At 29.4% G+C, this 139872-nt stretch overlaps 1 protein-coding gene and 1 long non-coding RNA gene across 2 annotated transcripts; one reads left to right on the forward strand and one right to left on the reverse strand.

The window, feature by feature from the left end:
• Positions 1–22565: 22565 nt before the first annotated feature.
• LOC114121264 (protein glass) lies at positions 22566–84908 on the reverse strand. Its single transcript, XM_027983519.2, has 5 exons — positions 83990–84908; positions 56969–57850; positions 55204–55570; positions 53774–53973; positions 22566–23309 (listed from the first exon to the last, which is right to left on the reverse strand). The coding sequence occupies exons 1-5, from the start codon at positions 84378–84380 to the stop codon at positions 23113–23115; spliced, it is 2037 nt and encodes a 678-aa protein (XP_027839320.2). The 5' UTR covers positions 84381–84908; the 3' UTR covers positions 22566–23112.
• Positions 33801–35144, forward strand: LOC126551746 (uncharacterized). Its single transcript, XR_007605648.1, has 3 exons — positions 33801–33854; positions 33973–34109; positions 34931–35144. It is a non-coding gene; the product is annotated as an uncharacterized LOC126551746 (long non-coding RNA).
• Positions 84909–139872: the final 54964 nt, after the last annotated feature.

Raw genomic sequence — 139872 nt, forward strand, 5'->3', positions numbered from 1 at the left:
TGTTGAATTTACTTAATTCTGTATTCAAACGATAAATAAATAAATTTTTTATGATTCAAAAACATTATTTATGCCGACTTAAAACTTTTACGTATATTATATATTATTATAAATTTTACTCATTTACTATACGCAATGACATTTTTGGTTTATTTTATGATATTATCTATTTATACTATGAATCTACTTTTATTATTTTTATGGTATTTACGAGAAAAAATGTCATCACATTTTGAGTTATATAATTTAATATAAATGTAATATTTTTGGGAAAAACTATTTGAATTTACTGTAATACTAAAAGCAAAATCAATGACTTTAATAGTTATATTAAATAATTTGTTATACCTATCATAAAATATAAAAATTTAAAATAACAGATTTTCTCCACTCAAAATTATTTTTCATGTACAACCGTATATTATTATTGGATCAAAGTTTAACATACTTATCATAAAATTGTCTTACTCAGCATCTAATGTATAACAGAGTGGTACCCACTCTTTTATCTTTTTTGAGTTCAAACAATAAACAAAAGTACAATTAAATAAAAGTGAATACGATGATATTAAAATCAATCTCTAAAAATACATAAAAATAAATTAACGAGCCTTTTTGGCTTAAATCATATTTAATTTAAAGTAGCTATCTTAGCTGTTGTATGATTTTAAAAAATAGTATTAAGCTACTTGAATATAAACGATAATTGACTAAAACATATAATATACGTATAAGAATTAATAATATATTATATAGAAATTCACAAACACGTATTTGAGGAGACTGACCTGACGTCGACGACGAATGCTATTAGTATAAATTAGTGGTGAATTTAACGCACATGTTTATTCAAATTCAATAATTGATTAGTTTATTATCGATTTTCAGTTTTTAATACCTACGCAAATAAAATTAATTTAAATAAAATTAATAAGGTTAAACGTTTAATAAATTACATAGAGCTCACCTGACTCACAGTAGTATATAATGTATATGCAGTGATATAGTAATAGGTGACCCAAATAAAGAACTTTCTGAACATGTGAATCCAAATAAATATCTTAGTCCATTTAAAAGGAGGCCAAGTTGTTGTTCACAGGAGCTGGCGTCGAAGGATGTTTTTAATGTGACTGGTGCGTGTGCATTGGTGAAAAAGACGACATGGCCAAGCCGACCAGAGTGGCTGGTGGCCTTAACGTTTGGAGGAAGATTCTTTGTGACAGAAACTCTTAATCAGCCACCCATTTTCTCTGGTAGTACACGAGTAAGTCACACGTATCGTGTCCACAAATCGCAAATGTGTGAGTCTTTAATTGTCTTTCGTCAGTGACAAAAGATTTATATTCATAAAAGGAATCGTCATCTGCTCCGAAAACTTGATCGTTATTTATTTATTGTGTTTAAAATTTAAACTACTATGCAATTATGATATGTTAGCATACCATTAGATAAATAATAATTAGAAATTACACATACCTATAATATATTAAACTAAACTAAGGTCATGAATCATGATCGTATTGGCATAACCTGTATATTATCCAACGAACTTTAGAACTCCTTCCGGAAGTCTATTACTTATTAGATAAATGTGAATGGGTTTACTTACTTATTGGTTATCCTATTACTTTCAAAGTTTCTAACCATCGTGATATGGTTACTGACGGTAATATATCGTACTCTATATATTATGTACCTACGATTTATTTGTTATTATTACTTGCTACTAAGCTGATTCTGCATACCGTTGACTGTGATAAATTAAATGCACATGAATTCACCCCATCCTAAAATCCGTTAAATGTAAACTATACAGATTTTTAACACAGTCATTTGCTCTGTTTTCGATAAATATAAAATTATATCATGAAAATTATTTTATTTTTTATAACCAATGAAAACCGTAAAAGCAAACAAAAAAATATTTGTACGTCGTGAGCCGCCAATAATTTTTTTTTAGAGACCGGTATTACATTAATAGTTAATAACAATAATATATTATGATATAAATATATAAGAATTATGATTATTATAATTATATAATAAGTGAAAAGTTTTTTTACCAAAAATAAGTTCTATTTATCACATTGCTAATTGTAAAATAAATTACTATAATTATAACATTATAAATAATATATCGCATAAAATATAATATATAGTAATAAGTGTAGGTAGGCTGACAAACCATTTTCATTTAGAATTATTTATCATATTATGTTATGATTTATCATTTAATTAAAATTCAACACATTGATATTATTATTTATATATTAATAACAATATTATTTATAACAATTTATTGATATTATCAATTTCATAACAATCCAGATATTCTGCAACATCAAATTTTCTACAATTTTATGTACTTGTATATTTCTTTAAAGCTTTACACATTAAGCATAGCGTGGAATTAATTCGGTTTGGAAAAAAATCCATTTTTAATTTAAAAATCAAAAATATTGGTGGGTAAAGTTGAAACTATCGCGATTTTGTCACATTATAGTGTGTTACAATTTCTAATGTTCAATATAATATGGTCCCATTGGGTGTCCGAAAACCGTCTACACGAAATTCAAAATACGGTAATTTTGTTATTTTTCCATCTCGACAGCATAATACTGACAGTAGTAGTTCAATAATTATAGCATTACAAACATTCCTTACAAGACACGTTTACCAGCAATGAAGATAAACTTGACTATCTTTTTACAGTATTGTTTATCTGCAGTTTACGGTTTACGGTTTACGGCTGAGTCATATCAATTTTCCGTAACTGATGGAGACATTGAAATCACTCTTTGTGTATAAAAATTAATACAATCGGATGTGTATAGGAACATCGTACTACATGTCTACATATCTAATTTATTAATGCCATAATATAAGCTATACGAAATCAGTTAAATCAATATTACTTTACTAATTACTGTTGTGTGAAAACTACATAATGATTATGACGTTATAGCTGTGTCATGTTTTGACTTGGTACTTATATCATCAAATCAACAAAAGTTTGAGAATAAATTTTTAATCCATTCAGGAGTGGGCGGAGTTTGGATTTGTTTGACTGTTAAAAATTAATTCGGCGTGGACTGATCGCAATGAATTATAATTAACGCGTGGGCTGAAAACGTTAATTTGATTTGACTCATTAATTAAGTTTAAGTATATAATAATATATATTTAAAAGTTCTACACAGGCTTACGCCGTTTATATTCCACGTGACGACTTTCGGCGGCGGGGCTCTTATAATTATTACGTGTCAAATTATATATTATTATTATTATTATTGTTACAGAAGGTAAACGGCGTGTGTTCGAAAACAGTGACAGACCGGATCGCGTAGAAATCGCGGTCGACGGGTGGCACGACAGACTATCGAATAATAATATAATAACATTATGTGGTGTACGCTCGTCCCTGTTATTATTATTATTATTATTATTGTTATTATTTCTGCGACGAGTGTTGGTTTTCGACGAAGACGCACGTATAGTGTCCCAGCGGATTTTTTTTTTTTTTGGATGTCAATAAAACAACACGGCGAACGATGCTAATGTCATCCACTCGCCCCCGGAAAGGGTGCAGTGCTCCCCGACAAATTGGACGGGCAGTATAGCAGGAGGAGGAAGAGGACTGTGTGTGTGTGTATACGGTTTGTGCGGAAAAAATTATTATCGAATAAACTTCGGGTAAGATAAGGAGCGGGCCATGCGGTTGAAATGTGTTTTGGTAAAGTGTATGTACACACACACACACACACACGAGCGCACACATGCTATGTTGCAGGGCAAAAGTGAGCGAGAGAGATTGAAGAAGAGAAAAAAAAATTGATAATGCACTGACACGTGCCGCATATGGTGTTCGTTACGCCGGGAACAATGACGTTAGTGGTCCCTCGATGTGTTACAGTGCAAAGTTTTCGTACGCGTTCTCCATTACACATGATGCTGCGCTTATTTTTTTATTTCCGGCCTTTTCTTCCGCGTTCATATTCCGCGTTTTAATAAGCTAATGCACGCTGGTCTTCGAGGTTATTCGATTCGAATAGTATACAATATGCATTTCAATAATAATTATATCGCACTATACAATAACACAATACTATATAATATTAACACGTACCTTTATGACGTAATTCGCTTATAATACCTAATATTATTAGGTACACAGTGTACTAGACCAGTAACTATATACCTACCTAGGTACTTGAAAGTTTTTCTCCACCAGTGATGGACGACTCGATGAAATTGTAACAGCACGATGCGATGATTGCAAGACTATAATCACTTATATAAATACTGCATGTTATTATTGTTGTGTATAATTTATTACCTATATAGTCTGTCATCGCACACCTATATTATAGGTGTCCGCATGTGTGCAAAGATAAAGTCGCTCGCTGTGTGTGTTGGGTCTTAAATAATAGACAATCGAAATTATATTACAATTGTCGCGAAACGTCGTTAATTTTTCACGGGAAGGGTCACAAACTCGCAACAAACGATGATCATTATCATCACCACGACATTTATTGAGTTGACGCTGCAACCCCACGAAATAAAACTCGACGATACACTTTAAGTGGCTGTAAATTAATATAAGTTAATTGATATTGTTTTATTATATTATTAAAGGTATATTTTGTATTGTTTGACCATTGAAATTTTTGTATAAATGAAGTGTGATTTATTCCAAAATGATGTCATAATATAAGATAAAATATACATCTGATATCGATTGATTCAATTACCTATTTAGATTATTTTAAAATTTAATACATAATATCTAATATTTACGTTATAGATTTTGGAAATTTAATTTGTGACTGTTTTATATTAGTTGACGTTTTTACTATGAATTAACGTTATGTTAGCTCAGCACTCGAGTAACCTATAATTAACAATATATTCTAATTTTAATACGAGTAAATAATAACATTGTATTATATATTTATATTATAATATTATGTCTTAAGATTTCTACATAAATACATGATTCTATCTCACCTCTTATATTATGGCTAAATTATAAAAAATATATATAAACATTGGTTGTAAAATATAATTTATGAATAATATACTATATAATATACCTAGTATCCCTACAAAGGCATATACTAGCAAATACAAAGCGCATAGGTATGTAACTGAATTTTATAAAACTTTTGAAAACTAAACTTTTTGCATTTTTGATAAGAATACGAGTATAACTCATATTATTTATAGAAGAAACTGCTATGTAAATATTTGTATATATAATATATGAGTGTATTTCATGTTTTGTTATTGTTGTCATTTTCGTACATAATATTATTGTATTTTGATCTCGATTTTGATAGACATCTACAATATCACGTAATTCATTTTTTCAATTTGGTAGACTCGCAGAAAATGTGTAGGTTTACGAGTTTATCCTTACTCCAATTCATTTTGCGAAATCACTTGTCATATTAAATTGAAAGGAAATATAAGGAATGAATATAATATTGAATTGGATTTTACTGTTGAATCTACCGAAATCCGCGCTGTTTGTCTTGATATAAAATATCAGAAATATCCAATAAAACACAATAATAATATTAATATGTCAATATAAGCCTATAAATCATAACAGTAAATTAACTTTATAAATATAATACAACATTCTCTGAAGGAAAAATGTACCGTATAAAATATTTATATTAATTACCTAATACTTACATCCAGATTAAAATTCACAATTATTCGTACACTCACAATTTTTAGATCAAAACACGACAAACCTTTTTAATCACGATATAGAAATTATATTTTATGAAACAATAACTATTTAATGATTTCTCTAATTATTATTATAATATAAGAATGAGATAATAAATAACTTATATATAGTTTTCTTTGTTTTTAATTTACACATTTATTATTATAATAATTTATAGTATTTATTTAGGCAATTTGCGTCAATAGTCGGAGAATCCTTCACATTGCAATCACAAATTAAAAATATATGGTGTATATTTAGTACGTGCAACAATTATTTTTTTTAACTCTTTTAACTCATAAATTAAAAACAAAACTACTAGATTGTATACAATTGTTTAAGTGAAAAATTACCACTAAGATTGATGAAGTGTAATTTTAAAAATTTAATTAAAAAGGGATCTGTTAAAAAAAACCCCATTGTGATTACGAAACTTCTTTGTTGAATAAAAAAAAAAATTCTAATGATGTTTACAAATTCCCAAGGCGTGAATGGGTCAAACGGGTGTTGATTCTAATTATATACAAAATAACAATTTATCATGTAGTTAGGTTAATCAGCATCAAGAAATGACTCAAGATAAAAAAGGGGTGACTGTAAATGGTACTCACTAATAATCGTAATAAGTTCCATTGCAGGGGTATTTAAATTTTTCTATCGAACGGTTCCTATTTGTATCTTTAGGATATTTTGAAAGCTCCCAAACTATTAATAAAAAAAATAAAAAAATGATAGACTATTATATAATTAATTTAGGCTGTATTTTATCAACATTAAAATCTATACTCAAGAAGACATCACTTCCTAGTAACCTTATTATTTTTAAATTTCCATTATAATATGTTTATAGATGTACGTTTAACATGATATACTTAATACTTATATAACCTATGTGAATTATATATATGTATTTATTTTAAACTTGGAATTAGGTATGTTTTATTACTATTTACTTATTTTTCGTATTGACTGATAATCCACGACTTCTATGTACTTGTTAATTGATATACTATTTTCATAATAATTTCAAATTGTTAGGTTAATTGTTATTTTTGATAATTTTATTCATTTTTAGTTTTTTTATTTTGAAATCAAAATAGGTGTTTTTATATATTTTTTAATTTGTTATAAATAATATATTTAGATGAGTCGTATTAAAATTCGAATTAAAGTTTGTACGGAAAAACTAATACACATTAGCCGTTAAATATTATTTACCTATCAGTTGGATAGTTGGTACATTATTGGTTTTGCTTTGTCAAACAACTCGATAATTATAAAATATCTCATATAAATAATCTTATATCTGTATAAAAATGTTTAAAATATATAGGTATCAAAATTACGAAAAATTGTAAGCTATTTTCTAGTGAAAAAATTATAAAATTCTTAATTTTTATAGCTATGATGTAATACAAAGTTTTAATATCATTAAAAAAATATAACCAATTTCTTTTTTAATGTTGTATAAATTTGTGTAATTAATAAAAAGTACCTATTATTAAGCAGCATTTAAAAAAAAAATTCTACGATGCTTCCTTATCAAAATGAAATCACCGTCAAATTTTCCTCCGAAACACCACAAGAGAAAAGCATGATCGTAGGACGTGATAATTAGTAATTAAGTGGACGTGTAGTCTACTCGTATTTAATATTCGTACGTGTGAATACCTATATTTATAAAAATTATTGTTTTAGATACAAAATTATGTGTGCTATTATTTTAATTATTTTTGTACTCACTATGATTGTTTGTTTCAGCTGTAATACATAAGCATAAGATAAAAAAGATAGAATATACCATGTTAAAATACTCATCTCTTATAATACTGTTTTACAGTGATCGCATCTGAGTATCGCACTACATCTACAAAAAAAAAAAAAAAACTTCAATATAGTAATGCATTTTTAAATTGTTATGTTGATGTATTTAAAGTTTTTTGGTAACCTATAAATTATAACATGTTGTTGGCAAAAGTGTTACATATTTTTATTAAAAATGTCACCTAATTTCTTCGTATAATGTATAATCATTAATCAAAATGTGTCGACGTGTGCTCCTACTAACAAATACAAATTTCTCGTATAAGCAATTTTTTTTAAATGTACACAGTTTTTACATTTATCGACTTAGATCAAATTTAATCGATTTAAAACCATAGGTACATACAAGCCACAAGGTGTACGGTACACTTTCACAATATTATCCCGATATATCAATCAATTGTTGTTGAGTGGGTTAACCACGTGGTAACGTGCATTTTAATTTGGTTAGTAATTTCTCCGGCAGAAAAATAGCGTAATATAATAATAACAAAATCGACTTGTAAATTATATTTCTTAACACAGGCACGTTACGTGCAATCCAAGATAATTTTTGCTATCATTCAAATAATTTTTATTTTGCATATATTAAAGATGGGAGCTGTAAGGTACTATCATGTTTCCTTCTCCCTGTTCTTTGTTGTTTACAATGATGCAACGGTACGGTCGACGTTTTACGCGTTTTGTCGTTTTAAGATAATTTAATTTTCGATTGTATTTTGATCTTTCAATCTTAATTTCACGAAATATCACCGCAATTCAAAGTCCTGGCGGTGGAGTGTGTAGACCCGTCTACACATGAATCCTGCAGGATGAAAAATACGTACTAATAACAATATTTGAAGAATTTGTATTGTATACATACCTATAGGGAAAAGAGGACAGTGCGAAGTCGGTCCTCACAAAATAACATAAATTTTATATATATAAATACAAGCTGGCCATCAATCAAGTCCTGTACAAGTCTATGTAGGTACATATTATACTATACACATGTAACAATATGATATAGTCCTGTCTACGAGCGGATAAATCGCGTCCATATACTACGAAGCTGCAATCCTCTCGTCCCTAGTTTGTACGTATACAGAGTGATTATTTTATTGTAAACCAGAGGTGATTTCGAATTCATAATGTATTTAGTGATGCATTTTATGATGTGTAATGAATAATGATACATCATAAAATAGACAACTTTTCACCCAACAGCTTCACCTACAATGATAGGTGTCATAAACGTTATCAGATAAATACACTATTGTCAATGTATATTTCAAAGTCGTAAACTTTCATTAAAGCTTATTTATTAAAAATCAACTTACATTAGTATATTTGGCCAGATAATTTGTCACAACCTTAAGGGCACTGTATTAAAAATGTTATATGTAGGTATTCCAACTTTATTTTATCATAGGAAATACGTTGCACAGAACTTTGATACAATTTTTCTTCACAATAAATAATAATATATAATAATAAATTATTATTTTTGTTATGATTATTATTAATATAATATATTAGGTATTTAAAGTTTTCACGATCATTAGTATCTGTTCATGAATTAAAAAAAAATAAATAAAACACACTTCATATTCTAATAGATATAATATTTTACAGTATTATTATGCACCCTGGATTATGATAAATTGATCACTTTCAATTTTGTACGTGTTTATTATAATATACAGTAATTCACTAAGCTGCAATTCACCATTTTTGCTTTTAATTATGAATTTATTAAAACCCTGATTATTTTTCAATTTTTAGATATACTCTATAACCCATATTTTCAAATCCTTATTTTGTTTTTGTACTATTTAAGGAATGACATTTGATTAAAAATACAAATTTCTGTTTTTAAACAAAACTCACTTTTTTACTGGAAATTTTTTAGTGGATAATTTTTTTGAAAATGTTCTCCATAGGACTCTTTTTAAATGGTACAAAAAACCTCAATGATTTGAAAATATGGTCTTCGCGTTTATTTGAAAATTTCAAAAATTAAAATTTGAACAACTACTGCATTGTTGAAGAAAAAAGAGAATGTGCATGTCTGGTGAATCACTCTGTATGTATACACGCAGAGCGCATTATGTGGGCAGGCATATCGCACATAGTATTTTATACACGGTACATAGTACGACTGCGTCCCCGCGAAAGAGTGATTAACCGCTCGAAATCAGTCCCGAAATTAAATCCGACCCTCCCCGCAGAAGTTGCAAGCGTACGCGCATACTTTAGCGTTAATAAATATCGCGGGCACGCGTGACATTCGCAACGGACGTCTGCATGTATACACCGACCTTGATGTTGTATTGCCGGTCGGAATCCTCCGCGGCATTAATCAGCCTCCACCTACATACTTATATAATAATAATTTATAAATTGTGCCTATAGAGGACGGAGATACGAGGTTCGATAGATAACGTTTACGTAGCGTAAATTTTCTCGAAAATCGTAACAAATCAACAATTTCTATAATTTCGCAGTACGTGAGTAATAAGTATATATACACTATATTATACACCATAAAAGATAGATTGATTAGTTTCTTTTATTATACATAGTTCTTATTAATTATGCAGAGATATCAACCTGCGGCTGTCGACAATACATTAATTATTGTAAAATTGATTTAAGTAGTATTGAAAATTATTATATTTTACCTGAAAGTCATGTCTGATAATCATCAATCGAAAATAGTTGCAACTGAACACCATTATATGATATAGGTATTCCATATTGATTAAAATTAGGTGTCTTTAAATTAATGTAACCTATTTTCATTATACATATTACCTATATTAGGTAGGCATTAGTATTATGACATTAGGTATGTATTCTACTATATATATATATATATTATATTATATTGAAAGATTGGTGATAAAATTTCCGTATTTATTTCGCTAAAATATATTACATAAGTGCCTATTAGTACATTTTATAATATGAACTGTTTATATTATTTTTTTCATGATTTCCGCGTTTTGTGATAAAAATAAAAATAATTATAATCTAACAATATTTTGTAAATTATTTTGGCTTTCAATTATAATAATAATAAAAAAAAATACGTAAAATGTTAGATACAAAATAACAATTTAAGTATTATGATATACTAAAAAAAAAAAATAATCAATAAGGTTGAACAAAAATAAAAACGTCAAGTAGTGTACACACATGTAGTGTTTTTGTATTTAAGTCAACAAATATTTTTTGATTCCGAGTGGTCAGCAATCAAATTAAATGGTTAGAATAAAAGATATAACCTAACGTATTTTAACGGATTTCAGTTTCTGTCTTCTTCAATGAAAGTTTATGAGTATACTTTAAAACAAAGCTTACTACAATTTCTTTGAATTAACGGTTCTCTTCTATTTCATTGCTTGAAAATATAAAATTCCTCGTAATCGGTTAACAACTATTGGTATATTAAAGTTATAACTATTTAATTTTGATTTGTAATAAAATACGAGTACCTACCTCTATTCATGTGTATGTGTTTGTATACAATTATTAGTACCTTGAGATCATAAATAAAAATTGCTTTTTTTATTCGATTTATTAGATTTTAAATAATTAGTAGTTCTGGAGACATTAAATTAAAAATGATGATTTTAGAATTATAAATAAAATCATGTTACCGTACATAATTTCCATCCTTAGTTAAAATCAAGTATAATATTATATCGATTGACTGAAATTACAATATTATCATTACAACTATATCGGTTTATAATTTTATATTGTTATCGATCATTTCACAAATGATTACCAATATGTGGTTATAAAATACTAGACTATGAATGAAATTATGAAGATTACCATTCACAAAAAAAACCTGAGTTCACGTCTGGATTTATTAAATTGTTTTGAATCTAAAATTTAAATTACTATAAGTATGATAAAATAACATAATGATAGAATAATAATTTTTTTTCTGATATAGATAATCAAAGTATGATACATAATATTAATTAGAATTTTTTATACTATAATCAAACATATTGAGTAATAATAATACACTTGGATTAAATACGGTTTTCAATTCTATTATCTTAATAGTTATTTTAGAGTTACTAGTAACTATAGTTGTTATTGAGGAAAATAAAAAAATATTTAAATAACAATATTTTGATTTTTTTAAACGGTTTTAGTTAAGTTTAAAATATTTTTAACAGATAACTTACAGAAAATTAATAATACAGTTATGTTTGAAAATTGAATTATTTAACTTTGTATACTGAGAATAACTATCTAGGATAGTGAGTTTTAAAGTATGGTAATTATGTCTAATGTCATTTTGAAAATTCTGGTTATTTATTTAAGCTATAAATATTATTTTATAATTTATAAAAATGGTTTTATTTTAGAAACAAAAGTTCGGATTTTCACAGATAACTATTTCTTCTAAAACAAAATCAAGAATTTTAAAATATTGTTTAAGTATTATAAAAACTAGCATATAAATAAATTCATAATTAAATGAAAAAAAAACGAGAGTTACCATACTTGACGAATCATCCTGTATATTATTAAGATATAAAATATGTAATTAATTATTTTCATTAGATTGATGTACTTAAATAATGTATTAATACACTATTTAATATTTATTATACTTCAATTTAGTTTAAAATTGTGTATTAAGAACCTGAGTGGAATATCAATAATGTCTTATATAATAATTCAATTTATTATGTTAAAATGTACTGATGTAATTTGTTGGGTTTCTTTCTCATTTAAATTTATACATAAAAAGTTTATTTTTATTATTTATTATAATATGTATTCAAGTGTTGTAGCATAAATTTATATTTAATATTTTAATGATGTTATTATTATTTTTTTTTTTTTGTCGGATATAAAATGTTTAATACCTACGAAGGGAGAATTCACTATATAGTTAAAAAGGACTGAATATTTGTCTCGTCTTATTGATGAATAAATTTACATAAATTATTTACTTGCTGAAATAGTTGACAAAGACGACTTAAAACCCTTATAAGTTTCACCCTAAATCATTACTTGGTAAATAATACATTCTTCTTTTAATTTTTGAAAAATTAATTGTCCAAAGGTTAGGTTAGGTTGAAATACCAATATTTAATTATTTCAATATTTTTAATGACCAATATTTGAAATTCATAACTTTTTATGTTAATTTTAATTCCATTCAATTAATATTATATTATTCATATTAGTATAATAACTATATTATCTTGTTAAAAGATTACATTTTATATATAGTTCTTAATCTCATTGAACATATTAATTTACAAAATTATTTATTTTTTATGTAATTGTATCATTGTTTTAATAAATTATTAATGAATTCAAAATATGGTCGTGTCAAATGTTCATAGTTTAGAATAAAAAAGTTCATAGTGATATTAGTAATAATTTATTATTGAAATTAGGTATAAATACTAAACGTTAAAAAATAAGGCTTTTTTATATTGAATAAAAATAGAAAACTTTTTATAATCTGTATTTCTATAGGAGAAGCATATTGTTTAAAAAAAAAATAATCAGACATGGTTGCATGATTACGTTGATAAATTCGTGTTTGATAAAGCTAATTTTAAATAAATGTATGGCACATTTTTTTCATTCAAATACCAAACATATTTAACTATAAAGATATAAATTATAAGTATTATGTATCCTAAACTTTCTGTTTCAAAAACAATAAGTAGTAGAAATCTTGAACTTGTTACATATTATTATATTCAAATTTTGATGTATTATATTATATTATCATATTGTTAACACTTTGTAATTAAAATAATTATATTTACATTATAATTATTTTCAACGTGAAATTTACCTTTTTTTTTATCAGTCTTTTGCCACTTTTTTTTATGCTTTTTAATTTTTAATCAAATTACGAATAATTATGATCATTGTTCACACGGCGTTCTGGATAGGCCATTTCGGTACATAACACTGTCATTGTTCTATTTTTTTTTTTTTTTTTTGGTTGCTCTTGTTTTGATAACTATTATGATAATTATTACTTTAGTATTTTATTTTGATTTAATCAGAGTTAGTACACTGTCTACATCCGACTAAAAACGTACAGTATAAATATCGTACGATATGTCGGTAGAAAATATTTCGGAAATCTGATTCGATTGCAGCGCACTGTACTATTGAGAGATTAGCTTTGCTCAGCATCATTGCCGCACTTATAAAGTAAAATTTAAAAGCTATAACAACAAACTTTTGGATAACTTGTATGGAACATTTTATTTTTTTTTTTTTTAAATAACACTCTATTAACTTGTCGACTCAGGTTAGTTATTTTAAGTAGGTATATGCGTTCAACGTTATTTTGACTCATAAATCATTTATGTCGGCCGCATGATTGACGTTTTGCTGTATATAAGATACAGTTATACGCACAAACATAGACATAAATTTATATATATACAAATACACACCGGTGTTGTATAAATTATAATGATATAACGGTAAATAGCTGTCAGCTTTCCTGTGGCCGTGGGGGGAGGAAAAATAATCAAACTGTTTGGACGGTAAATGATAATAATAATAATAATAATAATAATAATATTAATATTTTTATTCAAATTGCCCCTTGCTGCGGGGCTTGCGAGTCGAGCGGGGCCGGGTGGCGTTCGGTCTTGGTATAATATCGTGATGGTGTCGGATGATCAGATCAAAATGTAATCTCGCTGAACGGCGAACGATTCCCAAGGCAACAATTTATCGTCCCGCCCGCTGCCAAACAACATCTAGACGTTTGCCAATAAAAGCACGCGCGTACGCGGACGAATACGAATTTATGTTGCACGCAAATATTAGGTGCATTATAATATTATTGTGAGTAACGACTAAACGCTGTTCACGAAATCTAAAAATATATATGTACACAATATATTTGCAGAACGTTTTATTGGTTTACACCGTCGTAACTACAGATATACCTTTCGGGGTCGTTACGGTTTTGGTTATCTAAATTATCTTTTAAAAAGTGTGTATAAACCGGTAGCGTTGTTTTTCCACGACGAAAAATACGTTTTGTTTCAAATACAATTTAATTTGATTTTAACTCTAGGAACACATACAACTTTGACTCGTTATATCTCACTTATATAATATCAGATACTTATAGATTTTAAAGCAATAACCTAACAGTTTAAATGAAAGAAATCGTAAATATTTATTTTGATTTCAAAAGTATAAATAACGATCATTTTTTATTTTAAAATACCTATTTTATATTACCTATATCTGAAATTTCAAAGCAACTTTTTTCCAGCGTGCTGTCGGAAAACCGTATTGAACGCGAGTAAATAATTATTTATTTCACAAAATACGCTATGTTACATGAGCACGGTTCGAGAAATGGATTTACTCAATTTTGTTCCAGTATGATGTAGGTACGGGTGTGAATAAAATAATATATTTATAATATACGTGTACAATCGCAGCACTGATACACACGTAGTAAGCCGCGACGTGCACGTAATATGTTCTACCACGTTGGTTGATTGATTATGAGAGAATACAAAAATCTGTATGCATTTGGGTTTCAATGAAGATTTCGTGTTTATTCTACATACGTAGACTATCCCCGACGGAGAAAGTTCATACATATATATATTATGTAAATAATATGCGCACGAGGGCTGATTGATGATGCGAATAGTTTTCGTAGAATAATAGTAAATAATAAATAATAATAATACACTCGTGAAGGTTATATACAGTGGTAAGCAATGATCCTCGAACCGCTGTTATATTATAGTATACCATAGCATTGGTATTTATTATGTACCGTTACCCACAAATTTGTATTTAAAACGTGTAAAATAAAATTAATGTCATGGTTTGTATTTTAAGATAATATGAACAATTAAATAAAAACATTAACGTTTAATATATTATTATGTTCGTATTTATTGTGTAAATCTATGTTCTTTGAAACTAATTGATGGTTAAACTATTACTTAGAGATGAAAATCCAAGTGTAGGTATATATAATAAAAAAAACCTATCATTTTATATTCAATAAAAATTGTAATAATTTCGTGAATTTCTACTTAAAACGTGTGTCTTTGGACGCTATCATATAAGTTGTAGACACTTTTAGTAAACGTCACGCAACTTCTACAATATTTTATAAGCAATATATCTAGACATATTAAATATAAATCTTTTATGTTTTAGAAACATTACGCAAATAATGTATTGTTACGATAGTTAAAATATTAATAAATACACTAAAAAAAAATATATACATGTACGTTTCCAATAATAATAATATTATTCGATACTCTTATGCCCGTCGGGACAGCGCAGTACGATGACTGACGGTTCAAATCGATTAAATTATATTATTACATTATCCTCGACGATGACCTCGATCGCCCTCGACAGCGGCAGTATCTACTGCAGCCGCGGCGGCTGCGCGTTCAGCAGTGAAAATCGCGTTGTCGCGGGAAAATCAACTCTCAGTTCATTTAAATTACTTCAAAAGAATGACCGCCGAGATCCTTTAAATCCAGGACACGCGCTTTCGGCGACGGGTTTTTCAAACACAATATTTCACGCACACACAAATACTATAGCGACGACGAGAGCGAAATTGAATTCACCACATTTTCAGGTCTGGCAAAAGATTCGAATGTCTACTGTGTATATATATATGTTTATATGTGTATTTGTACGTATAGTATATACGGCCAGTTTGTGTGAGACCTCATTATTGCAAGGATTTTGTTTCGGCCCAGGATTTCTCTGGGGACCGGACTCGCCGTGCCAATTGTTTCGCACAACACCGCATCATCCCTTTATATTCTCTCGTCCGCACATGGTCTATGGATGTATCTATATATATATTTCCGTGTGTGCTTTCGTGAAACGTTTCGGCCGTCCGGTTGAGCCGCCGTAAATCTCCTTTATGATTGGAAAAACCTGTCGATACGTATATATGTGTGTATACCTATTAGGTCCGGATCCGCAGTTTGATTGACCATTCACTTGTCCCGTTTCATCTCGAGCCCTTTTATCCGGTATATACGATATATAAAAACGTCGGCGGCAGGCAACGTAAAAATCGAAATTGTGCAGAGTGAATAATTTCACACTTGCAAATATCTATACGCAATAATAATAATAATAATAATAATAATAATAATAATACGTCTTTATTGCTTTATAATATTTTTCGAGCGATGCGCGTACGATACTGTTGTATGTAAGTATATTACGATTTATGTACAGTTTTAGATTTTGCATAATGACGTTATTTAGATTACCTACTTCATTCATTCATATATCATTCGCTTGTGCGCTTCTCGAAAGATTTTATAATATTATGCATACAGTATTATTTTGTTCTCATAGCACACGCTCAACCTCGTATGTATTCCGAAAGAGTTTGATGGAGTAAAATACGCACAGGAGTCGACCGAACTTTGGCGAAATAAAATGTAAATTTGTTGTATAAAAGGAGTTTTCGACGAGCTTTCTTAAAGCGTTAGAATAGTAGTACGCGAATAACGCAGAAATGTTAAATTACCATAATGAAATTGTATATATAATATATATATATAAATTCATAAAAAAGTATCTAAAGTTTTAGATGTTCGACTTAAAAGTAAACTGTATGTGCAAGGGGGGATGACTATATACCTATATAAGAATCGTGTGAAGCGTGAAGCAATCGAATAAATAAACGACTTAACCTACACAGAAGCGCTCGTTAAAAATCTGAATGTGAGCCCGAACGTAATAATATGCGTGTATTACACGATAAGAATAAAACAGTTTAAAAAGTTATTATTAACTCTACTCGACTCAGCGGAGTCGTCCCTAGGGCAAGGCGAGTGCCTTGAAAATTTGTTCAATTGCTCTTCGTTGCTTAATATAAACGTTATTATGAGGACGTATAATAAAATAATATTATATATTCTCTACCTGTTTCAGGCGCATAGTTAAAAGTACGTATAAAAGCTCGTCGTTTTTGTAGCGGTTATAATCTAATATTATGGTTTTTGGTTGAAAACGTTTACCCCAACCTCTCGCTAATAACTTTGAAACCTCAAGCTCTATATCTGACATCGAAAATCCTTTTTGAACTGTTCCACGGTCTTATACATTACTCGAAAAACTATACGTATGTACGTAGGATGAGAAACCTTGAGTTATAATAATTATGTGGTTCTTTTGTATTAAGTAACGATTATACTATACCTAATTGTATACGTATCTACGTTTAGACAGTGAACATAATAATTGTGGTATTTATGTGGGGAGGGTTATAGGTGTTTTCTATCCTTCGGCGAATTTATTATATGCCTTTATTTATATTTTCTTGAATTCATTTATACTTAAATATTCAAAATATTGACGATAAGAATATTATTATTAATTTTTTTTTTTTAATTTTCCAAAATCAAATTATTGAAAGTTATACAAATAAAAATAAATCTTATATAGGCACATTAAATAGTTTTAGAATCTGATATTTTCAATTTATCAAGTTCGAAAGTACCTACGGATTATTTTACTTGAGCGTTGTGTACTTATAAAGGTAGTACCTATAAATCGTTAACATCATGGTGTTGTAATTCGTTTTCAGCTAGATGAAGAAATTAGCGAATTATCAAAAAATTAAGTTTATTTTATTATTTATCTTATTGATATTAATATTATTACCCACCCTTTTCAGATAACACGACGTAACTTCGGTAATTAAAACACAGATAACAATGATTTTTTTTTTAGCATTTTATAGGGCTTAGAAAATCATATTTTATAATTAAAACGTCTATCCCTTTCTCAAAAAAACCTTAACACGTGTTAATGTGAATGTAAAATTGTACATCACTGAACATATAATAACGATCCGTGGCAGAGGTCGGTTAAGGTGAAAATTTAGGTTTAATGTTGTATATATATATATGCACCTACAATCGGCGAGTGTGCAGCGTATATATTATACTCTATATCGAGGCAGATATACCTACGTACGATGGATATATAGTATAGTCGTTGAATCGCAGGACATAAAGCGAAGGACATTTGATAAAATTTATCGAGAGTTATCACTTTTCAAACACAATGCGCACATAACGTGCCATATATCGTATATAGTATAATATTATGCTGTGTTTTGAACGCACAATCCGCCTCGTCGCCTATACCTACAACGGCGAACAAGAACTATAATACAATATTACGTATACCGTACGCGTTATTGATTTCGAATTCATACCGCACACGGTATATATACATGCCGTACGTACGCCGTATATATTATATATCATATTGTCTCTGTATATAGCGCGTGTACGCGTATGTATGTGTATGCGAGACAGAGTGTGATTGAGCGGTGCAGATCGGGAGTTGAGGGAAGGGGAGAAACGGGATTCTCTGAGGGATCGTCCGCCCTCGCGCGGGGGGAGTGTGAGCGGAAGCAAAATCAAGCGTAAAAAAAAAAAGGAGAAAAATGTCAGCAAAGATCGTTCAACATTCAAAAGCGCGAGGAGGAATAAAAACGGCATTTATATATTTATGTTCGTGAAAACCTCTCGATGAGAAACCCGAGCGTATATATAATACGCGTTGGCGCTCGTGCCGGGGTGCGCCCTCATATACGCAGTACGTACCTATATATATATATATATATATATATATATAGTATATATGTATACAATATAATATACGGACAAATATAAAATGATTGAAAAGCCGGAGGTGGCGGAGGTCACGCGGATAAAATCCTTGGGCGTACGCCTAATAAAAAAGAGATAAAAAAATATATTCGACGCGTTTAAGTTTATTAAAAAAAAAAATCGTTTATTCAGCATATATGCGATGTTGTACATATTGTACATACATAGTTTTTGAATCGATAGATATATGATATGGATTATGGATATATCGCATACCTATTTATATATATATATAATAATATGTTGGATACACCAAGGACGTGAGTTATGTATAGCTCGTATTATACGTGTTTTTGAGATAACCAACCATTTTGAAAATACATTTTTAGGCAAACTTACTAAATATATGTATTGACCAATCTCATGTAAATAATATGATATATTATATGAAGAGGTGCAATATACGAATTATATATAATGTATCGATTCAGAATTCTTGTCACAGGATTAAATTCCTATAAGACCAAACGAAGTACGTTTTAGATTCCGAAACGAAACAGATTATATTTCTTTTCTTTTTTTTTTTTGTTACATTACGGATTGTTTGTGTATGATGTGTGAAACTTAATAAGTTTCATTTTAATATATATAAATATTGAACATCGGACTATCATCACCATCACTAGGACTGTTAGTCTTATACCTACTATTTATAATGTGAAACATAACATTTTCCCTTCCCTAATGTGTTTGAAAAACAGATTTGGACTGTCATGAAGTCTACTTGACATCAAATTTCCAATATTTTTGATTTTAACTCCGCAAATCCAAAAAAAGTTATAGTAAAAAAGTAGAAATTATAGAATTTCATTTCAATTTCTGAGTTACAATCAAAAAAAAAAAAAAAAAATGTGGAAGAATCAATCAAAAATTGAACGAAAATTCAAATCTGTTTTCAGATATTTTATCACTTCACCATATCAATCGGTAGGTACGTTAACAAAAAATATTTTGAATAATTATACTTCGTATGTTTGACAAAAACAGGAATAGTTGTTATAGAATCCCTTTAACTCAAGTTAAAAATAGGTAACTTAAAAAAGGGTCTTTTTATATAAGTTATTTAAAAATAACTTAATATTTTAACTTGTAGTCGAATCTTGTGTAATATATACGTTATGTCCTTATAGCTATAGCTATAGGTAGTCTAACGTTTAAAGTATTTTGCACAGTGTTATAAAAATCGAAACTATAGGTATATTTTATTGACAATGATGGATTCAGTCTCCTGTCATATTTTATTTTAAACGTTTTAACGTCACAAGAGCAGTAAAGTCAAATAAATGTAGTATTTTAAATCAATAAAAATATATTGTTCCACGATTTAACAAATTGAAATATTAAATCAAAATATTACAAATCTAACACAATTTAATATATTTTGTAGCAGTTTGAATGTACCCTATATTTGATGTACGGTTTTTATTTATTTTTTTATTCATTCATGACCTATTTCATGTATAACACGATGTAGCTTAAATTAATTGTTGAAAAAAAAAATCGATCGAGCATGTTGGTACAAATTGTACCAGTTATAGCTGTCTACTGTATATTATATTATATAATTATATTATTATACATTGTTTTACAAGTTACATTGTGAAACGTTTGATTTGTTTTATAAAAAATTATAATTTAACAAATAAACCTAATTCATAATACCACATAATTATGATAGGTACTTATTACTTTGTATCATATTTTAAATGAAATAACTATATCGGTTGATTGAGTTATTTTCTTTAAGTTATTAGAAGTTTTTCATGATATAAGTTTAGATTATTAATTAGACCATTTAAAACATTTAGTCACTTACCTCATTTTGATTCTAAGTAGCATATTGTGAGTTCAAATATTCTGTTTAAACTTATATAATATAATAGGTAGTATTATATTTTTTCGATCCAGAAACATTTGAAACTTTAAATTTTCTTTTTTTTTAAACTAATTTCCCAAACTTTTTTTAATCTGTACGAAATTCTATAAAAAATAATAATAATGTAAGATATTATATTAAAAATTAGATTATTTAGATTCTGTGTAATATGATATTTAATTTTTTTTTCTTAAATAAAAAATATTGTTTTTGATAATATTTGTATTACTTACGTAGTTATCTATACCACATAGTATTATTCAACTTTTAACTTCCCTATGATTGGGTTCAACTGTGGTAATAATTGAAAAAATGTCATTATTATACACCATACAATTTTAACTAATATATGAATTTATATTAAATATAAACTCGTTTTGATATAATTTTATTAAATTTATGATTTTCAAATATCTGTATACATTTTATAATATTTATCTAAATATATTTATTTATTTTAAGTGATATATAATGATAATAAAACAATTTTATTTTTATAGATTATTATTATTGGAAGTGTGCTAGTTTTATTTCTATTAAAAAATATTGCAGATAATCAATTGAAAGAGTGCGTTTCCTGAAATATAAATAATTTTTAAATAAAACTTCAATACTTCAAAATTGTTATTAACATTTTGGTTTTAAGAATAATTCAATTGTGTATAAAACTGTGAAACTAGATTCTGTTATGTACGCCATAGCTCGATGCATTATTTTTTATTATATTTCGCAGCAGTATATACATATTCCACAATGAAATTAGTTTATTCTGATTAAGAAAATAACAATAATATCTAGAAAAAGAACAGTAAAACATACTTCTATGAAAATTTAATAAAGATTTACGAGCTGTAAAAGATTATAATATAATCTGTATTGCTGTTGCAGTAGTTATTATACAGGTAAATGTTACCATCGGTATAACCCATAGGTAATTTTTTTTATTACATTTTTCTTGGTAAACATTATTAAAATAAATTCTAGGCTTGGATAAAAAAAAAAAAGAAAATTTGAATACGGTTTTAATTTCAATGCAAATAACGATGCATTTATTTTATTCAATTTTTCAAATGACAGTTGAAACAAAATGTGATAAAATGATAAGTTCGTTTATTCAACAAAACAAAATTGCCGTAAATTACGTAAACATCAAACGAAATACATATTATAAATACATTAAAAATTATTATTATTTAAGAAAAGCTAGACAATACAGGTAACTATTTAGGGTAAAAAAAATAATATAATAATAATAATAATAATAATAATAATAATAATAATAGTAATGATAATAATAATAATGATAATAAATACGTAATTAAATAATATGGAAACATTTGTATGAAAACAAGAACACAGCTATTATAATATATTATATGGTATTATATACATATATATATATATAATAATTATTAAAAGCACGTTCATAATGATTTATGATTTAACTATATTTTATACTCATTGATTTTATACTTAGTATAATATCTATGTGTATGTTATATATTATAAATACACAATATTAAGTATTATAATATGAATTACATAATTTAATTTAAGAAATACATGTCGAAGTGTGTACAATATAATAAAATATTATAATACACGATGAACACACAGCGACTGCGATTTACATTTAATCCAATATAACGACAATAATAATAATAATACTAATAATTATAACCATGATGATTTACCATTGATCATTGAAATCGGAAAAACTTTGTAAACAACGAAGTTCAAAAATAAAGAAACAGAAGAAACGATAAGACACTTATATACATATTTAATATAATATATAAGTATATAGTCATATATTATATATATAACAATGTAATGTAAAAGTGGATACAGGTGCGAGTTATAATATAGTGTTATATACGAGACAATTTATTATTACAGATATTTTTTTTTTTGTTTTTATTTTTTTTTTATGTGTGTGATAGAGTTGGTGGTTTGGCTTACGTGAGATTTCCAGACCGGAAATCAGTGTGTTGCGTTTCCTTGTGCCTGCGGAGGTCGACTTTACGCTGAAAAGCACGGCCGCAGAGGTCGCACGCAAACGGTTTATACCCAGTATGCTTCCGGCTATGCGTAATTAGATTTGACGACTGGCTGAACGCTTTGCCGCACACCTGACATTTGTGCGGTTTTTCACCTGTAAACCGAATAACGTGTAAAACATTTGCATAATAAAACAACAATTTCAATAATAGCGAATAATATATAATATATAAATCAATTATCACAATACTAGATACTTTATACTATAGTATTTATTAGTTATAATAATTGTAAATAGACGAAGCAACAACTGCAGCGAAGTCGTTAATCTATTTGATAAACTATTTTTGACGATCATTTATTTAAATTACACGATGAGGAATATACCTACATGACAAATGTAATATCGATCTAAACAATTAACAATCAGAGTGACAGTCGAAAACTTAGATTTTTCTCAGAAATTCGGATCTTGACTCACGAACGCGTACTACTATCAAAAAGCGAATGAATATACACATATAAGACTATAAGAGTACAATACTCAGAATCCCACAAAAATAGATCTAAATCACATTATTAAAATAATTATATATACTTATACATAAAGCCTTCAAATCTATGAATTATCGAAATGTAGTATTGCATGTAGTTAGTTGAGCCATTTTACATCGTTTTTACTATAGTTTTAAATACAGTGAAACATTATTTAGATCGTAAAAATGAGAATTGAATATGCATAGTACTATCAAAATATCACCACATAGTAAATACTATAGACAAATAAGCTATAAATAATGATGTACCCTAAAAGGAAACACTGCAGTATTTATGGCATATCACTATGGCTTACTGCTTATCTATCTGTTTAGTAAAATTATTTGGAGGTATAAATATTGTATATACTATCTATGTATGTTTATGTATTTATCTGCTAATCTGCTAACCCTAAATTAATCAAACAACGATAAGCAGCATTATATATAAATAATATGAAAACTAAAAATGTATCAACCGCATGGTATCTATTTATTTATATCATAAATACAAGGTATCTATAAATTATATCTATTATCTATACCTACATTTTATCAAAAAAGTATAATTAATTAATTTAGCAAAACGAAAATTATCCTTAATAATTTTTGAGATAAATTATTAATTATTATAACCAACGATAAAAATATCATTGAATAGTTTTGTAAATAAGCAAAAACATTGAAAATTTAAAAAAAAAACTCATCGTTGAACATGTCAAACTGTACAAAATATTATGATTACTGTTTACCGATAACGCTGAGTCGCCCTTATTACGGTGTTTTATTTTTCGTTTGGGTTCGGTTTATTCGTATTAAATATAAATTACTTATCAACTGCCAATAGACAATGATTATGTGCGTTTTAAGTGTTACTACAATATTATGAAACTATAGCATTGTGTGTACAAGTAAATAATTAATTCAATTTAAAATAAGTAAAATATTATATATATTTTAAATAAAAATTTATTCGCTGTACTTTAATAGAAATCAGAAAAAATTTATATAGAATAACCAGATATTCTATAAAATAACAAGTTAAAAAGTATGATTTTTATGTATTATTTCTTACTTTAACTACCATTTGTAGCAAGGTAGTTCATGAACTATCAATTCATAAAATAATGGAATTCAACACTAACTATAACATATATATTATTCTACATTTATAATATTAGTTTAAACTATATAAATTATTATAATTTATAAATATAACGATAAGATACATTTTATGAAATCTTTTAGGTATTATAACAATATATAGATAGGTGTGCACTGTACAGTGTGCACTGTATCTACAACTACGATGAGAGAAGCGAAATGATGATAAATAAAATTAATAAAAAGAAATTATGCAGAGTGCACAACATCTCACTTATTTTTGCTTAACTTTAAAAGATTATTTGTGTTAGACATTAAATATTCATACGTATTATTTCCTTAGAAAACTATTCTTTATCACAATTTTAAACCATTAAAGAAGAGTAATACCTACATGTTTCACTTCTAGGGGGCTTAAACCTCTAACTCTACCCCTGTCGGTACGCCACTGGAGTGTATGCAAAACAATATTATATAAAGTTATTTAGGTAATTGCGTGTAATAATAAATGAAATGCAGTATATATATATGTACACAAACTTTATGTATAAAATTTACTAGGTGTTAACTTAAAGTACACGAAATAGACAGGTATGGCTGATAGAGTATTGGCATGGTTTAGTTATTTGTATTCATAATGTCACATGAAAACTGAACTTTGAAAATTTTCAGGAAGTAAAACAGTAAGAAGGTACCTGTATCGTAATTATATTATAGGGTCTCTTAAAGAAGACATTTATCAGTGTTCCTTAAATTTATTATAGGTACTTGTCAACTCAGCTACCAAAAAGTAAATTATCACAAATAATAAGCTTCTCTAATGTGGATGATATAATTTTTTTTTTTTTTAATGTATGGTCCATATATAATTGTAGGTAATATACTCTTTAATCTGATCTCGAAATTTTAACGTACTGAGTAAATGTAAAAATAGCTATATATAATGATCTTAACCTTAATTGTAGACCAATGTCTTGTTATAGCTTTTATTCTTATTCAATATATTAAAACTTAATATATTCTCCAGATAGATAATAATGAATTCTAGACATTGATTACTTTTTCAGAAAAAACTGTATAAGAAATATTTTTATGCTATCAGTGTATCCGCAACACGAGGCTATTATGTACACTTTATTATACTTTTTTGGTGCCTAAATGACACTTTATAACTGCATCTCATCTCCTCTTCTACATGAACTTTTATTTACTTTTTGTCTAGCAAGTAGCGATCATTCTTTTTTTCATGTATCAACCTATAAACTTTATATATCTTTTGAACATTTAAATGATTATGCTTATGATTAATATACAATTAATATATTCGTATTAGTTAAATCATAGTATATATTATTATTATATGTTAGTAGTGTAATATTATTAACTTATTTATATTAAATTATTATTTATTTGTTTTGTTTTGTTTTTTTTTTTTTGTATTGGTATATATTATATTAATCATGTAGAAAGTTTTAGTACCTATAGATCATATTTATGTGTTTTTAAAATTCTCATTAGGCATTTGTTTATTTTAAATAAATAAATACTGAATATAGTTTAGTTAAATGCGGTAAGGTCGAAATAAAATAATTTATTATTTAATTTAATATTTTAATATGTATTCAATATTAATATGTATCCTATATAATTTTATGTCTACTTTGACACCATAACGCCGTCAACGGGCACTATTATAAAGGTAGGTACCTTATTTTTGTATACATAAAGGTATATTACAAACAATACGATAAGCGATCTATGTTTAAAAATCATTTGTGGTTTTCTCAACAATCTATTTATATAATATATATAAAAATTGATTTCTGTCTGTCTTTTATGCATTCCTAAACAGTTGGATCGATTGTGATGAAATTATATATTAGACCTATGGGTAGAAGAAGAAAAGACGAAGTTAAAAAGTGATAGGCCCAACCCCGGGAGGTGCTCAAACATAAATGTTGAGATTTACGATGGAAATTTTTGTTTAGAGATGATGGTGGCTATTAGTTAATAATAATAATAATTATTATTTGTTTCTATGGCACTAAAAATTTTTATTGATGTTTTGTGTTTTGTGTGTTTTTTTTTGTTATAATAACGCCATTTCTATGCAGTTACGCCTCCCAGAAAAAGATCGATTGGTAGATCGAAACGTTTGCAGTTTTCTGGCGCGACTCGTTTTTGCAATGACCATCAACAAAGTACAAGGGCATTTATTGTTACAAGTTTGTGGAATGAATTCGGAAAATCAATGCTTCTCACACGGACAGCTGTATGTGGCATGACTACGCGGTGGAAAATCTTCTAATTTATTTGTGTACGCTGCACTAGAAGGAAGAACAAAAGATATTGTGTATCCAAATGCAATGCAATAATTATGCTAGGCGTAATCACAGGTAACGAATTTAACTCATATATAATTTGAGACTTATCAGAGGTAGGTTTTTTTTAATGGGGTACAAAGTGCACGGGTTCAGTTATTATACCTAACATTTTTACGATGAAAACATCCGTCAAATCGTTATATAAAACCGTAAGAAATTACTCACATTTTTTAAGATTACTTTTATTTTATGAAGGTATATATATATATCTATCTGTACAAATATATAATCATATGTTATACGAATAATCGCGGTAAGTGAATAAAAACCAAATCCATAATAATATAGGTAGGTATAATATGTTCACGTGATTCGTTATACAGTTATCCCGTCAATGTTAACGTCTATTATATACACGATGTTGACTGAAAACACACATATATAGGTACTATTTTGTATGGATATAACCGTGGCGTATTTATACTGATTGATGATTGCAAAGAAGTGCATCACGCACAGGGCCCAATAAAATAGAATCGTTCAACCCCTCGTGCCGAGCTTATAACATTCCTACATCGTATTCGCATATATACCTACGCTCTACCGTGTATAGGTATACAGATATATTATGTAGGTAGGGTTATAATCGAATACAAATTAACAATGTATAACAATTAAAATAAAACTCAAAGGTGATCTTTATAATATAATTAATATATACATAAATAGTTATAAAATAAAAATAAAAATTTCCTTAAATATTTCAATGTATAGGTAATACATATACTATACATGCCTCCTGTTAATTTTATTTTACTGCTATTATGTTTTCATAATAATTATAAATCATTTAAAAATGAGAGTAGTTTCTTTAAGCCAAGCCCAAAATAATGTATTCAACCATACTTAGAGATGAAAATTCATCATGTAATTCACGAAACTATTACGAGTGTTTGCGAAGTCAGTGCGACAATATTTTTAATAGTTACCTACTGCTTTATATGAGTGTAAAAAGTGTGATTATCTACATCTAAGTATAATATCTATACTATAACTATAACTATAACTATATCTATACTATATCTATACTATAACTATCAGTAATTGAAGACTGCACTTATTACTGATAAGTTACATTAGTAATCAAATTTGAAATGATTCTAGTAAAACATATTATCATCGTTAAGTTTTGTTTGTTAATAGTAATCTGCAGCTAGATCACACTACATAATACGAATACCGTTAATCGTAATATAAGAACTACATCGCCAAAACTGTACGCATAGGTACTTAATATATAATATTATAACAAAAATGGGTTTCTATAAAACAGTATACTATATAGGTACCTATGACGTACTTAAGTGTTATAAAATATTATACAACTCGGAATACTTAATAACTATAGGTAAAAACCAACAGAATTATAATTACGTTTAAACGTAAAACGTTTCATAAAAATTTAAACAACGTGAGGGTAACTCAATCCCATCATACTCGGCGTGTACCTTGTCAATTTTTTAATTATTATTAATAATAAAACACACATTATCGATTATTCATTATATTATAATATAATAAGTTATGGATTGCGGACGATCCGCGTGGGTTAAGATAACATAATATACGTGTAAGTACCATATGCAGTATATAGTCACACGTACGCTTATATATTTTGAGTTTATAGACCGCGGGGGGATGAGGTGACGACGTGAGCGGTCCTGCGGAGGTATAGGTATTCGACGGCCCGGGGATTTTCTCGTTCGCCGCACATATATATATACACATTACTTTACATATATATATACGATAGTATATACATATAGGCGGTGGTGGCGGCGGCGGCGTGATTGAACGGTATATAGCAGCTCCTAATGAAGTTCTCTTCGGCCGAAACCGTTACCATGGTTACGATTGCGGACGCCTTTCTGCAGCGGCAGCCGCCGTCGCCGCAGCATCCCGCCGTCCGCACCGCCGCGGCCGACACCCTAACCGTCGCCGCCGCCGCCGCAACTACTACGCCGCGCTCGTCCCCTTCGTCCTTTTTGCGACGCATGCCGAACACGAACTGCTTGCGCGCACACACACACACACGTCCGAGCGAATTACACGCGGTTTACAAGTCGACGCGGTCGTGTGCGCGCCATCGAGTGTGCGTGTGTGTGCGTACTCGCGGTACGTGTGTGAGCTCTTGCCCGAATGGGTGGAGCCGGTGCGCGGCCAATCACTGCACCCAACCGAGGTTTCTATTATTGCCACCGCGCTGCACGGCCCACGCCGTTCGCCCGCCTCGCCGCCGCCGCCGCCGCATAGCGGAGAGCGGCCGACGGTCACCCACCGCCTGCACCCTCCGTAGCGTTTCGATCCGATATTTCGTAATATTATATATATTGTATTATTATTATATACCTATATAGAGGTACTGTTGTATCGGATGTTGAACGCGGATATCCGCCCCGGGGGAATATTCGTCGCACATATTGTGTACATAGGTATAGGTATAGGTATATATATAAGTAGCGCGATGTATCTATGAAATAATAACGTAGTCGGTCGGTATTGTGCTATATCGTGTGCGCGGGTGCAGGTTGTGTGTAGGATACCTCGGGCGATATATGATTTCGTATACCTTGTGTATACCTAATTAGGTACAAAGCGATGACAGAAGCGTGATGTACTTATATAAAGGCGTGTTGGTTACCATCGTATTTTATACTATATATAGTTGTGTACCTATACTATAGTATAATAATGTTTATAAAAGTTGAAACGATAGGTGTCGTGGAGTGGACTGTCTTACACGAATAAAAAAACATCCTCATACGAGAGCGGTTTTACACGGATAATATAATATAATAATGATAATAATAATAATAGAAAACTATACGGTCGTATAAATATCGCGCGAGTTATAGTGATGAAAACTGCGAGAATATTCTAGGTTCGAATAAGATTATAAAATTATACATAAGTATAGGATACTTAAAGGTACCTATATATTCTCTTAGGTATACAAACTGTTTTATAGAGACGAGTAAACTCATCGTTTAAATAGGTATGAATATTTTTAATATAAGCTTATAAATATTATAGTAAAACGGTGCAAAGTTATATCGTTTGTCGTAATTTAAACATTTTAATATATATTTTATTATTCTATAAATTGTAATTTGTTTGAATGTAATAATAATAAAAACTTTGAATCTTATTTTATCATCTATAACGATACTAATTTAACCGAAATTTAATATAAATCGGTCGGTAATGTGTAAAAGAGAAAATGATTAAATTATCTAATTTGAAAAATGTTCTATATAATAATGTTTGCAGTCCAAAATACCTCTGATTATAACGTCATATTTTGTCTATTTCACTACGTATGCGCTTATTCTGTACATAATAGGTATACCTAGCTCATATCCGATTACCGTTAAATAATATAAATTCCTGTTATTATTATTATAAACCGTACTTTTCCTAAAACGGTATCGATTTATAAAGTATATTAATATTAATACAACTGATACATATCAACTAGTAATTAGTATATCATTATAGTAATTTTTGCTTAATATTATCAGCTATTACCTATGCATATAATATTATATAGTGTTATAGTGCAATATATATACATGAACTATTAGAGGTTTAAATAAATTATATAATCAAAGGTTTAATAGAAATATGTTTTTATGCATATGTAGACATATTATATTTTAATATTACTATACAATATTATATACATTACAGCTACCTATATCTTCTCTAAATTTATATCTATGCGTCATTTTCAGCAAAAACTATTTAACGTGTCAATAAATAAATATAAATTGAAAGTTATAATAGGTGCACATATTATACAAAATACACTGATAGTATGATACAGATATACGAGCGTCGAGCGCTTTATTGGTGTATACTTATATATATATATATATATACCTATATAAGAATATTCGCGAGAGTGCAATTTTACGACCCCTACATTTATTAAACTAAACTTATAAACTTTGAAAGTTTTTCAGGGTAAATGAGAAAAGTGTTAAATTTTACTATAAGCAGTGCAGGTAGATAACAGTAAAATAGTATGTAGGTAATAGCCGTCATCAGAAATTGACTTCAAACAGCCAACTGCAAAGTGCTGCAAGTTCATATATTATATAAGTTACATAAATGTGTTCACTATAAATATATAGGTAATTATTAATTTATATCGACATAAAATAAGTATAGTATACCCAATACCTACGTAGGTATACCTATACGTAAATTGGGGTTTGAGTTTTCGTCAAAACATATCGTATACGACGGTAATAGCGTTTATTACTGTTTATAGTGATTCGATTTTACACTTTGTATATTATGTATAATAGCATTTACGAGTATATATACCAGCATTTTTATAATATACAAAAATAATATTATACACGCATTGTCACCGTATATTAAATTTAATATGCTGAAAAACGAATCAATCAACCAGTATAAGTGTTGTACACTAATAATTTAATAAACAATACGTATATAATACACGCGTATAATGTATTTAATATTATGTAATGTGTGTAATATGTATATACATGTTTAAGAATATAATATATATTATATATATATAGAGACGGGAGTAGCTTTAATATTATATGTTCCTATATTGTGTAGGTAAATGCAGAATCCCAAACCAAGAGCCACTTTGGAATACGAAATATAGGTTTCCCTCGGGGCTTACTGCAACGCTTACGGTGTACCTATATAAATGTGTAGTATGTAATGTGTGTGTGTGTGTGTGTGTGTGTGTACGACAGGCCATACTTCATACCTATAGGTATTATTATTAAGGAGACGACCATGTATATATTCGTAAAAACCGATCATTCTACAAAGGCCTCCGGAGTGAGATTATTATAAATCGAGTCGTTTTTGCGAAAAACGTATTATCCATTTTTTACTATGCTACACGCTATATTATATCTATATTGTACAGTGTAACATTATATATATGTACACATTATATACATATATAATCTAATAAATTACTCTAAAGTACTGTGTAGGTATTATTATTGTTACTTAATATTTATTACTCGGTATTTGTTACAAAAAGGTCGGTAAAAACAGCTTGTGGTGTGGAAAACATATCTAAGCTAAACGTGATTTATATTTGTTTTTATAATAACTATATGTAATACTATATTATAGGCATGTGTAATAATAGATATACTTACGTTATTGTATATTACATATTATACATATAACATATCGATTATCAAAAAATTTAAATTTAAACCCCATAGGTATATACGAGACGTCTATATTTACTTGAGCCATAAAACCGTTGTACCTATTATATTACAAAAATATTAACAGTATAGGATAGTAAAAAAATAATAACATTGTATTATATTATATATTGTTTCTTGATATAGATATTTATGATTATTCAGTCACACTACAATAAATAGGGTTTTATGTATTTGTGCATTTATAATATTATGTTCACTGTGTCTATGCGTGCACAGTGTGCTATATTGTGGATTATACAGCGTGCACGATATGATATACAATGTACATAATATAATTAAATAAAACATACGATATGCATTTTAAATTTTTATACAGTATCGCTATACATGTTTTGTAGTTGTGCACGTATATATATTTACCTATTACATATAGCAAAAACCAACTGATAAATTCGAAAGTAATTTCAATGAAATGTTTGACTATTCCCAAAACAAACTACAAGTGTTAATATTATGTTACAGATGACAGATTATTACTGTGTTTTTAATCAAGGAAATCAATAGCCAATACCGTCTAGGCTGTGCTCAATAACATTAAATCCAAAAAAAAAAAAAAAATGAACTAACTGTAGAAATTATATTATTATTATAGATATTAGGAAATAATCAAAAAAATGTGTAGGTATAGCAGTCCGTATAGCAGAATGCAGAAGCATAAGTACTATTTTCAGTAGGTAATATATTTAAATTACAGAGAGGCTACCACTGCAATGTAAACAATAAAATCTATAAAATCTTACAAAATATTATTAAACAAAATCTGTTTAACCTAACTAAAATTATGAAAATGTATAAACTATAAGCATTTTGTTGTAAAAAATGAACAAAATCTTCAATTTAAATAACAAAAATTTAAAAATTAAGTGTAATATTCATCATATAAGTACTCGAAGTTCATATACTGAAGCTAAAAAACTAATAATAATATAATATCTAATATCTATATACATATAAATTATATTTATAAATGTAATTTTTTCATCAGAAATAACAAAAATAATAGTAAAATAAATTACTGTAAGATTAAAAAAAAACCAAGAACTATACTTAGCTATAGTGTTTTGTACACTGACAGAATGTCTCTTCTCAGAACCGTTGTTTTGTTATTGAATTCAAATTTAACTCGTTTATTACAGTAACCAACTATGTAGCAGACGCACTTTTAAATTTTTTTCAAATTTTTTTTATTTTCAGAAAAGTAGGCAACTACATCAATTTTATTAAAAAACAAATAGGATAGACAATTCAATATAAATAAAACAAATAATATACTTAGACTTTGAAATCAAAATCAAGATTAATCAAATATCGAAATATGAGTATAAATAATGGTTAATATCCATAAAAGTTAGAGTGGACGGATGCACGAAAAACATATACAATATACATACATTAGTACCTATTTAGGGAACAAAGAAGAGACGTACAAGTTAATGTGAGGAAATCAGATGCTTCTAATATCATCATTCAAGAGATATGACTGCATTTTGTTCATAATACAATAGTATTGATCAACCTAATTTTCGTACAAAAAGCTAATTATATCTTTACAGCGTATAATGTATTCAAAATAAAAAAAGGTACCAGACGGTCGACTTGTGTGCATGGGTGTGTCTTCGTTCCTCGCTCGTCATCGTTGACAAAACTTAGTGGAGAAGTCGTAATATCTAACCGCTGCCGACGAAAAACGGTAATCTACAAGTACCTTTCTTATTTCAAACAAAGTATTATATGATATCTAGATAATTTAGGTTATAGGTAAAAAATAAAAATTTATTCTGGTCACAATTGATAACCTTACACCATTCTTCTAGCTAAATAAAAATGTCATAAAGATATCACTACACATTCTAGTACCTATGTTTCGCCTTAGTTCGTACTAACGTAAATATGGTACCTAATAAAATAACTATATAAATGAATTATTTGATATTGCTCCACATAAATCTCAAAACTTTTAAAGCTTTATTTTAGAAAATATTATTTATATGATGCTTATACAAACGAAAACATGGTCAAAAACGTTTCTATTAGAAGATTACAAAATAATAACGAATAAGAGAAAGTTATGATATGGCATCAGTGTACATCAATATACTTTCTATCTAGGTGGTTAAAATGTCGAAATCAGATTTAAGAATATTATAGTTATGACTTAAGAAAAAATTATAAATCTTCAACATTTTAGGTAATTTTTATCTTTTCTGATCTACTTAGAGAATGGAATAACAAATATAACAAATAGGAGAGGACTGTATGATTTTCTACTTAAAGATCTCCACATACAGTACCTCCGATAAACTCGTAAAGTAATTTCATGATATTATTTTCTATATAATATTATAACTATTATTACGTACTATTTAAGATCTCTTGTTTTATTTTTTTTTATAAATAAAAATATTTATTAATAAATTCATGCCTATTAGTAAATAAGATTATATTTTGATTGAACATACTGGATAAATACATAGGTATATTATATCATATTTATGTGAAGTATTTTTACAGCAGTAAATACGCCAAAATGTTCTTACGCCTTGCATTTCAATTAATGTATACAATATTATGAACAGATAAAAAACCGACTATGTAATAGACATATTTTATTATATTGTATGCAGTCACTCGCCTGGGCGCCACAGAGTCTACATATTTGTATCTGGATTATTATTCAAAAAAAGCAAAACTGTTATTTAACATCCATAACTGCAATTTCCAAATTTTATATTAAAACTGAAATCAGTAATAACACTAATAATAGGTAGTGTATAAGAACTAGTAATGTGTAAAACTAATGAACTAGTAAATAAATAAATTATCCAATAAAAATATGGCTGGAATTAGTCTCTATAAGCGGATCATACATGGATTGTCTCAATATTATTACATACAAATAGCAAGAAAACACAATATTGTCGTCGTTCATTATCCAAGAGTATTGAGGCCAGAAACAAATATTCCACTATGCTGAAGTTTCCGAAAAATCCGAGTGAAAAAATAGTGCAAATTTTCAGATTTTAATTAGGTGATATTAAACTTCTGTTTATACAATTTAAAATATATAATAAAATACAATTTCAACTTGATGCATCATAATAAATTTGTAACTGATACTTATACAATAATAGAAGATAATACGTTTCATGTCAGTAATTGTTATTATTATTGTGTATCATAGAAATAATTAATATTCTGTATTGTATGTTTGTTTAATAATTATCTATAATAAACATTCTCCTTAACCAGAAAATTAATGAATATCTTATAAATTTTTTAGTAAATAAAAGTATGTAATGTACTAAAAGTTATAATACTTATTACTTTATTAGTATATTCATTCAATTTTAACATTAATATTTTGTACTAGTAATAGATACTATATTCCCGTAAAAAATTGGTATATCTAAAATATTAAGCTATTAGGTATGCATTTATTAGGTCTAAAAATATATGATTCTGTGTTGTACATGGATAAGTTATAAGTAATAATACTAATTTTATAATGGAATAAAACTAACGTTAAAATTCATTCAAATACACGCGTAGTCAGTGTGAATACATAGTTAAAATGCTAAGTATAATAAAGCCGCTTGAATAATAACATTTCTTGTACAGTATACCACTACTATATATAATATTGCTATGTACAATATATAATATGGTATTACTATACGTCATAATGATAAATTGATAGAAGCGTTGAATCGAGGTACGTGATAGGCGGTAAAAAAATACCGCTTTAGAAATTCCCGAGTAGGATTTATATAAAAGAAAAAAAAACCCCAAAGGCCGGAAAGATAGAAAGCGGTGTGTGTATAAAAACGATTGCACAGCAGTTCAAATAAAACGCTGCGAACAGAGTAAATAGCATAAATATACCTATATAAAATAGACACACGTGCTATGGATCTTTCATATATATATATATTATGTATACACGCACAAAATATACAGGTATTTATATATAATATCATAAATAGAGACGGTGGGCTGCTGCTGGTTAGGGTGGGTATTACTTGAACGAGTGCCACGTGAATCGTGTGCAACACACGTATACACGATCGGACACAAAGTAAAAAAGCACATCGTTTAAATCGGCAAGGGGGTGGCGATCAGGCCTGTATAGAGACGGGAGTGGTAGTGTACATAAATAATATAAATGTGAGTGTACACGTGTAGTGCGTTATACGCGTGGACGTTGATTGATTCCGAGCCAAGATTTCCATTATACAGATCAACGAGCAAGCGTTTTTCTCACCTCGTCCCTCTCCCGCTGCTACACCTACCCTTACTGAGCCCCGCGCCACCACATATCAATACATGGCTATATATAAGGATATACGCACACCCCGTCGCGACCGCCGTTCCGATTGCTTTATACGCGCGCGTGTATACACCGTCACTCGGTCCAGTAATAAAGTCCTGGGATTTTTAAATGTGTTCATCGTCTTATCAAATTCCGTACGTGCCCGACATTCCCTCCGTCTTATATCTTATTTATCAAACGGTCGTCAATATATCAGCTCCCGGATTCGTCTCGCACAGCACTAAATCTATATATGTATATAATATAAAATGTAGGTCCGCGCGTGCGACTTTATATTAACCTTTCTGCTTTTTCACTTTTACTGCTTTCCCCGAGTGTCTTACACCGCACCGTCGTTCGCATTAATATTATTACTATACAAGTACCTATACACAGTACGCATACAGTATATTATAGGTACTACGGCGGTGGTGTATGGTATATGAGTTGTAATATTTTATTATTATTAAACATATATATACGCGTGTGTATGTACTATATATTGTACTGATAAACCTATAACTAGTTATATTGTACTTTGACCCGTTAATTTTGAACTGTCACTGCTTGAAATTTTGATTTTTCAAAAACTCCTCTCAAAAACGCGTTAAACAGTTATTATCCCGTTTAGTTATTTTCATTGGCATTTCAAATTATTTATTGAATATTTTTAAATTACAAAATGTATTATAAAATGAATTAAAAGTGCTTAGTGTAAAACATATAAACCTACCTAGGTACGTATATAAGACTTTTTTGCGGTTCCATCAAAATCAAACAGATTTATTGAATATTTTAGAATTTGGTACATATAGGCAATAAGGGGTATACTCAAAAATATGCACTTCAAAAGAAAATTTTTAAATTTTGCATCTTTAAGTAAAGGTTCGTAATTTATTGGCTAAAAACGAATATTTTTTTTTTGTTTTTATAGAGTTGCCGTTTGTTACAAAAAATGTGCGATATTATGTATACTACCTAAAGTGCTTTACTATATAGGTCGACGATACGAAATCTATTTTACTCGAGAGGTCTCATCGATATAATATCACCTATATCCTTGTTATTAACTTATCAGAGATGTATACACACGTGCTTATTATAATACAATTATTATATAGTATATCATATTATAATGACGTGACGGGTGCAATTTGGCAGACGTTCACTTTTGTTCTGTAACGGCAAAATACATTATACGCGCAGACTTTGGAGATTTGATCGAACCCCTCAAACGCTGCAAAGGATATACGTATGTATGTATATATATATTATTACATATTATAAAGGAAGACATATAGTCAAATTAAACTATTAAACCACCACCGACGCGGGAGCGGTGTTTATTATGATTTATGTGTTTCAATAAAAGTCGTCGTCGCACGCGTACACACGCACGGCCACCACTGCGCCTGCAAACACGAAGTCATTTCAGACCGGCACTTAACGCTCTCTCGTATTATATATATTACGTCTTGGGTGCGATATTATTATTATTATTATATATCTATACGATTATTATTATCTACGCACGTATATATGTATATTGTGGATACGTATATAATATATATATATATATGACAGAGTGCTGCACGCGAGAAGAGGGCAATAAAGCTAATATCACGGATAGCGTGAACATCGTAAGGGTCGCCGGGTGGTCGACAATAGAACAAATTTTTTTCTCCGCTGCCAATTCCCCCGGCGAGACTCCGCAAATTGCTCAGTTCGGCACTACTATATTTAGGGTGCACCGGCCGTTGTCCTCGCAGCAGCATAAACATCGTAAAATATTCTCTTCACAGTTTATATACATACATATATACTTATACATATTATATCGCTGCGCACAGAATTTTTATCGTCATTACGTACCAAAGTTGCTATTTGTATATGTTTACCGTATTATTATAGTTCACGATGTGAGCTTGATATGCGCGTTTCACGATTGCAACAGTATAATATAAGGATTGTGTATACCTAATAAATTAATATACTAACGCGATTTTACTCGGTAGCCAAAGTAAAACGGACTGCCGCGTTAATGAGCTCGCCGCTGTATTATTAACAGGGTGTCGTATATATGTGTACATTATATTAGTATTATTATTGTTATTATACGTACATTATAATATTATACTACGCGTATATGTACGTAACTCGAAACCGTTTCACGCGGTCGGCGGAAATATAAACGGATTCCGTCGACTGTGGATGCGGTGTGTCCCGAGCGTCACGTTTGACATGTGCACAAAACAAAATGTGTATTCGAACTATTGGCTTATACGGTTTCCGTCGATGTTTGTCAAAGGGTATATTATACGACAATAATAATGTTATTTGGTGTGACGTTTCGGTATATATGTGTGATGGGTGTGGCGGTATAAATGGCTTAACTAAAACCGCAACACCCCGCGACGTGTAATATAAATACGTATATGGCATTGAAGAAACAACGAAAAATTATCAATTCGCTTCAAACCAAGTTTCCGTCCCCCCGTACCGCGTTTCCCAATAAAGTAAAAGAGCGTAGAACTGCCACTACTCATCAATCGCGTGCGGCAGTTACAGATTATACTATAACATTTTTAATATGCATTATACACATATGGGATACAATGATATTGTATCGCGTTTCACATTACAATATGAATAACAATAGTCTACATATATTATATAATATTATGTAAGACTGATAAAAATATTTCAATAACGAATTTAATTTTGAAAGTGTAGGACGACTATCCAACTGTCAAGTAGTTTTTTTTTTTTAATAAATAGAACATACTACTAACTACTAAGTACATTTTTAGCAAAGTATTATACATTTATAAGCTTAATTCCTATTTCAGGATAATTGTAAAATGAAATTCACGCCATCTGCCTGGTTTTTACAGTGGATTGTTAAGTTTTTCAACGAAACCACACTCAATTAACAGTATTAAATTAGCATTAATCATCCATTATGATGAAAATAAAATAAAATATAATAACAATAATTTAAATAATAATATTTTATAAAAATATTATATTTCAAGGTAAGCAAAAATGTCAAATAAAAAAAACTCTATATGTATGAGTACGCCATAGCACCGTCAAAACAACTTTTAAGCACTTAAAAATTGGAATAATGTATTAAAAAAATGATTTCGGGTAAAGGCTGCTCATCACCAGACTTCAATGTATTAACTACGAGACAATAATAATTACAACGAAGACTTCATCGTTTTAATATCATATATTTAAAGGTAGGAATTTTATAAAGATACATTTCCGGATTATTTGTTTACTGCTCTATCCATAACGCCGAATCGCAAGTCCGTTTTTATAATTAGTTTAGCACGCACATAATGTACGTGAACGTGTCTAATTAAATTGATCATAATTTTTACCCTTAAGGCTTAAATCGATAATACTACGTAAATAAAAAATGTATAGAGCGCGTAAAACTTCGAAGCACCTGCTGCAGCAGCAGCGCACGACGTCACAACCGAACGTCGTTAAAATAATATCACAATTATTATCTCATCGTCGTCGGTCGCACCGTAACGGTCGAATGTATAATAACACGAAACGAGACCATAATGTATAATAAAAGTATTAAATAATAATAATAATAATAATAATAATTAATAATTATATACGAACGGCGATATTTTGTAATATAGTCGGAGTGCGCCCATCGTATCGTTTGACACGTGCAAGCGGGTGGCCCGGCTCTCGTCGCGTGATGTACATCATAATAATAATAATTCTGCTCCGGTGTGTATGACCCATGAATCATTGTATATATACGCGTATATTATGTACAGGGTGAACGCATTCTATAACGAGATTAGACGATAGTCCCCGATCTGTTGGCCGTGCACACACTGCCTGGCACCGGTGACTTGCTTTTTCCGGGCAGCGGCACAGTTTATAATATTACACTACCCGTTTCGCCTCGAGGGCGGCGGCATCACTTACGCACCCATATTATTAGATTTAATTTTGCGTACCGCGAACAATGCGCGCGTCATTATCATACACGGCACCCGAATTTAAGACCCCACGGAGGGGTAGGTCGAGGGGGATGAAATCTGGTTATCGTCTGGTTCGTACGACCATGATATTATAATATACAGTCTGACGGGTGTCCTGTTCAAAAAATCTTGCGGTAAAAAATGATTACGATCGATATGTACGCGTATGTCGTGTAAATATCACGGAAAATATGTCCGCGGTAATACCGGAAAGTATATAGGTTTTAATATAGGTGCACCCCGAACGGCGAATTCTTAGAGATTTAGATATTTATATATTTAGAATATCCTAGGCCTTAAGTTATTTTATATTTTAATCATTTAATTTTTTTTTTTTTTTGTTAGCAAGTCAAAAATCGAATATGTTACCTATGAGATGTACTCGTTCCTTAACTGAATGACAAAACGATCATACGTTTTATTTTCAGATTCATTGTATAGTTTATGATGGTTAATAAGAAGCTCATATAATAGCTACTGGTATACATTTCTATGATAGTGACATTGATGCCTGATAAAAAATTTTAATGTTTTAAAAACAAAACCATATCAAAATTAGTAGCCTTATAATAAAACCAAAAGATCTAGCTTCATAAATATTTAAAATCAAAAAACTAACTTTTTAATACTTTTTTATGTTAATAAATTAAATAATTATTGAATTACAAAAGAAAACTGAATACTTTATACTAATGTATCAAGTGTTGAGTGATTGTAAAAGCTGTTACAAACTTTTTGTATCCAATTAATGCGAATGATTCATTTAATTAAAGTGATAATAGAGAAAGTATCAAAGCTTAACCAGGACGTCAAAACTCTAAATGTTTGCTTTTCCAGCGCAATATACACAATTGTGCATGCTATACATTTTAAAATATTATGAAATTATTGAAATAACAATTCGTGCTTAAATTCATATTTTAGTTAATTACTTGTAAATAATAGTGACATGATGAAATAGTGATGATTGCCTCTTAGTGATTTATCATCATCAACTGACAACTAAGTCTTAATAATTTGGACATTTCTAAATTTTAAAATTTCCAAAATATAAATTATTAATTTGTTATTTTCATTGTGTTTATCATCAACCTACTTTAGGTAGGTACAATGTACATATATATTACTATTATTGTTTATATTATTATACATTTATGTATGAAATTTCCTATAAAATAAAATGTCATAGAAGTAAATTTAGTAATCCATGTTTTAATGTATAATAATTAAATATAAAATCAAAATTTTTTAAGACTTAAAATTTTTTATTTGTTTACCATAGTCACCTGTATTTAAATTTTAAATACAACTTTACATTTTACATTACGATCATAGTTATTGTATAAATTTCCAAGATTATAATATATTGTGATGATTTATATCCACTCCACTTAAATTGGGAATCCTTATAAATTGCCTGAGTATTATGTAAATTTCATATTTTATTACTTATTAGTTATTACCATGTCTTTACCATTGATATGAAATTTAGACGAAATTAGTTATAAAATAAAATGCACACGATTAATACGTTAAAATTGCGTGTTATTCGAGCGTACCTACTATGTATTAAAATATGGCTATAATTATTATAATACATAATATACCTATCACATACGAGTTTAATTATAATGTGTACTAGTATATCACCAGTGCTATAGTCTAACAATTCATTTTTATTTTTTAAGGTAAATAATATGTATAAAATAAGATTATGTCGATCCGAAAGTGTAATCGGAAGCGAATGCTAATTTAAAACTAAGCAACCCATTACGATAAATCTTTGGATCTCACCGTGTTCATTCGTGTATATACACGAAATATACACGAATATAATATAAATATGTTGTATTAAGAGCTATGATATATTTATATTCAGCGTGCGTGCGTTTAAGTAATACCATCATGCGTCGAATCATATTATTATAACTGATGAGCGTAAGTGAGATATACATTATGCTAAATTGCAGTTGTATCATTTTGTTTTTGAAAATGGAAAATGTACCTATTGTTGAGGGTGATGTATAATATTAAAGTGCATATATATTATAGGTAGGAAGTGGTAGTATTTGTAACGAACGGGATTACATATACATGAATACATTTGAATAATATTTTTGCTCTTAGGAAAATTATGCAAAAACAAATCGAAGGGAGGGGGTCGTGCTCGTTGTATTCTTTATAAGGGCACGATCTTCTGCTAGTAATCATTTCTAAAATGTCCAATTGTCTCGTTAGCAAATTTAGGACTAGTCCGAATAGATATCAAAAAACACGTCTTTACAATGACGGTAACAACTGAGATAAAATGCATATGCATAAAGATGATATAAATATTTAATACATTTTAACTTCGATAAAAATCAGACACATTTCATTTTTATTTGAAAAATCGGAATATTAAAACTAAAACATCCTTCATAAATCGTCAAGTCACTAACACAATATTATGCAATCGATAAACGAAAATACATAATTAAACGCATGTTTTTAGCATCAGGTACGTATATTATGGCCGTCAGACTATTTGAAGTACAATGAGTGAGTTACATTTTTAGATTTTATGACACCCCTCGGCTCGAGTCCGGCAGAAAATAAACGAACACACACAAACATATACTCGCACGCACAGATATATAAATATAATACATAGGTATATATAGACATATAGTGAATAGTAAAATATTCACACGCTAGATATATAATTGTAGTTATGATGATTATGAATATTATGATATAAAATACACGTCCCTCCGGCTGCGCACGTATGGCCCTTGACGTAGTCAAATCCCCTGTGCGATAAAGACCCGCGCGCTAATAATTAACGCGATTGGGTCAGAGCTCCCGAGGGATGTTTAGCACAATGTATATATAGTTTCACGCCATTCACCGGGACTACAATATGTATAATATAATATTATGTATACCGAGCAAAACGTCACGCGGTGGTCGCCGTTCGTGTCCGTGTTTTTTTAGTTTTTTTTTTTTTTATATTTATTATCAATTTCCACATCTCTCTCACTCTCACAGTCTCACACTCTCACTCTATCTTTTTCTACCTCTTTTCACTTCCCACCACCCCGCCGTTTATTATCCATCTCTCGGGCGCTCTATTTTTATTTTCACCCTGACTTGCTTCTAACCCTTGTAATAATACGGTATTAAAAAATTACGCGGTGAATCAATTATACGTTTTTTTTTTTTTACTAAAAAAATCCCTCGAACAAAATAATGTAAAAATGTATATATACAATATACATACATATTGCGTAGGCAGATACGTATGTTTTTTTTATGTTGTTATTTCATCGGAATTTGGACCAAACTGTTTAAGAAAACATTACATAAAAAAAACCACAGCAGCAATTTACACACCACCATTGCGGTACAAAAGTTAGGAGATTTTTCGCGTAACGTATATAATACTATATAATATGCGTAAACACTGTAAATTACCTAGGTATATATAAAATATATTATACCATGTTGTTTGTATTATGTTTACACAATATACAAAGTCGATTGTTTACCAACCGACGGTGCGTAAAGTTTAATATTATTATATGCCTGTTGGTATGGGCATGCGAAATATACTGTGTTTTTTTTTTGTCACTGCCTACCGTTATTGCGTTTTGTAATCTAAAACTCTACGTGCGGGAAACTGACAAAACGTATAGAATCAACACATTTTCGACGTAGGGTCGATATAATCCACTTGAAGCGATTCTGTTATTTCGCGTACCTATAACACGATGACTGTATTGTTATTAATATATATACAGGCGGTAGGTACTTGACGTTATTATTATAATATATAATATTATAATCAACCCAACGGTTTTGTTTACCGCGTCTTTCGCGGGCTTTGAATCGATCGATAATACTCGTGTACGATAATAATATTACAGAAGCTATACACGATTTTCTCGTTATTCTTATAATATACCTATGTTGTACCTATTATAAATTAACGCGAAAATTTTAAGACGACAGGACCGCACAGGCGGGTAGAGGTGAAGTAGAATCCAGAGTGGTGCAGAGACAGTAAGCAAACGAGAAAATGGAGACGTGAAGTGGATAAGCTGCAGCGCAGGAAATGAAAAATAACCGATAAGTATTGCGCACGAAAACCGATATATTGTTTTGTTACCACAGCAGTGGCGGTAGAACAGGAATACGGGGCGAGCGACCGAGGAAGTTATAGTATGGAGAGGGGTCGTAAGGTGAAGGGGAGGGAGAGCGGAGAGAGGTCGAAAACGAAGTGAGACATCGAGATTGCCGTTCGACAGATGGGACAAGTGTACTTACTGCAGTGTATATGTATGTATATATATATATATATATAATAGGAGCATATAGCCAATTCCAGTCGAGTGTTATTATTGTTAACGTTGGCACGACGGCGAAAAAGAGAGAGAGAGAGAGATCGACGACCGTACACGCACGCGCACACGGTCCACGGTATGGTACGTATAAAACAACTGCGCGGGCGTGCGTGGAAGAGTGAGTAGGAGGGAAGGAATCGTCCTTGCAATCGTGCCATGCGGGGTGGCGAAAAGGCGCGGCTGCTTTACGAGGACGGCAATAATATATAAGACGACAATCGGAAGGAGAGCAGAGGCGAAGCGAATTTCGTCACAGTGGCGACGGTAGCGTGTCCTTATAATAATAAATAAAAACAATATATAATAACAGTAATATACTTAGTCCGCTCGCGCGGTTGTCGGTGGTCCTGCTCACACGCACAATATATATGTAATATATACGCGGCAGTGAGTAATAAAAATAATAATATATGTTATATTGTGTTGTTGTTGTTTTAAAAGTACATGTAGGTTGTCATACAATAATCGCTTTTTATTTATTTTTTATCGAATCGACATTTTATCCACACTGTTAGCGCTTACCATATGCGTTAGTATAAGTCCGGGCTCACAGGCACGTCGGTTGTGGTGTCATATGGCTTTCACTCATATTTTGATAGGCCGTGTAACGGCGTCATCCGCTAACCATGAACTATACTCGGGAATTTATAGAATTGGGACAAGCTCAACTTTTGGACACTACACTATACAGGCGACATAGCAGTAAATGTGAACCCATCTTTATACACAATATGTGTAGTATTAGTATTGGTAATTTCCGTTATTGCGGGTATATTGGGTTTTTATATTTCAAAGCGTTATGTTTTCACATCGGACGATCGGCAATAAATATTATACTAAACGTATATTTCATCACCGAGCCGTCTGTTACAGTGATATTTACAAAATTTTCGGGCTGATTATGATCGTATAATATTATTGTGCAAACGTGCACATTTCAAACATTTCAAACGCATACTTATTGAATTATTAAACAATGATATATTATCATCATTCATCACGATAGGTAATTTTATGATAAAAGTTTGATTGTGAAAGATAGTATAAAATATTCAAATGCGTTACCCGTGGACATATGTAAATTTATCAACTGGTAACGGTATAGGTATAGATCAAACCATTTGGTAGATTATAAATATATAGTTAGAGTGGTACATTATGTCGGAGAATTAGAATATTATAAATATTTATAGAAAATAAGTTAACTCTATCTGGGTAATAATAGTACGTTATAAAACTGATGAGTAAGACCCGGATTTATAAGCTCTAAAAACCTCAGAAACATGCACTAAAAAATATGCTTTATTTATGCTCTTATTTTGTAGGAATATGCCCTATAAAATAAAAATATGCAGAAAAAATCGATTAAAAAAAGTCTTATATTTATGATGATTCACGAAAACCTACTCAATAACACATTATTATACAACTATACTACTTGTCCCGGTAGGTCTTTGATAAGATAACGACTTTGTCAAATTATACATGGATTAAAAATATAACTATAAATACCTAGGTTATTTTATTAAAATAAGTAAAATATTATATATTATTATATATTAAAAACCGTATATTATATACAATAAAAAATGATAAAATATAAAAATATGTAATACATGTCAAAATGTGTAAAAATATGCAAATTAAAACTTTATATTTCGGATCTACTGACTTTAATTCAAACTTGTAAATTTCCTAGAAATTTTTTGGGCTGTTCAAAAAAAACATGAAAATGCATAAAAAACTAGGCCCTACTGATGACAAAATATTTATTGTATTTATCATCAGGTCTCTAAATATTATCAATTATCATACACTTTATATTACATCAAACTTTTTAAAATAATCATTAAAAATATATTGTATACCTTCAAATCAAACAAACCGAGAAAATAAAAATGTATGACGTCCATACACTTAATATACCTATTTCGTTTTTTTTTTTATGTCAGATTCGGCTATTGCGATTCGCGTGACCCGTACACGTTTGGTAGGACGCGTGGAAAAAACGAAACGATAATAAAAAATAAGCGTTGGAATATAAAATCTGCAGCTGCACAACAAAGTCGGGACGTCACCCCAAAATAGACACAGTCGAAAGTCGAGTACGCACATATACATATGTGTGTGTGTGTGCGTGTGTGCGTTGAATCGCATCGCGTAATGGCGTATATATAACGTGTACGTTGAACGGCGTCGGTTAAAGTGAGATTGTTATCGGTAACGAGATTTTGCCGGCCGGTCGAAAAAAGAAGGTAAAAGGAACGATAAAAAAAAAAAAAAAAAATGTGAGAAATACGACGGGGCAGAGGTGTAGAACGATAAAGGGGCGAGGAGTGGCCGAGCGGAGTCCGCGGACTCGGCGGAGTCGACGGCACGCGCAATACCTATATACACACGCGAGTATGGGACGGGGGGGGGAGGAAAACCGCGCGCGGCGTCAGGTGGGCCGAGTCCTCCTCGCCGGTACGACGGTGGACGGTTCTCGGGGCCGGAGGACGTGGGGAGGATACGCCCCGAAAATATACGCTCGCACGAGCCTTCGTAATTTGATTAGCAGGTACCTACTGTGACTGGCGGCGGGAGCGCGCGCGTGATGTGAGTGCGCGCGCTCGGGAGGTTAAAGTTTGGCAGAAGGTTTACTAAAATCAATCTACTCGCCTCCGCCGCCGCCGTTTTCACAAAGTGTTTTCCCGCCGCCGCGGTTATTGTATATATACACCGACAGCAGTGCAGCAGCATCGCAGGCTCTCCAAAGACTCGGCGAGCGCACACTCACGAGTGTGTTTATGTACGGCGGTGGTTTACGGGTGCGGCGGCGGCGGCGGCGGCGGCGGCGGTGACGAGAGGTTTTCAAGGGACGCGATGAGGTTCGACTGCGCGAGGGATTATATTATATTAAAGTGGCCGCCTCCTCCACCTCCGCCGCCACTCGAGCAAAGCTGCTTACGAAAATATTATTTCAGTTCGCTCTAAATGGATTCGGACGGACTCTCTGTATACAACTGCAGCAACCGTTTTACAACAGCCGTCGCGTATAGGTGTACCTATAACTACTGCTGGTGGCGATGTACGCGCATACAAACGCGCAGGTTATTTCTCTACACCCACCCGCACCCACAACGCACTTCTTTACCCAATCTCTTGACAAGAACCTTTCGTATCCGTTTATTACACGCATTATATTTACTCGGCAAAACCACGACCGACCGCCGCGGCAAATCTACTTCCTTCGCAGTTTCCCGCAGACCGATATATATATATATACGTGTCCTATCCTCAACCACTCGAAACGTTTTGTCGCATCTTCGATGTATACATTATTATTATTACTATTATATAAGTGCAGACCGGCGTGGTGAAGTTTCAACGACTTTCCTCGAGATCTTATATACAGGGTCGTGTCGCATATATATTGCCGACGACGAACGAAAACATTTTCATTAGAACTCAAAATACGAACGCAAGACAAACACGTGCGAGTGCACGCCGAGTTGTTTTTCGATTAAGCTATACGATTGTTTTTTTTTATTTACTTCATTATATATATATATATATATACTTCTTATATGCCACGATCGGTTTTTGTTTTCATCGCACAAAAGTTTATGTGACACCGCAGTAATATCAATAATAGATACACCTACTATTATTTTACCAATCCCTCCCACACGCACGAAAAATCGTTTTTTAATAAGCACTGTTGGTATTTAATTGATCACATTATAAAGCGTAACAAAATAATATGCTCATTCAACTTTGTTAAATGTTTTCTTTTAAAACGATAAAAAAAAAATACAATTTATACTAATCGATTTAATTATAGAATTCATTTTCTCCAATAGGTACTTAGGAAGCGTAAAAATATCGACAATAATAATTACATATATTATTTTAAAAGTCAAATATTAGGTATAGTGTATTAGTCTCTATTATTACTGCTTAGAAAAAACATATTCATCCGCTTGTAAAGTAATGTCTTGAATGTCGTCAAATGGTATCAGATCTTTATAAAAGTCAACAATATTAAACGATTTAATAGGGAAATCATGATTGGATATAAATACGCGATCGTGGTGCGGCTTTCCACAGATCCACGCACCACACAACGTAATATAATATAATCGCCGTGAATGAATTTCACAGATAATCCCGGCGAACAAACTTCCCCGCGGCAGTGGTTTAACACGAACACGCGAGCACAGTGTGTACGTGTACGCCGCCTGACTGCTGTGTTATGGTACAACGCCGATTACAGTGATAATACTTAGCTTTACTTCTAAGCTGCTTGATGCCATATACTTAAACGACCGTTAAACGAACGCCTATGCCGTTTAGTATCGTTGCCGTAATATATGTTCATCACGAGGAAATCACTCGGTGTCACTACCGGAAAGTGTATATTTATTTTCACCTACGCTCATAGTAGTGCACGTGTGTGTAATACACAATGTCACAAGAAAAAAAATGTTATAGGACACCTCGAATTTGAATTATTTGGTCAAAATTGAACATAAAAAAATGGTATAAAAATCTGCTGATTAGGTTAGAAAATCTGATTTAAATTCAAGGTATTCGGTATGACTCACTGTACCTATATCTAACCTAATCCAATGTTTGACAAATGTTAAGATTAACCATAAACTTAAGCCATCAATACTTACAATAATTATTCAAATACACATTATTGATGATATTATTCACACACAAACAATATAATTTAATTTATAAAATTGTTTTACCTAGTAATTATTGACATAAAAATATAAGAAGAAAAAAAACAAAACAACGCCAACGCGTACCTAAGTATATTTTTATTCAAAGTATTACGTATAGAACTATTGTAGTATCTTAAATTGAACAGAATCTGTTTTAAATGTTATTAAAATAATAATGAAAAAAAAATGAATTTTCTTTCATCTAGTGGAATTTGTTAATGGCCTTAAATTACGAAAAATAACATGAGTATTACTAAAATAATTTATTGTTTATACACTTATTTAAATATAGAGCTATAATAGTTTTATAATGAAGCTAATAAAATAATAAAAACATATAAAATGCGTATAAAAAATATATATAATAATTAAATAATAATATATAATTTTTTTCAAATTCATATACAATTGAAATTCATTTTTAGCTAGAAAAATATTTTCTAAGACGTAAAAAAAACAATTAATCAACTTCTGAATCTAATTAAAATGCATTTTAAATATTTTAAATTTCATTATTGCTATTTGTTTTTATAAGTTATTTTAATTTTATTGATACATTTTATATTTATTTGATCCTTAGTGCTTTAGTCAATGGTAGTGGATAATATAAATATTATCGGCTAAAGTGTAAATATTATACATTTTTATTGGTAGATGAAGTCTAAAAAGTTGTCATTAGTCTAAAGCACGATTAAACTTAACGATTAATATTAGCCAAGCATTGGACTTTACCCATAACATACACACGTCGTAATATTTACAGTACACTTACAGACCTAGTGTACTAAAAACGATTTACTTAAATGAGATTTAGGAACTCGCAACGTCTAAAATCGATGAAGCGACAGACGTTTCCAGTAAGTCTCTATTAACTCGATAATAAAAGACAAATAGTGCATTAAAATACAATTGTCTACTGGAAAGTAATCGCAGGTTCGATTTAGGACAATCTCACGATAAATTACCGGTACCTACCAGATGAAATCTCATGTGGATATACGTAAACACACAGTTTTAATACAGCACGTGATTGAGAAAGAACTCGGCAACCAATTAATTTCATTGTACTATTTACACCTAGTAATAGACCTAGGATAGACAGTTTGGCCTTTTCAACCAGTTTTTATTTTTCTCGACTCAAAATAAATTTGTATTTTTCTTAATTCATTTTTTAATCAACTACATTTGTATAAGGACCCACTTTCGGGAAATTAAAAAAGAAAAAAATTCCGACCCGAACACGCGTCGGTCAAGTGCGGAGGGAGAGTTTTTTTCGGAATTACCGGAGATTTGCCCTCTTGTTTAATTTCCTTTATTTTTTTCTCGTTCCCCTTAGAGAGTATATATAATATATATATATATATATATCTATAGTCTATACATATATATATTAATTCTAGCAGTTTTTTTCCCTCTCGTTTTAATTGGATGTGTAAAGAGAACCCTCGTGACAGTAAAATGCGAACATTCTAATAAATAAAAAAAAAAATAAACAAAAATGTATACATATTATTTTAAACATTAAATTAATAAATTACTTTTTAAGCGAGAAAATCTATGGTCTTCAATATATTCAGTGTCCAACCTATTCATACCAAATCCTATAAATTATTAATACTTTAATAATATATCTTAGGTATTTTTTTTTTTTGTCGAACAATTCTTTATTATAATATTTTTTTGGTTCTACTTTTTATAATATATCCACTACTGTTACCAAAAATCAAGAAAATAAAACAGTCACAGTCTCAAAGATTTATAAAAATATTAGTTTATGTATGTTTTATAGTAGGAAAATTTCACATATAATATGCATTTGTGATAAATAATCCAATTATAATATTAAATGTATGATATAATATACAACTGAAAATTTACCTATGATTAATCTATGTATATAATTGTTAAAGGATTCAATCCTCAAAATTGGGAAAACAGAATTTATTTTTGTATGATTATACTGTCATTCGGTGTACATATACAAATTGTTGTTATTAATCATAAGAAAAAAAGCTATATAAACAAAAAGTGAAAAATGTATACATATATTTTTATTTAAAAGTAATTTGAGGACAAAAGTTATTAATGCTAGAATTTTACGATACCCACATTATATTAAAATATCATATAAAAAATTATATCATTCGACATTATTATAGTTGGTAAAATATTCAAAGAGGTCAAGATTGAGTTTTATACACTTTAATAGTTTATTTATGTTGATCGCAAATAACAAATGCTAATAACTTTAATATCCTCAAAAGTTATTATATATCTTATATATAGACTATTAAAATGTTTATTTACATTTGTGTAATGAAACATGCATACATCGTCGTATATTATAATAATAAATAATACAATATTTTACCTATACGTCCTGGCTACCTACGTATTACCAGTTTACAAATATAAGATATCATAATATTATATTATTGCGTGTGGAGATAATATATATGTGAAAACACGCTTGGATGTTTTACAATAATATCAGTCCAATAGAATATAAATAAGTAGGTATATAATTTAGGGTATTTGTTTACTTACGTACGGTATAAACATACACTATGACTGTTACTACAACAAAGGATATCAATTATTTATCTATTTCGTCAGAATTAAATAATGTTTTAAAAAAGAAACGAAAGGTACGAAAGACAAAATCAAAACTATTTTTATTTTTATAGCTGGCTTTACTACTTTACTATGGTCTATAAAGTTTATAAAGTTTAAATTATTTTTTTACTTACAATTATAATTGTATAAATATATCACGTCAATATATTTTCATCATTACTATTGTTGTTTAGAGTTGTACAGAACAAAAATAACAAAAAATAATATACTCAAACGTTTCATTTGTTGTAAAAAAAATTTAAAAAAAAAATAACAATTCGTCCTCGAAAAATATGTCTACTACAATATTCCATCGAAATTCTAAGTGATTATTATTGTTACTATTTACTGTTAAACGTCGGGTTACCCTTTAACGAGTAATTAGCAGAATAATTCACCTGGACAAGGGACGTCGGTGATGCGGAACAATTTACGCGACGGGTACTGCACGATGCAGTGTGGTGCGGGTGGTTTAGCGGTACTCAGGGGCAACAATTAATAGCGTCCGGACGATCTTTTCCGCAAGACTTATGCTCCGACAGCAGCCGTCTTGTTTAGCAATTAATCAGTATAAGTATCAACCCTCCGGTATGCCATTTTATATATAATATAAAGCAGAGACGTCATTCTCTCTCAGCCGCGCGTTTATCTCCATCACTCTTTCTCCGCCGTCATATAAATATATAGCCTGACTATAATAGCTAGCTGCAGTGAGTCGCGCCCACCGTCATTACGTAATTGTTTTCAATTTACAACTCCGCCCGGTCGTCGTTTGACCGGTGATACCGCCAAGGACGCGGAGAGTGGTCACAACTTTGTCGTCGGTGTATACACATATATGTGCGAATAGGGAGTGGTTGGAAAGAAAAAGAGAGAGAGAGAGAGGAGAAAAAGATAGCGAGATACAGTGAAGAGAGCACGAGCTGAATAAAGATAGGATGAGTAAGAGGTTTTCAAATATTAAAGTGTGAGGGGGCGACAACATGTTAAAACACGAAACGGGCGACGGTGGAGAGGAAAATTGGAACGCAGCCGTCGTCTTGGCTTGTTGATCTAATTGACTCGTTTTAATGGCTGTCAAAGGAAAAGGATTACAGTGACGGGCCTTTAAGGAACCCTCCGTTTTCTCGACAAATTAGTTGGCCAAAGTTATCCCATCAAAAACGAACCCTCGTGGTGATGCGTTCAATAATACTTTATACATTTTATAGTTTGTGTTACCATACAGTCACTATACACTGTTAATCTTACCTATATATTGAATGAAATAAATCTTAATATTAAAAAAACTAACTTAACGCACTCACCTGTGTGTATGTAAGTGTGCTTCTTCATGTCGGATTTCTGATGAAATCGTTTTCCGCAAAACTGACATGGATATGGTCGAGTGTCTGAGTGGATTAGCAAATGCGTAGATAAAGTAGATGACCTTTTGAACGTTTTGCCACACTGTTTACATTCAAACAGTTTTTCTACGTTGTGCGCCGATCGACGACAACAGAGCCACCTGAAAAAAAACCGCAACCGAGTACAGTAACGATAAAATAATAATGCAATAATATTTTTAAAGTCAACAAAAATATTGACCATTTTTCACAATCATAGAAAATTATTATAACAAACGAGATTAATCTATTTATTTTAACTCTTAAGGCTCGTTAACTTAATATAGGTGAAAGTGCGATAGTATTCATATACAGTGTTTTGGGCTTGTGATTGAACGTCAAAAATTATATCCACAACACTGCAATACAGCGCACATTTTGAAAAATTACAAATTAACAAAATCCGGTGATATGATTACTACTGAGACGGTTATATTTATTATTGAAAGAAAAAAAATTAATTGAATTAAATAAGTAATAATTTATTTAACTAAATGACCTATTGATGTATTTATTATACGTATGTACCTATGTACAAAATACATTATGTCAACAGTATGCTAATATTGTTTTTAAATTAAATTTAAAATTGATTTCAATTAATAAAATACCAACATTTTACAATATATGTATTAAATGATTTATTTTTTTCATTGAAAATCATACACCTTTAAAAAATGTCTTTAATACCTTGTTATGATTAAATTTGTTATGCTATAATTATTAATGCTGAAATTCTCAGAAATTCGAAGTAATCAATTTTTATTAATCTCATAGACATTTTTCATCTTATATAATATTTTATTTACGGTTTTTCTTGACTAAACTTAATTTGTCGAAGTGACAATTTAGAAATTAAAAATATTTATTGTTTTTTTACCGTGAATATTTTTTTTATAAAAGGAATTTTTATTCTAGCTATGTTTTTTTATATTTTTAAATATTGTTAGAACTTATCACAATAGATTAAAGTAATAAATATTTATATTATTATATAAACATAGCCAAAATTAGCGGAATTAGACGCACATACTATTTGTGACGGAAAATAATATTTTATTGCTGCTGGTAAATGCACAAAAATGTTGCATAGTTTAAAATATAATATCTATTACCAAGCACCATTAGCGTTGTCGTGGAATAAAAAAAAAACTAGAAAAATATTGCTAACTTTTGACATAATCATATGACATACGTGGTATATAGATTTGAATAACAAAAATCGAGTGGAAAACAACGTTATACAATATATATATATATATATATAATATATATGTATCATTATTAGAATAACGCAATATTATAATATAAATCTGGTAATAATATGATAGAACTGGTCGGACACGACTAACCGGTGTTGGTTCAGGCTTATCTCGGCGCCGAAAGATTTGTTGCACAGCTCGCACGAGAACGGCCTCTTGCCGTTGTGCGACCTCCGGGAATGCACCTCCAAGCCATGCGACGTGGGGAACATTTTGTCGCACTTGATGCACGAGTACACGTCTCCGAATACTGAGCCCCTCATCAGCATGTGGTGGTGTCGCATGTGACCTCCGGGGTCCGACGGAGGCGCGGCGGCCAGCGGCTGATTGGCGCCGGGTGCAAACTGTTGCCGCAGCTTCATCATGTCCTCGGCCGACGGATGAGGCACCACAACGCCACCCGAAGTCTGCTGTTGCCCCGACGAGTGGAACGGATTGGCCGCCGGCGAACTCATGCCTGCAATATGACGACGCGTGTACGTCATTTTTAATACACCTCGTCGTGATAAAGGTCGTATTACGGGGAACAGAGAGGGGGCCTTTTTTCAGCTCGGTAAAAGCGAGTTGACAGCTGATACTAAACCATTTTAATATATCGATGATGTATTTGTGAAGATAATACTAGTGTTTAATTATAGTACTTTTAATATATATAGACTATATGAAAAACAGTTTCGACCATAGTGTGAAAATAAGTTGTGAACGTGTATTTTTCCAGTAGTCCAAATAATATGCATTATTAAATTTAATTCGATTTCCGATATCAATATCTCAGACAATCTTTCTATATTCGGAAATAAAATTAAATAACGCCAACGATTAATATTAACCGATAGATAATAATATTAACGTACAAATGTACAATAAATATATTATTATATACCTAGTATTGCTACTAGTTTGAACATAATATAAAAATAAGTTTATAGAGTTCGAAACGTTTCTAATAAACAAAAAGTACAACAGTTATAAATTATATTGTGACTATTCAATTTATGAGTGAACACAATATATTGGCGCCTAGGTCATTTTAAAGAACCCTTCCCCCTATTTCCTAATTAACGACCACAATAATACGTTAGTAACCCTCATACATAATAAGTAATAACTAATCACACACATATATTACGGATAATGACATATTTGAGGTACCTACATCGTACATGCAACTACAACAATTTTATTGGAGTAATAAGAATTTATATTTATAATTATTTATAGCAATATATTTTGTTAATTGATACCCAATAAACTAGAAATTACTACCAATCGACAAAAACTAAAACTACAATTACGATTTTTTAACCGTAAATAACTATGATAAAATAATTAACAATTATGGACGAACGAAATGCGTCGAATCTAAAAAATATATAAAATAAAGTAAAATGGTGCATAGGTGTTGTTTTAATTATTTTGATATATATATAAAAAAAAGTGATTCCTTATGTATTAATGTTATTATTGTTATTTAATTGCTGTTTTTTCAATTTATAAGGCACCTGGAATGATTTATATTTTCAAGCTTTATGACAATCAGTACAAGCATTTTATCAATTCAATTTTAAATAGTAAAAAAATAAAAACTTTAAATTTTAAAACTTTTAAATTTCTGAAGTTCAGTTATTATGTGAAAATGATATGAAAATAGTCTATGTACAATATTATTCTTGCTTATTCCTTCTGGTTTTAAGTTTATATTCTCGTTTTCCATTTTTAAGAAAAGTATTGAGATTCTCTACTTTTGACTCAATGCATAAATTATTGGAAAAAAATATCTCTAACTGATAGAAGCATCGAGGACATTATAAAGGGCAGTTTTAGTTGAGTGGATATATCTACGTCGTTAACTTACCGGTTGTAGACAGTGGATGGACAAAAGCGGCAGCGGCGGCGGCCTGGACGGCGCCCAGGCTCAGATACAGCGAGCTAGTGAGCAAGTTGTGATTGTTGTCAGTGTGCGGATCACCACTGCCACTACTACCCGCGCCGCTACCAACGTGCTCAGGTGAGCCGCTGGACGGGTTCAGCATGTTGGCGGCCGAATAGAAGTGCGGGTGAAAGCTAAAACCGGAAAAGTGTTTCTGGAGCAGCGCATTGGCCGCAGACGGGTGCAGGTGCACTTCCTTCCGGGTGTCTTTGATCAGATCCGGGAACTGGACGGCCGGATATAACAGCGATCTGGTGACCGATATAGTATCGGCGGCTGTCATGGCCGGTGGCTGCTGCTGCTGGTGATGGTGTTGTTGATGGTGTTGCTGATGGTGGTGGTGATGGTTGTTGAACGGATGTCTGGTGGTGCGGGGTGCGTCCGGCTTGAGTAGCGCGCTGACGCTGAACGCTTCCGAGTTCTTGGCGGTTACGGGTGGCTTGCGAGTGGTCACCTGCACTATGGAGACGGCAGGCTGTGGTTGTTGTATCGGTGGTGGCGGGGTAGTGCCGCACTTGGTCACGTCGATGTCCGGAGACGCTAATCGGCTCTCCACGTCCAATTCGGACGATGAAGACGGCGACGGTGAACTCCTCATCGGCGACCATATCTTTCGGGCCGACTCTCTCGTGCACCTCTTCACTTCTCGTTCGTCGTCGTCATCGTCACCGCGACGGTTGTCGACATCCGGTTCGTTGAGGCTCTTGGTGATATTGTTGTTGTTGTTCGCAGCGTACGACGTATCGTAAGTCGAACGGCTGTCGTTGAACTTTTCCACCAGGCGGCTGATACCGAATTTTATGCAATCTGAAAACGGAACGAAACATGGATCTTTATTACAATAACTATCTTGCAAGTCAAATATTAGATATTGTTTAATTTTATTTTTTGTCGCAACAAACTAAAATAAAAACCAACGGAGCACTTATTGCCGAACCTAATATGTAAATATGACTTGTTCGATAAGATTTTTGATTTCTTAGAATTCCGAATACTGACAAACGTACCTACTGTAATTTCTATACATTAATATTTGAAAAAATATTATTAAGCGTGTCTCACTGTAATGTGTTTATCCCCACCACACGTTTTGTTCCAATTAATATTTTTGTACGATTTCTACGATTGATGTCTGATTAGAAAATCATTATTACACGGTTCATATTAAATTATAATACGTAGATAATGAACGTATTTATTTTCAAAAACCTGAGATTGTCAAATTAGGTGAACCGATACACGTTCAAATAATTAGATGAGTTTTAAAGCTCAAGCAGGCAGAGCAGGGTTGCGTCATATATAATATGGTAGGCGAATGGCTATAAGAAGATACCAAACATGCGGTTGAAACACGCTCCTCTGTAATATTATACACGCACAATATAATAATAAAACAATTATTATATTATACGAATAGACGGAAGAGGCATTCGTTAACGTTGTCTAGGTTGCCGTAGTATTTCGCGCGATGCCCCTCGTGCCAATATTTACTCGACGTGTGGTCTGGGCGGCGCTCCCCGAGTACCTACCCGATACGTATAATATAAACTACACGAAAAGGGTTGAAAAAAAAAATAAAAAAATAAAAATTATATACCCGCACCGAATTATACAGACAATCGCTCGGGCACACACTCACGCACACACATAAATTATCATAAAGTCCCAATGTATACCTGAAGCGGGCACGTCGTATATATATATATATATATATATATATATATAATATATATATATATTATATATATATATAATATATATATATATATATATATATATATAATATATATATATATATATTATATGAATATAAATATTGCGTTATACACAGACTGTCGCAGTGTCGCATGACGTTCCACGTGTTTAAAAAAATATATGTATATATATATATATATAGAGCGCTAAGTAAACACATCGCGTCTACACACGCCAGGGCTGCGACTGACGGTTGCCGTGCGCGCCCGGATAAACAAACCGTCAATTTTTATCAGTAATAATAATAAATATATATATATATACACACTCACACACACAAATACACGCGGTTTTATTATTTACGACGCGTGCAATAAACCGTATATAATATTATAGATGACTGTCGTGTATTATTTGTCTCCGTCGCACCCCCCCTTCACGGCGACCTACTAATACCATCACCCGTCACCCGACCAACTGGTATTTAAATTATAATGAATTCGATATAACAACGCCTGCAATATACCTGTCCGATACTACCAATAATTCTTGTTACGACTTTTTTTCGATTGCTTTTACATATACCATCCACCGGGCAAAGTATAATAGGTAATATACGGCTTTTATTAATATCGTTATCAATACTATTATAATATTATGTTCCGACCGTTGCGTTGTTGCGTATCCAAGCGGTTTGCTAGAGCCATCGCAACGATTTACGAAAACCACTCAATATATAAGAGTCACTACCTATATATTATAATGTATCTATTACATGTTTCACTAGATTCACCCTTGTCGACGTACAACAGTAACACGTATTTCAAAATTTAAAAATGTATGCTATCAGCATGCATTTGCACGACTATTGACTATAATCATGTAAACTCATACTAAATTTTGGCATAACAAAATAAAATTCTTTAAAAAGTTTTTTATGTTTTAAAAACATTAGAAAACTATTAATAACAACAACTCTTTCCTAATAGATATAATAACATTTTCATTTTATTGTAACATAATCTAAGTCACTATCCATAGATATTATTTTCATGTGCTTATTGTAAATGATAACCCAAAGCCAGACCAATTTTTTAGTCTAAACCAAATGGTGGTTCTTTTTATAAATTTGATTACTCATGTACAGTTGTATTGGATTTATATGGAACAATATGTTATATATATTTCACATAAATTGTTCGCACCCTTAAAGATAAATTGTAAAAATACATTCAAGGGTGACTATCATACATAATAGGAATTTCGTCACACCGTCATGCTTTTTTATAGCAAAATAATTAATAATGGATAGTAAAAAAAAAGTTGTTACTTTTTAAGTAGACAATAACAACTGTTACAAATGATATTGATTTAAATTTCACCAGAACATATGTTGTAATTATATAATTTTACAATAGTAAGTTATATATATATGTGACTTGGTGTTTTAAATCAGTATTAGATTAATATAGTTTTAATTATACCTTATAACTAGTGTTAAACATGATTTTTTTTAAGATCCATATTGGCATAATAATTTACGAAACTAAATAGCAAGTTTACATTAATAAATCACTCCCTTCGCCCACCCAAATACGGTCTAGCAGATATCGGTAACATTTATAGATATCGTACCACGTTACGTCATTTTCAAATAGCTAAATATCAACACAATTGTGAAATAGGTATACTGAAATTACACGACAATTTGACGGCATATTATTGAATCATTGAACTTGGTCGCAACCGTGTACAATATAAGTAAGTATTAGATTATTGTATACCTAATATAGTTATTTGTAAAACAAATCCACGATACGATTATTTGTACGGAAATCACTAAATTGACTAACGTATAACATCATGCCCAGATAGTAAACGTTGTTTTAACAATAGTGCAATATTTGGAATGATGGTTTAGCCAAATAGCGATTTCTGAGTCATGGCAACGACTTAATATGTACAGCGTGTTACCGATTATGATTCAATAATACGCAAAGAGTGCCTGCCTAACTATAATAATAGGTATGTATGCTATCTATAAAGTGTATATACCTGCACCTACAATATAGTAAGGACGTTTCTCAGAAAAATTTACGTCAAACTCTTTTGTCGGCCTCAAACATTTCGAATAGTAATATACATATTAGATAGGTGCACCATCAGTTGCGATGTTGCTCGAGCACGTACACGTATTTAAAACCATTTAAATCGTTTCAGAGCATTTTCGATTTTAACCCAAAAACATGTATACCTAACCACAGTATTAACCACACCGTACCGTATATAAACTTACGTAAATGATTTTTCGACACTCGATTTTGGATTCGTCTAAAATTTACTTGTAATAAACACATTTCAACGCGATTGCATAATCGTCTATATTAGTATATTATATACATATTATACCTACATATTATTGATATTTAATTGATTTCAATCGTATTTTAAATTTTTAACTTGTCAGTTTGTTTGCTGCAGGATGAACGTTACACGTATTACTCGTATCTCATAATAATATATTGTACACGAGTAGTATTATGTTGTAAATTATTTTACGATTGTTGTCACAACTAAGTTAAATATATTTATATATGAGATTATTTTTATGACAGATGATGTGCAAACATGAACAACTACTCGATTGGATAATATTTACAGCGCAATTTGTATCATAAAACCATAAACTATAAATGATTTCTTTTACCATTTGACTTCCAATCTACCTATAATGTCTAGTACCTACGTATAAAATTATACGAGTTTACGGATCGATTCGAATAAGGTTTTGGTATTTACTATTTAGTAAATAATTGTGTTTAGTATTGATTAACATTAAGTAATAACGTACAACTATCAAATAAAATGCAAGCGATTGTTTGAAATTATTTTTTTTCGGACATAACAAATTCCTTGGACATTTTTTATATTATACGAAGATAGAAATAACAATCATTTTCGCGTAATTATCAATTTTTTCAAGTGATATTATTTTAATACAATGTCAGTATCAACTTATAAATTAGTTTATATTCGATTGCATTCATAATATTGATAAATCCAGTGTTAAGGATTCAAATCAATTCATGTTATGAAAATCAAGTGTGAAAACACTTAAGTGTCCGAATGGGATCCTTATTACATTATCTTGTAACATTAATTCCTCAGCACAAAAATCATTTGACGATTCCACTTATCGATTTATAATAAATCACGGTGAAAATGAATTCTTTTTTATTTTTTATAATCAAACCATGGATTGGATTTAATGCTTTCATTAATTCAAGGATAAACCTATAAATAGATAAAACTTATTTATAGGACGATTGTCAATGTAACTTTTATAGAACTTATAGCACAATATGAAGTGGTAGGTATAACAAATCGATCACTTAGCCGAAAAAACATAAAACAAAATGCAAATACATTGTTCGTTAAGTGCAGCAATAATGATGTAAAAATGACAAAAAATTATGCGATACAACATGTCGACATATATAATATAATATAATATATATATAATATATATGCTATCATAATATTATATATTTGTGATTTTCGATAAAAATAATTCCGCTTGAATAAGTTGTAAAGATTTGTTGGTTTCTTATACTTTTAACATCAAAAATCAAAATAAAATTTTACATTACAAAAATTATGTAATTATCTTTTACATTATTTTCTATTTATTATTATTTTGTATCTAATATAGGTATAATAATGTCTGTCTATTATAGATGGTGTTTGTTCACACCTATAACACTGCAATTACTATATAAATAATTTCGTGGTTACTCGACAAAATCAAAAGTTGTCCATTTACATTAATTTATGATAGTTTATTTATAAATTCTTCATATTTACAAAAAAAAATTGCATTATTTTAAGGCTATATATAATTATTACAATCCCTCAGAATGCAATTGTTTATGCTGTCGTCCTATTGTTAATAATCCGAGAAACCGATTATGACAGACACTGGTTAATACCAGAGAAGAAAATAATGAAGATGATGAACTGTCCAAGCGTTTAGAATACATTGTTCACATAATTCTCATTTATCATAATAACGATGAAGTATTGTCTAATGTTTTGAGTGTCGACGGATGACCCAGCTGGACGTTTGTCACTGTGCGGTCATACGCGTCACAACCTCTGAAACCCGTGACGTCGCAATTGTCATGAAACTATTGCTATACTTATATATAATATACTTATAGTCGCGAGCTATGCGAATAATTTGTAATTAGGCCCTTGTCGCCCGAATCGAAATGATTAATTGTAGTTGTTTCAAACCCCCATGCATACGCGAACGAATCGATTCGATAACAATATAACGTTATTGCACGCCCTCTTCGAGACTATGTCCCCGAGCTGAAATTGGGTGTGTGTGCGTATATATAAAAGCGTGTGTGTGTATCCATATGTATATAAATGTACATAAACTGTGAATAATCTTACTCGTTGGCAATTTATTGGGCGGTGCGCGGGGGAGGGAGAGCGAATGACCCAGAAAACATCTGTTTCGAAAATCGCGACCGTATTCATCGGTTCGCGGACGAGTCCCTCTTTTTCTATTTTCCTTTACTCCTCCGGACTCAAAACACAAAGGCCACGGGGGCGATTTGTTGTAACAAATCCAAAGGGATATATATATACTATACAGACATTATGTCGAGGGTATACTTTATATATATATATATACGTAAGTGTACATATATACAACACACGAACTCGATATATATTCATATATATATATATAAACTCGACCCGGTATTTAACCCTAGAGGTAATGATCTAGAAAGGCTTTAAACAAATTTTCCACGATATATTCTCCTGCGGCCGTTTATTATTTCTTTTCGTATACCGTTCGGCGACCCTCTCGCGTTTAATAATATTTAAATGTCCTCAAATAATAATAATACACTGTGTTCGATTACGACACCCCTTTCACAATAATAATAATAATATACGACATCAAACGGTCGAAAAAGCACGCGCGTTCACGTAGGTTAATAAATAATATATATAATAATACGTGCGGTTGCCGAGATCGTCTCCCCATCGCCGTTACTGACAGCCATTAGCCGTTTGGCGGCCAAGGAGCTTTTAATTTTCGTTCGGTCGCATAATCCTTTAAACGACGTACGTAATTGAAATTCCATTGTGGTAAATCCCTATTTTATCAATTATAGATTTCATTTTTATTTCCTCCTTTTATTTATTATAATCCTTTCGACATTACGTATCGTCCGCGCGCAAGTCCCGAAATTCACATCAAAAAGTATAGAAATCACTAGTGATCTTCCCTCTTATCACCACCCTCTTATGCCCTCTCTATCTCTTCACTTCACATAAAATATTACTCACAGTCATCGGGGGTAAGTTTGGTTTATGACTACTTCGAGCGTAATATATTTTTATTTCATAATCGTTTATTATATCAGAACGAAATTAGAGTATCATAAAATATACTTGCCTGGTATCAAGTATGGGCTGTTGTTACAATAAAACTAGTAATAACATCCACCATAAAAGTAATCTTAAGCTTAACGTTGAGTTTTAAATACGTCATTGAAAGCGTCATGACAATATTTTGTTGTAAGCCGAAAAGTTAACGTTATTACAAAAATAAAAACAGGTAGGCTATATACGTTTATAGGTAGATGTACGATTTAAAATGAAAAAGCGGACGCTACTTAACTTCCATGCATGGTACTATATATACAACCTATTTGTTTTTATTTCCACTTTATGATCTGCGAAAACCCGACTAATGTCGATTAATGTTTTGGCACAGTGTCCATAATATATATTTTAGATGATAAAGCGAGAATCCTAGCTAATGCTGATAGATTTTATTGTTTCTTTGTTTTCAGAATGTGATTTATGTAATAATATCTAGTTGATAATACACATGTAGTAGAATAGAATATGTATATACAGTATAATAAGTTTTTAATGTTTCATGAAAAAACTATATATAACTTGATAAAGATATTGATATATAAATATTAAAAAAAAAAAAATTAACGTCTTTATAGCGGGCGTATTAAAATAATTTTATTAAAACACTTAGGTTTACCTATATTAGTATATTGTGAATGTGTTTATTATATTTGATTTTAAATCAAAAAGTTTTATAGTATGGTTTAAACTCCTTTATTTTAATTTTATTTTATAGAATTATATATAATATATTATATATACTACTCTTATCTGTCAATTGTTATCACTCATACTATGTGGCAATGGCAATGCCCATAAATTGACTAGAATATCAAAGACCTATTTATACAGAACCTATACACTTTATATATTTCAATACGTATTAGAATACATTTTAGAGGTATCTGTATCAAAATATCAAATTATGAAACTTCAAAAATAAGGACCCACTTATAAACTTATAATATAAGTATATCGTAATTGCAATAAGCTACGACGCCAGATTTTATAAAAACACACTGCAATAATATGTATAATATAATATTCAATTAAAATTATAAATTTATAAAATGAAACTTAAATATTAATTTATGAATTTGTTATTTATTATTTTGTGTTATTGACTATTCGATCAATTGGTGATCTTATATTATAACACCTACATATACAAAGTCACTTTTAAGCAATAGATTAAAAATGTTTTTAATCAAGAAAAAAATGAAAATTATAATGTTCTGGATTCACTGCGTAAGGCGGCCGGGGCAGGATTGGTACGTGTAACTGCACGGATCTCTATATATAATAAATAATATAATATCGTATCATCGGACTTTATACGACAATCAAAGGCGTATCCGGCTGCAAAGTGCTCCTGCAGCAGGAGCAGAGAGTGAAAGAGTGCGGACGAGAGAAAGCGGGAAACGTAAAACCATTTCGGGGTAAACGTCTGATTTAATTAGTTTCAATCTGAGAATCATAATAATTTATACATGCTTTTCCGCACACAGATCCGCGCAACGGAAAGTTGTACTGCAGCTATACGTACGGCGTATAGCGGCACATTAAATATGCAGATCGTCGGGCGGCATCAGCAACAGTGTAGATATTATTATATCTCTTTCTTCTATAGGTACTCCTCACTGCGTGTCTAGAATATTCTTTTGGAGTCATACATACCGTTCGGGTCCACCTTTTCCTACACACACACACACACACACACACACACACACACACACACACACACACACACACACACACACACACACACACACACACACACACACACACACACACACGCGCGCACGCACATTTATTATAATATACACACGCGTACATATATATCGTACACTTCGGGATGAATATATTATTATTATATTATATACAAAATGGATTCGAAAAGGGACGAAACAGGAATCTCGGGCCCCCCGAGATGGTCTATCTACCACACCACCGCATTTATATATATATATATATGGCAAAAATGGCGGAATACCCGGTAGTAATTACACCACTCGGCCGTCGCGCGTGTAGTGTATAAATGAACTCGCCGGCTGCCCCGCGCCACCCGCCCGACGCCGCTATCTCGCAGTCCGTCGGCGTTTAATTACAAATACCAGTCGCGGTTCGGCCCAGTTCAGCCTTGGCGCTTTTTCACCGGCGGCGGCGGTATGTCATTACCAGACTCGCCATATATATATATACATCCGACCTCGTCCTCCTCCTGCACCCTTTGCCGTTATAAACGCGTTCAACTTTCCGGTACTGCACTGCTGCTGCAGAGCAAATCGTTTTTTTCACCTCCCGCGATCTCACTCGCTCTCCACTGCGTCGCCGCGTCTCTCGCACTATATATTTTACCGTCTTCTCTCTCTCTTATTCTCCGTCTCTCTCGTGAAAATAGTAGAAAACGAATAATAATTATATAATAAAAAAATAAACCATCAAAACGGTATTCTCCGATAATTGCAGACGACCTCGCTTTCTTCGTATTACGTAGAACAATATATACGAGTAGATTTCTATCATTTCTCCCGTAGTCCACGATCGTTTTTCACACATAAAATATTTACACCATTGCGTATATTTTTTCATACATATAGTTTATTATTCTCGTCAAGTCATTCGAACCAACAAAATCGTCCAAACACATAGGTAATAATAATATAATATACCCATTCCTCGCCAAATTCATCAAAGACACACACACACACACATTAACATAATATATACAGAAGATGAGTATTGTCGAAAACTCATGGTGTTACCGAATGACTTTGTAAGAAATAAAACACGAAATGGCGATCTTGTAACCGCACCGATTTTTACATATCAGTATATGCCTTAAGTGGGTTTTATCAGCCAGTGTAACGAAACGGATTAGGATTTGTTATTATCTTCAAAATTGTTTATGTTTGACTAATACAGTACAATAAAAACCAAACCAAATTTAAAATCGTTCAACTGCTTATTGGATTTCAGCAGATAACAACAATATCATTAAATACATGAACATTAAGTAGGTATTTTATGATTGTTTTTTTTTCCTCATTTTATTTTATGATTCTATCGATATATTACCTATACACTGTAGTTTCGAGCTCCAACTCGAGTTGGCTGTGACGTTGACGGTGGCCGTACCGTCTGCATTTCCGTAATCCCACCAGATTAATACCATTAGTTCTATACACCATTATACTTATGTATAATGTATATACATAAATATGTGTGTGTGTATGTTTATATCGCTATGACATAATACTAAATACATATAATATTTTACAGCCATAAAACTATTGCATCTATATAAAATATTGTGTTTATTATATACATCACATACACTACGGCGGCACCGTTTTATTCCTCCTACTATACTCAAAAACCATATTTTATTTACACTAGCTTAAAACAATATTTACTCTGAACAATAACTATGTGGTAAAACATAAACTATATTGGTTTCCTTCTATATTATAATATACTAGACGTCAACGCCGATAAGAAGACGATTACACTACATAATCGCTCTCTTCGTATATTTTAGCTTTGATTTAAATTGAATTGTTCTCTACAAAACTACATATTATTGAAAATACAGTTATATATCATTATACTATCACGCGTCGATGAAGCGTATAAAAATATAAATACTTTTTAACCGATGACACACTCTTATCAAATCGTAACAACAGTAGGAATAATATTGAACATAATACCTATACCTAATACACACGCTATATACCTACAATGATATATTATAATACAATTTTTTTTTTTTGTACTTTAAATACCAAACTTTCTGAACAGAACACTTATATTATATTATTTTATATATTTTTGCATATTTTGTTAAAACAAAATATATAATAATAAAACTTAAAGGTGACAACGTTGAATTTCAGCTGTGAGCACTGACGTTAAATTAGTGGATGCAATATAACATAGACGACGCAGTCCCGTTTCTGTATATAATCAGTTCAACAGCGGCGGCTGTTAAAATGAAACCCAGAGAATTTCATACAATTAATCTCGCCCGAGTAATTTAACGCCTACGAATAATAATAATAATCATGACAAGGTTATGTACGCGAGTGTGCGTTGATTGACCGCTCTCTCGTGGCAGTGTATTTTTGTGAACCCGTTTACTTTGTATATAGTGTATATATTATATTATGTACGCGACACTCCAACACTGTATACAATATGCGCTTTTCGAGCACTCGCAATATTATAATTTGTGTGTGTGTGTGTGTGTGTGTGTGTGTGTGTGTGTGTGTGTGTGTGTGTGTGTGTGTGTGTGTGTGTGTGTGTGTGTGTGTGTGTGTGTGTGTGCGCGTGTGTATGTATAATTTGCTCTCCCCTAGGAATCTGATAATGGCCTGTTCTCCCTTTGCACAGCTTCTAACCCCACCTCACAAAGGCTCTCGCATACTCGCATATATACGCTTGTGGATATTATATATCAAGACACTCTTTCCATAATCACAACGGAATTTGTGGGTTATTATTATTATTATCATCAACATTATTCGCACTGTATATATTATAATATTAAAATATTATGTGCCCTATCCCGCCGACCTGAACTGCTTTTAACCGTCCAAACACCAACTCTCTTCCGCACCCGACCAAACACCGCCAGCCGAGAACGCGCTGCGGCAAAATTATGCCGAATAGCTTTTGTTCGCGCGCGTATATATTAAGTACACGATAATAATAATAATAATAATGATGATAATAATATTCCAGTGTGTTAATATACCAACCTTGCCGTTGACGCGGGTAAATATATATATATGTATTCATACTATATACGCGAGAGCGCGGAAAGGGTCGGCGGATGTAGAAGGCGCATTAGCACAGAGTGGTCTCCGGTACAAGCGCACCTGATGTCTCCGCTAAACTGTTTAAAAACTCTGATGACCGAAAAACTTTATGCTGCGCAACTCGCCGTAGATAGATATATGTATACATAATATATACGTAATGGGCTAAAATCTCGCGCGTACCGTATAACCTCTTTACGAGTCGGTCGCGATATTACATAATATAATATGTATATACAGGATACCGGCTATATTATACAACACACCCCGATGAATGTTAAAATTTTTATTACAGTACAGCTACTCGCTAGAAACTTAAATCTATAATGTAACTTATAGGTCTATAGTCTGTACAAAAAATAAGATTTGTTTACGTGCACTATTCAAAAATATGGAGTCGTGCATTGTGAAGCTTAAAATAAATAAATTGGTTATAATAATATAAGAATATGCCTGTAGCAGTGGTATTTTGCAAATACGATAGTAAAGTAGGTAGATATTATATTTGATATAAATTTGATTTCGTTGAGATTTTTATTAGGTAGTTTTTTTCTTTTATAATACATTTTATTAATGTATGATGTGTAATAAAACTTTTTCAGTTAAGCTATACGGTTATAAACTATCGAAAACTCAGATTAACTCTGTAAAGATAATTTTTCATATCACTACACACATTTTTAGAAAATTGTGGTATCAATCTTCAACTTCGTTGGCCATTAAAAATGCCAACTCCTTTAATATTAAGTTTTTGATTGAATGCTATTTATTGCAAAAAAAAAAACCAAAAACATACGAACTGTAGCTATAAGTAACAAAAAATTCACAAATCCGATTAAAACGCTGAGTGCTATAAACGCACTTTTAAAAACTCAATTATCAATTACATCAGTGATACCAAAAAAAAGATGAATCCAAAGAGACCTATTGAAAAAATCTCTGTTTAAGCATTTCTTTAGGTTAGACCTCACCCTTTTTAAATTAGCCTATTTTCTTTCCAAAAGTCTAACCTATCTCTAAACCGAATTTCATCGCAATCGGGTGAATAGTTTAGGCATTTATTAAGGAAACACAGATAAACATTCATTTTTATGTGTATACTCGTAAATCGTAGTATAAGTAAGTAATATACACATTACATACAGACGTTGCTAACTAAGATCCGTTTATATAGATTCATTTATCCAAAGTAATAATTATTGTTATAGATACCTACCTACCTTTATATATATTATATATGTCATAAGTCATAATATAAAAATTAGTCTTTAAAAAAAAAAAATACTAGACTATTTGCAATAGGATAACCCAAGCCCCATACGCAAACTACTTATTTTTCTAAACTGTTGGCTGTTTTTCAAGCTTATTGTAAATAGACTAACTAGGCCTTTTAAAAACTACAATTGTTATTTAACAATCTTATTATAATTTATTGACTGTACAAAAAAAGAACAAAAACATTATAATATTCAAACTGTATATTAAATACTTATTAATATTTACTTAGTGAAGTTGAATATTATTTTACAGTTTTTGACTATTTTATTGCTAACTTCATTTATTTATTATTTAAAGCATATTACTAATGTCGCTAAATAACTAACAAAAAAGAAAATATATAAATAAATTTACTGTTATTTATTGTTACATGTTGTTTTTTCGTGGCATTTTGAACTTAAAGTACATTATTTTTCCAACAAACGCATTTATTTGTTTTGCACAATGTCTTGCAAAAGAATTTTTGATGACTTTAACCTACCGATTGTGAATGTCTCTTAACTGTCTTTCAATGTTATTATTTAGTTTAGTACTTCATCAAGAATTATAAATAATTATTTATTGATCTGTTTTGGACAATGAACTAATAACAAATTACAATAAAATGTTTATATAATAATTGTCATTTTTGAAAAACCGCCAATGGTTTGTAAAAATAATAAACAATTTTTAAAAGGCCTAATTGCTGTAAGTATGCCTGTAACAAACTAAACAAAAAAAAAAGGCAGCCGTTTTGCAAAAATAAATAGTTTGCAAAACGGGATACTCCATTAGAATAAAGAATTCTAATGGAAGGTTTTGCAAAAAGACTAATTTTCCATATGGCTTACGACCTATGTATTATATAAATGTCATAATACACCCCCACCCTATCATTCATACATGCGCTGAGATGGCTTTTCCCTTATATAACTGATATAATAATATAATATTACAATGTGAAGTAATTTAGAATTACAACAAGATCAAATCAATTTGAATTATTTAATAATGATGTGATGTTACTTCGGTTTTTTTATTAGGAATAAATAAAATCTATATTATTATACAAAAAGTACATTCAATAAAATTATAATAATTATAAATTAAAATAAAACGAAGTGACATAATTACCTAAAGAAAATATTCATTGATATTACTCAGCAGGGAAAATATATGTATACCTACGTCCTACATAATATAATATAATATAACACATTTATAAAAATAATTTAACACTTTAAAATACTTAATTAATTTAGTTATTTTCTTTAAATGATAATATAAATTTCAAAAAGCTTAAATATTTAATACAAGATTTCTTATAGTTTAATATTTATAGAAATAAAAAAATGTCCACTAGAAATTCATATTTATTCTTTAAGAGCGTTTGAAGTTAATATTAACGATATTCCGTATTCACCCGTAAAATAACCATTTCTCCTCAAACGATCATTATTATTTTGTAATAGAAAAACGAATAACTGTTTATACAAAGGTACATTTTTAACAAAATGTGTTAATATTATCATTTTCTATATTATATAGTTTAATTATTAAAATATTTTTAACTCTTTTTGAATTATTTATAGACAATTGAAATTTTCAACTGTTTATGCCTAGTCAATAAATTAAAAAAATTGATACAAAATCCTATGCATATTAAGTTATTCTCATATTTGTATAAAAATATTAAAAATTTACTGAAACCTACTTGACATCTTTTTTTTTTTATTAATGTCTATTTGTCTGATAAGGTGGATTTTCGTTAGTAAGGAAATGTATAGAGGTTATTGCTTTTTTAATTGTTTTTATGTTTTTGTTTTTACCATAATAATTCAGATAAAATGCCTTTTGACCCATTTTATTTTTATACATTGGGTAGTACTTACTAGTACTTATTACATTAAGATAAGATAGATTCAAAATCAGAGTATTTGAATTAATATAAATTCAACTTTGATATTTAAAATCATTTTTCAAACATCTCAACTTCGTGCTAGTAAATTATTCAAGTCATATTCTTAAGCAACAATTTTAGTACAAATGAAAATCAATTATTTTTAATAAATTTTAATTAGTATGAAGGGATTCAAACTTTTTCAATTCTGTTAATTAAGTGTAGTTTTATTTTATTTATCTTGGTAAAATAATAAAATGTCAAAATAAAATGTTGAAACAAGTATTATACTTTCTTCGCCCCTTTTCATTTTATCATCTTAATGTTCAGTATAAAACTCAACAACTCAATATAATCGGAAATGTTTATTATATTTCAACTCGAATCTTTTGTAATAGCGTCATACACATATTATGTAATTATGCAAATTATATTTTATGTGTTTACGGGAGTATGAGAATAATTAAACACGTGGAATTATGTTTATCGACAAATAATATAATACTATTATAATATCTTATACACTGTATAAGTATTATAGTAGGTATAGTTAATTATTTTATGGTTCAGTATTTGAAATTGCTTTGAAAAATATTTGTATTACAGCCTATAAAATTATCTTTACTAAACCAGGAACAGTTATTGGGCGAAAATTTAAGAACTAAACAACTATATTAAATTTTACGGTTATTATTTAAGTAATTAAAGTTCATATATCTATACTTGGTTTAAATCAAATAAAACACATATTTATTAAAACCCGTATATTATAATATGGTTTGTTTCACTATAAATTCATGCACGTGATTGGTTCATGGAGATCATAACTTCTATTTGAGTTAAACAGATATGCACACGTCATTGTATAGATCTTAGGAGTATATTGTATGTAATAAAATTAAAATCTAAAATGCATTATCAATACTGTCTATACATTTCGTAATATTTTAATTGTGTGTAAGTATTAAATTTATTCTTTTCAGGTAACCCAACTATCAATCTTCATATAAATAATTATTTACTTTCATAAAAAAAATCCTAATGTATGTACAGACTACAGGTATATCGTTGTGTATGTCACAATTAATTTGAAAAGCAAAAGTAAAGAAAAAGTCAATACCGTAAAAAGTTATCACGTAAAAATCCAATCAACATTAAATAATTATAAGTACTATAAATTCCAATTTTTTTAAGCTTTGAAATTTTAAAATTAAATATTATAACAAAAATATTTTTATATTTTACACAAAATCGTTGATTTATAGTAGGTAGATACATTATACATCCTCAAAGAATAATTGTTTTAAAAATATAATGATAACGGAATCACATATAAAATACCTAAATATATATATTATGTATATTGTATAATACTTATTTATAATTTGACTGGTAAAATAAATTTATATTGTAAACAAATTTCCATTAAAATATTAAATAGTAATGAATTGTAAACAAAAATATAAGTGTTTTATATATGTCCACAGATAAAAATATGCCCACATCAAAACGATATTAAAAAGCACATATATAGACGAAAAATGTATCTAGACTACAATTTAACATGTTATAAAATAATATATTTATACTGGTTGATTCATTGCTCATTAATAATTAATAAGACTGCATTTATTTTTATAATGTATTCATTCAAGTACCGATTTTTTAAATTTTCAAGTATATACTTAGAGGTCATATTTTTAAACATTTAACATTTTTATTCCATATTAGAAGTGTTTCGCAGAGTTACAAACATCTGTTTTTCAAACGAGAACCTTTGTTTTTTACGTTAAATTATTAATTAGATATTTTTTAAAAATTGATGAATCAAAACCAACATTAAATGATTAATTTCTGAATTATTTGAGTATTTTTAGCAAGGATAATAATCTTTGAAAATAGTTTACAAAATGTATATAAAATATTAATATTTACTATACTTAGTGACATTTTACAAATTATAAAATGTTAATATATAAGGATTATGTAATATTACTACAATTCTCATATCAATAAAGCACCTGCAGTGTCTTTAAAATAATTATCATGAACTATATTTTCTTTAGGTAAGTATCCACACAAAGTTTATCAACTCGGAATCTACTCTTTTGAATTTAAATTTAAATACATTAAAATTCCCAAAAAGATCATTTGCTAAATAATAATTTACAGTCAGAAAGGATCGTTCTCATTAAAAAAAAAGATTTAGGTATATAAACACATATTACTCCTTAAATAATTAAATAGTATAAATAAGTCTAAATAATTAAAATATTATACTATATTCTAGTAATTATACTTAAAATTCCAAAAATCAGAACTTGAATAAAAAAATTATTCAAGTAAAAAAGGAGTAAGCATACACGATGAATGGCCCTATAAAGTATACAGTGTGAAACTGTGAACCATAATAAATGTAATACACAAAATTATAAAAAACATTTTTTGTCATCATCAGATTGTTGAACTAGCATTTTACCGCAAATCATGCATCACTATCAAAAATCTATACACAATAAATAACACACAAAAAAACATTCTGATGAGCTAGGTTAGGTCATTGGGTTGAAAATCGCGATAAAAGTAGTAATGTACGCGAGGAGATGAGCCACATGTCGCGTTTCTGTAAATTTTCCCACTAATTGCATTTGACGGGGTAATTTATTGCGACCGAGAGCGACAAACAATAATTTTACCGTCTGGCACGCAGCAACAGTATCACTTCGTAATAATATTTATATTTATATTATTTTTATATGTATGTATGAGTGCGCGTGTGTTTGTGTCTATATGTGCTGTGTGAGGCGTATTAAATTATAGAAAACGCGATCCGCCAGCAGCACCGGACCCCGGGGTGGTGGCGGCACGGAAGAGGAAGTCGGTTTCGGCGGTGCGCCGCGAAGGCAGTTAATTTTCATTAACTGCAGTACGTATGATATTCCGCCACCGCCACGTAACGCTATCATCGTAGCATGCGTACATCCCAGGGCCGAGACGATAGTTGACCCTCGACGACACTGACATCGTTTTACCAGATGACTCACGTGCAGTAAACATATTATATATATATATGAGCGAGCAGTCTCACGCGGGCGTTTCTATTAAGAACAGAGTATAATAATGACGGAAGAGGAGAGGAACAAAAGCGCTAAAAACAACTAAGCAATCGTAATAAAACTCTATTAAAAAAAATAAAAATAAAAAATACATTCCTCTTTCCGTTTAGAATCTAAACCCGAGATATATAATAATATAATATAACGGACCCCGACGCATGACTTTTACGACGACACCACAATGTGTGATGGATGGACTGGCGGGAGGTATACTTTATATGATTGTTAACCATCAGTGCGCGCGTGTCTGTGTGTGTGATTCCAAGGTTTAATTTCTCTGTGGACAGTTGTCTCCCAAAACAAAACAGTTTTACCGCTGCCCACGTTACGTGCCCGCCCACCTTTGTAGCCGATTGATGACGACGACACAGCCTTTTCCGTTTTGGGCGAGTCGACAACGATGGCGTTTTTTCTTTATGTTTTTACCCCTTTCCTACTCGTCTCTGGACTGCCCCTGAACGCCGCCACATCAAAATATTATGCATTATATGCGTCTCGCAAAAGTTCTCTTAGTGCGTATAAATAGGTACAATTAATAATCTAATATATAGCTGGTCAATAGCTGCCAGCCGGTATCTACCAATATTTACTCGGGTACAACCTATACCTACACAAAATATAAACTAAAATTTTAAATCAAATGAAATTACGATTGTTATAGAATATTATATGTATATTGATTAAATAAAAATATACTTTAATTTTGTGATATTGTCAATTGGACAAGTAAAATAATTACAACTTAATAATTTAAAAAGAATACATAAGATTTCTAGTTAAATAAATATTTTAGAGATACACTAAATTAAAAATTATGTTACTTAAAAATTGCATTTTAAATTTTGTTCTAATATGGTGCCATTTTTTACAAAATTATTTTTTATAATATTATATAATACAATAGTTTAAAAAAATCGTAAATTGTAAATTTAAAAATATACGTTGTTTGTTGTAAAACATATATGTGTTTTATAAATATTTATATATTTTAGAAGAAAAAAATGTATAATTTATTCAATTAAATAGGTTTGATTAGGTAGTGGTCATTAAGATACTAAACTTAAGATATTATTTGTTTGAAATAATTATATATTACTAAAAAAATTAAATTCATTACCATTTTTATTTTACATTTTATAATACTGATTTACTGAATATATATATAAATATGTATTATATTATAAATAGCATAAAAATAATGTTAATTTATAAATATTTTGCAAAACGAAATAATATATTAAACTAACAAAATTGTTAATTATTATTTATACTGTGAAAATGGAGTTTTCAAATAAAGAATTATTATTATATGGGTAGGTAACCAAAATGTCCGAACTAAAGATAAAGAAAGGAAATCATTCACGTTTTACAGAAGACAACGGGAAACTAAATTACAGTACCTACCTATAACTTCCCTAGCACACAACTATCTAAATTGCTACAAATAATACAATGTTGTCAAACCAATCTAATAGTTGTAAACTAATATATTATATATAAATATATAACAGAATATGTCACGCGTTATAACCTGACGTAATAATACTATTAATTCTAAGCTCGAAATATAGGAGATTATTCTTGGCTTTATTTCACACACATATCAGTGTACAAGTTAAAAAAAAAATAAAAGTCGAAATTCTTATAAATATACAGCAATTATAACTTTAAGGGAATATTATAATGTTTAAACTCAATCTAATTATCCAAAAGACTTCTCACCCCTCATCATCCTACTATCACTTTTCAGGATAACTGGGCCAAAGTTATTGGAACTAACTTAGTACCTAATATAAGTGATGCATATTCAAGATATTAGTTAAATCCTACCATATAAATACAAATTAGAGCTACAGAAATTGTTTTCCATAATAGTGAAAATGTATCTATTATTCTATTGTCATAAATAAATTGAATAAATAGTAGGTACCTATATTGACGTATATCTAAGTTAAATATAATGAAAGTTTTGTAATAGAATCACGAATGTTAGATCATAATCATAATTCATAACACAATTTAAAATCAATGTTACTTTATTCATCATAAATTATGTTCAGAGGTATATGTATGGAATATACTACGGTAGATATTAATATTATTTTCAGATATTAGTAAGGATATGCTAAAAATAATGAAGCTCCATCATTTTATTTCTTCACTCATCCCAATTTTACCTCCTAACTATATACTATTTGCAAAAAACTGATACTAAAAAAATTATTCAAATATATAGATATAAATAATAGTTACAATAATTATTGTTAAAGTTTTTAAATATGCAAATATGCAATATTGATAACAAGAATTATTCTAACGTATCTAAACCTAACGATTTTGATATAATTTTCTATAACTTTAAATTTTAACGATAAACATTAATCACCGTACAATATTAACTGCGTTATTATATATTTGTGATTTATTGTCTCTACGAAAATTGTTTTCAATAATACTGAATATGTAGGTATTGTCTTAGTACAGTAATGACTAATGAGCCAATCTAGGTGATTTAGTGGTCAAACTTCTATCCGTTATTGTTTCGTAATGATGCATAGTTCATACTATTGTGTAATACCTACTGTAATACTAATACATAACATATATATATAAGTATAATAACATAGTTATATATTTTTATTTTGAAATCAATTTATATTTAATAAATTGTTTGATCAATATACGTGCGCTGGATAGAGAAAAAAACAATTTTAGAACTTAAAAAAAAAATAAAAAACAATTTCAGTGCGGATGAAGCAAAATTTGATGAAAAACAGTTCACAGCGCCCATAAACGAACGTAAGAGAAAAATCCTTTTCAAGGAGAAATAAAAATAAAAATCTTGAACGTGTTTTTTCGCTAGTCTTTAAATAAGTTAGCCGCACTGCGAATCGTTTAAAATTGCAAAGGTCTGGTAATCCTGATGTGTGTGTGCGTACTGCGTATACACGCAGTGTGTTAAAGCGTTTCTATCATTGTATGTTCTGGGCACGTTTCAGCTACCGACAAACGTTGCGTATTCTCAAATCGCGAGTATAGGTACCTATATAACGATAATATATTACACAAATATATACATTATACACACCCTTTTTATATTATAGATGTATGGAAGTACATTATTATTTACTATATGTATTGACATTGTCGGCATAATTGCCGTTTAACATTTCCCGCCACATAAATAGATTATACAATATACATAAATATGAGATAGTGATATAGATATAAGGTAAAATAGTGATGATAAATTAAGTATCAAAATACAACAATATGAATTACAGAAAAACTCAGAAATTACATGATATTTAAATTCGCTCCAGAGTCTAGGTTTAATATTTATAAATTATAAAAGATGCGCTTCAATTTACATTATACAATTATACATTTATACTTAGCTACTTTGTAAAATTCCGTTTAAATTAATATATTAATATTAATTAATCGATAGATTAAATTCTATTGTTTAAATTAAATCAGAATTATTATGAACAAGTACTTGGTTTTATCAATAAAATACGAAAGAGTTTAAAAACTCTATTTATTTAAAAACATTATATTTGCCATTAGTAAGATCTAACCTCGAATTCAGTTCATTAATCTGATCTTGTGATTACACAAAATATATAGATTAATAAATTAGCAGATATTATGTTAATTTATACGATATTTTGAATAACTTTATCGACTATTCTGAATTATTGTCTAAAATTTGTTTCCGTGTACCATGTAGAATTCGTAATTATTGATAATAATATCAATAGTGAAAATAATACATTTTTTTGTACTTTTTTGCAGCATATTTATAAGTTTAACGCTTTAGAATAAATATAAATATTATATTGGTATTAATTGTGATAAAATAATATTATATACTTGTCAATAATGTTACAATAGTTATTATAATCTTATAAAAAGGACATTTCCCGTGAATATAAAATAAATAGGTAAATATATTATACGTATACATAATATAGTTATTGTAGATAGTAATTGAACACAGAATGTCAGGATATGAATATATAATTGATTAATTTTAAACTTTAATAAGTATTAATAGAACAGTACGATAGTTTATCATGAAATATTGATGATCAGCCCAACCTCAAATTGGCACTTCGGAAATGCATCGTAACACAGATATATAACTATAATAGTATGAAAACATGAAGTTATACTATTATAATATTTTGACCGTTCGTAATAATGACATTATGCGCTCATTATGTCGTGTTCGTTTACTTTATTTATTGTTTTATTTTACCCGTCCTAGCCTTCCACTCGTTCCACGATAAATCAAACGTAAATCAAGGTCTTAATTGTAATACTGTATATCACTTGATCCACTGTTTTATACACGCACGGATTTGACTGTCTCAAGAATACTTTTCGCTCTAATCATACCCATACCGGCTTACGGATATCTCGTATAGTATACACCTAAAAATCTTAATCATCAGATGCCGCTCTATAGACTATAGTTAGGGCTACGTTTTTTACGACTATCAATTTATTATGCTATATGTACCACATATTAGTAATAATAAACCTAATATTTTATTTTACAATCATATATTATTATGTGTATCTACTACTATTATAAACAGTTATTACTATTATTAAAATCGCAACTGGTGTGGTGTTTTATCTAAAGCCACTGTTTCTCGTGCACTTAAAAACATCGAAAGTGGAATGCATTAATATACGATCGTTTTATGATATTTATGGCTGATTATCGATTGTAAACGAGCGTATGTACCCATTATATGTGAGTGTCTTTATTATATGAATACGGCGCCCAAAAAACTACTTGGCTATATATATAATATAATTTATATGTAAAATGACAAACTCGATTGGTTGTCGATACATTTGTCAATAACTGAAATTATAATTATTTGTACGTCAAAGCTAAGTGGATGTAAATTTGATGAAACTTATAGTACCTATATTTTAAAATCACATCGAAAACTGCATTTTATAAACATATTAATAGCATTATCTATTTATATACATATGACAGTGATTTTTTCGGTTAAACACAAAATCTGAAAAACTAAGACTTAAATTTGGTAGGTAGGTAGAATAAATAATTAGAAATTGTGCACTAAGAACAGGTTTTGTGAAATCTAACCCCTAAAGGAATTAAAAGAGGAAAAAAGGATAAACATTGAAAATGTTACTAAATACATGTGTTGTTGTTAATTTGTTGGTTATCTTGGTAACAAGAATGGCAAAAAACAGTTATTAATTATTAATAGAAATCAGTATGAAATTGGTGTAGTATGTAAAATATCGATGAAATTTGAGTCATATACAAAATAAACTATCTTTTAGAAAGCTCATCCATGAAAAACTAACATTTAATACTGGAAATTATTTGAATTACCGCGAAAAAAATCAAATATTAGAAGATTAACCCAGACATGTACCTACTACTAAGTACTGTCAGCAATTAGATCTTATGAAATATTTTAAGAACGAAACGCAAGATGGGAAACTGACCGAATCAAAGCTTTTACTTCAAGAATTTTTAAAACATCCAAAGAGCTATGTCATGAAGTTAGTGCTCTCATTGTGGCACTTTGATATTTCTATTTGAGTAATGCTAAACGTTAGTATTATGCAACGGATTTAACATAGATGCATTTTTTAAGGGTAACGAAGTGTTCGAGAACAGCTAGTGTAAATAATTATTTATTATAATACACCTATCTATACAATGTGCGATATACTGCTATATTTGTATTTAATGTATAATAAGATCCTCGGATTTCGTTCATTTTTTTAGTCCACGCAAAAAATTATTTGTTATGTTATAACAATAATTTTCGTGATCAAAACTATCGCAAATATTATACTCAAGTGTATAATTATTATTACACAAAAATGCACGAAAGTGAAAATAAATAACATTATATATTTTGTAAAATATTATGCTTAATAATTTATTACGTAGGCAAACATTGACATTTATGTGAAAATTTGATTTTTTTAATTGATCATATCCTGTTTTACGTATTCGTATTGCTTTCCCGCAGTCTGGAACCGATTTAAGTGGCGTAACGTATTAAAAGGTGTTTTAATGGCGAGCCATTAATTTTTGTTTTTATCTACCCGTTAATAAATAGGACGTTAAATTGTCTAGTGGCGTATATTACGGAACATTGAACAACCATGGGTATACGGGTGTAACCCGATGCAAAATTGCTTATGGTTTTTTTTCATTAGGATTTATTAGTTTTAACTATTACAAAGAATAGCACCAGCAACTATAACTATTAATATAACACTGCCCATTATATCATTGAATCATTGAAAGTATAATATTTTTTTTAACAATTCAATTGCATATTTATCATAAAAACATTATAATTATTATTTTTATTATGTACAATATGTACAATGTACATTGTACCTACTTACATATTTGTTATAATATTAAATTGAAAAACGTTGTATCATAGCTGCAGAATTGAATAATTCATTAATATCGTTTTACTTAGTGAGTATTTGAGATTTACATTATGAATTATTATACAGTTTTAACATGATGATGACTAATTTAAATCGACATTAATTGTATATATGTAGTGAACAATTATAAAATATTATAAAACACAATTAAAACTATCCTACCATCAATCTATTATATTTTATATTTGTACATAGTATATTTTTAAATTTTAATAAGTACGTAGGTACTAACTAACAAAATTTATATTTTTCTGAAACTCAATGAATATTTAAATTCTTAATAAACGAGGCTTTTATTAGATCTACAATGGGATGATATAGGTACGTATTTGTCATATGTATTTTGTGTCTATTATCAAATATTTAAGACTAATAAAGGTAGTAGGTATATGTGTTTCAATGAAAATTGATGATAATTTTTTTGGCTCTGGTACCAAATTTAATATAATATGTAATATTTTAAAGGTTAAAAATAGGTAGTTTATGGTAATTTTCCCAATGGTTAGAAAAAATTAACAACAAACAAGAATATTACACACCACTCGTTTTTGAAAAAATCATCTAGTTATTTTTTTGTAATTCATCTCATATACATTTTATGTTTTCTTATAAAAATAAATTCAATTTAAATATTATACGGTGTACAGCACCCTATAGGTTAGGTTAGGCACCCTAACCTAACCTATATCATTATCATCTTAGCTAGAATGTATTAAAATATTATTATTTTTATGTTATCTTCATGACTTCATATAGGTTTATTACATGATACACAATTTGACAGGTATCTTATTTTGTAAAGACGTAAGTACAAAGAACAATAAAGGTACCTACCTACTTCTATATAGTCAATATTTTGTATTTATAATTATTTTATAATTATAATAATCTTATAGAAGTCACCAAAATGAGGTTACTATACAATATTGAATATCTATTATTATTATTATTATATTACATAATATATGATTGAAAACGTATAGTAATTTTGTATCACTAGTACTGAAAACGGATATTAACCTATATTAGTATAACCGTATAGGTATATCGTAAAATGTATAGTTTATACTTTATATAGTAAAACTATACGTAAGCAATAAATGTGTTTTTTGAAAATTGAACAATAAGCACCTACACATACCTATATTATTAAACTTACTTGTTTAACTTACTAATAACCTAATATATAGAACATAATATGATGTGTGTTTATTTATTTATTACATTTTAGATTGGTTTATACCAATAAATATCACCAAGCATTATTTTTAGTGGCTGACTAAAAAATCGACTCGATATTATTATATTTTCCAAATGTCTTAAGAATAAAAAAGATTTAAAATTTTTGTTATATAATTTATGCGGATTGTCTATTTTTCACAAATAATATATACCTACGTTAAGTATATTACAAATCTTAATAATCAAGTTTAGATATAGGTTATAACTTATATTATGTGTTTCAATAGAGAACATATCATTAACATATTTTTGTGATGGATAGATAATATAGAAAAATACACAATAATTAGTAAAATTATTATATTAATATAATATATATATATATATATAGCTAGGATGATAATATGAACTTCGAACCTAAAGCAAAGCTAAATGCCACAGGTATCTATACTATTGTGTACAATATCCATTATCGTGAAAAGTTATTGGTTTGATTGTTTAACCCAATATGACTATACTACCTATACAAGAAATATGTACCCTTTGCAACGCGGACTGTTATTTTAAATTAAATTTAAAAAACTAGGATAAGTTGCAGGATAATAAAAAAAAGAAAAATATATAATTTGATTTATATAATATAATATAGTAATTAGTCATTAGTCATTAGTTTAGGTAAGTTTAGTAGGTACAACTGTACAAATAGTTTTAATATAGCAACTGGCAAGGTCAGTACTCGAGTTAAAGGTGAGACGCAGCCCACCGGGAAAACCTATTGAACTCACGTCGACACAATTTAAAATTGATCTTTACACATGAAAAGTATGTGTTTTCCACATACCTATTTTCTTATGGGAGCAATCCTAATATCGAACGTATATACCTAATTACTGTCATACACTACCGCAGCGATACTATAATAATCCCATTATAAATAATAATAATTTACCGGCTGACTATATTTAATAGTAATATTACTATTTCTAGTTACCGTAAAAATAATAATTTGAGTTCGACTATTTATATATAGATAGGTGTATCGACTTACCGTTATGTTTGGCTTTTGGAGTGACCAAGCGGAACGCGCTGTTGCCGCCGGAGCTGCTGTGATGGTGCCCGTTCACGACCGATGCGTTCATGACGGCGGCACCCGTGGAATGGTGGTGATGGTGATGATGGTGTTGGTGATCGTGCTGGACGAATTTCAGGAGACCGGACGACGGTATGGCCGCGGGCGAGCGGCGATCGTCGTTGGACTGCTGCTGTGCGGCGGTGGCGGACGACGCACCACCAGCACAGCTCGTCGCGACGGCAGCGGCAGCAGCAGCCGCAGCGGCGGCCGCGGCGGCCCCGGACGTTGGCGTCCTGACGACGGCCGTCGGCGGCGTCCTCTTGACCGACACGCTAAAGTCGATCGGCGCGGACACTGTGATCTCCATCGCACGGGACGACGACGGCGGCGGCGGCTGCAGCAGTGGACGCCGGCTGGAAAAACGGAAAATGCGCCCGTCCGAGCGTGATTATTTCGCCAAAAATCTATGCGCGATTATTATCGTGAAATCAGTTCCCGAAAAACGATTATATTATTATTGTTATTGTCGTGCGATCGACGCCGGAGGTTCGTAGTATGTATATAAAGTGCGATCGTCACGGCGAGTGTACGTCGGTAGTTATTAGTTTGGTATAAGTAGGTATACGATCAAAACAATGTCGCAAATCTCGACGTGATTTCCGATCGGGAAACGACGTACGTTATGACGGGTATTATACTAGGTAATATTGTGGTATATTATAGTCCGACGGATATGCGTCGTGGGGACGCGCGCTGCCAGCACGGATGGTACGGTACGTGATCCGGTCGGAACTGTAATGTCGCGACGGCGGCGCCGGCCGAACGGTCGGGCACGTCGGTGGGCGGCGGCGCCCGCGGCCGCCCCGGACACACTCCTCCCACAAAACGGCTTTTGACTAACCGCAACGGGCGAGCACGCCGGCGGTTTTACCTATACACGCGCTCGCCGCTCGTCCACCCGCTCGGCGGCGCCCGCTCGCGCACACCCGCACACCCGCCGCTGCACACAGATCGCGACGCTCCAATCCCCACCCACCCACCGCCTCCGCGGCCGATCACCCACCGCCGCGACGTCGCCGGTTTAATATTATATGTATTACAGCGTTATAGCCACGTGAGTGTGCGTGCGGTTTTACCCCGCCTCCCACTCCCCCCTTCATTGAATCGTATTACCCTTCCCGTTCCACGTCGTCGTCCGCCGCCGCCGCCGCCACCGTCTTTCGCTTTTATATTATTATTATTATGAAATATAATAATAATAATAATAATAACGAGCGTTATAGACGACCAAATCTGTGGCGGCCACACTTGCGCGCGGCGTCAGCCGCTGCCACCACCGTCGCCGTCGCCGCGCGCCACATAATAATATTAATATTTTGCGTATAGCGCGCACCGGCGTTATTACAATACTATTATTATTATTATGTACCTGCGTGTGTCCCGTGCGAGGTCGAGGCGTTCGATTTTCACGGTTTTTCATCGTTGTGGGATTCTATACCATGCCACGTGATTCATACCTATAATATAATATGATTAATCGCATTATCAGTATATATACTTCACGCACCAACATATCGATTTTGTTCGACGAGCAGCACTGTTTGTTTTATTTTATCGGTCTAAAAAATTATTACGCGTACCGTCACTCGATCGTCGCAGCGAGGAGGTCCATGTTTTCGGTATCCCCGTCGAAGAGGGCAATATCGTGGGTCTCTCTCTATAATATTATATCTACCTACCAATACCCGGTGTTCCTGCAGTATATTTACAATTAAATTTTTCACCAAAATGAAATTATCACCGATTTCACTAACTTATATCGTCACCCCGCTACACCCGACAACCGTCCGTATTAAACTAACATAATTTGTATGTATTGTCACAAAACTTTGAAATAATACTAATAATAATACTATATTGTTTACAATGAATTAATAGCAGACAGTTTAATAATAAGTTTAATTATTCCTTATGAAATAAACACTAACACAAAATACGATTTCTGAGAGATCCTTGATTTAACGCACATTTTATATGTGTTGTAAACTTTAACTGCGTGTTATTTATTTCTAAAACTTGAATATTATCATTATATGTTGCAGGAAATAACTCATTAAAATTAATTTTTAACAAATTTTAAAATAAAATAAATACAATTTATAATGTAGGTTCGTACATGAAAATTGCACGATGTCCTAGCTATACCTAACACAACGAGTGTCTGGCAACGTTCTAATAATAAATTTAAATATTTTAAGAAGTTTTTACCATTGTTTTTCTAAATGGATCATAAATAACGACTTTTCCAGCTTACTTATATTGTAATGATAGTTAAAATATTATTATGATATATTGTATATAGTATTATATTGTTATTAATAAAGGTTTTTTTTAATTTTTTATATTGAAACACACACTCTCATATACCTATATTGTATAAAACATATTCTTTCGTGCTTGTTTAATAATATGTCGTTATAATATTTGTCTGCTATAAAAGTTGATTATTAAATAAAACATATGGAATAATGGAATAATATGATTATAAGCAACATTAACAATATAACGCACTATACATAACTAACATAAATTATAGAGATACAAAGAAATATCAATCGTGAATTTTTAAAGTCTTCGATTATTAACAGGTCACGTATATAAAGAATAAAGCCACCTGGTTTTGGTGTGATACATATTTTATACCTATATTCTATACGAGGCAATAATTAATAAACAAGTACAAAAGCTCCTATACCTTAAATATCAACAAATGGTATTTTATGGTACATTTGAATGTATTTATTGTTTATAAAAACAATATATTTTGCGTTTACCTTCTCTTAATAAAATATTAAAATTAATTTTGTATCGGAATTTTTCTTTACCATTGCTTATACTGTTATTCTTAATCGTTATAAAAAGTAAAACAGTAAGCTAATATACTAAAAAAAAAAGGATATAATATTATTTATAATAACTAATATAATACTTGTTTATTATATTTGGGTCTTCATTATAACTTTACCATTCAGGTTTTTATTTTTTACCTCAAATCCAGTAATATTTAAGAACTCCTGACGACTGCATATTATATTATTATAAATATTATTACATCGTTTAAAAACTTCCAAGAGGACAAAAGCTGATACGAGCAAAAGTATTTAATCATACACATACAACTACACAAACAGATTATGAATGGGAATTTCAATAATTCTCATTTCGTACCATATAAACAAGATGTATTAGATATATATATTATATATACTAGCAATGTTTCGAGAGACATTTCCACCTTTTTTTTCGGGGAAACCTTTTTTGTGTATAGCACTATGCTGCAAAGGTGATGGGATATTTTATATACATTTATACAACCGGCGTAGGTTTATAAATGTATATACACTTTGCACGTGGCCACTAAACACTGTCCAGACGCAGCACGAGCGACTTATTATTGTATTAATATACGAAAACGAAATGGTATAGGAATTATTATATAAGAAGCGCGTGGTAAAATTACATCGCCATTACTTGTTAGTTATAAATATATATTAGATTTTGCGTTTTATTTTTAATATATTTTTTTAGGTACTGAAATACTTCAATACTAGTATAATTTTTATAATACAACACTTAATGAAAGAACATGATAGTATATATAGGTACTTTTCGAGTACGACAGGCGATGAATGTTCATAAACATTTCTGTTTTACATAATAAAAAATGATGACATGTATTTCAGAAGAATCGTATAACCTACTAGGTACCTACCTACCACCATGATAAATCGGTAAAATTGTATGACCATTTTTTATATATCTGTAATTTAATTTAATTGATATTCTGTAAAAATACGAGGTATTCTGTGTAGGGTCCAAAATTTAATATTTAAAGTCATCGTTGTAAATTGTGGTATTATATTTTTTTTTAAATAATAAAATCAAGGATCATATAACAGTATCTTATATCTATACTAATGTTTTATGTATTAATGAAGTCTGATAAAGAATTGTGCTAAATTAAGCTCAAGACGGCTAATTTTTTTTATACGGATCCGCAATGTTAACAGATTTTCAGAGGGTAAATAATTTAGCACGTTCAGAATGGAATTAAGTGAAGGCATCAAGGGTAAAATACTACTTCATTTCAAATCAAAATTCCACATTTACATTTCTGTTCACGTACTCTCAGTCATTAGACGTCCGAGTGTTTAATAGCGAGAAATGCAAATTGTGTAAATTCAATTGAAATAAGCTGCGATGTCCGTGTCGTTATATACATACTTATTTATAAACGCAATTAATACGAACAAATAAAATGGAAATATACAGACTTTTTGTATTTTACATTAATTGCGTATTTTTTCTTTTTACGAAAAGCGAATTTATAGTTTCTTGAGTTTTGTTAATTAATAAAAATAAAAATAAAATAGGTCAATCGAAAATCGCATAATATGTAGCGTACAAAATAGGTAAAAGTTTACTGATTGTTGCATTTGTAACTCTTTTGACTACTTATTATTTATAATATTTATCATCGTATAGATATAATTATTATGATATACAATATTATAAATACTATACGATACTAAAATATATTTATAAAGTTGAATATTGTTAGTTAATATAGTTAGTCTAATATTTTATTAATAATTATAGTTAATAACTATAGAACATATATTTAAATTTAAGTATAGGTATAGAATAACAATTTAAGATTTATTTTTAAAATGCTGCTATTATAATAAACATGCATTAAATAGGTACTATCTAAATTACATATTTAAGTTTTTAAAATTATTATTAAAATTTACTATAGATATACTTTATAAGAATGTAAACAGACAAATTTTTGAAATCCCTCTATATTGTATACCTATACAATCAACAGCAGTGGTTTCCAAACTTTTTTTCCATCACAGCACATTACTATTAGTTATTATTTATTTTAGTCACGGCACGTACTTTGAATAAATACTGTATACTTTCTAAAATTAAGTATTTTAAGACCGAAAAACACATTCAAATATGGATAAGTTTTTAATTAAAAAAAAAAAGCTTAACAATTCTGATGAGAATACAACAAGAAATACAAACAGAAAACATAGCTACCGAGGCCATCAAATCTGGTCCACAATCTCCTAGTACTGACCGTAAAATAATTATATAAATTTTGATTATATACGTATTAATGTATTATACTATTACTGATTTACTTCGCTCTATTCCTAAGTATTGTTCTTTAGTGTGTGGAGAAAAACTCAGTAATATGAGTGTATAGTCTGAAAATGCATTTTATTACTGAACACAGTTATTTAGGTATTAAATAAAGATAAAACGTATTTTTAAAATATTTGAAAAATTAATAAATATATCCGTGAAAGCTTACATTTCTAGTTATTAAATTGCTGAATTAATATTGAAAAAATGTAGCCTTACATTATATAGTTCAAAATGTAATGTTACCAACCTGCCACCTTCAGCAGCAAAAAAAATTTAAATCTATGTTAGATAATTGTGCAGAAAAATAAATTTATCGTATCCCATATCAAACTACATTATATAATTCAATAAATTGGCGATATGTTTTCAAACATTCAAAAATTTTTCTAAAATTCTATATGATAGTTGAAGGTTTTCATTGCAAATTGATGAATAAACTAATATGTAGAATCTATATAGTTAGGTCTTTTAGTGTTTGAATATTTTATTTACAATGGTTTTGATATTTTATGAATTATAAAAAATATAGATACAGTGTGAAGTGTAAAGACAATATATTTTATAAACGCTAATATTGCGTATAGTTAAATGTAGTATGGAAAATATTGTAAAGTATAGATATTTAATGATGTCGTTGGATGAGTGGCAATAATAGCTAAGTCCGGATTAAGAAAGGGCCAGGGGAGCACGATCCCGGGGCCCATTAATTTTAGGGCCCCTCTTTATTTCTAAAATATGAAGGCAACATAATTATTAATCTAACGCTAAAAATAAAATTTGTAACAATGGCATTTCGGGAAATCGTATTATCTTGATGGCCGACGGGAAGTTACAAACGGAGTGGAGTTTGATGGTACACTAACCACTCATTTTTCAGTACGACTATGAGGCTATACGTATGTTTTTGTTTAAATAATATTTATTTTATAATTATTATAGACTACATTTGAAGTCATATAGATAGTGTTTTTGGTATTTATTTCATTATGTTATTACTTATTAGTTATTAGTTAATATTTAATTAATTAAGAAATAACTATAATAATAAGTAATATAAAAAAATATCTAAGTGGCGCGGAAAAAAGAAAAAAAACGATTTACTTCAAAACCTTTATTAAACCTACCATTATTAATGGTATTCTGAAAGGTTATTTAGTATATATTATGTATAATATATGTCTCCAATACACATATAGTGTATTATATAAATGTGGTGAATATATTATTTACATAATCTTTGTGACTTTGTATATAAACTACCTATATAATATCGTATACTACATTGAATAGGTACCTATAGGTATTAGGTACATACCCTCAGGAATATAATCATAGAAGTTACGATAAAGTTGTGAGTATAAGACAAGTAAGTATATAATATAATGTAATACATATGTATTGTATTATATTTATAGTAAATAATATTAATCAAATTTCCCTGTCAATAATTGTAGATGTCCGGGACGCATATATGTTCGGCACGAAACCACCTAAGAATGAAATGATGTGAAACTGCTGACGGAAAAAAAGACACAGGAATATGAGAGAATAAGGGACTGTGATGTTTATATAATATATATGATACTGCTGCATCTATTATCTATGCTAAGTCTGCGAGAAGGGTGACGAAACAGTTATAACAAAGGGTGAAAGGTGGTTGGTTGAGCAGAGAAATGGTGTTAGAATATGAAGGGGTACACCATTCGCGTAAGAAATTTGATCGTTTGAAAGGAAAGGATGGCGGGATCGCTTTTAAATTATTTAAAGAACTAGGGCTAGGGTGTAAATAATGACGTCAACACTGTTGGCTATGGTTTTTTTCGGACACGCCTCTTTCATTATTTTTAATTTATAATATATATAATACAAATAGAAATATATATGTTCAATATTAGGTAAATACATTACTGCAGATATTTTGTGTTTAACACTGATTTCGACGGCGTCAAACGATGACAAAGACGGTGTATAATGTATATACAGGCATGATAATCAGTATACGAGACGAGCGGGTTTGATAATATTATAAATAATAAGTAACAACTAATAAGGTTACTCGGCAACTTGGTACGATAATAAGATAACTTAGAAAATTTATCTCTGCTCCATTACCAACGTACATCCGATTTCATTAGTTATTATCATAATACGTAATAATATAATAGAGAAGTGTCGTACAGTCATAAAGGTAGGTGATATACAGGCGGTTACCTTTAACTTGTAAGTTGTAAGTATTATGATTTTACGCTAGCATAAGCAATTGAATCTATTATTATTATTTTAATGTCACCTACTTATTAAATAGCACAATTAGATTAATCTACCCGTAGTGCACATATTATAATATACATCAATGTCGAGAATGGATATGACGAAGCTGTCAACTTGTCCATAGAATTTTTCTTTTTCCTTCTCTTTATAAAGAGAAAAGACATGTGACATGCAAGTATAAGGTATAATATTATAATCGTCAGATACTACTTGTATAAAGTATATGATAATATACTTTATAGTATATACACACCGCGTTCAACTCAGATATTCCATTTACGGAACGGATCCACCCTTTCCCCAACCATAACTTCCCTCGCCGTAATCGTTTTAACCTTGTCGCATCGTGTGTTGACTACGAAAAATGTGTAACAAATGATAAAATACATGTAATTCGATCCGGCGCTTTGTGTGCCACGGGTACGCATATAGTATTATTATTATAGTGGTAGTGGCTTTATTATTAAATGATACGTACTACTGCTATACCTATATAATATAGCAAATACAAAATGGAAACCACGTAAACGCAGAATGCTGTCGATTAGATTTAACAGAAAAATTTATGTTAATTTATTTTTATTGACGATCTTCGTACTAACAGAATAGTATATAATATATAGATAGGTACCTACGCATAAAATTGTTATCGCGATGACTCTCCACCCGACCGATTCAATCATAAATATATCGACATTATTGTCAACGTCACCCCTTAACGTTTCATTTCATTATTGTTTTAACAGTCTTCATCATAAACTTTGAACTATTTTATGGACAGCTTGATGACAGCTTTTTTCTTGACACCCACATTCGGCTACATATAATTAAAACTGTGTTGTCACTGCATATCAAATAATATGATAAATACGAGTGATATAGGCCGATCATGATTATTACTCATTACTGACTCATTAATACCAATCAATAAATAAATATCAACTAAATAAAAAAAAATTATTTGTTTAGAAAGTTATATAAAAACGATTGTATAGTTAATCAGTTTACATTCTTTGTATAGGCACCTATTTAAAAATTCTTGTCATCTTTCACAGGCATTATACATATATAGAGAGAGATAACTAGTTATTTAAGCCCCTAAAATCATGATACTTATAATAGTAGGTACTATAATATAGTATAATAGTATAGGTTCAAAACTCTTTATGGGACGGGATAATAATGTTCCTGCGATCCTATACGGTGCCCATATGCTTGTTATGTATAAATCGATTAAAATGAACCAGATTGACAGAGTAAAAAAAGTCTAAATGTATGAATAATCCGTAACTGAATATAAGTTAAGTCTTATCTTGGAGTCTTAAAAGTTCATAATGACTGCCACGGGTAAGAGACTATAACACAGTCGATGTAGTAGAATTAGTAGGTGACTCGAGGGAAATGGTATGAAGAGTACCAGAGAAAAAGAAAAGAAATTAGAAGTATATATTGTTATTAGTTCAACACTTTTACAGCACGATTACAATATTTATTAAAAAAGCATAATATAATACATAAGATACGACTTTTCAAAAATAGCATTTTTAACTATGCTAACACTGTTTGTCAGACCTAAGTCTGCGGAAATGGAAAATGATAATTCAATAATTTATAAAGTGTTCCACTACACCAGTTAAGTTCATACACAATATAACATTCAAATGAGAATATATCTCAACATATTATAATATAATACATGGTAAATAATTTTTTTTAACTACCTACCTATATTTTATAATTATTTCAATTGTAATAATAAATACTTCTCTACGTAAATACATAATTATACGAGTATTGTAACTATAAATTAGAATTTATCACAAACTATTTTTAAAAAAAGAATATCTATACCTATTTAATACAAAATTATTCATTTTACGTATTTTATTGCATAATAATTAGGTTACAGTATGTTTAAAACAATCACCGTAAATGTTAAGTACAATAAATAAATGACATGATTAAAACGTTAATAACTCGTCCATTCGATAAATGTTGCACAGCATCATTACATACAATTAGTAAATCATTTGTTTTTGCCACGCTAGGGGAGATGCGAATAAAAGAGCTATAAAAGGAGGGTTCCTACTATAAGAACAAATATATAAAAACTACACCTCGATGGAATATTTTTTTTTCATTTTCGTTCCGCTTAGGGGATTGTTGCATTGTTATTATAGGGTAGGTATATATAAATGAATAATATATATTTTGTCACGTTTTTTACAACTTAACTGCAAGTGATCTATACTCATACACACGCACACACACATACACACAGACACATATAGGTAAATAATATGTATTGTCATTAACTATATAAACTAATAAATTATTTAGTATTGCAGACAATCGTAAATTTAGATGTCAATGTGAACATAAACTCGGTTGTATTGTACGGACAATTCTGATTATTAAAAAAATTGTCAACCCTTCTGGTCGTATAATAATACTATCATTGTATTGTACGATCAATATAGCAAAGCGCCATGCTATAACATTATTATAATATAATAAAACCATTACTATTTAAAATGACATTTAGGTACTCGTAGGCCAAATATAATGTTCAAATGAACACATAATATAGTATAGTAAAAATATTTTTTCTACCAGTTGAAGCCCGAAACAACCTAACGCAATATATTTTTCAGAATAACCGAGATCATAACAATAAAATCATGTTATTCAAAAGTGGAGCAAAAAATAATTTATTTCCATGTTAAATACTATATACATTAAATATTTTAGTTACAACGGTTTAAAACTGCGGTTATTAACCGTTATGTACTTTATATATATTATATAGGTACCTATGTAACCAAAGATATTCACCGAATTTTTCACGTGATTTTTTTTTAAATTAACTTTTAACTTATTTTAATGTACTTAATGTCTTATTTTGATACTCATATTTACCAATTTAAATAACAAGTCAAAGAATTCAGGTATCTTTTGTTTTAAAGAAAACAATTTCTTTTAATCAAAATAATAATTGTTCCGTAATATAATTTGTTTTTTAATATTAATACGTTTTACAGTGAAATAAAAAATGCAACATTAAATAACAGATATTATAAACATATTTAAATATTATTATTATTAGGTACATAGTTTAAATTAAATAACCTCTTCTATTTAATTGTTATAAATTATAATTTACTTCGCTTTTCATAAATTTTTTTTTTCTTTTTTGGTACTTTTAAACTGTTTAAAACCAGGGTGCTATCAGAATTTATCAAAAATAATTAAGAATAATTACAGTTTTTGTGGGACTTAAGTCATTTTTTGGCTAAAAATTAGAATTGTTTAGTAGTGATGCCTATGTTGCCACGTGATCGCTGAGCTCAGACAAAAAATTGAAAATATCCCTTGACTTGTGCAATACCACCTTGGGTAGCCCTCGAAATTAAAAAAAAAGTGCAAACATTAAATAAAATGAATAACTTCATACATGTGGCTATAAATTAAGGGTGTGCACCTTAGTACACCACAGTAAAGTAGAAATATACCGTAATAATATTTCGACTTTTTTTTTTTTATTTGTAAAACAAGTTTGAAAAATTTACTATTATTTTTATGTTGCGAAATCATTGTATCAAATACTAAAAATGAATGATTAAATGTGAAATGATGCTCAATTTATAGCAGTATATTTAAGTAACATAAGTACCTATAGCAGGAGTCTCCAAACTACCGCCCTCGAACAAATTTTAACCGGCCCATAGCTCCCATAGGATAGTAAATATATGAGGAGATATCTAATATTTAAAAACTAAAAATTGTATGTGTTATAAATTTATAATATATGTATAAACTTTTGGCCCGCCAAGAGATGATGATATTTTTTGTGGCACTTGAATAAAAAAGTTTGAAGACCCCTGACCTATAGTATTAAAATGCCAAACTCGAGGTCCTCCTCGCGGGTATTAAAAAGCAATGTTCCGCGCATTCGTATATAAACGTATAATCTCAAACTTTGGAAAGCTATAACTGCAAAAATAAGTCCGAGCGACAAACTTGGATTGCACCATCGTTTTTAACTCGTCAATTTACATACGTTTAAAAAAAAGGAAATCAAATTGACGAGAGGAACTAAATTACATTTACACCTATTTTTAGTTAGGTATTTATAGAAATGTGAAATTTTTGGTTTTTTTTTCAATAATTATCAGTAAACAATAGATTTCACTCGGTCAAAGAGCTAAAACAATATATAATACAATAAGGTTTCTCATAAGTTCATATAAAAAATATTTAAAAATATCACAAATACTAAATTACAATGTTTTAATAAGCATTTGAAGTCAGTAGAGAAATTAATCATAAATTATGTTACGGACTAAGTGATATGACAAAGTTGGAAACATTTACAAATTATTTTTTAGTTATACACATAAATCTTTAATATTAAATATCATAATTAAAAGCAAGAAAAGTTGATACAATAAAGTTATAAAATCACAGTTCCTACATTTCATTTCAAACTATTTAGCACGACCGAATTTATATAAAATTATATTATTTGTTTTTTAATTCTTAAAGAAACATCGAAAACCGATTTTCTTAAAATAGAAAATACTTGTTATAATAAGGTTTTTACTATATTTGTCACCTACCTATGAAAAAATAACGTATACTAAAAGTTTTTTAGCAATTTATCACTGCAAACGTGACACATATCTTATATATAAAAAATACCTATTTCAAGTATTTCAACTAGGACGGAGAATCCTGACGATAATAATAATAGATATAATACGCATATAGGCGAATAATATATTCGTCTTACCTTGACATGCGTTCCTTGAAAAACTGACGACACTACGTTTCATTAGCCCGAGAGTGACGATGAGTAAAAGTTAGAACACAATATAGAATCGTTTTAACGGAATTTTCGTTACATTTCACTGCAGCACCAACTATACAACTTATCATTAAACTATAATAATTTATGTGTACTTGAACGCAATGTGAAAGCAGTTAAATCGCAAATCGAATGGAGCGACATTTCGCGAAGGGACGAGAAGAAAACGTCCACGGCGATGATCATTTTTCAAACACTGAATTCCCTACTAACAATTAATATAATTTATGAAAAACGGTATTTACCACGGTTATCTCAACTAGCACTGACAACGATTTTTATATCAGATTTCAATGTACCGCGGTAATCGTATTTTTATTCTAAACCAATTGTAGATATTTTCATGGTGTTAATAAATTATATCGTAGCACTTTCTGTTAAATTCCTATAATTTCTTTCTATAATTAGTTCTTAGAAGTGCTGTATATGTAATGTGCAATAACAAAGTCGTGCTGATACAGGTTTCGGCGGCAACTTTGCAGATGTTTGCGCCATTAACGAAATCCAGTGAGGTTATAAGTGTATACTCGGTAATCGATGTTCGTGAGTAGGTATAACCACTATTTTTCAATCGGTTACAAGTGCTAAAACGACGTTAATTAAAACGTTCACATTCTAGCCGTTTTTTTTTTCGTTTTCGTTGCACCGTTTGATTTTGATATTTGTTACAACCGTTTTTACGCCGTCGTTTGCGTGTGCGTGCGTGAATAGCGATTAAATATTTAGGCGATTTACTATATTTACTAATAGTATACAGACCAATGACCATTCAGGCGCGAAATGAAACGAAACGTATAATATAGGTTTGCGAACCATATAAATCCTGTTCGATGAAACCGTATCGATTGTTTAATGAAGGTAAGACTTATTAAATCTTTATTTTATGTAGTATGTATAAACTCATTGTTGGAACAGTTTTATGTAAGCGCATAGGACAGTTATTTAAAACGTATTTTATTTACATATTATATTATATAATAGTATAATACGTATAGGCTTGTAAAATAAACGCGAAACACCCCAAAACATGTTGATTTTTAGTATAACATCTTAGTATTATTGTGTATGTACAAATACTACAAATTTAAAATAAGTTAAGGGAAGAGAGAAGCAGATAGAGTTGACCCGGATGTCACATTTTAAGGAATGGCGATTTATTGAAAGCGAATAAAATTTAATTTAAGAATTTTTCTTACTAACAACCATTTTTAGATTCTATTTTACGTTACTATAAATATCGATAAAAAAATTTACGATCATTCAAAAACCTTGCAAATAGTATACAAGATCAAATTATGATATTAAAAAATGTCATAATATCCACATTAAAAATATTTTAAGAATTATAAATTGAAAAAAAACACAAAATTAATCATTGTAATTTTGTTTGTATTACTTCTACTCGTATATAATTTCAACTAAACGAAAAATTATAGATGTATGCTGATAGTGTGTTATATTCTACCTTTTATAAAAATCAATTAAATTAATAAAAAAAATTCTAATATTTTTCTTCAAAGAGCTTATTTGTGTACAGCTAACTGAGAAAAACTATCGAAGTGAACTTCAATTGTTATATTTTTTTTTATTTATATCAATTTAAATATGAACCTGCATGGTTCAAAATATAAATTAAAACTTATTCAATTTTATTCAAAATGTAAAAATACTGAATCTCTACAATTATATTTAAGTCTAGTTTTAAACAGATACTAAAGTAAATCGATTACATTTATTATTATTATCAACAATTTAAACTTAACGATGTGCATTAACTGTAGTGAGCCTGAATGTTTTATTATTATTATTATCAAAAAAGTAAATTAATCCATCAACAATACGTTGCATAATACCTACAACCATAAAATTGAGTTATTTTTTAACTTGCACCATATATTTTGATTATCATTTAAATTTTAAATGAATATTTTTTGTATAATATAGTTCAAAATTACAAATGAAAAAATGGTAGATTTTTATGCTCAATCGTGTAGGTTTTCTTTTGTATTAGTATTTTGTATATCCTTTGATAAGTCAACAATTTTACTCAATCGTGTCGTAAAAAAGGTATTTTATACTCAATCATGTCAGAGCGACCGAATATATAATAGGAACACTTTCAATTATTTATAACGGGTGAGGCAATATGGTACCTTTTTGTATCTATTTATATAAACAGCATGCTGTTTTTACTCACATACTAGTTTTGATATGATAAGTTTATAAGTTAATATGCCACGTAAAATGATATAAAACCAAAACGTAACCGAATCGGACTGAATATTATTATTAAATACGAATGTGATTAAAATAAAACTATTTTAAGCGAGCATGAATATGCGTGTATAGGTGTGTGCGTGTGTGTGTGAGAGAAATACAGAAAATAATAGCGGTGAAATCAACATAATGACGTGGCCGTATAATAACCATTATATATGTTATATAGACGTTATCGGGTCCCCGAGGTGAAATAATTCAAAGTGGCGATACGCGATGACCGGCGTCTCTTTCTGTCTCTGACACCGGTGTTTACACACGGGTATGGGTATGGGGGTTCGAATTTTCGTCGTTAGCCAGTTCATCCGCTGCGCACTACAGCAAACTTCGTGATGACGAGGAAATAATTTACTCTCTCTCTGCATCTCTCTCTTTCACCCCATCGACTGTCGTCCACATATCGTCTGTCTTTCTTTCGACTTAGACGGCGGCCGCGTTGCTGTTCATTGTGCGCAGTCACGCAAATCCCAAAGCACTGGCGTCAACCAAGCACGTGTTGGTGGTATATCACATATATGATATATATATATATATACATGGATATACTACCACAACTGTAATGAATAATTAAACATAACTGTACTATAATATTACGTGAACCCTCAAACACACGCACATATATGTATTATATACATATACATATTTCAATGTATTATAATATCGTGATTATACGCAGTGCTTGTGTGTGTAAATGTCCGATATTTTGATGACCCCAACGCGGGTGTGTGTTTGTTTGGATAAGTCCGTCACGAACCCGGGAATTGACATCATTTTCATGATTGTATACATATACATAAGTGTGTGTGCGTGCACATGATATACCTACATTATATATATTATGTATACCTATACTATATCAAACGCATATCTGGATATGCACTTACAATTTACTAGATAATTACTATTATATTGTACAGGTATGCCTAAAACCTTTAAACCAGATTATCTAACCCTTCTCAGATAAAATCCGTCGCATTAATAGGGGTAACTGGATAAGATAACACGAAATAATGAAATCGTCCCATACAACCCACGCATAATCATATATACAACTTATTCATGTATAATATATGATATAAGCTATGACTAAAACAATAATTAAATATTTGTATGTAATTAACAAATAAAAATTCAACTAATAAACGCTAAAAACCATCATTGGTTGTGTGAAAAAATTTTGATTCATATGGTCTACTGCAAGATAAATCATTTTCTATATGCGCCTACACTCTGCAGTCAACTAAAACAAGTGTCTTTTTTACTGTCCCAAAAGAGTTTTACGAAAGAAAATAAACACGCACATTGTCGTAAATATATATGTCATACATATTTATATAAAAGTATAAAACTTATTTTGCTTAGAAAGTAAAAGGTTTAAGTTTATATGCAACACAATTTTATTTTTATTATGTTATCTAATATTTATACATATAATATTTTATAATTTTAAATTCTTTTTTTTTATACAGTTTTTGTCAAATTAAATTGATTATAAGTGTAGAAGAGTTAGTTAACGATTTAAATAACATGATTTGCAAAGTTATAAACTTGTATATAAAGCTATTAATTTTAAATAGAATTAAAAATTAATATTTTGAAAATACTTATAATATCAGCTGTATGATAAATGGAAATATATTATTCATAACAAAGTAATATGGATTCCTCAAATATTTTATTTGTTAATTATACGTAGTATAATATTAATATTTCGTCATTGTAAATCCGTTTCAATCTTTTGTTATTTATATGAAATTAATGAATATTTAATATATATATATATATATGTGTCAATGTGTGTGTAAATGTGATGACTGATGAGTAAGTGAAATAAGTAGATATATTGTATAATATGTACATTGTACATGTTATTGTCGACCGAAATGGTTGCATCGTTGTATAAACCAGCGTTTCCCAAACTACGTTACACGGAATCTTAGGGTTCTATGGGATAATGCCTAAGGTTCCATTAGATATAGGTATGTGAGTATTGAGAAAATTATTTTATACCGTATTTGAAAAAAATATTATTAAAATTTTGATTAAAAATTGTTTTTTTTAAAACTAATTTTAATAAAGAATAATTCAATAATCTTTAACAGTACATATCGTTTAAACATTTTGTAGAGTATTGGTTTCTCTAACCTTTTTTTTTTTTTTAAGAAATTTGGAGTAAGTTAAAATTAAAGACATTGGGATTCCGCGAAACACAAACTATTTTTTAAGAGTGCCATAATCATAAAAAATTGGGAACCGCTGGTATAAACAATATTGTAAGCAACATAAAATAACTGCAGAGCTGATTTGTCTTCAAGTAGAACGTCATCTTTACATTTACATATATAATACATAGCATATACTTAACATTTAGTTCTAGTGCAGTATTGTTACGACCGCAGCACTGAGCCGGGAAACCGAGTACATTACAAAATAATATAAATTATGTAATTCAAGCTATGTTATCGTTATATTGGTATACTTATATGTATATATACTCGTGAACGTGTACTCGAAAGTTGGTTTGACTAATCTGGTTGTGATTAACGCCACGCGTCCCGTATTAGTGTATGTGTGTATTGTACTTTACGGTCGGACGCGGACAAAACGGCAATGCATGCGCCGACAATTAGTGCGTAATGAGTTTCGGGGTTCTACAGCGAGGCGTTTTCGTATTATTATGCATACAAGACTACACAATATATTATTATTACGCATGTGAGTACTGAATGTATATGTATATAATACTTGTGTGTATAATATCGAAGTTGTAACCCCATCGTTGTCCGTCGTCAAAACTCTGCGGTCGTTTGTTCCACCCGATCGTCGGTTAGCGACTCGCTGACAACATATAATCTATCACACATGACTGTAGTGCGGTAGCGATGGCGGTAGTGGTGCAGTGCTATAATAAATTATTCGAAACAATCCGTTAGACCACGACCCGCAGGTGAATAATACGATCGTATATAATATACCTAATAGTGTATTTGCTTACTGTATATATAATGTATTCAAATAGTTTGAAATGTAGATACTATATTGGTACTAACCATAATACCATATCTACCAAATTATTGAGTCATATAATGTTCACTATTTATTGAGTAAATATACTACTTGAATTAAATTCCCATCAAAATGTAATTATTTCCTCGATATATGAGTTCCTATTTATTTATTTATTTATTACGTAAATGCCCGGATAGCTATAAGTACCTAAAGTTATATAAGACTAATAACAATGATATAAAAGATGACTAAATCAATTAATTACTATATACAATTTCCACTTTTTAATATAAGCTTAAAGTTCTGCACTTGTAACATGTGCACACCATTATTTGGTCAAATGAAAATTATCATATCTTCTTGCAAACAAACAAGTTATTTTAAATTCCAAGCGTATAGAGATGAATATAATGATTTATTGATTTTACAATAATTTGTGTTTTTATATTCTTGGGCCTTTCATCAGTCGTTTTCTTTTAGAACACAAAAAATGCTTTGATTTTTCACTTTTAGAATGGTTTCTGGTAGAAATTTGTGTCTTGCTGAAGGAAAATCGATTTATTTTTAATAGCATGTTTTTTACTGGTACCACTTAAAAAATATCGAAAATACATACCAAATAAGTCGTCACAATATATTTTATGTGTTAAAATTCATCTATTTCTCAAAAATTAACAATTTAATTGCCAGTTCAAAATTTATACAATTTTAAGGTCTGAGCGGAGTGATTAATGCAGCATTATGTCTCCTTCCACTTTGATTTGGTGTTTTCTAACAGACCAAATGTTTTACAACTATAAGTATAGACCATAAAGGTAAAAATGATTATGTGGGCAATTATCATTAAGATTTGCAAGAAAAAATTATTTTTTTTTTTTAGGAGTACATCCCAGCATCAACTTTTAAAGTTATATATCTCGAAAAGAAATAAAGCACAAATGCCTAATTAAAAGCATAAACCATCTCAGATGCATTGAAGAGTTTGGTCTTAACATTTCGTGGTGGTCAGACGAAGTCGCACACCCCTCCCATTACTTTAAAAGTTGGATAACTTAAGGAGGGTTTGAACACAAATGACGGAATAAATACAAAAGTACCAACCAACACAAACGAATAAAGTTTATTTTGTTTCGAAATTCCAAAGTGAGAGAGACATAAAGCTGATTAATATATAGAATATAGATTTTACAAAAAAAATTTTTAAGTTTAAGTAAATTATTAGATTTAGTTAGTATACTTTTTAAATCAAATTAAAAAAACCCCAATATTTTACAAAATAATTGGAAGAAAAAACCAAAAATTTTTATGTAAAGCCAGTTTAAAAATAAATATAACTGTTGGTATTTGGATTTATTTATTGTCAAGGAAAAATTATTTATTCGGTTAAGAACCAACTAAATACATGTAACCAATTTCGATTAGTTAATTTAAGTTAATGATTAATTTAAATTAATTTACGTATTATTTAGTATGTATGTTATTGAAAGTTAGGATTTGTTTCTAAAAACTTATTTATGATCCCATGGTTTTCGTTATGTAGGAAATATAATATCAAAGTAACATGCAACATATTTTTATTTATAATTTTTTTTTTGTAGTTCGAATTTCGATAAAAATGTATAGAAATTACAAAAATTCACAAATTTGTTTTGTGGTTAATAATTTAAAAAATGTTTAGTTTTTATAATAATTAATTCTTACTATAACTTTTTTATAGACGTTTAAAATTCAAATTCGAACAAAAAATAACAATCTTATAATTATTTTGTTATATTCAAAACCCCTATTAGTTTTTTTGTTGTGGTTTTTTTTTTTTTTATCAAAATGATAAAAAAAAGTTCCTTTTAATTTCACAAATATATTTTGATTATAGAAAGCTAAGCGAAATTGAATAGCTCAAATAATGATTTTTTTTTTCAAATAAATTTAACTTTTTCATTGTAACTAAAAAAGTATTAATCACTACTAAAAACTTAAAACTACCGTAGGTACTATTACGAGTATAAAAATTATAATTATCTTCTCGATGACATTTTCAAAATATTTGACTTATTTTAATCATTACATAGGCATTTGAATTTTCGTATTAATTATCGTTGAAATTAAATTTGACATATTTATAACAATTATGATTATGTAAACTTCTATAGTATAACAGAGCGAATTACTATCTTTATTTATTTTTATACATAAAAGGATACTACACTTGCATGTGTTGTTTTCATCTTACAAATATATATATAATACAATATAACAAAATTTTCGTTCAGTAGAATTGATTTTATATCGATAGTTTAATATTAGAATGAATTATTTTATTTTAAAATTTAAAAGTAAGAACATTATCTATGCTTAAACGTTGACTCTTTCTATATTTTTATGCAAGTTATGAGTATAGTAAATATTGCGAAATGCTCATATTTACAGTATAATCTAACATAAATGATAATATAAGTATTACTTAAATATCGATATCTATTGCATTAGAAGCAAAATACTTACTATAATAAATTAAACACTCTACATAAATTACACCCTTCACAATTATTGAACTAATAAGAATTCAAAAAAATCTTCTGATCAAATTTAAGGATTGGAAGTTAATTAGTTTTACACATGAGATCACTTCTGAAAAGGTTTTTGTATCTAATCAGTAATCACTATAACATTCTTAAATTATTACTTTTATAATTATTCCGTTTAAAAAATAAAATAATATGTAATGAGTAATGAACTATAATTAATAACTAATATTTATTTATTTACAATTTTAATAATTATGCATTTAATTTAATTACCCTCTCCATATCAAAATTGAATCCGGAATACGCACTAAGTCTAGTTTTCATGAATGATATAATACCCACGTGCATGGATTTGACTGTATACCTACCTCTGTATGGTAGCCGGTAGGTATTATATTATTATATACAATATTTTTGTGCTCTACGTATACGGTGATTGATTCACACGACCACTTCGCCACTTCGGTAGAGACTTTTGAAAGATAACGCTATACCGTACTCTAAATACCATATTACTAAATTATATTTTATATATTAGGTAATAAATTCGAATTTAATTTGAAAGGTTAAGTGAATATAGCGGAAGCCATTTCTATGAAGTGGTAAACATAGCATAGAAAAAGAACACATTTTATTTTGTTTGGGACCATTTAACACGATGACTGCACGTCGTATAAGAGAACACTGAGCAAAGTTAGTATAAGCATCGGTCGTTGAACACATATTGTATACATATTATATATGTTTATATTGTGCGTTTAATTCATTAGTTCGCGTTACTATTATTATCAAACACACAGACACATGTATATATCATGTGTATCCGTGTAAATGTGTGTGTTTGTAAAAGTAGAAGAGAAAAATTCATTCGTCGCATGTATCTTTTAATATATATATATACAAATGTGTATGTGTGCGCATGGTGCAACCGTTTTAATCATGCGGTCCAGTGGTCAGTTGTTTCTGCCGTTGTCTGTTTTCCGTTGAAAAGAGGCATTAGATTTCACTAGAACCAATTATTTTTCATGCGAAAGCCGAATGGTTTCCTACGTGGTCTGATGTTGTTAGCATTTTCAATCTCACAAAATATACAATGCAGTGTATTATTATTATTATTATTCTCAATTTATCACTTTATACATGTTATGTATATAATATATATATATATATATGTATGTAGAAACACTGTAACTATTTATTATAATATTTACTTCATACTTATTGTTTCTAATGTTAACAGTTATATTAGATTTCCAGTTCATTTTTATCCATTAATAATAAATTACACATTTCATTAGGTACCTTGTGAAAATTGTTATTATAATCATGAAAAAAGGATTAAAAATATATGAAACTTATTTAATTACTCTTCCTTCAACTTTGAATTAGTTTCAATTAAAAATATTTTTAATAAATGTTGTAATTAAGTACAAAACGCAGTATTAAAATTCACTAACAAAATTCAATTTACATCATAATTATAATTTATAGACACCGAACAATTAGTATAATTTATAATACTTACATATAACTTCGTTTTAATTAATAGTAGGTATGTTGAAATGTATTAACTTGCACAGGCAAAATAGGAGTTTTGAGCGTTTGTTGTTTGTTGAAATGAATAAAAATTTAAAAATAACTTTTGGCTGATTGATGTAATTTTATTTTAAGCCTACGATAAATTTAACTTTATTTAAATTATAATTATAAATTATTTGGTAAAATTTATTTTCAACTTTAAGGATAGTTTCTGGTAATCTGTAACTTAATAAACAAATATTCATATTATAACTTAGATATTAAATATAAATTTATTTTCAAAATATTTTATATTGTGTATAAAAATTTACTTTATACTTATAGATATTCAAAATGTTTTACTTTTTAAGTTTTTTTTTTCAAAATTAATTTAATCTACCGTATTATTAATAATAGAATGTTTTAAAAATATGTAAATCGCATGCAATAATTTATAAATAATTTAAAATTTTATATTTTGGTTACATTAATTTACTCAACTACATTGAAATAATAAGAACACCAGACACCTACTACAAAACAATATTTTAGAAAGTCCCAACACTATTAATTATAAAAATGTGTTTTACTTAATGATAATTTTTATTAATTTTGAAATATATATATAGTATCAACTGGGCATACTTGTATAATAGTAGTACATAAACGAAAAATGGTAAAAATGAAAATACTATACATATAATTGCGTATAAAGTCTTTGATGTGAATTTTATTGTATGTGTAAAATATGTGAAGAATATGATGTGTTTCCTGTGGGCAGCCAGTATAATGAAGAGTTAGGGGTAGGACATAGATTAGGGTTAGTCCAGCAGATTATGGTCGGCGGGGAAGAGTAAAAACCGAGGGGTGTTCACGCGATGAATGATGACTGGGTTCGGGTGAGTGGTGAGGAGGTAGATAGAAAGCACGGGTATTTATAATATATATATATATATATATATATATACATATATTGTATATGTTTTTGCTTGTGTGCGTGCGTATCTGTGTGGTAACGTTTCGCGTGGAAAACTATCGTGAGAACGAGTCAGCTGCAAAGGTCATCTATCGCCTATCTTGACGCGCCGGGATTACTGAATCTCCACTGCCGCAACTGCCACTACCACCGCCGCTGTCTCAGGCCTTTATCCGTATGTATATGTATATATATAATATGTAATATGTGTGTATGTATATGTATATGTGTTAACGGACGTGGGATGGTGAAAAATCCCATTGTTATTGCCGTGCTCTACGATGTATATACATATTAATACATGGTCGCGATCTGCGCCGTATGGGCTTCTCTCCACCACCAACTCTATCAACCGCGTCCAGCGCGAAGCTCGTCGAAAGCAAAATAACGAAAGAAAAAAAATGAATAAAACTAAAACAATAACAAAAATAGAACGCATAAACGATCTTGTCAGAGGAGGGTTGCGAGAGATGAAAATAAAACCCTGGCTATAAATCCCCGCCGAATCGCGTTTTTGTCCCCGCGCATCTCACTTTTCACCACCGCTAACCCGCGCGTGTATTTTTGCGCAAAGTCGCCGTCAAAATCCGCTCGCGCATTTTGTATTGTTATTATATTATAATAAACAGTACAACATAATACGCGAAATCATCATCACCGTCATTAGGTATATATATATATACATACACTATATTATATTATGTATGAAATATAACAATGACGGGCGCACCGCTATTCTATACCCTCGACGAATCACATTGTCCGTCGCCACAACACAACAATCAAAATAATAATAATATTATACGTATACAATAATAATAAATATATACGTACCATGTATACGAGTACAATACGCCGCTGATCGATGCACCCGGGATAACATTATTTTACACGTCGTGTCGTGTCAACAGAAACCACTGGTCGTCACTCGTCGTGTATGACATCGTGTGCCGTCGCGTTCACCCATGGGGCAGATTCGGTTTTTCGTACCATATATACGACTGGGTAGCGCGAAAGCAGGGGGTTGACGAAGCTACTCGATGAACGTAATTATCGTTATAGCGTATACTATATATATATATATATATAATAAACAGAATGGGATCAGTTTTCGCTCGAGTTATTTCATTATTATTATTATTATTATTATTATGTTCTTACGACGACGGCGCGCGTCTGGATCGGTTTCCCAGAGCACGACCCTCATTGCGTATTATTATAATACGCTGGCGGCTGCGAGACAGTTGACATTTTTTTGTAGAAACGATTTCTCAAGTCCGAGGGATGTCTTTATTCCATACTGCTTCTATAGCGCACTATAATAATATAATAGTACACGATAAAAACCGTTTAGTTAAAGTTTCCAATAAAGTACTGGCGCATGCTGCCGACTTCCGCTATTGCAATTACTATACGACATGGTTTACCTACTACATACTCGTAGTATGTCATACGCGTGACTCAATCAAATTTATTTTACTCCAGAAATGTCTGTATTATTATTAAACAAAAATCTGTAAAAATACTCATATTTAGAGCTGGTCATTACTCATTACAACCAATAATAAAACAATATTAAGTTTAAAAAATAATACGATTATGTACATTTAATTATTTTAATTTAAAAAAGCTCATGAAAATTGTATATTTTAATATACTCTTTTCTCGATAATCCAGTATTTATTCTACTCTAGGGTGACCATATTAAGAAAATAAAAAAACGGGACATTTGTTTCTTCCTCCCCGGCACCCCTCCCTCCTCCAAAAAAAAAACTGTTCTATATAAATTCATAATAATAAGCTGTATATAGTAAAAATATAAATTTAAGTCATATCACAAACAATTATTTTCTTATTAATTTACCATTTTTTGAGTAAATAGCATAAATAATAAAAGTGTTAAAATTTTATAATTTTTTAAACAATTAAACAATTTATACGTTGTTACCAATTATACTGATACATTTTTTTCTTAACAAAAATTAGGAAATTTAAAACATCAGCTTTCTTCATTATTCGTGATTTTGATAATCCTTCTTCCACATTTTCTACTATGTTTTCATATTTTTTGAAGAACTTATCGAATTTAACAATTTTGGGTAGTTCAAAAGGAATTTATGAAATTGTGAACAAGTTAAAGTGCTGTTTTTTAATAATTATTGATATAATGGTTTCTACATTAAAACAGTTTTTTCAATAAAATTATCCACAATACATTTGTTATTGAAAATATTCTTTCTACAAATGCATTTGTTCCAAGAATAACCAAATAATTGTTGAGAAGGTTAAACTTGTATCACATGAATTACATAATTAGATTCATCAAATAACTTATCCTCATCCAGGTTGAATTTTTTATTTTAAAATAAATATTGAATACTTTCTTTAACGTCTATTCAAACCGAAATATCTAATAATTGAGTCCATCGAAAAATTTTGAACGGTTCAAAATAACAACTCCATTTCGACTGCTGACTGTAGGCATCGACGATACTAGATAGGTATTCGTAAAAATTGACAAACAAAAATAGCGGACGACCGTCGATGGGTCGTTCCGCGTACACGTCATGCATGTATAATAATATAATATAATGCAATAATAATAAAAGATAATAATTGTATATCGTAAGCGTAATTGTTAGTGTTATCTGTTATTTATAAATTTGGTTTCTAATTTTAAACACAAATACTAGTAAAACTGTTTAATATTCGTTTCATACATCGATATTTTTTTTCACAAACATAATATAATAATAAGGAAAAACGGGACAATCTTCTAAAAACGGGATAAAAAACGTCCCGTTCGAAGTTTGTCGGGACAACGGGACATGATGACCAAAAACGGGACAATCCCGTTTTAAACGGGACGTCTGGTCACCCTATTCTACTCGGAATAATATCGTGCATGTACTATAAATTTACCTTTTATATATTTGTTGAAGATCATATACATATGGTTATAGTTTATTGTAATTAAAATATTTCAACTATAGGTACTATATATTCTTTACTATTTATCACGGATGGCTCGAATTTTTATACTTTGAATCTTTAAGCTATGTTTTATTTTATCAAAAATACAATATTATTAATTTCAAATGTTAATAAAAATTATATTTTGTTCAACTTTTATAAGAAAAAACAACATTTACACCTAACCATTTTGTCAATAAAAGAAATAATCAGCGAAAAAAAAGCAAATTTTTATCTGTTTATTTTCGGTTTCTTTTTAAGAAAATAACCCTTTATTTAAGTTCTAAAAATGATTAAATAATTTCCTATCATATTTTATAATATATACATTTGATATTAAACCGTTGATATAAATAAATACTAAAATATACAAACTTAAAATTTACAGTTTTCAAATGCAATCTTTGATAGTTATGAACTACTAATAAACGCTTAAATGGCTTGAAATACTTATTATTACTTATTGGCTACTTTTAGTAGGTATAATAGATAAAAAGATAGTATATATATATTATATACTATCTTTTTATATAAATCGTAATATAAATGGATCTAAGATATAAGCATGTCTACCACAAACATATAATACTATGTCAATACAGACATATTGTATATGACAGTGTTTTGACCCTTCATACCGGAAGAAAAATAACTAAAAGCAATCGATACATTTCATCCCCTGTGAATAATATATGTTTGATAAGTCTCTGTATTAATACGTATCAGTCTGGTTAAATTTAAGCTAATAAAATAATACATTACAACCAGCAAAGACTTATATAATATTAACTTAGTGCCTACATTGAGTATATTGTATTATTGTATACTGTATACTGTATACTATTTACAGTTATAGACAACAACAACTATCATAAAATAAATCGATACAAAACAGTAGCAAATTTCATAAAATTCGTTTTAGTTAGTATAATAATAATAATCACAATAAAATAGTTCTGCTCTATACATTTAAAGTTGTATTAAATATTTTATTGCTATTAGCATATTTATTAGCGAATTAACTCGAAATTGCCTATAGCGTTCAATAAATTATACATGAATGATAAATATACGATATACATTTATCTAATAGTCTAGTTATGTAGGTACGTATGTTAAACGATAACATTGTCCGATGATAATCGTTGTTCAGGCTGTGAATATTAAAGAAATAACAATTCTAAAATATTAATGCACACATTCAGTAAAAAATAACGACGTGTTGTATATTGTGATATAGGTAGTAGGTATCTAATAATAAATACCTACTATAAAACTACACATAATATTAATCCAACATTTAAAAAAATTTACTAAAAATCAAATCAGTTAAAAATTATTAAATAAAAATATTTTATAACTGTTATTAGGTACACAAATAATATTGTACCTATACTTACTGTTATATCTAATATTTAAATTTGTTTTTATTCTGTTTATGGCTGTATGGTAAGATCAATTCAAATACCTACTACCTATATTTATTCCCAAAATAGTATTATATAACAAATAATAATAAATCTAATACATATCAAAATACTTATAATCTAATAAATGTAACTTTAAATTTTAGTTAGTGGATTGATTACATACTTAATATAATTAAATATTATTATAAATATAATTCGAAAAAATCAATATTTTTATTAGGGCCCGAATTTTTATGCAAAAAGTACTGTTAAATACGCACATATTTTTGCACTCAAAAATTCAAAAATATGTAAAATATTCTTTATTGTATGTTAAAAAAAAACTGAACATCGTAAAGTAATTGCAAAATATATTATGTAAAAAAAATACAATTTAAAAATCAGTACACTTGTGGTTAAAAGTATGTACAAACTATTAAATCTATTGCTAAATTAAATAAATACTAAATTAATAACGATAAAAATGTTATATTAATTTGGAAACGAGTATCAACATGAAGTTACGAAATTTGATTTTATATTTTCAAATTCGAAATCTCTACGATTTACACGTATAGCATAGATTTATATTTCGAAAAATTTCTTTTTATTTCGGTATAAAACTCGTCTTGCCTAGCGCAAATATAAAAAAAACAATCATAAACTACTTATAAAAAATGCAACTTTTATGTAATTATATAGAAATATGCAATTAATAATAGGCATTTTCATAAAAATATGCAAAAAAAGATTAACCATAGCCTCTACATATCACGAAATATCGACACATTAATCAAAATTATTCTAGCTCAATAATTGTAGAAGAATATGTATTTGCATAGAAATCCGGGTCTTAATTATAACAATATGATATATATTCTGAAAAAAAAATATATTTAAAATATTTTACATTTTATATTTATAGGCTTATAGTTCTTTTTGGTATTTATTAAATAAAAGTATATTACAACACCTCTAATTATACAATAAAAATATTGAATATTATAGTAGATATGTTAAAAATTATTGTAGAAATACATATACTTGTAAATTTAATAATAAAGATTGATCAATATGGCAATAAAAATGTTATTTTACGTCATGAATTCAAGCTTACCTTTTAAAAAAAACATAGAAGATAGATATTTAGAAAATTATTATACATAATAAAATTATAATTTATAGTTAGAAATTTACAAACAAACATATAATTGATATGATATAATAATATTGCATGGTTGATAATTATAATTTCCACTTGGGTATAATGTAAAATATAAAATAAATACTTCATATTTTCTGCTCACATTCTAATAATAGAATCTATTTAAACTATAATATATAATTTATTAATTTATAGCGTTATCAAATTTATAAAAAAAAAAACCAATAGGTATATAATAAAGAGGAAATTTAATGTTTATTTATATGAAAAATAATTTGTCAATTATAAATTAAATAAGATGCTATTACTTTAACATTAAACTACGTACATTTTATATTTTTAAAGTTAATGAAACAATCAAATGAATATTTAAATCATGTGTATACGACAATCAAGTGAAGTAGTTGTTTTTTAAATATTGAGGAGAATAAAACAAATTAATTGACCTACTTTAACAACTAAGAGACCAAAAATACAACCATCACACAATTTCTTGTCTTTAAATTAATGCTACAATTAATTATCAAAATAAAAAATAATAAATATTAATTGAATTCTAAATTTTCCCATCGATTTATGTTGAAATAATTGTAATAATAATTCAAATGAAGTATTATGGGGAGAGGAGAATTTTTATTTTCATAAGTATATACTATATTATTAGGTAATATAATATTATATTTAACTTAAAAAAAGTAAACACAGCTCTAAACCATATTTTTAAAAAAACTATAATGAGTGGTTGTGTATAAAATATAAATACATCCATTGAAAACTTTATTTTGGTTGATTTTTGTTTATGATCTTTTCTAATTCCAAACCTAAGTCATAAAAATAAGATATTGGTTTAACGTAAAACACCCATTCAAACAATAAATCTCCTCGTGTCCACTTTATATGTTGTAATCAATTTCAATATACATATTGTACATACTAGCCTATATAATATATAAAAGTTTCTACTTTCTACACAAATTATTTTGCATGAGATATCATATAAAATAATTTAATACGTGTCATGATGTCATGCTCAATCCCAAAAACTGACATTTTCGACAATAAAATATTTGAAACTATTTATTATGTGGACGACTGAAGTGTATGTGTAAACGTTAGAAGCGGTGTAAGAAATGTACTGAGAGCACTGTACATAAAATTGTCGGCTTGATCTCTTTGCTATGCAAATGTCTGAAATGAAAAAGCCCGTTGGCCAAGTAAAAGTCTATAATCTGTTGAATCGTTTTAAGCTTCCGGGCCCGGACCGACAAAAATCTACAACCCCTTTTCGGGAACAGGATACGATGGTTCTGGATGGGGCAAGAACACACACACACACATATATATATATATATATATATATATAATACACACTGTATACAGGACGATGCCGCTACGGAATACACACCCAATTTCATTCAACATCAAAGAGTGTAACAATTTCTTCCCATCGTTTAGTCCCCCCTCCACACACCCTGTGCTTAGCCGGAATAAGAAATTGACTATCAAAGGTTCAAAAATATTATTATACCGGAAAACCCTTCTTTTACCCCCCTCGTTTGCCTTTTAAAAACATTGCCAGTCGATTTAGTATCTAATCAGTGGCATGAATATTATATATACAATATTATACACTGTGCAGCACGTATATGTTAAACGTCGATATTTAATATATTACTTCCAACTTTTTGAAATAAAAGCCATACTTTGTTTATAAGTAAACCATAAATTTGACACGAGAAGAAAAGAAACATTTTCTGAAGTTGTATACAGTTTTAAAATAAAACAATACCTCATTATGTTTATATTCATTGCTTTTAAAAATTCATAAATGATATTAAAAATGATTAAAAACAGTATTAAATTTTAATCAATTTAACATTTAAATTGAGTATGGTTTATTATTCAATGAAGATAACTATAGAATACATAAGTATTTATTTTTAACCAATGAATGAGCTCAATCAAAAATTATTTAGAATTATTTTTTTTTTTTTTTTTTGAATGCATTATTATTCATAATTGTGTGCGTTAAACATTTGTACTTCAAGCTTCATATTGTTTAAATCATTATTTTAGTTAAGGTTTTTTTTTTTTTAATTTTGAATAAATGTTAAACTGTATTATTTTCTCTAATAAAGTATACTAAAAATATTTAAATGTACATTATACACTAAATATGTTTTCAAAAATATTAATAATTTACATTATTTACTCTACAAAAATATAACTTAATTTTAACTGAAAATAAAATTGTATGGGACTTATGGAATTAAATATTATGATTTATATTTATACCAAAATCTTCGAGATTCTTTAACCAATTAACAAAATAATAAGTACTTCGTCATATAAACTGATATTATAGTATTCAAAATTCAAATATGTAAGTACTTACATTGTACATAATACTATAATAGTATATATATATATTATATACACTATACAGGTATGTTGAATGTACATAATAATAATATTATTTTGTTTAATTTTTTAACAAACCAAATGACAAAAACATCAATACTGAAAAGTTGAAATTTAAAAAAAATAAATTAATTAAGAACGTGAAGATCACCATGCAAGTGTCTACGTTTTATTAATTTGGTTGCTGGACATCGAACGCATAGCTCATACCTAACTCAAGGATGGTCAACCATTTCAAATGTTCTACTGAGGAAGTACGTGAAAGCATTTTAAATGGTATGTGCAAGTTGAAAATACCAAAAATTAAAAAATTAAAAATATAAAACGTGTTTTCCCGCACATATAAATATATAGTGTGATAAACAAATTTCTAAAACTTATTTCCAATGCAAATTCATTAATAAAATTCTAAATATATATATTCAGGTAACTTGGTAAGCTTACAGAAACTGTAAAGTATTAAATAAGAATATTTAAGTAAAAATTTACTTGGGAAAGTAGGTACTTAAATTAATTAAAATAGGGAAATCTGCTACCATCAGCTGTTAATTAAACGTACCTATTAACATGACTTATTTTTTAGTATTTCATTAAAATAATTTCATTTGATCGACGTTTATTTTTATTACTACAATTTTAAAAAATACGAGAATATTTTAGTGATTTTAAATTTTTCCAGAGGTTTTGAGCATACATTATTGTTATGTTATATATTATATACGTATGTATAAAATTATCTAATTTGAATTATTCTTAAAATTATTTTTATATTTTTTGCACTATTTGAAGATTGTTATATTAGCCGTACATCGATATTTGCAAAAAGCGCAATTTAGGCTTTTTAAGAAAATCTTATTTTACTAATTTTTCCCACACAAGTGCATGTATATTTTAACACTTTTATAGAAAATAAATTCACGGCCTGCTAATGACTATATTACCTATATATTACTATTTTTCGAAAGATAAATTCTTATACATTTTTACTTCAAAAATATTTTTAATTATTATAAAATATATGTGTATATATTATTATTATTTGTTAAAACGGCATTTCATTCTTTCCTATTTAGTTTTAAGTTACGGTTGAAAGTAATGTATAAGATGTTTAAATCAATAAATATTTATAAAAACGGGTGTAATACGTAGAATATACAATACTTTTTTTTTTTATATGATAATAATATCATATTATTTTATTCTAATATTACACATTAAGCAGTTTTGTTTTGTTTGTGTTATATTACAGTTTATGATTTACACTGAAGCAGTTTTTTGTTAATAGTTACATAGTTTTTTTCCGTTAAATACTGCGTTGGGGGAAAAGCTATAGTACTAAGAGGCGTGTACGATATTCGGAAAAAAAGTACATAAACATAATTTAATTTAAAAATGGTTCGGTATATTTATTGGCAAAATGTGAATTGGATGGGTGGGCGTTTATTAAGTTAATAACTGTCAAAAAGAGTATATATTATACATACTGTGCCCTTCGCGTTTCTTTTAACGTATTCTAAATGAGTTTGGTCGATTAAGCATTTTGTCATTGATCGTATCCTAATTATATTCTTGCACTTACTCGTATTTCGTAATAGTGAAAATGTACGGTTTCCATTTCCGCTGGATAAAATCATTTTTTAACTGAATTACATAATACGTTCAACATTCAATGAATTATTACTTCTCCTTAAAATGGCATAACAGTGATATTGGTTTTTGATATTTGAAATTTTTAATAACTAGAATTTTGTTCCCTTTGAACTTTTAGTTAACAAGTACTTATTTGATACTTCTATACTAATATATTATTATTATCGCCTTCAAAAATTCAATAGTGTCACCATTTATAACATATTTTAAATTTCTATATAATATCTATTCTATGTACCTATTTTAAATATATAATATATATATATTTTTTTATTTTGAGTAATTCAAAAAATGTGTAAGTCAATTGATTTTGAAATACACATATTTAAGTATATTTAACATTTTAAGTATTAGGTAAATGTATTAATTTTACTCGTTTAAGAATGATACGAATTTATTTTTTGTGGCTGATTTAAACTTAAGGTTTAATCTTCAAACTGCAGGTGTTGAAATACCTGATTACCTACTATATAGTAGCAAATTAGATCAATTGGTAATTTGGAAGTCAACAGTAAAAATCTCCAAAACATTTCAAAATAAACCAGAAAATAGTTAAAATAAAATTACAGAAAACGCGAATATTTTGGTTTTAGTTTATAATTTAAAAATGAATAACTGTAGACGTAAATACTTAACATTTTTATAAAATATTAAAACAATCATTTTCTAAAAAGAATAATATTTTTAAAATATTTCAGATCTTATTGTGGTGCCTACTTGTAAACATACAATTTCGACTTTTTTACATTTTTATGTAGATAAAATTTTAATTTGGTAGCTTGAAATTTAAGTTGTCGTATACTCGTATAGCAATATAGTAATAATAGTAATATATATCAAAAGTAAATTTATAATTTTTTTTAAGCATTTGAAGTCCGAATTTCGACAAAATTCATTAAAATAATAAACTTTAATATTATTTTTACCTAAATATTCATAACATTTTCAATTTTAATAACTAAAAAAGCTGAAAAATGTTATATTTAATTCCTCAACAGTTATTTTACCAACCATAGTAAATGTATACATTTAACTACAACTACGTATATCGTATTAATACCTATTACTTGAAAGATATATTTGTCATTTATATAGCATATGTTATGAATTTTGATATAAATAACTTCCCGAGTTTTGATTAATTTTATGAAAACATTTTATTTGTTTACTTATATTCTATGGCGGAGTGTTTTAGTGTTATTTTCATTGTTCAGTGCCGAGGGTGAGGTCTAGTGGCGCATTGGTTAAAAGTAACCCTTCGGGGTGAAATCAATTTCCACAAGTAGATGGCGCCAACAAGATAATAAAGACTTAAATCACTAAACCGCACTTAAATAATAGACGTATACTATATAGTGCGAAAAATATAAATGACAAATTTAAACTCTTACGTCATAGTTTAGGTATACGCTAATAAAAAATGATGCTTTATTAATTTAGGTATTCAGTTAATTGTACTTATACTAATTTTATCTTGATAATCATAGTTATTTATAAGTGGAATCTTATTGAATAATTTCTCCATCACAAAAAAATATTTATAATTAATTATCAAAAAAACTAAAAATTAAATTAAATACCGTTAATTTATACGACGTTATAATAGTTTTTTCATCACTCCTCGTAAATTGGTTTTCTGTTTTTGTCACTATTGTTTAACCAATATAGTCTGATGGTTCGCGCACACACATATTTATGTTAACATTGTAAACGAAGGCATAACGAATTAATACTATAGAATAATGACTGTGATATACAGCCAATTTTATTTCTCAAATTCTTTATGGTTTTTAACGATCAATAATTAATATAAAATACCTATGAACCAATTAAAAAATCGATTTTTAAAAATGTCATTTTTATACTCGATGAATATTATATTATGTTTCTTACCGAAAATAAATTATAGGTATTATAAAAAAATATCGGCATATTTAACGAAATATTTTAGGTGGAATGAAAAAGTTTGTTGTATAATAACATATTGTCTATGTCACAAAGTGTATGACCTATGAGCCATTTTTAACAGGCTTCAAGATTTTAATCTAGTGATGAATATCAACTATTGTCAATTAACAAATATTTTTACTACAGATATTACAGTAATACGATACTCGATATCACACATTATTTGTGCGATTTATTAAGTAACTACTGGTGTTAAATCACATTAAACTTTTTTTTGTTCAAACAATTTATAAAATGCAAAATATGGTAAAACACCATATTATAGAATGTATTTATAAATACGTATTATGATATAATTATTTTTATAAAATAACTAATAAATTAAATGAAAAAAATGTTCATAATATAAATAATAATAATAATAATATGTTAATTATACTAAAAAGCCTGCAGGAAAGTCGTTCTGCTGTATATAGTAAATGCTGAGGCGTTATATTCAATGAGTCGATCGTTGTAAATTTTTTAAATCATTTTACACGAAAAACGATTCTGAGTAAGGATGATGACTGTTTACCTACATTTTTAGGGAAATTATTTTGCATAAATATAAATTTTTAGGTATATATTATATTTACTGGTACATATTAGTAGCAATATTATTATTGCTACTATTATATTATTAATTGCTATTACCAATAGCTATTAATGTATTTTGTAAATTGTTTAAAAACATTTAAAGTCTATAATATTGTTTTATGTCATATTGATAGATATTACTGTAGATGTTATTAATTTATTAAGTCAATATCAATGTAGAAAAGTATAAGATATAAATACCTAATTAAAAATCAATCTAAATATTTTGAAAATGCAATTGTTTATAGCAAATAATAACAATATAACATAATGGTGAAAAGTGTCTTTATGAATATTTTTCGAATTAAAACAATAAATAACTAAAATCATTATTATTTATCAATATTTAATTTACCATGCATAAAACCTTACACAATTATAATGATAAACACACAAATTTAAATGAACCTTACGTTAATTATTTTTAATTATAGTCAACGTTCAAGTTATTTATAATATTATCGTAAGCCAAATTAATGAAAAATCTAATATTGATTGTTCAACTCTTAGCAACTTATACAACATTTATTATAAATTTTAACTACAAAATAACTTCAAATATTCATGATTTTGACAATTTTTTGTTAATATTTGAACTTCAAACGCTAATAAAAAAAATTGTGCTATTTCTTATAATTTTTTAATCACGATAAGAATAACTCATAAGGAACTTTATATTAAATTTTTAAGTATTTTGACTTAGCCAAAAAAATATTATCGATATTCATTATAAAAAACTAAACAAAAACAAATATTTCAATGCCTATTGAAATATATTTCAATGTTTTAATGTCTATAAATAGTCTTAAAATAAGCGAAATATTTTAAAAATTAAATTATATAAATAAAATGCCAATCTTAACAACTGGTGAAATTCTTAACTTCTCAAGTATCTACGACTTATACTTTTAGAATAATAATAAATATTGAAAACCGTTTAATCGTTACGCGATTTCGTAAAAATTTAAAATTCAAACGCCCATAACATTTTTTCTATGATGAGGCTCAGAGTTTTCTCTATAGCTATTTGAAGGAAAGACTTAGTGTTGACATTTTTAATCTGAAATTTTAATACAAAATTTTATAAATTTTCAACTAAAAAATTACTTGAACATTTTCGCGATTTTAACACATTTCGTATAAACTTGAACATTAAACGCTCATAAAAAAAAATCGTGACCAACGATTTTTGATTTTTTTTTTTTGTTTTAACTACAATAAGAACAACTTATAAGAAACTTTGTACTAAATTTTCAGTTATTTTGAAAATTTATCTGTGTATAGATAATATGTGTAATATCACTAATATACCTAAACATTTGGAAGAAATTTCAAGAAACCTATTTACTATGATTCGTTTTTGAGTTATAACCACATAAAAAAATCGTTTTTTTTGAAAACTGTTGAAAAACTCTTACTTTTAATTTCTATAATGCACCAAGGATATTCACTTTGCCATCGGAGATCACCCCTGAAATTTAAAATTAAAGCATTATTTCGACAAGTTATGTTGACACAGATACTGAAAAAAAACATTCAATATACTCATCAATTTGATCAGAATCTAAAAGTGAGTATCTGTTGTCTCACCAAACCTATTTTTACCTATACCTATTTAAAATTATAGTTTTAGAACCATTTAGAGTTATTCAGGAACCAGCGGTTTTTACGAAAGGAATAGATAATACTGCACAAAAAATTTTACTTAGTTTTGAGAATAAAATTTGCATTTGAATTAAATTAAGATAATTATAATTAAATTTGTGTATTGTATAGCCAAGTATTTATTATTTATTATTTTGAACATAACAGTTACATACATTTTTTTGAAAAATGTCATTCTTGATATTGTTTCATTTTTATATTCATCTATTGCGTTTGTTGTATTATTTAGTTATTTTTTTTTATTACACCTTACAGGTTTATGCATGTTTAAGTTGCAATTATTAATTTCAATGTAAGCGTTGTTTTGAATATTTGAAATTAGAATTTTTAAAAATTTATTAATTTGTGAATATGATTTATAATAATTGTTCACTAAAATATGCGTGAAAAAATTTACAATCATTTATTATACTGGATATTTGCACTGAAATTGGACCATATTGTTGGGGTAAGATATTATTATTGGAGATATAATTGTAATATAATAATAATAATAATCAGTATATTTACAATTTTACTACGCGTAAAATTAATTATTTCTTATCTGTGTTCAATATCAAATAATTTATCCCGAATCCCAACATTCAATGATCGATAGAACTGCAGATAGACTAGAGGAAGGGACACCAATTAATATTTTTGGAGGGCCAAATTAGGAATTTTGAAAATTTTCGGGGTCATAATAATAACCAATCAAATATTTTTAACATATTATATTGTAACGCAAAAGTAAGTTTATTCGTATTTTATTATCGGCTTTTACTTTTTTTCTTGCCTCTGGGTCGGTTAAAATGTGTTCACAGACCACCATTGGCCATTAGCCACCTAACCAGAGGTTCTTAAACTCTACCTATCTCAATAATATAGATATTGAAGTACCTAGAGATTTGGTGGAAACAAAAATTGCATTTTTGGTAGAAACAATGACAATCTGAGAATTTTGAAAATAGATCAATAATTTACGATTATTTATATGGAGTAATAAATTAATTTCAATAAGTTAACTAAACAATTAGTTATTTAAATAATTTATAATGAAATATATAACAAGGAATTAATTTATAATGATTTTATGATATTTATTTAATAGTATGTTTTTATTTATATATTTTTTTAAATTTTATGCGAAGTGTTTTACTTTAAAAATAAACGCTGTTGCAATTTGATAACATTATAATAATTAAAATATACTTGTATACTTACTTGCATTTTACGACATTATAATGGTTACCACTTTCAAGTCACTGTAAATACCACTTTTATTTTCTACTACTAGCTGTCAACAAGTTATACTTAACGCGTGATTCCCAGTTACAGCCGAGAATATGACCTAACAAAGGTTCGTAAACAATATAGCTATAGCCTATAGGTAAACATTTGATACGACGATGTAATGATCATAATACAAGTGACGACATAAAAAAACAAACGTATTTACGAATAATGAATAAAAATGAAATAAATTGGATAATTTGGTTTTCCGAAGTAGGTGTACGAGTTCATGGAAAATTCATCTGGCGCTAAAAAATGTTGAACGTTCACAATTGGCTAACGATGGTAGTTGAGAAACGAATCGATTGGCGCTCCCCATGACGATACATTATATATTTATTGCATTTATATTTATGCATAAAGGATACCCGAAACACGCGAAATTCGCTATATAGTCAATTCTTCGAAACAGCCAACAAGGTTCCGTGTCCAAAAACTGTAAAGGTTTTCTGGAACGGATCTAATATCAAAACGTAATATACCACCTAAAGTAACAATAAATTGGCCTATTCACAGAAAACGAATTACGGCATTCTACCAATACTTATATTATACTTGAATACTTTATGGCTCATGCCTAGGTATTTACGCTTTTACAACGATTGGCCCGACAATTACCGCATTGAAATTGAAAATGTCGATGTTATGATTTCAATATTATACGTTGAGTATTTATAATATTCACATAATATACAATATATCAAAATTAATAAATTAATTTAATACTATGAACAGATAATTATGGAAACTTTTAGGTATAAACCAATAAATATTATGGTTTATTCGAAAAAAAAGTAAAAAAAAATCGAGAAATCTGTCATAATTGAAACGTCGAGTACATGTAAAATACCTATTGGTACTGCCAACGGGCTACGATAATCCCAATAATTACTAATGTTACTATATTACGTACACGTGTACAAAGTTTATTTAACACACTTGAAATAAATATTCTCTGATTAAATAATCAAATCATTTTAAATAAAATAAAGTATATAAGTATATAACTATAAAAACAAGGCCGAATTAATAGGAGCATGATGTTGACGGGGCCAACCAATTTTTCAGGAATATTTTTTTATCACAAACATTCTCAAATAAAAGAATAAAATGATAATGTTTGTAAATTGTTAAAAATGAGAATTATGAACAATATAATATATTAGTTTAATATGCTGTTTCTATACGTTGTATTACCAATTAATTAACAACCTATATTTATTGATTATATTGATTATTATATTATTACTTTAATTTATTATACCGTTATTAAAAAAATATTTAGTTATTAATTAATATTCGGTGTTTTTGACCTACATAGGTACCTACGTGAGGTAATAATATTTTATATTATAGTTTCAAACACTTACCTAAAATATAGCTTATTACCGTGGTTGCTATGACAATAATATATTACCTATATTTAGTATCTTTGTTTAATAGAATGATAATTAATACAGAAATAAATGTTATCTGAATTATATTTTATGTCTTATTTTCAATGGTTTGATGGGGGGGGGGGATAATTTCTAGAAAAATACGTAAGGGTTATCAGTGCACACCCCTCTATAGTATATAAATAATATTAAAAAAATAATTATACAATAAATTTTATAATATTATACATAAATTAATATATTATAGACCGTTAAAACTTTAAATTTATATTTATATTTTTATACTATTATAGTATTTAGTGATAGGTATGCTAATATACAAAATATTCTAAATATATTTTGATTTATTATAATATTATTATATTATTTTATTTATTATTAGGTATACAGGTATATATTGGGTATATTAGGTATATTCAATAATATTAAACATTTTTTTCTATTTGTTTTAGACATATTTTCACAGAAAGAAATGTGGAAATTTTCATAAAGTTATATGTTTATAATATTTTATTGTTAAAGATATTTCATAGTCCGTTATAATTTATAACTAATTAATCTAACTTTACAATGACATCTGTTGGTAACGGAACAATTCTTTTTCAAAAAAAAAGTGTAGGTAATCTGTTAAATATTATATTTTTGATTTATTAATCTAAAAATCTAATCAAATTTATAAAATGTATATTATTATAATAATTTAAAACTTAAACTAAAATATTAAAAATATGTTTCTTAAATTATAGATCCAGTGATGTATAGAGACATTAAAGATATGACTGTAAGATAGAACTGTAAACTAATCAACGAAAAGTTATCTCCAAATTGTTTCAAGATATTGAAAATATTAATAAAAGTAGATTATGGAAAAGTATTTCAGGTTTGGAAGAAGACTGGTAATGATACAAATCAAATTTTTTCTATGAAGTGTTACGTAAGGCCAATATTGTCAGAAATTCCAAAGACTTAGAACGAAATAAACTAGAAGCTTATTAAAGTTCAAGTTCAATTTTGTTTAGGTATACAATATTTTTATAGCTGTACAGAAATCAATTTACTAAATACTCAATACTCTTACTCTAACTACTTTTTTGGGTATTCCTATTTTCAAACAAATTTTATGAACTAGTAAAAAATTCTATATGGTAATTTATTGTATTTTCTGGATTGCATGTATTATCAATGGACAGATATATGTCATTAAAAATGAATCAATTTTTTGAATCATGTAGTTATTAATATATAGCTAACAATTTCATTTTACATGTTAAAATAGCACGATTGCACACCACCATTAGTTATTTTTTTTAATATTATCACTGATATTTGGGTGTATGTCATAGAAGTTAATTCATCAATAGTGTTTACTATATGACAGAATTCTTCTGGCAATTGCAGAATAAATCCATCATTATCCACAAGAAAATTATGAATTCCAATTTTTAGTTGCCAGTTTGAAAAATTAACAACATATTGAAATCTTCGTACAATTGAGTTCGCATATTATTTTCAAGGTTTAAACAATTTATATCTTTCCATAAGTGGGATGATTTTAATACGTGCATTAATTTCATCGGCGCTTGTGCCTTTTGGAATCATAGGTAAAATTTGACGTAAATCACTTGAAAACATAAAATTATAATAATATATAATACACAATATATGTTTTTTGAATAAATTATCATACATAACGTATTTAAAAATAACATATATGTTGGAATTAATGTTTAAGTAAAATAATAAACATACCAGAAAAAAATTACAGTTATCCCACCCATAATTTTGGTTATGTTTCTTATATTTTTAAAGTTCGATTTAATACTTCTTTTTTTATGAGCTCGAGTACATTCATCCCATACAACAACACTGCATTTTTGATATAACTTTGCATTCATTATACCTTTTTTAATATTGCATACTAGATAATCAGTGTTTTGCAAATTTAGCGGAAATTTAAAAGTTGAATGTATTAGGTTAAGTTTAGGGGCGTATTTAAGGGGGGTACATGCCCCCCTCCATTCACCGTATATTATTAATTTTTAATTTTTATTACTTATAACTCTCTAACTTTTCACTCACTGCAGCACAGTTTGCTTTTAGTACATGTAGCCATAACTGATCATAACTATATGATACCACTATTACCTACACTATATAGGTTTATAACAATATAATAATATGTATTGTACACGTATTATAATATCGTCGTCACAACATCAATATTTAGATGTCGTATTATATGATAAAAGCACTTATTAAAGTGCCTCCTAGCAATTTATAATCGTCGAATTGCGTAGATATAACTATAACAACGGCAAGGATCACACGATATTTCACACGTATATACTATTATTATAATTAATAATAATATGCACGGCGCGCGGTTGTACACCATATGAGTCGTACTGATACATATTTCGATGACGTGTGCGCTCACGTTTTATTTTTATTAATAGTACAAAGACTTTTTGCGATGTACCGTACGACATCTAATCGGCACAGTGGTCCTACGCGGAGGAACAGGAAGAACGAGTTGGCTATATAGTACGATATTAATGTTTTAAACGTGTGTACATATGGATATTATATGTTAATATTAAACACGGTCACACCCACAATTGGACACCGCTGCAACAATTGACGTGGGACTATATATTATATTGTTTTTACATACATTTAGCATTGCACATATATACCTATTCTATGTACACGATAAAATATATGGCGCCGTAGACTATATTGTTTAGAAGGCATATTATATTAAGTTTTTTTCGCAACAGACACGCACTGCAATTTCAGCCATCATATATTTCATATTTTATATTCATATTAGGTATATTTATAAAAATATATTATATTTTATTAAACACATTTTATTTTGCATATTTAACTTGGCCATAATTTGTCTTGAGTGCATCGTATACTTTTCATATTTTATATGTTCTTATGTACCTATTATAAAAAAAAAAAAAACTCCTTATTAAAATATAAAGGTACTAAAATTAATAAACGTTACCTATATTATATTCGTATATTTTTGAGGCCCAGTATCCCAAGCGATTGTAGGTAAAACGTGACCCAATTACCGACCGCCCTATTTATTAAAACTTCAAAATCTAACTGGCCCCTTTTGAACCCGCATTAAAAAAACAATTATTATGAAATGTCCGTAACGCATATTCTAAAAACAAGAAAACGTTAAAACCTATAATAATATGCAGATATATCGGTGAGATAGTAAGTTTATAGTCACTGTAAAATCGAATTCGTCAGGTACGTGGATATGAAACAGAATCGATCGAGTGATTATTGAAATGATATGGTTTTACATTATAAGTGTGAACGTACACAGACTTTTGGGCTCTCGACACACATACAAACACATCATACAAACGTACACGCTTATTAATTAGCTGGTATTATATTATTGCATATGGTATAGCCTGACAATAATTATGTATACACAGCGGTGCGCGTTGTACAACATCGTTACAACAACGCGGCGTTCTCGCAATGATAATATTACATTGAATTAACTGAATTCCGTGTACACGGCTTAGCTAATTTAGACGATTCTTTTCAAACAGCACCGCGATTCCCGCGTAATAACGTATTGTAATATATTCTGTTTGCATATTATCTTGTCGCCGTCGGTTCAGGTTAGTACGTCCATAACTAAATATTATATATACCTACCGAGCAAAAGAGGCCGTCCGTCCTGGTGTTTTTATAATGAGGAGAAAAAGGGCCCCCCCTGTAGACGCTTTGGCCCTTAACCTATGCGCCAAGAGACCGTATCTGGTTAGTATACATTATCATAGTATCGTATACAAAATATGTTCTCTGCAGTATACGTCGTACGGTCGTTCTAACTACCGGAGTTTACAGTGAAGTCATTATGGTAATATAATTTTTACACTCACATTGGTAGACGGTCTCTGGCAACGGCGTGAGTACGGATTGTATAATATATTAGGCATAATTTATTTATATATCTTATATACATGTCTGAGTGTCTGACATTCCTGGTCTAATATACGCAGTATGCTATATGATTCATTATAATTCGACGAACGCGCATGGAAAACAACACGGGTTAGTTTAGGTTAAGACGATTTGAGTTGTCTAAATAAAAATCATAACAGGAAAGCATATTTTTTTTATTCAGATTGTATAATTATCATCCGGTAAAATAATATAGGTTATGTAGGGCAGGGCATTTATAAATTTCATTCAGAATTTTAAATAAGACAAGCGAGAGACGACTTTGATTCAATAATTTAACATTGAAATATGACATCTTATTTTGCATATTTTAAACGTATAGTTATAATGCATATTATTATAAAATTATAAATTAATACAGTTAAAGTATCTGATTTTTTTATGTTTTTAACACGGGGAAAAATAATTGATTTTGAGTCCTAAGCCACTATACTGCAATATAATAGTTTTAAGAAAAAAAATGTATTTTTATAATTTTTATTGTTTTACCTATATTAATGTATTTTATAGCTTCAGGTTTCCTAACTATAAAATAAGGTTATAGGACTTGGGTTTTTCTTGTACATTTATATGTGATTAGGTGATTTTATTTTAAATTTGGTTACCGCCACAACTAACTTTTTTTTTACCACATATTATAGTAGTTGAAAGTGTAATACAATGTTTTTTTTTAATTTAATTTTATATTTTCCAACACTGTATACTTACTCGGTCAAAAATCAAGCTATGACATATTATACTCGTAATATATACAACCAACATAGTCCCATTATAATAGTCATTAGTCGCACCCCTCTGAACGATGCGTACGACTACTCCAGTATAATCCAGAACCAATGTCCTATAATTAAAAAAAAGTTCGGTAAATATTAAAATACGACTAGACAAAATAGTGTATGAATAATAAGTTGGCCCCTATAATATATAAGTTTGGGTGATTAATAATACGTATTAAAAAGACGTCGGAGCGTTTAAATGTTCGGATGTCGTTATTTATTAATCACGCTTACGCCAAATTTTACCGGCAGCCTATGATAATATATTATTATTAATAATGAATGTCTAGTCGTCTAGACTTTGGCAATTATACGTTACAGAGTGTTACCGTGTAGGCCTACGAAATATTTAAAATATGCATAACACCAGTTGGGCTGTGCTATTGATTTGATCGACTTTCGGGAATCTGTTGGCAGGGAACTACGTATACTAAAATAACAATAATATTATAATATCAGAAAACAAGACGTAACGTTTGAAATTTCAAAAATATATTGACCATTTTCATATTATGCGCTCTACGAAAAAAAATCACGCAAAACGCTTAGAGTGTAGAGACCAAAAAAAATATGCTCAATAATAATATTTATAATCGTAATAATGCCTCGTTGATTTGATAATTGCAGAATGAACTTGTTATGATCAAGTCTACCGAACAATATTTTAAATTATAATAGTCTACATAGTTGAGTACATTCGTACAACGCATATTTGTTGTCGATCGGCATGAGTAATTTGCATTTTATTGTCTATCTCTATCGTAGGTACTCAAATTTACAGACACATTTAGTATTTGATTTTACCTTCTAGGTTTTTTCGTTTTAATTCTTAGAGGCAAGTAGTTGTGGTGTAGGTCGGTATGTTAATTTGGTAATTGATTCATATACGATTGCGATGTTCATGTTAATTACTGAAACACAGACATTTGGCCCATGATCCACGTCATATTTGACCTCAACCAAATTTAATTACACATGATTTCCCCCTCCCAGAATCAATGTTATTATTTTACCCAAAAACCTACCGTCTAATTTTTTTTGTTAAAAATGATTAAATAATTTCTATTAAAAACTTAGTGATATTATATGCACGCCGTAACTATAAAATATTAATCGTTTAAAAGCAATTAAATACGTTAATACTTAAATTAGATTGTAATATTATGTTTAAATTATTCATTTCCAATTTACGCTTATGCAACTATGAAAGGCGTGCGGAATAGGCAACACAAAATGTCTTAGAGTAATACAAACTTACGTTTTAGTCTCCTTTGGTCCAGTTCTTCATATTATTATGTGTTTATCATAAAACTACTCAAAAAAGTGACAAATCATTATTATTATTATTATTATTATACAATATACATGCACATATTTTATTTCTTATTGCATTTATCATCAAATTTAATTGAAATTAGATAAAACTGTTCAAGTATTCAGCAAATAAAAATAAAAGATTTTTGTGACACGGAATGCTAAAAAAAATCGAAATAATTTTGGCCATCTCGAAAATAAATCTGGTTGACGACGAATAATAATAAAAAGTACTATCTATGCATATTATACTTATGTTTTTCAAATAATCAAACACAGAATTTTAATGCATTCAACGTACATACGTCGACACTTTTAAAAGAAAATTTACCTTAGTCGCCCAGTTCGAAAAAAACGTTTAGTATTAGGTATTATTTATAGCGAATAATCATTTTAACACTTCACGAACACGGTAGGATATTGAGTTGCCTTATTTTTTTAATTGTTTTTTTCTAGGAATATTATTTATTAATGCAATGTTGTATACATAGCCGTACGCAGAATTCTTTAGCAGGGAATGCAAAATTAAAAATTTGGCAATTCTCCCTAAAAATAATAATAATAACGCTATAATAAATTTACAAATAATTGTCATTAAATTATTCAAATAATATTTTATGAAAAAATATAGCGCTTTAATCTTTAACTTCTTAAACTTCTTTTTCAGTCTTTCAAAATGCTTTTTTTTACAACTATTGTGTTTGTCAAGAATAAAAGGAGCCTTCGAGGGAATAAAATTATCTCTTTCATGGAGTTTTAAAGTATGCAATTACATACCCCACATAACTGATACACGCATCCGGGCATTCTTATGGTTTCTTATTAAAAATATTGATATTTTAAACATAACATATTTGTTTAAAGAGTGTATTAATATTTAAAAGTATCTCCATAACTATAGTTTAATACACTTAGAATAGGGTTCAAACTTCAAATTGATAACAGAAAAACAAACACTGTTTTCGACTAGGAAACGTGTAGGTATAGTCGATGGTCATCGATATTTTATATGATTATAGATTCATGCCTAAACCTGAAATAAGTATAAATTGCATAAATTTGACATTTATTTTATTATTATAGAATTACATTGAAACTGTGACTTTTAAAGAGTATAGAAATAATATGATGGATTCAATTTAATAATGAATTCATAATAATATTAAATACGATCCATCATGTTTATAATTATTCCAAAACAATACATTTTTTTTTTTAATTATTGTCTATATTTTGCGAAGATACAATTCCTTAGAGACTGAATCAAATTTTTTTTTTACATCATCGTTTTTATTTAAATTGTTTTAGATAATATTATTTTATTTCCTTTCATTGCTCAACTTATATAATAACACAATTAATATAATAGTAATAAATAAGCTTAAATCGTATAAAATCATGATTCATCATACAATATAGCAAATAATAATCTACAGCTGTATTAACCATATCACGCAACAGATTACATAAAACAATTATAGCATACAATTTTTGTGATAAAATAAAAATAATAATAACAAGATTAATCTTAATTTGTAAAATGAATTCTATCATATCTCATGTAAATGTTCGTGTCATTTGATTAACGATAAAAATGATGGTCGGTGGTTGTAATAGTTATTACCTGTAAATAATATTGCTCCTAAATCTCTAAAAAAAAAAAAAAATCTGCCTGTACAGGCGATGTCACTTTATTATTCAGTTATTGTTTGATAATTCTGAATTTTTCAGTTCGAACAGTGGCTAGGTAGTAAATTTATGTACAGCATATTATATACTGTGCGTCATAAATGAAGAGACAACCATAGCTGTGCGATTACAATTTAAAAAAATATGATATTTAGAAGTTAAGAAAAATCTTATTATATAATTGCAGACAATTAGCCTGCCAGTAGTCGAAAACCCAAAACCTTCCACCCGCAGGCTGCAGCTATGTCGTTTTTTTAAATATTAGAGGTCTATACTCTATAATATAATGTACTTAATATATACTATTATGAACTTTCAGTCTGTTCGTTAATTATGCGTGGAGCTCACGCACTTGAATAATAAGCTATAAAAATTAAGAACTCAATTAACAATAATAATACTAAGAAAAAAAACTATCGTATGGCAACTATAATAATAATAATTATTATTTGACTAGCCGGCCTGTACTTATAGAATATATGTTCTGCCAGCAAGAACTCATAATGTGTTGCTTCTAAATAATTGTATGAAAGAAAGGAGACAATTTCAAAACGGTAAAATTAAAATTCTTACTCACGTGTTTATATGAATTTTAGGTAACTATATATCTGTTATAAAGGATAATATATTACAATAAAGACGAATACATTTGTCTCATACAAAGCCTAAGTGCCTATATCGAATTACTAACGGTAGGACAGAGTTGGAGACTTAAATCGCTTAAAATATAATTAACAAAAATGATTTATTAGATATTATGAAAAAAAATGGTCGTGATTGGACATTTTAATTTTATTATTATTAATTTATCGATTAATTATTAATATTGTGTATTTATGACTTATGTGTTATAAAATAATGAAATAATCCCTTAGAAATTGGGATTTAAAAGTTCTGAAAAGAATATTTATACATATTATATATAAGTAATTGCTTTTGCTGAGTGTTTAGAAAACTGCAAGTCAATGTGCAACAACAATACTGCATATACGATGGATATGCAAATGCTATACAAGTCCCTAATCCTAATTATTATTATCGTTTTAATAAAACGCTGTTTACATCATAATTTATATATAATATACGATATGAGTATAAACAATCGAGAGTTGGGGTTAAATAATACGGTTAGGTCGAAAGTTGTAATGTGGAATGTCGGTCGGTGTTTGGGCAAACGAATCTGCAGTTATGTAGAAAAACAAACGGGTAAACGTCCGAAGACTTCCTGGAATTAATTTACCAGCTGCAGTAGACCCAACGAGTAACGGGTAGAGGTATTTACTAAATTTACAAGCCACACGTCATTATAATATATATATATGTGTAGCCAGATATGTATATATACTAGATACATTATACGAGGTAGGTACGTATATATATTATATATAGGTACCTACTACCTATGCGATAACCCCTCGTCGTCTTGCAGTCCGTCCGACGGCTGAAGACGCGAAGCAGCGGTTCTCCGCCGAGTCACTGACCCCGACCGTCGGATCATCGGGGGAGGCAAAAAAAAAGTACAATAAAAAAAAAAAACAGGAAACATCCCGTGATTTCCGTCTGTTCGGCGGCGGCGACGACGACGTCTGCCGTGTGCCATACGCGTCGGCGGGCCATCGCACACCAAACCACAATTAATATACCTATATGTGATATACACAGACGCGTACCGAATATACGCGTGTTATACAAGTATTCAGTATACATATTATACGTCATGATAAACGTATATAAAGGTATATATATAGTATCTGACGCGAGGTTAGGTTAAAAGTGAATAAAACGTTGAGGGGGGACTATAAAGTCACCAAAAGACAAAAATTTAGGAACGTTACCGAGTTCTTCTATTGTCTATCACAGTCATTTCACATTACATAACAATATAGAATTATGAATTACGATTTAAAATGTATAATTATGTGTCTCATCGGTGTCGGCATAAACATACGGACAGACCGTGAATGTACTGCACTATAATACAACACTATACTACGCTCTATATGGACGATTAATAATTGATCCTTATAACGTGGAGATTATTCGTCTACAGTGCAGTAAGAGTGTGTAAACAATTATTTAATAAATCATTAAAAAAATAATAATTTGCATAAAATAAACACGCAATGTAAATATTTGCGATAGAATTTTCGTCGAGCGTACCTCTGGACTTTGGAGACTTGAATAGAACAGGATGCGTGATCTCACCTCGCAGTCTCCCTCCGTCGCCCGCTACCGCTTTAACCACTGTCCTGTACCGGATATAATCGAATATCTAAAAATAAATGGTCAAACTGCACTCGGGCTCAAAAAAAAAAAAAAAATTCAACACAAAAATATCACGCATTTGAAGGGGCATAAATCATTGTCAGTCCTAATAAGCCCGTATAGGAAATAAGTGTTTTCTAAACGTTTAAAACCCCTTCAAACTCATCGTGTTTTTGTTAAGCCCGAGTGCAGTTCGACCGCTACCTACAGTCTTTTTTCATCCGAGTGCAGTCGATTCGACCACACCCGTCCTGTAAGACATACACTCGCCGTACACACTGCAGCGTATCAGGCGCACTTTTACCCACATTGTACCCACATTGTCCGTTCATAACGACGAAATTACGATGCTGCCCATCTCGTACACGTCCGTAGCGTGCGAGTCGGTTAAGCGTGCGACTAAACGTACACACACCATACACATATAGGTACATAGGTATATTATATATGTTGTAGAGGTACTAATGACGAGGGTTTGTTAATAAAACAGGGCAGGTATAATGTGTGTCGGCGGAGGAGGCCAGGTGAATGCCATCTGTCGCGAGAGGCACGTGCCCCGGCGGCCACCACCCAGACTTGTATATCCCACATGACACTCGTCCGACCAGTTCACTCGCGGCGGGTTCATCACGTCATACCTTTATATATATATAGGAACGCACACACGCTCACAGTCATTATTTATTTATTATTATTACCACTACACGCACACGCGGGCGCGTTCGCGCGTATATAATATTTGTTACCGTTTGTTTTTTTTTTTTGGAGAGTTCGACGTCGTCGGTAGCTGGCTGTGGCTCGTGCGCGCTCTCCCCGAACCCCGCGCGACGCGGTCGAGAGCACAGTATAGATGTGTAGACGAGACTTACACACGGCTTATACATTATATATATAATCGTTATCTTCGAGTCGTATTGGACTGTTTATAATATTATTATATATATATATATACCTACGGACGATTTGCCAAAACACCGTTAATTTCGCTTTCTCTCGACTCTTAGCCGCCGCCGCCGCCGTCTGTCACTACACACACACGCGGCCGCGTCACGTGTATTATCTGCGCACGCTCTAAAACGATTTTAATGAGATGTCCGACAACTGCTGTCGAGCCCGCACCTCCCCACCCCCTTCAACCCGATCTGCCACCCCCGCAAACGCGCGCCCCGTCAAACACCCCCTTCGCTTTCCCTCGAGCGCGCGCGTATCTGCAACGTTACACACGACGTGTATAAAAAATACCACAGACGTTTATAACTTCCAACCATTTATACCTCACACGCGTATATATAACGGTTTTCCTCTGTCCGTCCCCTTTCCGGAAACTCGTCCTTCGGCTCACGCTTGTATACGTGTATAAAATACGACTCGTCCCATTGCAGCGGTGCTTGTCGGAATTGTCCGTTACATTATTATTATTATTATGTTATATAGGTACCTATAGGCGTAGTTAGACCGCAGGTGGCGTGTTCAGATATGTGTAGGGGAAAGGTGAGGGAGAGTGAATGAGTGCGAAATTTAAAGAAGACGATAGTATGTATAATATCATTATCACTGTTATGTATTGGGCTGAAGCAGTTTTTGAATTTTCATATTACAGCGATAATATTGTAAAAGTGTCAACAGAGTAAACATCAGAGCGTGATATTCGATAACGGTATAATATATATACGTATTATAATAATAGCGCTCAATTGCCAACGCGTGTTATCCATCGCACACAATGCGTATTATTATACATATTTATAATTTTTAAAACATCGCATTTTGCACGTTGAACTTGAAACAATTCAGTTTTGGACCTCGACCAATCGTTCCGGAATTGCTAGAGGTCAAAAACACGCCTAATACGCCAAACTGAATACACATAGATAACGATTTAGATCAACGCATGAAACTGCTTTTCATCGGTCAAAATAATATAATACGTTTGATGTTGTAATGTTTTAAAGTAACGATTATTTCTACGATTTCATAGATTTTAAAGTCGATCAGGATCGATTTATTTTGAATCCGAGCAAACATATGTTATTGCTACTGAAAAACGCCCTCTTCGTTCTCAATCGACTTCAGAATTTCTGCGAATTTACTCGATTAATAAATTATTGGTCGTTTATACAATATTTTTTCAAACGCTACCTACAAATAGGTTATGACGGGCTGTAATTGTTTTCAATTTCCATTCGAAGTGGTAATGATGTATGGGGTTGTTACTTAAACAGCACGTATATCTGCACAGCATATTATATTATTTTGTATTAGACCTCCGGCGGTGCTGGCCTAAGCTGAATGACTATAGGGGCGGGTTCGTGATGTTGCTCTGATGTCAAAGAGTCGAATGGCACCCCTTCGGACCTCCGTCTCCGTATATATTATGTACTCGTCTGTAACCCCGATTGCCGCTTTCGGGCTGCCATATGTCTGAAGTATTTTTTGTCTCACCCTAAAATTTGAGAAAAAATAATAGCCAGGACCTCAATCGATTATTCACCCCAGGCATAAAATTAGAAAGATTACCGTATATACTGACAGAAATTAAAGAGGAGTTTAAAATACACCGCGTACGAATTCCTCCACAGGTCAATAATATTTTGGCGAAATTTAAAAATAAAAAAGCATAATATAATATACACGAACACTTATACAAAACGGTTGAATTTACTTACATAATACAATATGTACAATATTCATAATACTCGTATGTCGAATATATTATAAATTAGTGGTTCCCAACCGGAGGGGAGGGGTAGGTTTTATTTTCAATTTCACAAATATTTATGTAATTTTACAATGTGTACAATTGAAATTACTGTATTCATTTTCAGATTATCGTACACGGATAACAATTATATTATATAACGTATAACAATAGACCTTTTCACATTTAATTTAATATTAATAGATACCTATAGGTCCAAAGTTTGATTCGCATGACTCACGGTTATCTGTTTATCTTCGAAAACGGATACTTCAGTTCATATAGATAGCATGCGTTGAATTGTTATTTCTAGACTAACGTCGTTTTGTATATTTCATATTAATATTTTTGTTTTATTATTCAATAATGTTTTCGTATATACATAATATTAATTATTATTACTTCTTAAGTGATTGATAACACATTTTTAAAATGATGAAAATAATAAAAGTAAACAGTTATATATTGTATATTTGTATGCCTCACAAAAAAAAATCGCCTAAATGCTAGTTTAAGGGGGGAATCAGATTTTAGTAAATTTATATAAGGGGGACATAGAATAAAAAAAGTTGGGAACCACTAATATAAGTAATACATACGAAATTAGTTATTATTAAATATAGTAAAAGTATTGCAACATTATTGACTATAAAAATTAAAATATAAATATATATATATTATAATGTATAAAAATGAGAACATTTGGAAAATACAACAAATATTAATTTCATTTGACGCAAATTTGCTGATCAACAATACTGTTCAAGTAATCGCTATGAAAATCGCATAGATATTGTTGTATTTTTTTTTTTAAAATAAATAAAAATAGTATTTAATATATTTTTAGTTATTCAAATAGATAACGAAAGTAAATGTTCTTGTGTTTGTAGTTCACTAGCTTAAAAAAACTACATAGTATACTACTCAAAATTTAGAGATTCTTTTTAAAGATAGGTTAGAAGGAGTAGTTTTAATCGAATTTTTAATAAATGTCGATTACAACAACACTAATTATATTGATTTAGTGTCAAAACATACTGGTCCAAGAAAATAAGTCTCAACAATGTTCGGTTTATAAAAAAAAATATATACATTATATTGTAATCATCGCATATCTATTCTACTCGTATATAACAATAAACGTAGATAAACCTAATATAAAGCTAATCAGCACACAAAAATTATTCAGACATCAATTATTATATTTTTTATTATTGTAACATAGATATATCTCTAAAAAATGATAATTTTTTGGTGTTACCGTTTTAGACAGTTTCGCTTGTGTTTATTAAATATTTTATTTATTTATTATTTAAACATCGACAGAAACGATGTATAGATAATATAAACAGTAGTCGAGTGAAATTAACATAATATACTCGTACCTACCTTTTATGAAAACTGGATGTTCTGGCGGAATTCGTGAATCGTCCACTCCTGCTGACTTCAGTGTTGCTTATTGCCTTACTATATGTACTGTTTTGAGATTTATCGCTATCGACTGATCTTAAATTAACGGAGTTTCCTATAATATGATAAGAACGTTTTAATTTTTGACATTCATTTCGAATAAATCTCCATTTTTTTATGTTATTTCCGTGTAAATTCGATCGATAGTAATAATTGTGTAACGACTACAGATAGTGCAATATTTACACATGAAAATCTTGATAAGTACTGATAATAATAATAATTATTAATTAGAGACAATATGTTTTACAGTTTTCATTAAGTAACAAATTTTATAGCCGGTAATAAAACTCAACCCATTTCGTAGAACAATAAACAGATCGTACATAATTCTATTTATATTCGTCAAATGTTGTTTTAGGTTATTATTTTATGTTTGTATCATTGTATCACTACCGTATTGAACAACAAAAAATTTGAAAAAAGTCAATGTAATAAAATATAGATACTAATTCGAGTTTTCCTAGTTGAATAAGACCACCAGTGCGATGTAACGTAAATAGATATTAAAACTACTTAGGTATTAGAGTTTACACAAAATATAAAAACTAATAAAACCGATTAAGTTTTCAATGAGAAATTAGTATTAAACCCGTATTGGGAATCATAATTTAAATTAGTTTAGTTTTAACGCTCCTCGGAATGTAATTCGCATCCAGATAATATAAGGGAACATGATATTATTATGTAATTATTTGTTCTAAATTTTGATTGAAGGCTCAAGCGATGAATTTAATATTGACTCTACTGCAATGATGTGTGTGTGTGTGTGTGTGTGTGTGTGTGTGTTTTATGTACCTACACGATAAGTGGCCGATAAAATCTTTGTTTTCAATTTTTAAGGTAGTTTTGTATAAAAAATTGAACGTATAGTTTGTACTTTGAAATGGTTTATCATATTTTGTAATGCACTTTATTCGAATTTTAATTTGTTCAACACATCCGATATTATGTTTTTATCGTTAATTCGGCGGAAAAGAAATAATGATACGACCAAAAGTACGATGATCGTACTACACAATATCATATCGTACTATATTTACTATTTTTAAACAAATAATTTATTTTGCAATTCGTTCGAAAAATATTTATCGTCGTTATTTATTTTTGTTTTTTTCTATATTATGTTTATAAAGCATTAGCACCGGTTACTCACGCATCGTGAATACCTACACATATTATAATACATATTAAATACTATTATTTATACTTTCTTCAAACACACACACACACACACACGTATATATACCTACACGTACCTACCGGTAAAAAATACTTACGCAGGTACTACAGTACGTGCGCGTATATAACGCACCTGGTACGACGACACCACTGCCGCCTTTGGACAAGTATATAATATACTGTATACATACATACTACACTTATATATACATATGAGTGCAGGCAAGGGGCGCGCAGGTGACTTTAGATGCCTACTCGGCGGCGGCGGCCACCGCGACAGGTGTCACTTATAAGCATACACATAGACTCCGCGCACGCGTTCATACCCGAGAGCGAGTGTGTGAGGCTTCCAGAAGACGTTATACGCGTACACCTCTCGTACGTAGTAAAACGAAAACGAAAGACGGCGACGACTGAGGTCGTTACGTAATTTCGGTTGAACGTTATAAACGAATAAAATAAAAGGCAGACAAACTGCACAGCACCGGCCGTTGTACGTAGGAAGTTGTTCTTATCGCAGCTTATTCTTCCGCTGCTGTTGCAGAAGTCTCTCTGGTTGGAAATTAAAAACAAAAACCCCGTAGACATCCGTCAAATATAGAATCTACGCACAGATTTAGTTCAAGGATTCGAGGTACGACGGTGTGATGGTTTTCAAAAATATTCCGCCGGACGGAAGTTTTCTGCGTGGAAGTTGTGCGCCGTGTTTATAGGTATACGCACACGAGCCTCTTCTCTGCAGGAAAACTCAAATCGGCCTTTCGATTCCGTAACGTAGCACGGCTAGTTTAATCCCATCCTACGCGACAGCAGATTTCAATCTCGATTTTTAATATTACACATACTTACCTACAAACTAACGTTGTCGCTTGCATAAGTTGTCTTAAAATTATTCGCGTTTATTGTTCCAAATAAAATCTAAGATAAAAAAACGATTAAACGGCATGTAAATGAAACGCTTTTACCATGAAAATTGGCGTTACACACATTTAAATCAAAATTTCGATTTCTCAATGTGAATGATTATCCGACTTCCGTTTTATTTTTAATATTCAATTTAATATTAATTATTATAATTTCCTTTCAACTTTCATATACCTACAGCTTTAGGTAATACGTACACGATTTCTCCACATCACTGCTGACAAATATAATAAAGTATCAAAATAACGATTATTGAAATTTTAAATTACCTCAGATATATATATAACATAATCTTCGAACACCATCGAAGTATTAACATCGATAGCAATAACGAAGATAATATCAAAAATTCCTTAAAATAAGGACCGAACAGT

Source organism: Aphis gossypii, chromosome X (genome assembly GCF_020184175.1).
Source record: "Aphis gossypii isolate Hap1 chromosome X, ASM2018417v2, whole genome shotgun sequence".
Classification (NCBI taxonomy): Eukaryota; Metazoa; Arthropoda; class Insecta; order Hemiptera; family Aphididae; genus Aphis; species Aphis gossypii.

Coding starts and splice junctions, on each gene's coding strand:
- LOC114121264 (XM_027983519.2), bottom strand. CDS start 84,380: ATGGAGATCACAGTGTCCGCGCCGATCGACTTTAGCGTGTCGGTCAAG. Junction 53,974..55,203: donor ATAAGCCTGAACCAACACCG/GTTAGTCGTGTC, acceptor GTTTTTTTTCAG/GTGGCTCTGTTGTCGTCGAT. Junction 23,310..53,773: donor GCACACTTACATACACACAG/GTGAGTGCGTTA, acceptor TTCGGTTTACAG/GTGAAAAACCGCACAAATGT.